Source organism: Astyanax mexicanus, chromosome 21 (genome assembly GCF_023375975.1).
Source record: "Astyanax mexicanus isolate ESR-SI-001 chromosome 21, AstMex3_surface, whole genome shotgun sequence".
Classification (NCBI taxonomy): domain Eukaryota; kingdom Metazoa; phylum Chordata; class Actinopteri; order Characiformes; family Acestrorhamphidae; genus Astyanax; species Astyanax mexicanus.
The window spans coordinates 8,236,921-8,359,900 of NC_064428.1; the positions used below are offsets into that span (position 1 = coordinate 8,236,921).

A 122,980-nucleotide genomic window follows, 5' to 3' on the forward strand; every position below is an offset into this window, starting at 1 on the left:
CCCCTGCTGTTCGGCTGCAGAAAGCTGTGTAACTCCACCCATCCCCATAGGTTTCAATGGCAAAACAGACAACTTTTAATCACGTTTTTTTCTAATATGCTGTAATTCTACCTCCATTATTTAAATGCAGCAGCTAGTGTAACCTCTGCTTATATTGTCAAATTTTTATATTCTCACAGAGTTCGTTTTTAAAACGTTATTCAGCTCTATTCAAAAAAGGTGTGGTTATGGTAAAATGGCTGGTTATGGGCGGGACCAATAACAGACCGTCAGCTCCGCTCCGCTTCGCTCTGCAGCCTGTGACCGCGAGGCAGCCCTCAGGGGCGGAGTTATTTAAATGAGTAGGAGCTCTCCACAGTCTTTCTCCCTCCTCTGGTCTCTACTGCGCAGACTCTGGTCTCAGAATCACCAAAATGGCGGAAGATTTTGGCTTCATTTTGAATGAATGGGAACGGCGACACGGCGTCCATCTTTATATACAGTCTATGGTCAAACATGACAGTTGTCAGATCAATAGCTCTACTTTTCTGCCTCCTACAATGATTTAACTTTCTCTCTCTCTCTCACTCTCTCTCTAGCAATGTAAAGAATGGATTATTCCAGAATCCAGAGTTCAGGTGTGGAGTGTGTGAGCAGATTCAGACAGATCCAGTCTCTATCACCTGTGGACACATGTTCTGTAGGCAGTGCATTAACAGCTACTGGGACCAGTCTGCTCCATCAGGAAACTTTGCTTGTCCCCGGTGCAAAAAGAGATCTAAAACACGTCCAGTTCTGTATCCACTTATGGAGGAAACCATGAAGCTGCATTACTGCCCACCAGTGAATGATGTCTTACCCACAGTCTTAGAGAAACACAGAATCAGTATGAAGAACAGGTACGAGAGCTTATTCGAGGGATTAAAAACACAGGAGAATAAAATTCTGCTGAACAGGATTTACACTCAGCTCTACATCATAGAGGGAGAGAGTGAAGGAGTGAATGAAGAACATGAAGTTCTACAGATGGAGAAAGAACTCTGGAAACAGCTGCAAGAAATACCCATTAACTGTTTAGATATATTTAAACCAGTTGAGGGAACTTTAGGTGGAATGGGAGCAGAGAACATTAGAGCTTGGATGGATGAAGAAAGAAAAGAAGATGAAGGTAAAGAAGTGCAGACACTCAGAACTGTGCTGACTAAAGGCATTGCTGGCATTGGAAAAACTGTGTCTGTGCAGAAGTTCATTCTGGACTGGGCTGAAGGAAAAGCCAATCAGGACGTAGATTTCATGTTTGTGCTTCCTTTCCGAGAGCTGAACCTGATTAAAGGTGATCAGTACAGTCTTCATAGACTTCTGTGTGACTTCCACCCTGAGATCAAAGACCTGCACCCGAACATATTTGACCAGTACAAAGCCGTGTTCATCTTTGATGGTCTGGATGAAAGCAGAATTCCACTGAACTTCTCAGACTGTGAGAAAGTATCTGATATAACGATGACATCATCAGTGGATGTGTTGATGACAAACCTCATCAAAGGAGAACTGCTTCCCTCTGCTCTCATCTGGATCACCTCCCGACCAGCAGCAGCCAATCAGATCCCTGCTCAGTTCATCAGCCGTGTGACAGAAATCCAGGGATTTAACGACTCCCAGAAGGAGGAGTACTTCAGGAAGAGAATCAGTGACCAAGAACAAGCCAGCAGCATCATCTCACACATCAGGACGATACGGAGCCTCCACATCATGTGCCACATTCCAGTCTTCTGCTGGATCTCAGCCACTGTGCTTCAGAGAATCATGAAACAAGGTAATACAGAAATCCCTAAAACACTGACTGAGATGTACTCCCACTTCCTGTGCACTCAGACACTCATGAAGAGAGAGAAGTACGAGGGAAAAGACCAGATAGATCTAATGGAACTGCTGGAGTCCAACAGAAAGATGCTTCTGAAACTGTCTGCTCTGGCTTTCAGACAGCTGATGAAGGGCAATGTGATGTTCTATGAAGAGGACCTGAGAGAGTGCGGCATTGATGTCACCGAGGCCTCTGTGTACTCTGGCATTTGCACCGAGATCTTTAGGGAGGAGTGTGTGCTTTACCAGAGGAAGGTCTACTGCTTTGTTCATCTGAGCTTTCAGGAGTTCCTGGCTGCTCTCTATGTGTTTCACTGCTATGTGAGTAAGAACCTGGAGGAACTGCAGTTTCTGAAGCCTAGGGGTGGTAAGTGGAAAGACAGTGTTCTGTTGGAAGAGCTGCTGAGAGGAGCTGTGCGTAAAGCTGTAAAGAGTGAGAATGGACACTTGGATCTGTTTCTCCGTTTCCTGCTGGGAATCTCTCTGGAATCCAGTCAGCAGCTCCTACAAAACCTTCTGACACAAACAGTGAGCAGCTCAGAGAGCATCAACAAAACAGTCCAGTACATCAAACGCATCATCCAATCAGAAGATCTTCCTTCTGAGAGATTCATCAACCTGTTCCTCTGTCTGACTGAAATGAAAGTCCAGACTTTCTCCAAAGACATTCAGTCAAAAAAGAAGCTCTCCACCGGAGAGTGTTTAGCACTAGCCCATATGATCCTGATCTCAGAGGAGGTGCTGGACGAGTTCAACCTGAAGAATTACTCAACAACTGAGAAGGGCTACAGGAGACTGATCCCAGCTGTGAGGAACTGCAGAAAGGCTGTGTGAGTTTACATTAATCTGCATTCATCTCTACATTAATGTGTTGCATTTTATTTTATATTTACAGAGGAAGCAGAGGAACAACAGAGAATATTTTTTTTGTTATAACATGATTTGTTTTAGAAATGTAAAGAACCCTTAATCAGATATACAAATTCCCTTACTGTGAATGACTTGTGTGAGCTTAAGTCACACAACTAACATTTAGGTTTCATGTTAATTTTTCACATAGTAAAGCAAAATTAACCCAGCCTTTAAACTGCTTTTAATTGTATACAGTATAAAGTTACAGTAAGACTGCAGAAGTCTTCAAAAGTATCACAGTATTTCACAATTAGCCTAAAGCATTAACAAAATAATTGTAAATATGGTTAAAATGGAGTGTAATCATCAGGTTGTACAATTAATGTATGTTATTTTGCATGTTTGCCCTATACTAGCAAGCGTCACTATAAAAGGAAGTACACACAGCATTCAAAATAAGTACTTAATTAGGAAAAATATATGGGCCCTTGACCTAAAGATTCGCTGAACAGTGCCAAGTACTGATTTTACTATAAGCAGCCCCCCTTAGTCTCAGTAATTAATAGCAGAAAAATGACTTTTTCAGTACACACATTTATTAAATTACAGAGCATACAAGACAAAATGTCAGTAAAATGTCAGTTTATTACATTTAGAATAGAAATATAAACATAAATAAAAAGGCATCACACTGCTACCAAAGGAGCACTCATTATATGGGAAGTGATGTAAGGCAGAAGGAAATCACACTGCAAAACACAGAAATACTGTGAGTGATCAATCACAATCACAGCACAACATACTTAAAGGGTGTAGGTTCCAGAAACACCCCCAAATGGCCAAAGTTCTCCTGCCAGCACAACTGCCATCACTCCAACCCAGTGAGATACTGATACAAAAAGAGAAAATAGTCTACTAGCCTGTTATTTTTGAACCGGGCCGAGGCTTAAATCCACAGATGGAGCGGGTGAGGGGCAGATTACGATGGATGTTGGGGTCAATCTTGGTGGCATAATTAATTTGCTTAAAAAAAATAATAACGCATTACTGATTAATCCAAATGAGTTGTGTGCATTACAGTTTAACGCTGACAGCCCTAATAAAAATAGATATGTAAAGATGAATGTAGATATATACACAACATTGTACTGAATGATTTTGTTGTAGATTACTAGGTAGCCACCACCTTGGTCTTTAAACTCACTGTGGTAAATATCCATCCTCAAACATGTCCCTGCCCTTTTTGAAATTGAACTGAGGTGGAGTTTTCTGAAATTACTTATTACTCTCTAATAATTACTGATAACTGTGTGAATTAGATATTCTCTGTGTTTAATTTTTTTTTCTCTTGTAGATTAACTGGCTGCAGACTCACCATGAACTCCTATGAAACTCTCTGCTCTGCTCTGAAATCAGTAAACTCACCACTGAAAGAACTGGATCTCAGTAACACTGAGCTGCAGGATTCAGGAGTGAATCTAATCTCTGATGGGCTGAAGAGTGTAAACTGTAACCTGGAGATACTCAGGTGAGCTTTCTGTCAGGAGATTTCTGAATGAAAAAATCTTCACCTGTTCTGTATTAAAGCCAGTCCTGATTTAAGTAATGCCCAGGTTCGTGTATGTGATGGTGAAGTGCAGCTGAGCACAGTAGGAGCTGTAGCTGAAATATAACTGCCCCACTAAAACCAGAAGAACAGAACAGTAGAACCGCTGTGGATAGATATAAGATCACATTTCTGTAATGTCTTTCTTTTTTCTAGGGCCAAAACTATAAAATGTGTTCACATATATACATGCTAGTGGCCTGGCCAGCTGACAATCACTAAGAGGAAGATGAATTCCCAAGTGTATTAAATATTTTAGAGGATAATGTGAGACTGTCTGTATATCAACTGAAACTCTGAATTAGGGCTGAAACGATTAGCTGACAATTTGTAGACATTAATGTGTGAGGAATGCAGTGTTGTGGAGAAATGTGGGCCCTCACACACTTCACTCGCTCTCTGTGTATCAAAAAATGTAAACACACCAGTTATAAAAAAAATAATCAAAAAAATAATCAAAAATCCTGCCTAATCCTGTCTGTCGAAAACCAGCCCTTCAGAAGCTTAAACTAGCCCAATATTTTAGGTTGTCACAGACGTTGACAACATTACATTTTTATTTTGAACGGTTTGCAGTGAAGGCTTTGTGGCAAACGTGTTAAATATTAAAGGTAGCCCAAAAAACACACCCCTATAATTTTCACCTTGTGACTATCAAACAAGCCCAATTTAAGTTGAATTTCCTGAAAATAACATCCTACATGTGTGAATATCTCCTATAATTTCTCAAAAGGTATATCACCTATAAAATTTGTCTAGGGGCCTAAAAATGTAGCTGTCAAGAGCCTCATTAATAGGACTACTAAAAAATAATTTTCAGGTTAGTTGACTACATTAGTCATTAGCTGCAGCCCTGCTGTGTTAAACTTATGTGATGCAACAGGACACTGACTCAAAACAGCAGAGCAAGTCCACATCAGAATGGCTTAAGAAAAACTAAATCTGCCTTTAGGAGTGACCAAGTCAGAGCTGTCTATTGTGATTGTTTTATATTTAGCTTCAGATGAACAGATAGTCTACTATAGAATCATCTTATTCAGATCAGAATTCCTGGATCCTTTAATAATAGGAAGTTGTCCAGGTCCTGTGGCAGCGATATGCGATAGGTTTTTAAAAGTGAGACGAGTGTAGATGATTTGTGTCTTGCTGCTCTCTCTGGACGCCACTTTTACTCCATTTTATAAATTCAGCAGCATTACTGTGATGATGTCACCTGGCTGTATTTGAGTCACAGTGAAGTTAAGATAACACACGGAATGATGCTACTTAAATACTTTCACTGTTTTAATAGTTTTTCTTTGTTTTGTAGATTATCTGGATGTAAACTCACCCTGAACTCCTATGAATCTCTGTGCTCTGCTCTGAACTCAGTAAACTCACCACTGAAAGAACTGGACCTCAGTGAGACTGTCCTGCAGGATTCAGGGGTGGAGCTAATCTCTGATGGGCTGAAGAGTTCAAACTGTATACCGGAGATAATCAGGTAAGCATTAAAACAGTGTCACCAATACAGACATAACGGTATGAAAATTCTATATCACAATTGAAAAGGTCAACATTATTCAATTTATATTCAATTATAATATGCAATCATAAATATATATATTAAGTAGTGCTGTCAATCGATTAAAATAGCTTAATTAATTATATTCTTTGTGATTATTTAATCTTAATAAATTTTATGTATCAATTTTTGCTATCAAACCTCTCTCATCCAGTTACTAAGACAAACAAGCAGGGTTGCCAGGTCCTCTACCCACTCTCTAATACTGCTGTAGCTCACAGGCAACCCAACATTTCCCACAGGCTCTCTAAACAGAGCCCATACCATACACCTGTAAGCTACATTTGGCAGGTTTAGCAAGTTGCTAATAACAACAGTGGATGGCTAAAGTTTTCGACTTGCCTGAGAACTTCGGTTCACATTACGTTTATTGAACTTTGCACTGGTCGCACTTGACTGTGCAGTGAAGACTTTTAAATTTAACCACGGTCTGCCAAATCATACTGTGCTATTTTTATTGTTATTAAATAATCAAAAGTAACATGTTATTATGAAAGGTTAATATGCCATATGTTAATATGTTAATTATTGTAAAATGGCAGCTGTTATGGATTATGCTAGTTACCAATTTTTAGCTAGTCAGCTAAGTTTATACCCAGAGCCCTCAGCAATCAACTATAAAAGTTAAATATACCTAAAATGTGCACAGTAACTATAAGTTATTATTAGTTATATTTATTTCTGACATTTATAAGGATTTATATTTATGTTCAGTACACAGACTTAATAACTGTAGATTAATATAGCAGATATAGACATTCTATACACAGCATTGCAAGCAGAATACTACAATAATACAATATGCTACAAATAATATAAAACTCAGTTCAGTTAAATAAAAATGAGTAAGGACATGTAAAGTTCATCAAATATTGTCAAATATAAAGGATAGGTTGAGGTTTTGGTGAGGTTTTCATGATTTGAAAATGAACTAAAACTAAAACTTTTACTATTCTGCGCATCAGAAAGCCTGTGATTGTTTTAAATGAGTTTTTAAAATGAGTTTATATTTGATATTATTTTTTTATTCATTTTAATTGTTTTATTCTTTTTATAATTTTTATCAAATTAGTTAAGATATTTATATACATATATTTACATTTTTTTAAAATAGTTTTAATCCCTTTTAAACTGTAAATGCTCAGAGGCATTGTAAATGAGGGTCCCCCTCCAGTGTAAATAATGGTTGATTGCTTGATTAATATTCAGTGTTGCAAACCCAGTTTTTACATAAACAATAAACAGAATAAAGAATGAAATAATGTTGCTTTTCCCTTATATGAGCTGCTGGTTTATCTTCACAGCATGACGGCGCAGTCAGTGTCTCTGCGCTCTTAAAATACGAATGACCACAGACACACTGATTGGTTTATTTCACGTTACGCCCAAAACACACCCATGAATAATTAAGAGAATTAAAACACTCCCTTTGCGCTGTTGGAGCTGCGCAAAGTGTATTTCTGCGGCCTTTCGATACCAAAGACACAGGACACGCCCCTAAATCCAGCTGCGCAAAGCATAATAAACTAGTATGCTTTAGATCACTAAAATAGGGCCCAGAATGTGGCCAGTTTACTTGTCCTTGTACAGTTCAGTTTTGTTGGTTGGTTGAGGAAAGTACCACTGCATGCTCTTCTTTCTTTATTCATTCTTCTTTGTCCCTCACAACATCATACCAAAAACAACCACTTTATTGGTCATGGGTAGGAGACATCATCTGAGCTCCCTGGGAAGATCAGTGTCTGTCCCCAACCATGTTACTTACTGTATCTCTCCTAACACTTTCTCCAGCTCTCAGCAACATTCTGGTGTGTCTTATTGAAATAACAACTTTCTGACAAGTGTTGACTTAAATTTGTGGCAACAGTGGAGAAGTGGCACTGTAACGTAAATGGCTCAGTGCATTAGAAAATACAGCACCAAAAAAAACAGCATCTCCATGAAAAACAAGTATCTCCATTTTTGTACATTTTAAATTTTACTACATAATTTGAAGAGACAAACTGTCCCTTACACTGTGCCAAGATTTCTTGGTGAATGGATCAATAGAAATTCTTCAAAAATACTTCACCTGAAATAAACCATTTTTACATGGACTTCCATTGAAAGTTTAGATGGTTTTTCTCTCTTCTGTAAAGTTGCTGTTTTGAAGACATTTGTTTTTCATTGGACAGTGACCATATTCACAATATTATGACCACTTTCTAGTTTCTGTTTTCACTTTTTTTTCCTTCAGGACCTCACAGAGCAGGTTTTAGTTGTGGTGTATCAGCTGTTAGTGTGTGAATTCTCTAATATAGACCTCAATTTGTAGACAACTGTTTGAATGTCGCTGTTCATTTTCTTACACTTTTTAAAGTGTTGGAGTTTTCTGAAATCACTCAGTGTCTTATAATTACTGATAACTGTGAGTATGAATTATATATTCTCTGTTTTTTAATAGTTTGTTTTTGTCTTGTAGATTACCTGGCTGTAAACTCACCCTGAATTCCTGTGAAACTCTCTGCTCAGCTCTGAAATCAGTAAACTCACCACTGAAAGAACTGGATCTCAGTAAGACTGAACTGCAGGAGTCAGAAGTGGAGCTAGTCTCTGATGGACTGAAGAGTTCAAACGGTAAACTGGAGATACTCAGGTGAGATTTCTGTCAAGTGATTTCTGAATAGAAAAATCAGTACAATTTACCTATCATAGATTGAAGCAGGGTCACCAGTCCTAATAATAAATAATTCTTGAGCTCTCAGCAGAGCACAGGGATATATTCTATGTTAAAGACACACACATAGCTCTGTATTTTAATACTTTTTTTTCTTTGTGTTTTTAGACTATCTGGTTGTAAAATCAACATGAATTCCTATGAAACTCTCTGCTCTACTCTGAAATCAATAAAATCAGCAGTGAAGGAACTGGACCTCAGTAACACTGAGCTGCAGGATTCAGGAGTGAAGTTAATCTCTGATGGACTGAAGAAATACTATAAAGTGGAGATACTCAGGTAAGCTTTCTGTCAGGTGATTTCTGAATGAAAAAATTACCCCACTCTGCATTGAAGCAGCTTCACCTCTCACAATTTTTCAATAATGTTCAGCAGAGCAATAGAGCACTGGGGTGTATTGTACACTAAATACACACATATAGCTGTAAACTGTGTATTGGTGTTTTTAGCAGATTCTGGTAGCAATATCGGTTTATAATGGTAAGTTAGTAGTGTGTGGATATTGGGAGCTCATGGCAGTATACTGGTGCTTGTATAAGTTTATGCTGTTAAAACAACTGGGAGCTATGTATAAATAAAAACATGTCTTAAACAGATGATAAATAACTGTTAAATGTTTTTATCATTTACATTGACTCTGTAAATTGATTCTCTAACACTGAGCTGCAATGGAGAAGGTATTACACAGTTAAAACTATAAATTAAAACTGTGGATAGTAATTGTCGTAATTTGTTGTCACTGAAGTAGGGCTGAACAATAATTGTGTATTAATATAAATTGCAATAGAAAATATTTATCACCAATAGTGATCTGTTTTACATGGCACTAATCTGAGGATATAATATGCATATTATATCATATGGTAAGACTTACTCGATCTAACCAGTGCAGTACAGTTGAGCTGTGATAAAGTATTAGTGAGTAATGCAGCTCAGAAAAACAGCTAACCTGCTCCAAGCCTTTAGAGTCCGGTTTTTAGCATCTTTGCTAACCACTCCAACACTCCGGAGGCTGGCTGATAGCATCACCACTAACAACTTTAAGCCTGTTGAGACCAGCTGTTAGCATTGTAGCTAACTGTCTGTACAAGGCTTTCCCTTCTGATCTCTTTACGGGTTGTTTACACCAGAAGAGGAAGGGGGAGGAGTGAACGAAGGATCTCTCTCTCTCTCTCACTTTCTTTTTTCCACCTAGTATCCCTCATACACATTTTAGAATAAGAGTCCTCAGGTCAGATAGTATTAATGAGTACAACCATACAAGTTAAAAAATAATGACAACGAATAATAAAGGACATCTACCGTAGTTTTATTTTGCTTAGTAATCCTTAAATAAATATACAGTAAAAATATATATATATATATATATTTAATAATCTCAGTTTAATATTTGAGTAGGCTTGGATCTCCTAAAAAAAAAATCTGGCACATCTAACTGTCTAGTGTAAATTGTAATTTTTTGGTAATTGAAGGTACATTAAACAATTGCAGGACTCTGTTGTCAGTTCACTGCATTCAAGCTGAGCAGACACCACCATCTTCTGTAGCCTGGTAAAGTCAGTGCCTGATTCGTTATTTACATTCATCATTTCCTGCTCCTTTTCCGTAGTACAAAGTTGGACAAAGAAATCATGCGGTGTCTCCTGGTAACTGTGTGAACTCTGTTTTAATTGTTTTTCTGTATCTTATAGATTACCTGGATGTAAACTCATCCTGGCCTCCTATGAAACTCTCTGCACTGCTCTGAAATCAGTAAACTCACCACTGAAAGAACTGGATCTCAGTAAGACTGAGCTGCAGGAGTCAGAAGTGGAGCTAATCTCTGATGGGCTGAAGAGTTCAAACTGTAAACTGGAGATACTCAGGTGAGATTTCTGTCAGGTGATCTCTGAATAGAAAAATCAGTACAATTTACCTATCATAGATTGAAGCAGGGTCACCAATCACTATTATAAATAATTCTCGAGCTCTCAGCAGAGCACAGGGATATATTCTATGTTAAAGACACACACAGCTCTGTATTTTAATAGTTTTTTCTTTGTCTTGTAGACTATTTGGATGTAAAATCAACATGAATTCCTATGAAACTCTCTGCTCTACTCTGAAGTCAATAAAATCAGCAGTGAAGGAACTGGACCTCAATAACACTGAGCTGCAGGATTCAGGAGTGAAGTTATTCTCTGATGGACAGAAGAAATACTATAAAGTGGAGATACTCAGGTAAGCTTTCTGTTAGGTGATGCCTGAATGGAAAAATTACCCCAATCTGCATTGAAGCAGCTTCACCTCTCACAATTCTGAATAATGTTCAGCAGAGCAATAGAGCACTGGGGTGTATTGTACACTAAATACACACATATAGCTGTAAACTGTGTATTGGTGTTTTTAGCAGATTCTGGTAGCAATATCGGTTTATAATGGTAAGTTAGTAGTGTGTGGATATTGGGAGCTCATGGCAGTATACTGGTGCTTGTATAAGTTTATGCTGTTAAAACAACTGGGAGCTATGTATAAATAAAAACATGTCTGAAACAGATGATAAATAACTGTTAAATGTTTTTATCATTTACATTGACTCTGTAAATTGATTCTCTAACACTGAGCTGCAGTGGAGAAGGTATTACACAGTTAAAACTATAAATTATCATGAAAACTGTGGATAGTAATTGTCGTAATTTGTTGTCACTGAAGTAGGGCTGAACAATAATTGTGTATTAATATAAATTGCAATAGAAAATATTTATCACCAATAGTGATCTGTTTTACATGCCACTAATCTGAGGATATAATATGCATATTATATCATATGGTAAGACTTACTCGATCTAACCAGTGCAGTACAGTTGAGCTGTGATAAAGTATTAGTGAGTAATGCAGCTCAGAAAAACAGCTAACCTGCTCCAAGCCTTTAGAGTCCGGTTTTTAGCATCTTTGCTAACCACTCCAACACTCCGGAGGCTGGCTGATAGCATCACCACTAACAACTTTAAGTCTGTTGAGACCAGCTGTTAGCATTGTAGCTAACTGTCTGTATAAGGCTTTCCCTTCTGATCTCTTTACGGGTTGTTTACACCAGAAGAGGAAGGGGGAGGAGTGAATGAAGGATCTCACTCTCTCTCACTTTCTTTTTTCCACCTAGTATCCCTCATACACATTTTAGAATAAGAGTCCTCAGGTCAGATAGTATTAATGAGTACAACCATACAAGTTAAATAATGACAACGAATAATAAAGGACATCTAGTTTTATTTTGCTTAGTAATCCTTAAATAAATATACGGTAAAAAAATATTTATATATTTAATAATCTCAGTTTAATATTTGAGTAGGCTTGGATCTCCTAAAAAAAAATCTGGCACATCTAACTGTCTAGTGTAAATTGTAATTTTTTGGTAATTGAAGGTACATTAAACAATTGCAGGACTCTGTTGTCAGTTCACTGCATTCAAGCTGAGCAGACACCACCAGCTTCTGTAGCCTGGTAAAGTCAGTGCCTGATTCGTTATTTACATTCATCATTTCCTGCTCCTTTTCCGTAGTACAAAGTTGGACAAAGAAATCATGCGGTGTCTCCTGGTAACTGTGTGAACTCTGTTTTAATTGTTTTTCTGTATCTTATAGATTACCTGGATGTAAACTCATCCTGGCCTCCTATGAAACTCTCTGCACTGCTCTGAAATCAGTAAACTCACCACTGACAGAACTGGGTCTCAGTAACACTGAGCTGCAGGAGTCAGAAGTGGAGCTAATCTCTGATGGGCTGAAGAGTTCAAACTGTAAACTGGAGATACTCAGGTGAGATTTCTCTCAGGTGATCTCTGAATAGAAGTCAAATGTACCCATTATGAATTAAAGCAAGGTCACCAGTCACTATTTTAAATAATGCTTGGACTCTCAGCAGAGCAAGGGGATATACTGTACATTAAGTATTCACACATATCTCTGTATTTTAATAGTTTTTTCTTTGTCTTGTAGACTATCTGGTTGTAAAATCAACATGGATTCCTATGAAACTTGAGTGAATGTTGGTATTTTTAGATATGCTAGTATATTTTATAGGGCTGTCAATATTAAAGCATTAACGCACACAATTACTTTGGAATTAGTAACGCATCATTTGTTTCCAACAAATTGTTTACGCCACCGTCGTAATTTGCCCCCCGCCCAATGTGCATTTTTTTTTCTGAAGCTGTTTGCTTGTGGTGAGAACTTGATCTGGTCTCAGTCCGACCCAGATTTCAAATATACTACTTTTTAGTTGAGCTAAACTGTTGATTAGGCACAGTTTAATCTGATAAATTGGCCAGAACAACCATGAATATATACTGCCATAAACAAACGCTGTCTCTGGTACTGCTGTTTACACATGCGGTATATGCAACTTTCACTGCTGTTAGGCACGTGACCCTGTGCTGCACGTCCCAGTGAAAACATTTGTTTAAAGCGTAGGGGATCAGAGAAGTTAATCTGCTTGTGTGGTTTATTGGTGCACATTTTGGTGCCTTTTGGTTCGAAACCAAACCAAACAGAGGGAAAAACGCTCCAAATAAACAAACTCATCAACTGATCCGGACCATAAAAACCAACTACACGTGTGAAAACGCTCTTTTACACTCAGCAAATTAAGTTATAATTCAGAAATCCTTACAGCCAAGCTGAGATGTTTACAATAAAGTAAAAACATCTTATATCCAATTTATCATACATTCTTTATTCCAGCGCCTCACGTCAGCTTCATCTCCTTTCAAATCATACATGTATATAAAGGGGTTGGAAATTTAAATTAACATCAGACATCATCTGAGCTCCCTGGGAAGATCAGTGGCTGTCCCCAACCATGTTACTTACTGTATCTCTCCTAACACTTTCTCCAGCTCTCAGCAACATTCTGGTGTGTCTTATTGAAATAACAACTTTCTGACAAGTGTTGACTTAAATTTGTGGCAACAGTGGAGAAGTGGCACTGTAACGTAAATGGCTCAGTGCATTAGAAAATACAGCACCAAAAAAACAGCATCTCCATGAAAAACAAGTATCTCCATTTTTGTACATTTTAAATTTTACTACATAATTTGAAGAGACAAACTGTCCCTTACACTGTGCCAATATTTATTGATGAATGGACCAATAGAAATTCTTCAAAAATACTTCACCTGAAATAAACTATTTTTACATGGACTTCCATTGAAAGTTTAGATGGTTTTTCTCTCTTCTGTAAAGTTGCTGTTTTGAAGACATTTGTTTTTCATTGGACAGTGACCATATTCACAATATTATGACCACTTTCTAGTTTCTGTTTTCACTTTTTTTTCCTTCAGGACCTCACAGAGCAGGTTTTAGTTGTGGTGTATGAGCTGTTAGTGTGTGTTGTGACTCTAATATAGACCTCAGTTTGTAGACAACTGTGTTTGAATGTCGCTGTCCATTTTCTAACACTTTTTAAAGTGATGGAGTTTTCTGAAATCACTCAGTGTCTTATAATTACTGATAACTGTGAGTATGAATTAGATATTCTCTGTTTTTTAATAGTTTGTTTTTGTCTTGTAGATTACCTGGCTGTAAACTCACCATGAATTCCTGTGAAACTCTCTGCTCAGCTCTGAAATCAGTAAACTCACCACTGAAAGAACTGGATCTCAGTAACACTGAGCTGCAGGAGTCAGAAGTGGAGCTAATCTCTGATGGGCTCAAGAGTTCAAACTGTAAACTGGAGATACTCAGGTGAGATTTCTGTCAGGTGATTTCTAAATAGAAAAATCAGTACAATTTACCTATCATAGATTGAAGCAGGGTCACCAGTCACGATTATAAATAATTCTCGAGCTCTCAGCAGAGCACAGGGATATATTCTATGTTAAAGACACACACATAGCTCTGTATTTTAATACTTTTTTCTTTGTCTTGTAGACTATTTGGATGTAAAATCAACATGAATTCCTATGAAACTCTCTGCTCTGCTCTGAAATCAATAAAATCAGCAGTGAAGAAACTGGACCTCAATAACACTGAACTGCAGGATTCAGGAGTGAAGTTATTCTCTGATGGACAGAAGAAATACTATAAAGTGGAGATACTCAGGTAAGCTTTCTGTTAGGTGATGCCTGAATGGAAAAATTACCCCAATCTGCATTGAAGCAGCTTCACCTCTCACAATTCTGAATAATGTTCAGCAGAGCAATAGAGCACTGGGGTGTATTGTACACTAAATACACACATATAGCTGTAAACTGTGTATTGGTGTTTTTAGCAGATTCTGATAGCAATATCGGTTTATAATGGTAAGTTAGTAGTGTGTGGATATTGGGAGCTCATGGCAGTATACTGGTGCTTGTATAAGTTTATGCTGTTAAAACAACTGGGAGCTATGTATAAATAAAAACATGTCTTAAACAGATGATAAATAACTGTTAAATGTTTTTATCATTTACATTGACTCTGTAAATTGATTCTCTAACACTGAGCTGCAGTGGAGAAGGTATTACACAGTTAAAACTATAAATTATCATGAAAACTGTGGATAGTAATTGTCGTAATTTGTTGTCACTGAAGTAGGGCTGAACAATAATTGTGTATTAATATAAATTGCAATAGAAAATATTTATCACCAATAGTGATCTGTTTTACATGGCACTAATCTGAGGATATAATATGCATATAATATCATATGGTAAGACTTACTCGATCTAACCAGAGCAGTACAGTTGAGTTGTGATAAAGTATTAGTGAGTAATGCAGCTCAGAAAAACAGCTAACCTGCTCCAAGCCTTTAGAGTCCGGTTTTTAGCATCTTTGCTAACCACTCCAACACTCCGGAGGCTGGCTGATAGCATCACCACTAACAACTTTAAGTCTGTTGAGACCAGCTGTTAGCATTGTAGCTAACTGTCTGTATAAGGCTTTCCCTTCTGATCACTTTACGGGTTGTTTACACCAGAAGAGGAAGGGGGAGGAGTGAATGAAGGATCTCTCTCTCTCTCACTTTCTTTTTTCCACCTAGTATCCCTCATACACATTTTAGAATAAGAGTCCTCAGGTCAGATAGTATTAATGAGTACAACCATACAAGTTAAATAATGACAACGAATAATAAAGGACATCTAGTTTTATTTTGCTTAGTAATCCTTAAATAAATATACGGTAAAAAAATATTTATATATTTAATAATCTCAGTTTAATATTTGAGTAGGCTTGGATCTCCTAAAAAAAAATCTGGCACATCTAACTGTCTAGTGTAAATTGTAATTTTTTGGTAATTGAAGGTACATTAAACAATTGCAGGACTCTGTTGTCAGTTCACTGCATTCAAGCTGAGCAGACACCACCATCTTCTGTAGCCTGGTAAAGTCAGTGCCTGATTCGTTATTTACATTCATCATTTCCTGCTCCTTTTCCGTAGTACAAAGTTGGACAAAGAAATCATGCGGTGTCTCCTGGTAACTGTGTGAACTCTGTTTTAATTGTTTTTCTGTATCTTATAGATTACCTGGATGTAAACTCATCCTGGCCTCCTATGAAACTCTCTGTACTGCTCTGAAATCAGTAAACTCACCACTGAAAGAACTGGATCTCAGTAACACTGAGCTGCAGGAGTCAGAAGTGGAGCTAATCTCTGATGGGCTGAAGAGTTCAAACTGTAAAATGGAGATACTCAGGTGAGATTTCTCTCAGGTGATCTCTGAATAGAAGTCAAATGTACCCATTATGAATTAAAGCAAGGTCACCAGTCACTATTTTAAATAATGCTTGGACTCTCAGCAGAGCAAGGGGATATACTGTACATTAAGTATTCACACATATCTCTGTATTTTAATAGTTTTTTCTTTGTCTTGTAGACTATCTGGTTGTAAAATCAACATGGATTCCTATGAAACTTGAGTGAATGTTGGTATTTTTAGATATGCTAGTATATTTTATAGGGCTGTCAATATTAAAGCATTAACGCACACAATTACTTTGGAATTAGTAACGCATCATTTGTTTCCAACAAATTAATTACGCCACCGTCGTAATTTGCCCCCCGCCCAATGTGCATTTTTTTTTCTGAAGCTGTTTGCTTGTGGTGAGAACTTGATCTGGTCTCAGTCCGACCCAGCTATCAAATATACTACTTTTTAGTTGAGCTAAACTGTTGCACAGTTTAATCTGATGAATTGGCCAGAACAACCATGAATATATACTGCCATAAACAAACGCTGTCTCTGCTACTCCTGTTTACACATGCGGTATATGCAACTTTCACTGCTGTTAGGCACGTGACCCTGTGCTGCACGTCCCAGTGAAAACATTTGTTTAAAGCGTAGGGGATCAGAGAAGTTAATCTGCTTGTGTGGTTTATTGGTGCACATTTTGGTGCCTTTTGGTTTACGCTTGTGTGAAACCAAACCAAACAGAGGGAAAAACGCTCCAAATAAACAAACTCATCAACTGATCCGGACCATAAAAACCAACTACACGTGTGAAAACGCTCTTTTACACTCAGCAAATTAAGTTATAATTCAGAAATCCTTACAGCCAAGCTGAGATGTTTACAATAAAGTAAAAACATCTTATATCCAATTTATCATACATTCTTTATTCCAGCGCCTCACGTCAGCTTCATCTCCTTTCAAATCATACATGTATATAAAGGGGTTGGAAATTTAAATTAAATACCGTGTTAGATACACATCTGGATCGTTCATCTAACGTTAAAATTACACCATCAAGCCCAAGTTTACACAAAAAAAAACTTACGAAAAACTCTAATTTAGTTCCTGTTTGGAGGGTTTTAAACCCTAAGACGGGTATTTAATTAGAATTCAGTCCGGTCCAGTTGGTGAAAATTTCGAGCCATCGCCAGTGTTAACTTGTGTTATGATTCAGTGCTATAACCTGTTTATATATAAACATAAAATGTATGATACATCTGACCCATGAGGTTGTTTGAACTATGATGAAAAAATATATATAAAAATAATAAAATTTCTCCCCTGTCTCTCTGTCGCGCTCGGCGTGTCTTTAGTTCTCGTTCTCGTTTTTCCGCCAGTTCTCGGGCTCCCTATCTCTTTATAAAGGTGTTTTTTCCCGGCTGCGTCCCAATTCACTAGCTGGGGCAGTGGTCTACACAGATCTGATTGGCACACACTCGTGATTGGTCTGTGCGTTTACTGTGCCGCAAAACACTGCAGCGTCGCAATGCGTTTTTTGTGCCTCCTCCCACTATTTTCTATGGAGAGCGCAGGCAGTAGGGCAAACGAGGTGAAGCAAGCAGCAGAAAGTTTAAATATTACACACACCACAGGCTGAATTACAGAGTGAGAAAACGGAGGAGAAGCTGATTACAGCTTTTTTTAGGCTTTTTTTGTGCTTTAAGATCCCCTTTGTAAGATAACAGAGACGGAGGACCAGCTGGTCCTGAACTGGATGTTTTAGCAGGGTTCACCGGGCGATAAAAAAAGAACAGCGTCTCGTTCATACACAGCACTGAACTACAACTCTACATATTCTTGCTGGTGGCAGATAAACTGCTTGCTCTTTCAGGCGACACGCCCCAAAGCAGCGAGAGAAAGGTGGAGAAAGCGATTGGGAGCGATGCCGCGTCGCTGCAGTGTGAACAAGAAAAGTTACGCCGCTTTAAAGGAACACTGTCAAAATTAAATCCTTCTCTGTAGTTTATCGGTTTGGGTCCGCATTGGACAACGTCTGGGTCGGGACCCGGACCGCGGTCCGCCTATTAGTGACCCCTGCCATAAGAGTACAGCATATTCTGTTCACGATGTATATTCACGAATTGACTACTTTAGTAATTAGTAATATGAAATATCATAAAAAAAATTTATCAAATCATAGCGCTGTTTCTTTGACCCTAAATTTGAATGATTTGGAACAACCAAATTGAGTATGGAGACTGGATCCCCCGTGGCTGAAAGATCCAGAATTTTGCAAAATCGTATGTTCACAAATTATTTTTTTCTTTGAAATGAATGACAAACCTGGTACCTCTCCATCCATCCTTTGGGACTCAATGAAGGCCTACCTTAGAGGATGTATTATAACTTTCCAGTCAACAAAAAGAAAAAATCGCAGAGCTGAGGTATTGGAGTTGGAATGTCAGAAAAGACACGTCCAGAATTAGACAAATCCAACATAGTCAACCCCTGTGTGGAGACCTATAAGAACATTTAGCTTTACGTTTTAAATATATAACCAGCTAATGTCAGAGAGAGTTATCAAAAGTGTTTTGTGTACTTGAAAACAGTAGTTTGAATTTGGTAAAAAAAAAACTAAAAAAACTCATAAACTCCTGGCTAGGCAACTTGGAAAAGATGGAAAGTGACCGTACAATTAATAGGGTCAAGGCAGAATGTGGTGAACATATTACTCCGATATTAAACAGAGATTTAAACGGTTTTATGAATATCTTTACTAATATCTGTACTCCTCTGGGGCAGAGGATCTAGATACTCATAAATTCTTACAGAACTGTGAACTGCCAACTCTAACTCAGGAGGACCAAGATTCCCTTAATGCAGACCCATCAGTTCAAGAGATTCAAGAAACTATTAAAGCGCTAAACAAAGGTAAAGGCCCAGGCCCAGATGGCTATCCAAGTGAGTTTTACTCACTATTTAATTACATTCTTGCTCCTTATTTACTTAAGATGTATTTACAAGCGAAGGAAAATGGCTTATCTCCCACACTCCATAATTACGGTGCTCCCTAAAAAAGGAAAATATGCTACTGAGGTGAGTAGCTATAGACCAATCTCGCTCCTGAATTATGATTAAAAAATATATTAACTAAAACCCTGGCAATAAGGCTTAATCAGTTAATAGGCCAAATTGTTAATTCCAAACAGACAGGATTCATCCCAAATAGATACTCTTTTTATAATCTGCGGCGCCTTTTTAATATAATCTATTCCCAATGCGGTGATAAGGATGATTTAGTTGTTATCTCTTTGGATGCAGAAAAGGCCTTTGCTCAGTTAGAGTGGCCATACCTTTTTGCAGTTTAAAATAAATTTAAATTGGGTGATGAATTTGAATCCTGGATAAGGATCCTGTATCATAACTCATCGGCTAAAATAATCACTAATAAAAAATTGTCTTCCCTAATTCATCTACACAGAGGCACGAGACAGGGGAGTGCTCTCCCACCCATGTTCTTTGCTTTGGCTCTAGAACCTCTAGCCCAGGCCATTTGTTGTAATACTAATGTTCAGGGTTATGGAATGATATCCTTCTCTTCGTTTTGCAATCCACAGTCTTGAATTCCAGTTATTCTCTGAACTAATTTAAAATTTTGGTCAGTTTTCTGGCTACAGAATAAATTGGTCTAAAAGTGAACTGATGCCAATCAGATTAAACAGTATCTCAGATGTTTAACGCTTCCCTTTTAAGATAACGTTGAAAAGATTTACATACTTGGGGATAGTCATCACGAAACATTATAAATCTCTATTTAAAGCTAACTTTCTCCCTCTCTTGATCAAATTACAAGGTAACATTCAATTTTGGAAATCTCAATGGTTGACAAGTTATTCTTGCCACAAATGCTCTATTTATTTCAGAATACTCCTATCTTTCTCCCTAAGACAGTTCAGAGTTGGAGACGGATAAAATCTCTATTTAAGGAAGAAGAATTTTCTCATTATTTACCTATTACTAAGAACCCTTCTTTTACCCCTTCCATTTTAGATGCTACCTTTACACAGTAGAAGTGTTTAGGTCTCTACACCCTTGGGGACATCTACATGGGGGACAATTTTACTTCATTTGAACAACTTTGGAGTCAATATGACCTACCCCCTAGTCACCTGTTCAGATATTTGCAGGTCAGAGACTGTGTAAGGAAACACCAACCAAATTTTAGAACAGCCAAGCTAGGGTTGGGCAGTACTGAAGTTTTTCATACCGCCATACCATCGTCAGGTATTACCGGCGGGGCGTGGTGTTACGATTATTTTTTTATGTATGATATTTTATTTTTGTATCTGTGTGTACACTATTTTGTTTTAATATTTTAGTATTCATTAGATTATAATTCCTTTAGCATTTTGAGCTTAGTTTAGTTAGTTATTTTCCTATTTCATATCTATTTTTCAGTTTTTATTAAATGCTGTTATTAAACCACCTGCAGAGCGTTCAGGCTCACGTTTACGCTCTGGTTCAGGCAGACAATCTAAACTCTAGTATGCAGAACTATATTATTATTGTTATCAATTTTCCATTCTTTTAAATAGCAGGATACTTTGATCTTTATTTATCTGCCCGGACCCGACCCGGCCCAAAGAAAGTAATGGAAAATCTCCGGTCGAGTCCAGGCTCCCGGAAATAATCTGTGATGTCATCTAAATTTTTAATACTATTTTTATTTTATATAAAGCTATGGCCTGATAAATCACCATCACTTACATCACTAAGTAACAAAGTATTATTGTAAAAGAAAACGAACGAAATAACGAAAACTGAAAGTAAAAGTTCTCCTTAACTGAAACTAATAAAAACAGTAATTAAAAGAAAAAACTAAAACGAACTGAAATTGCAGATTAAATACCCTCATTTTCGTGTTTGTTAATTTATTTTTAAGTGCTGTTTCCACTACAACAGTTTAAAAGCGGGTGGTGTTGTGCCGTTTCTGCTCGCAAAGCGGAGCCGGATTCTGCGGGGGTCAGATTTCGGCAGCGCGCAGAGCGCCTCGCGGTCCTCGGAATTACTTATATTTACAGCGCTCGAGCTAACGGCCACAAACTGCAGAATTCTGTATGGGATTAAAAAACTGTTTTGTATAGAAACAGGAGATGAGGAATATTTGAGAAGCAGCTGTAACTTTACCTGTGAGTAACCTGATTAGTTACCTAGCTCATACACCAGAACACCCCATGCTGCAGGATAAACTGATAAATCTGATCATTTCGGTGGTTGGTTGGTTGTTGGGGTTTTATTGCCACTCCAGCACAAATGTGGCTATTTGTGGCGAAATTTTGGTAAAATTTTTGATACCTGTAGAGTTTATTGAGTTTTTGCTGTATGATCTCCTCAGTGAGAATCTCCGACCCATAACCAATCAGTGAGCTCCAACTGCTTACCCCTCCCACTGCTCTTTCATTGTGGATGCGCAGAATGTCTTAAATGTCCCGTTTTTCAAAGTACAGATTTTGCACGTCACGTGGTTAAAATACCGTCACTATTTTACAATACCGTCACCATATTTAAATACCGCGGTATACCAAAATACCGTCATACCGCCCAACCCTTAGCCAAGCACAGCGTTTTCAATATTTTTTTCGAATTGTGTGACTGGGCAAATCATGCTATATCAGGGTTTTATGATTTGCTATTGAGTCACAATAAACCATCCACTGATACAGTGGGAGCAGGAATTTGGGTTGCACATAGAGAAGGATCTGTGAGAAGAGGCTTTGGGAGGCATTCATACATGCTCAGCGGATACAAGACATTCCCTAATACAATTCAAGATTATGCATAGCTTACATTATTCGAGAACTAAGTTACATACAATTTTCCCAGATGTGTCCCCTAGGCCACACCTTTACATAGCCTTGTCTGTAGTAAGCTTACCAATTATTGGATTGAAATGTTTGGGAAAGTGTCCCAAACATTTCAATCCAATAATTGGTAAGTTTACTACAGACAAGGCTATGTAAAGGTGTGGCCTCTTCAAACTGACATTTGTCACAGATAGGGGACACATCTGGGAAAATCGTATGTAACTTAGTTCTTGAATAGTTTAGGTAAGATATTAGATCCTGATCAAATTCTGATAGTTTTAGGGCTTTCGAAATTTATATTGACCCCACAGCAGTAACTATAATTCGCCCTTATTATAGCAAAGAAAACTGTACTAAGGGCTTGGAAAGGGACAGATGTCCCATCCAGTAAGGTACGATCAAACTTTTACATCTGGAGGAAATAAGATTCACACTAAATAACATATATGAATAGTTCAATAAAAGTTGTCTTTCCCTTCTGCAATATTTGTAAAGTACCAAAAACAATGGCAGTGTGACATCAGATGTTATTTAAAATGCGGGAGGATACATTGTATATTTGTAAATGTTGAGTACATTTATACTCCTGCTTAATAAACAAATTTTAAAAGAAAGAAAAGACACCGCTTTAATCTTATGTACATGACATTTAGTTCATTAAAATGTTATTAGATTTTACCAGTACATGCATGTAACATACAGTGAAACACTGTTATCTGCTCACTCAGAAGAAAAACTGAAACTGCTGTAAAACTGTAAAAATTCCCAAACCCTAAAACTTGACAGGTTGTTGTGTTTTCTGTCTTTTTCTGTTTTGACATGAAAATTGAAAAAACTCAATTTCCAGAGTGATTCTGCTATATTACTTTCTATTTGTGCTTTTTTACATTTATTACTTCTTGTCCCCTTTCCATGATCCAAAGTGTCCCTCCTATTTTGAGCATACTTTGAAGTTGGAGTGAGTGGTGTTTTCTGAAATCTGTGAGTGTGAATTTGATATTCTCTGTGATTTAATTCTGTTTGTTTTTGTCATTTAGATTACCTGGTTGTAAACTCGTCGTGAACTCCTGTGAAACTCTCTGCTCAGCTTTGAAATCAGTAAACTCACCACTGAAAGAACTGGATCTCAGTAACACTAAGCTGCAGGATTCAGAAGTGGAGCTAATCTCTGATGGACTGAGGAGTTCAAACTGTAATCTGGAGATACTCAGGTGAGATTTCTGTCAGGTGATTTCTGAATGGAAAGATCATTATCATTTACTCATTCTGGACTGAAGAAGTGTTGTTTTTTTTAATACTGCTTGGGGTTTCAGCAGAGGACAGTGATGTGCTTTTTATATTTATTCAGATTAAAAAATATTTTAGTAGTGTCCGATCTCCGGACTGTCTCCTATAAATTCTTTGTAATTTTTTGGGTGAATAAAAATGCATTAAACTATCAAAACCTCCTGGAAAATGGATCTATCCCTGTAGAGATTTACACAATTTACAGCATTTGTCACTAACTGACGTCCATTACAAGGTGCTTCTGTAAATTCACTGTATTCAGGGCTGGACTGGGACAAAAATCGGCCCTGGCATTTTTGGTTTAGACCGGCCCCTCATAATTAGCGGAGCACAACCGACTTGTAATTTATATATGTGGGGTTACAGAGAAGCATAATGTATCAACATGTTAAATATAAGAAGTTTAGTTTTGTCTGTTGTTAACTCCTCCATTCTTGTCTAAACTGCGTAATTCAATTGATTCTCTAATATAACAGCTCAGTTTTTATTATTCAGGTTAAAGGTTTTTCCTCCTTTAAACAGCTATAACATGTATTTGTATCAGGCTACAAACAGGGCTGCTTTATTAACTCATGCAACACAACTATGTCTTAAAAGTATTTGACACTGTTTTACTCTTATTCAGTGTGGGCATACCTTTTGCTAATATTACTTTTATATTTTTTAAATTTACTTTTTAAATTAACTGATAATTTATCATTTTAAAATCTTTTATTTCACTTGTTTTAGTGCTTTTTAAAACATGTTGAACCACAGCATAGAGGCTACAAACTCAAACTATGCGGCCTTTCAACACAGCTTTAACCGAAATATCTAAAATACTATGATGTAGCCTAAAATATACACTTGCTGCTCATCTAACACTTCCCAGTCTTGACCGTTTGCTATTTTATCAACCATTGCTCATTATTCTCATGTAATAGAGAAAACGTTACCTCCATCACTTCATAACTTTCATAACTTTACTAATTTTACCTGCTTACGTACTACACATTCCTGCTCAGTCTGTCCCTCGGTTTCTCCATCACAAGCCTGCAGCCGCCCCCACTAAATTGTGGGCCGGTCTCTTAGAAAAATAAAAAATCCAACAGCATCGGCCCCTGAGGACTGTCAGCCCACCGGGCAAACGCCCAGTACGCCAGATTACCAGTCCAGCCCTGACTGTATTTAAATCACGCAGAAAGGCAGAACACCATTAGCTTCTGTAGCTTGACAACATCAATGCGTGGTTATGTACACCACAGTCAGTGGCTTTAATACTGTTTATATCAGTATCAGAATTATATTGTATTGACCAAGGTTAACCAATGTATTACGACAGATTTTGGCCTTATTGCCTAGTCCTACTCCCAAACATACCAATTGAGTGAATGTTGTTATTTTTAGATGTGGTCGTATATTTTAATCCTATGTACAAGACATTTAGTGTGTTGAAATATTATCAGATTTTACCAGCATATATATATATATATATATATATATATATATATATATGTATATTAGCAGTAAAAATACACAATTAAACTGGAATATATTTAAAAATAAACCAGATATTGATATTTTTGGCAGTGTAGGCAGGTGCCGGGTCCTGCTGGAAAATAAAATCTGCATCTCCATAAAGCTCACTCAATTGTCCTGGTATACACTGTGCTGACTTTATCGGCTCACCCATCCAAGTCATTGAAGTAATGGTTTCCAATCACTTCCATGGCCACAGGTGTTTAAAACCAAGCACCTATGAATGTATACTGCCTCCACAAACATTAGTGAAAGAATGGGTAACTTCTGACTTTATTTTCTACTGAAGATTTGTTCCTTTAATTTCACAGCAGAGTTTGCCGCTAGCAAAACACACAAACAGCCAGCATAATTTCTCTCATATCTACATTGCAATAATACTTTTATTATTCAGTCTCTTATGTTATCTTATTTTTACATGATGTTATCCACCCCATTTGCTAATCCATGAGCAGTATCTGAGTAAAATAATGTAGCTATTTTTGTTATGTAAAAGGTTTTTGCTGTCACGCCCTCACTCTGTTTCTGCGTTTCCCAGTGTGTTTCCCCTGTAATTTTCCGTCACGTGTCTGTAATTTGTAGCTCCGCCCCTCGTTACCTGTCTCCCCAGGTGTTTATTGTTTCTTGTTCTTATAAATAGTCCCCTGTGCCACTTTGTCTTCGTCGGTCTTTGCACCTACTCCCGTTGTCTGTCTTGCCACTTTTGCTATTGTTTATTTCAAGTTTCCTATTGTTATTTCCACGTTCCTTAGTTCTTCGTTTCTTTATTTTCTCTGTTTATCCTTGTATATATTTACGTATTTCTCCCTTGCATATTTCCCTAACTTTGTTTAGTTATTATCTGTTTAGCTTAGCTCTTTGTTGTTTTCCCTGTTTGTTTATGTTTATATATTTTCTCGTTATTTGTTTATTTATTTGTTATTTATTGAAGTCTGTCTTACCCACATATACGTCCGCCTCCCGTCTGCTCCATTGTCACATTTGCTGGGTTATAAACCTCTAGTATACAAATAAAGCCTTATATTTATATATTTTTTGATGACACAATTCATTTCAGTCCTTATAATGAAAATCCTGCAGTAATAGCAGTGTAGTGGCTGGTATTGTTAGCTTTAGTGAAAACATATCAAACTAGAATATCGGACCACTGGTGAAGACATTTCCATCATATTTGAAAGATTCATCTGACTAAAACAGAGAAGACAACTCACTCCGATTACTGAAACAGATCTACTAGACAGATCTATCTCTGATTACATCTGTAGCTGAATATAGTAGCAGTTTACTGAAGCTCACTAGAATCACTGTATGAGAGATTCTGTTTCTTACTCCAACTACTTTATAGCAGTTAAAATATGAAAGAAGTGTCATTTTAGTTACATCACCCAACAACATTGCAGATTTTTTTTTATTTCTTTAAGAAATTTCACTTTTAATATTTTGTAAGAGATACTGACTTTCTTTCTCTTTCTTTCAGACTGGCTTTATGTAATCTTGGAGAACAGTCTTGTGAGTATTTGGGATCCGTTTTACAGTCAGAAAACTCCTCCCTGAAAGAGCTGGACCTCACTAACAATGACCTTCAGGATTCAGGAGTGGAGCTGCTCTCTGCTGGGTTGAAGAGTTCACACTGTAAACTGGAGATTCTCAGGTGATAGTTCTGTGAAACTATTCCATAATCATTTATAAATTTGTAACCAATTTATTTCCAGAATTAAGGGATCTGTTTTTCATGATCTTAATGGCAACTGAATTACAGAATCGATTTGATTCTGATTCACAAGCTCCAAATCCAATTTCTGATTCGATTCAACATTTTTACAATTACTGTTTATAGACATGAAAGAGATTTTCAGACAACTAATGTTCTAAATTGTACAAGGAACATTACAGTTGTTTACAGTTAGTAGTGTGATTATTGGGGCTGTTTTGCTGCTTCAGAACCTGGAAGTCTTGCTTTGATAAATAGAACCATGGATTCCGCTGTCAAAAAGTCCTGAAGGAGAACGTCCGGTCGTCTGTTCTTGACCTCTGAAATTAACCTCAGAATGACTAAAGAAACATAAAGTGAAGACTTTGGAGTGACCATTACAAAGTCCTGACATGAATCCTATTGAGATGCATCTTAAAAAGGTGTTTGATACTGGAAAAATCTGTGGTGAAATTACATTGTGGAGCAAAAATTTCACAGCTCTCTGAAAGACTCATTGCAACTTACTGCTGATTTCAGTTATTGGTGCTAAGGCTGGCCCAACCAGTTAACCAGAAATAAACTATTTTGTTAATCATATGAGGTAGGTGTGTTGTATTTAGAGTTTTGAAAAAGTGAATAAAATACTGGTAAATGGTAATCTGAGACTGTAATTCCTTTAGCAGGCTTTAGTAACTCTTGAGTTAAGAAAAAAAACTTGTCACTAACTTTAGCTTTTCTTAAACTACGGAAAGACTTTAAACTGCTGGTCTGCAGCTGGCTCTCTAACTCTGCAGATGGATGAGGTTGACACACAAAAAATAAGGGTCCAAATGTAAATTCTATGAAATGCCTGTGAAGAGCTCTCAGAACCACAGTTGGGAAAAGGCACCCTTCAAAACGGACAGACCTGGAGCAGCTCACAGAAGACGAATGGTCCTAAACCAGGAGAGATGTGTAAAAAAACTCATTCATGTTAACAGGAAGCAACTGAGTTCCAAAAGGTGAAATAGTTAAAATGTCATGTCCAGTTTTATGTTTTATGTCCATTTGGGAAATTATATTATATACATAAAAAAAAATACAAACAAAATAAATTAACATGTGAATACCAAAGCATTTCCAATTGCAACTAATTTCTAAAAGAAGAGCGGGGTATCAGTTTTTTAGATCTCTAACTCCTGCAGTTGGATGTTTAACATTAAATTCATATAATTGGTTGAGATACTGCATTAGGGACAGTCCTGTAGGCAGTGCAGCATCCAGGTGGCTGAGCAGTTCTGATTGTTTGGTGGTGTTTTACTCTGTTTAGATCTGTCACTTTGTCTCTTTCTCTCTTCTCTGCAGATTGTCTGGTTGTTTGGTCACAGAGGAAGGATGTTCTTCTCTGGCTTCAGCTCTGAGTTTAAATCCATCACAACTGAAAGAACTGGATCTGACCTACAACCACCCTGGAGAGTCAGGAGTGAATCTGCTCTCTGCTCTACTGGAGGATCCACACTGCAGCCTGGAGACTCTCAGGTATGTTCAGCTTTGTAGATTATTTTAAACGACTGTAATCTGTAGTCATCTGCTGTTACTGTACTTAATAAAGCTTTACAGATTATAGGTCACACTTAATAAAGCATCTGCTCTGCTGTAATAGCATACATACCAATACATTATAGTATATAATATCTGTGGTTCACATTTATGTTCTGTTACTGTGTTTTAATTTGAGTAAAAATATGAACCACCGAGTGGCGCCGAGTGGTCCAGCGGTCTAAAGCGCTGCCACTATGAGCAGGAGGTCGCCGGTTCGAACCCCAGCTCATGCAGCTTTGCCATCAAGCTGCCGGTGTTAGAGGGAGCAAAATTGGCCCTGCTCCCTCTGGGGTGGGTAGATGGCGCTCTCTCCCCACATCACTCCTATGGTGATGTCTGCAGCACAGGGCGTCTGTGAGCTGATGTACCAGAGCCGAGCCGCTGTGCTTTCCTCCAAGCGCGTTGGCTGCTCGGTAATGCTGCATCAGCAGCAGCTCGAAAAGAAGCGGTGGCTGACTTCATATGTATCGGAGGAAGCATGTGCTAGTCTTCACCCTCCTGGTGTGTTGGGGCATTACTAGTGATAGGGGGAGTCCTAATGCGGGGGTTGGGTAATTGGCCGTGTAAATTGGGGAGAAAATGGGAAAAATTTGAAATAAAATGTTGGCTTTTGGTAAATTGATTTGATTAGAAAATATTTAAAAACATGTGTTACAGCACGTGACCCCATCTATCTGGCATCCACTATCAGCCCTCATTTAAACCCTTTCCATAAACCTGCTGCCCAGTGTATAACTTTACTCACAAGATAACACCTCACAACTTATACAGGTGTGGGCATTCCTTAACTGTCACATGAAGGAACACTTCATATACAGTTTGCGTACTTCTGTCTGCTGTGGATTATAGCTGATCTACCCTGATGGAGATCACGAAGTTTACAAACATTGCAGAAACGCTACAGCTTGGGCTGTGTAACAAATGAAGTGTGGGTCAAAACAGCAGTTATTAACTGCGATTGTTATCAACTGCAAAATGTTTGTTTTGCGTGAATAAGTGCACACAAAAAAAAAATGTTTACTAGCACACATCTTGGTCCTTTTCCGGCATGCAATAGGTAGGTAACAAATCTGTTCCCCATATAAAGAAAAGATCTGATTTGTATCAGGTTCACACAGGAAGCATGATGATAAATCTCTGCTGTCTGTACTGGTTTAATATTTCCCAGTAACACTGCAGTGAAGGTCATGCTGGGAGTAACAGTGGGCAGATCACAGAGCTGAGTAGCCACTGATCCGGACCCGTTATCCTAAAAGCTTTGTAGATTAAGATCATCTTTTAAATGTTAGAGAGAGTGTTTATTTAACAGTGATCTCTGTGCTAAGAGTCTTTAGGGCAGGAGAGACACAGCTGGCAGTGTTGGGCTGGAGTTTAATTCTAAACAACCAGCAGCTCCCCTGATTTCACTGGTTTAATCACCTAGTGATTCTTCAAACAGCTGATCACATGAGCTTCTGCTTGGCTGGAAAGAAAACCTGCCCGGTGTACACAAGTTTGTGTGTGTCAGAACACATTTAAATAAAAAAAGTCTCTTTCTGATCAGGCATTCCTTTACCACAGCCAGTAGATTCTCCCCCAACCAGAGAAACAGAGGGTGAGAGAGCCTTTAAAACCTCTTTATTGTAACTAAAACATTACTTTAGGCCATCTCAGCCAGTCGAATCATTATTTAAAAGCAAAATAATCACATAATAAGTACAAATAAACAAATAAATAACAGTAAATAGTTTCTTTAAACTATTGGAATTCATCAGAGATCATCCTCTAAAACTGAACACACCGCCTCTCCTCAGCATCACACTGCTGTAAAAGTCTCCTATTCCATTAAAACCCTGGATTTACCAGCAAAAAGCAGATTAAGAGACATAAAAAGGTGATGCAACTCTGGCCGTATGTTTAGCATATTGCACATAGTTGATGAAACTAATGAACTAAGGAAAGGAAAGCTGGGTGTTACAGCAGGAAATCTCTAAAACAGGACAGCGTTACTCCAGAACCTGCTTTAAATGCTGCAACACGTTTTACCAGTGTAGCTGAGATGAGTGATAGTGGCGTGTTTGGCTCATCTACACGCTACTCTATCGGTATTAGCTCTAATTATACTGGTCCAACATCATCCTGATTATACTAACAGACCAACTACACCAGCAAACAAAAAATACATCATATACTACTGCTAGAGCTGCTCATCCAGCCTGTTTACTCCCCAGCCTCTCTGGATTGTACAGCGGGTTAGTAATGTGGGTTACAGTGTTTATCTTATGAAGATTCTGATTAAGTAAAATAAATGAGAAGTTTGTTGTTTCTGGCTCATTGTTTTAGTGCATTAAGCCACGTCAAGATTTGTCTTTAAAATAAGTTTCAGTGGAAGGAAAGCCCACATTAGGCCTTTTTTTACGTCTCTAAGTGTTTTAGTCTCAGTTCTTCAGTTAGCTGGGTTAGCTTTGTGGTTCTAGACTAACGTTAACACTGTCCTGCTAGTTTTCCTACTGTGTCACTTAGCTCTCCTCAGCGAGGGCAGATAGTCACATGATTAGTTAGTTATTAGTTTATTTTTTTATCAGGTGTGCTGTAAAAACCACTGACTGCAATTAAATACTAAACTCTGCAGGGAAGCACTGCTCCTGAACTGAGAACCGCTAAGCAGCTAAAGCACATTTTCTGTTATTATCTGCCTTTTAAATCTCTAACACAGGCTACGTTGCTTAACATGCATCCCTAATCTGAATTAGTAAAAGCATTTCATAGAGAACACGATCATAATTCCACTATTTACACATTAAATCTGTGTGGAAAGCTGTGAAAAGTATCTAGTCTGCCTGACCTAAACCACACTACACTATTATTACTGTCCCCTTCGCTATAATACAGAAAAGTGATTGACACGATTAATATAATATTATTTAATGTTGCCTAATCTTATGCTGATATTTCTTGAAAGAATTCTTTACAAATGAAATACATCCAGAAATAAGCTTAGGGAATATGTTTGTAGTTAAAGCAGTTAAAGTGACCCTGTTATTTTTGTTTTAGATAAATCGCCACAAATAAACATGCTCATTGTTTTTGTTCCAACAAGATCCAAAAGTATGGTAGCCTCTTGTTGATACAGTAAATATATATATATATAATATAATATAATATAATATATATTTAAATACAGTTAAATATAAATAATAATTTTGTGAGAATAATTGTCTCTTTTTGTATTTTTGGTTAGAATTTAGCAAATTTAACGGTACCGAATTCAAAGTATCGAACCGGTAAAATTTTTTTAACAATACCCAGACCTACTTATGATGGTTTTGGGCGTATTTACGCAGGGTTAATGTTTTGTCAGTGTAAAGGAACTTGTAATTACATATCTAGCTCCATCACTCTCTATAAATCAGTGCAGTACTGTAGAACAGTGTGAATTAGATCTACAGTACTCAGTATTGTGCTGCACAGGACAGTGGATTACAGTATTAGTGAGAGGAGAGCACAGCATACCTGCTCATATTCATAGTGCAGTTGTGACACAGTGTTGAATTCTTGTTACAGTATAGCATTCAGATTAGACTGGACTCTCTCACCATCATCCTGACAACTGAAAAAAATGACAAATGGACAAAATTGTTGGTACCCCTCGGTTACTGAAAGAAAAAAACACAATGGTCACAAAAATAACTTGAACAAATGAAAATGAACAAATGAAAATCTGACATTGATTTTAAACCATGTTTCAACAGAATTATTAAAAAAAATAAACTCATTAAACAGGCCTGGACAAAAATGATGGTACTCCTGAAAATAATGTAACCAAAGGGACATGTTAAATCAAGGTGTGTCCACTAATTGAATGCCCTAGATAGATAAGACAAAATGAAACCTTTTTTCCAAGGCACATCAGCTCTATATTTACAGATGTAAGAAAAGAAAAGAACCCTGTCCCTACTGTGAAACATGGTGGAGGCTCTGTTATGTTCTGGGTCTGCTTTGCTGCATCTGGCACAGGGTTTCTTGAATCTGTGCAGGTACAATAAAATCTCAAGACTATAAAGAGATTCTAGAGAGAAATGTGCTGCCCAGTGTCAGAAAGCTTGATCTCAGTTGCAGGTCATGGGTCTCTCAACAGGACAATGACCCAAAACACACAGCTAAAAACACCCAAGAATGGCTAAGAGGGAAACATTGGACTATTCTGAAGCGGCCTTCTATAATCCCTGACCTAAATCCTATTGAGCGTCTTTGGAAGGAGATGAAACATGGAGCCGTCTGGAAACCATCTTTCAAACCTGAGAGAACTGGAGCAGTTTGATAATGAGGAGTGGACCAAACATATGATTGCAGGGATTGTCTCAAAAGGTTGTACAAAATATTACGTTAAGGGTACCATTACTTCTGTCCAGGCTTGTTTCATGAGTTTTTTTTTATATATAATTCTGATGAAGCATGATTGAAATACAGTGTCAATTTTCATTTGTTCATTTTCATAGCATTTTCATATATTATTACTTTTGTCCGATTCAAATTATTTCTGTGACCATCGTGGGTATTTCTTTCATTAACCAAAGGGTACCAACAAATGTGTAATCCAAGTTGGTTGTTTATTATTTCCTCATCCTCGTTTTCTTCCTCATCTTTTTCTTTATCTTCTTCCTCTGTTTTTCGAGATTTGTAAAATTATCCAGAACAGTTCTACCTGTTACAGCTGGGTTTGGAAACTGTGTTTAGAGTTTGGCTAAAAATGTGTTTTGGAATTGCTAACTGAGTGTAAGGTAGAGAATGAGCTTGTAGTTCAGTGTAGCATCTCAGTTTTAGGGTTTTAGCAATCTTCTTATAGCCTGGGCCAGCTGGAGAGATGAAGAGCAACAATTCTGTTCTATTCTTGCTATGAAGTGTCATGTTAAATATCCAGTGGCCAGTATAAGAGAATTGAACCCAAAACACCAAATTTAACAGCCCTGCTCCCCTACAATTTTTTGTATTGTATCGCCTAGTTTAAAATGCTCTGCGCTGACCAATAGGAAGACAGAACGTTCTGTGGCGCACAGATGTAAACATGGGAAAAGAAAGTGGGACGGTGCTCCTGCAGTTCACTGGACCAGAGAAACAGAAGAATAATCTAATAATCATCTAATAATCTAATAATCTACTTCATCCATGAGATATTCTGTTTACAGGCACTGAAACCTAGCTAAAGTAGCTACATCTTTACATGCTTTGTGTACTCCAGAGAGAAATTAATGTATGGTAATGTCCATTTGGGTCACCCAGGAACGAGCCCACAGTCGCTTTTCCCTCTTTTTTTTTTATCTGAGCACAAAAGCGCTACCATCACACAAAGGGGTTCTGTCGCCATGATTGTCAGATTCTATGCTTCTCCCACGCGATGACCTACGAACTCACACGAAGATGCAGACGATGATTGGTCGGTGACTAATGTGTAGTGTTGCCAGTCCCCCGAGAACAACACAAAACGAAGATAACTGCTTAATCTGACATAGTGAACATCGTGAGAGACAAAATGTTGTGTAGTCTGAGCTCGGCATTAGGGGTGTACTCACTGTTGTTGCCAGTGGTTTAGACATTAATTATATTTTGTGGGCACAACAAATTTAATCTGTTATACAAGCTGTACACCAGTGTTCATTTTGACAACAAATTTTGATTTAGTTTTAGTCATAGTCTTGTGATGAAAATAGCATTTAGTTTTAGTCATAATTTAGTCATCCGGAATCTTTTTAGTTTTAGTCTAGTTTTAGTCGACTATAACTACAGTCATATCATAAGAATATAGTCGACTAAAACTACAGTCAATTTAGTCGACTAAAATGTAAAGGGTGTAAATGTAAATGCTTTTTCATCAGTTACCTTGAATTAACCTTGAAAAGTACACATAAAAAAAAAAACATTTATTAACCGGTTTTGTAATATTGTTAATGTTTGAATGTAAAATATATTTATATTTATATATGATTTAAAGTATATTATTATTGTAGGTGACTATAAATATTTAACATTTAAAATTTTGTTCTAGAAATCAGGTCATAAATCATTTGAATGGTTATATTGTAGTTTGAACAGAGCTGTAGACACAAAACAGCTTTTAAAGGATCTAGTTTTATCTCCATCACTAACCCAGCACACCTACTGTAGCTACAGTCTATAAATGAGGTCAAAAACACACATTCACACACTGTCCTGCAGAGATGCTCTCAGGATGTACTGAGAGACTTCATGAGTTAAAGTGAGAAACTGATGAGAAAGTGCTGTAATGAACTTTACACAGACTTTTGGGTTCATAGATTCACTTATTTTATTGTTATATTTTCGCTACATCTTTTTCCTTTCTGACCTGTTCCTGCTGTAACATTAGCTATATGTTTCTTCTACTATGGGACTAAACAGATGATCTGATCTTAATGTCTGATTCTGTATCAGAAACATTAACTTTACAGAACAGCTGTGTTTTAGTGCACAGCCGAGTTAAACACCATCAGCTCATGAAATAACATCAGCATTAAAACGCTGATCTCTGCATGGAGATCTGTGTGACTCTTGTCTGCAGAAGCTGAAAGATTTGTGGTATTTTTACCGGAGATGGAGTCGCTCCACACGGTTTTTACACGTTATCTTGTTTTTCGCGACGTTAAAGGGGAAATATATGATCTCTCCTCTTTCTCTCTGCTGACGCTGTCGAGTTAACTTCAGTCGAGCCCCGTAAATAACGACAGTTTAGGCGAGTCTGTCCTCCCGGGTTTTGGATCTGCGCGCTGCTGCAGGAGAGACCGGTACTGATTGGATGACTACCCCGCTAGTCCCGCCTCTCCACCTTCGCTAAAGTAGTAGTGATTGGATCTCTTTCTAACTGGTCCCTACCTTTCACAAAACTAAATCAGTACTGATTGGATGTCGTCCCTGCCAAACACTTTCTTCTCGTTTTTATTTGTTGACAAAAATGTCAGTTAATTTCGTCTCGTTTTTATTTAGTTATCGTCTCGTTTTCGTCTTAAATAAAAGCTTCGTTGATGAAAACTATGCAGAAAATTATTCGTCAATGAAATTAACTCTGCTGTACACTGACTACTTTACATTGTATTACAGTGTCATATATTCAGTGATGTCCCTTGAGAAAATGTAATAAATATTTACAGAAATGTGAGGGTTTACACACTGCACACATTGGTAATTAAATGTGTTCTGATCTATATGTAAGTCACAACTTGATAAATTTGGGAGTTTTTTTTCCAAACCATTTTTTTTTGTTTTATCTGTCCGTAGAATATTTTGCCAGTAGTGCTGTGAACATCCAGGTGCTCTTTTAAAAACTCCACACATGCAGCAGTGTTTTTAGTTATTTTTTATTTTAGACAGCAGTGGTTTCCTCCGTGGTGTCCTCCCATGACCTTCATTCTTGTTTAATGTTTAATTATTGTAGATTTGTCAACAAAAATGTTAGCAAAACAGACTTGGACCTGTATCTCTGTAAAGCTGCTTCATGAAATTTGTAGAAAAAAGTGCTATATAAATATAATTTAAAAGAATTACAGAAAAGAGAGAAATGGAGAGAAACAGGGAAAAGGGAAGTTAAAAAAGAGAAAAAAACTAAGTAAAAGAGAAATGGGAAAAATGACAAACAGGGAGAAAATCATTGAAAGAAACGGGAATAAAGAGAAACAGAGAAAGAGGAAAGAAGGTTAAAAAATGGAGAAAAAGAGAAAGAAAGGAAGAAAGAAAGAAAGAAACAGAAGCAGAGAGAAAAAGAAACAGGAAAAATCAGAGAAACAGAAAAATAAAACGTGTGTAAAATAATGTGTGGGAAAATGTATTGTGATTGTCAGTTTAGAAACACAATGTAAAAAAATCACACTGTGTGTGTGTGTGTTTGTGTGTGTGTGTGTGTGTGTGTGTGTGTGTGTGTGTGTGTGTGTGTGTGTGTGTGATAGGTTGGAATATGCAGGTGAAACCTGGATGAAATCAGGATTTAAAAAATGTAAGTACACACTCACACACACACACACACACATTTACACACACATATAAACACACACACACACCTCCATACACATACACACACACACACATCCCACATACAGACACTCAAAACACACACTCAAATACACACACACACACACCTCCATTCACACACACTCAAATACACACACACCTCCATTCACACACACACACACACACTCAAATACACACACACCTCTATTCACACACACACACACACTCAAATACACACACACCTCTATTCACACACACACGTAGACATACACACACACACACACCTCCATTCACACACACACACTCAAATACACACACACCTCTATTCACACACACAAACACTCAAATACACACACACACACACTCACACACACTCTCTCTCTAATGTGTGTTCTTGTGTTCAGACGGCTGTGATCTCACACTGGATCCAAACACAACGAACAGAGAGCTCTCTCTGAGTGAAGAGAACAGGAGGGTGGAGAGAGGAGAGAGGCAGCCGTATCCTGATCATCCAGAGAGATTTGATTACTGGCCGCAGGTTCTGAGTAGAGAGAGAGTTACTGGACATTGTTACTGGGAGGCTGAGTGGAGCAGAGGAGGAGGAGCTGATGTAGCTCTGAGTTATAAAACCATCAGCAGGAAAGGACTCGGTTCAGACTCTCGGTTTGGAGGGAATGAAAAGTCCTGGAGGCTGGAGATCATTAATAACAGTTACTCTGTTCATCACAATAATAACAGAACTGCTCTCCCTCCTCCTCCCTCTCCCTCTAACAGAGTAGGAGTGTATGTGGACTGTCCCGCCGGCACTCTGTCCTTCTACACCATCTCCTCTAATACACACACACCCTCCTCACACACACCCTCCTCACACACACACTCCTCACACACACCCTCCTCACACTCACACTCACACACACCCTCCTCCTCACACACACCCTCCTCACACACACCCTTACACACACACTCCTCACACACACCCTCACACACACACACACACACACACTCACACACACCCACACCCTCACACACACTCACACACACACCCTCCCACACACACTCCTCACACACACACACCCAAACACTCACACACCTACACACATTCTACACCACATTCACTGAACCGCTCTATGCTGGGTTTTATGTTTATTCTGGCTCCTCAGTGCGTCTGTGTGATATAGAATAGTGTGTGTGTGTGTGTGTGTGTGCGGGAGAGAGAGTGTGTGTAAAAGGTATTTCTAGAATAAAAATCTTACTTCTTTCAACTACATCTTTAATAATCTACAGTTTCAATATAAAATATTACTGATAATTATTCAGTGTTCTGATTACCGATCGATTTTGCTTTTTGAATGATATTATGTGTGATTGTCCCTTTTATTAGATATTTATTATTTTGGGTTTATTGACTTTTATTGATAGTTTCTGTAAAGTTGCTGAGAGAGTGTTTTATATATGTTTAATATTAATATATGTATTTATATTGACTGTTTATGTTTGTGTTGATCTATTGCTAAAATATTTGAAAAGTTAATTAAATTATGATGTTATATTTGAATATGTCTGAAATAAATGTGCTATAAAGAGGAATTCAGCGTATTTTAGTCTTTTACAGTCTCTGAGATCCAGTTTCTGAAAACGTTTGTCCTTTTTTCAAAACTTCACACACAGCTGATTAAACCTCTCACACATCAAACTGAATGTTTCACACTTTCAGCTTCTGTTAAAATTCTATTTATTCATCCAAACTCCACACACACGTTTATATCAGTGAACAGATTTTTCTACACCACAGTGAAACACTACACACTGATGGAGTAAACAGAAAACACTGCTCCCTTTAATTCCCTCAACTTTACTTCAAAGATTTTCAATAAATCCAAACAAAAAATTTATCATTACATTTTTTTCCAATTTTGTAAACTAGACTGGTTTTATCAAAATACTAAATACAATTCACAAAACCACAAACAGAAACTGCAAAATATCTCATATATCCTGCAAAATAAAGCACTGCAACCAAACAGACATATAGAGTTCTTCATTCATATTAGCAGATTTCTCTCTAACCAGCTACACACTGTTGTGAATAATGAAAAGCTCTCTAATCTTTAGTAAGCTTTACCATAATACTGAAATAGTTCAAATCCTAAAAACATCTTTAGATTTTTTACATGCACAGATATATTTGCAGATACACACACACACACACACATATATTTTCTGCTGTAATGTTTTTATTTTTCATCAAACAAGTCAGTGGAACAAGTTCACAGCAGATATATTTACATTGGAGTGTACAAAAATATGCTCACAAAAAAATCAGTAAACTGAAAGACAATTACAGAAGAAAAAGCTGCTCATCTGTGGTCTTTTTATAGTGATTAATTCCTGATTGAAGTGGTAACAATTTAGGGCTGCAGCTGTCGATTATTTTAGTAATCGAGTACTCTACTGAATAATCAATTCGATTAATCGAGTAATTGGATAAAACATATTTGCTTGCCTAAAATGCACAAGAAAAAACAAGAAATTTCACTTAATAATGAATCATCAATCGGTTTAATTTTTACATTCACAACATACATTTCCACATTGCAAACACAAATATAAATAAATAAATCACAAAATATATATAAATACCACAAGTAATAATTAACTCGCTGGATACTGGATAAACTCGCTGCATTCAAGTCAGTGATTACAGTTTTTTACAGTCGCTAACCTGCTTTTATCCAATCTGTATTCACATTTTCAAAACTCTAAATACGCTTAACACAACATCTGTCTGTTCTGGACTAAACTGTTCATACAGTTCATGTTGCGATCACACAATATACATTCAATCAACATGTTAATGTTTTAAACATGCTTACATTTTATTAATAAACAAGATTCCCCACTCTCAGAATTCTGCATCTTTCTTATCTTATTTACAGTTGCTTGAATACAGCATGCCAAAATTAACTACCTCATGTTCCAAACTTTAAATACAGTATATAACTACTGCTTCTGCAACAACAGCAGGTGTAAATCTAGTATAACTAATACACAATTTCAAATTTACAGATTATTAATAATAAATAAGAGGCTATGTTAAGCCAACTACAGCTGGATCTTAGCATTAGACTTAACCAGGTTCTGTCAGTGATACAGACATATAAAAAAGAGCACTGTTTGGACTGAGTGTGGACAACACTGAGTGTTGGTTCAGGATAAAGGAGACGAACAAAAGTGTGAGAAGTATCTCCATTCATTATTCAGGTAGAAATTTAGATTCTGGGGTTTAAAATACTTCTGTAGAAGTTAAAGTATTAACTTAAGTATCAACTTTTACTTAAGTAAAATTGTAAAATAAACCAATAGGGTGTCTGAATGTTATATGTTTATACTTCTCACCCAATCACAATCAGATTCACTCTATCTGGATGAAGAGATTTATCTGGATATGGGTTTTAATGAATGATGAGAAGCTGGAATGAAAATGAGGCTGTTTTTAAAATGTAGAGAGTAGAAAATTCAGATAATTGTGTAAAAGAATTACTCCTGGAAAGTATAGGTAACCAACATTTCTACTTAAGTAACGTATCAAAGTATTTGTTCTTTGTTATTTGACACCTCTGGAAGGAAATAGTTGTTTCAGGATAAGAGAGGGAGAGGAGTGTAACACCTTAGCCCATGTCTGTCTTCTGTTTCTCCCTCATTTGGTCTCTTGTGCTCCTGCCCCTCTGTTTTCGTGTCAAGTGTTCCCAGCCATGTGCTTTTGTTGTGTTTTTGTACCTGTCTCCACCCTAGCTCCGCCCCAGCCCTGCCCTAGCAATTAGTGTTCTCACCTGTGTCTTGTCCGTAACCCCGCCCCCTCGTCATCCAAGCCCAGGTGTTTCTCACTCTCCTCATGTATTTAAGCCCCTCTGTTTGAATGTGCAGGGTCGAGCCTTTTGTATCCTTGCTGTCCGTATGTCTCCTTGTCAAGCCTTTTGTGTGATACCTAGCTGTGTATGTGTCAGGTTGGTCTTTGTTTCTTAGTCTTTGTTTCTTAGTCTTTGTTTCTTAGTCTTTGTTTCTTAGTCTTTGTTTCTTAGTCTTTGTCCCTTAGTCTGTGTATCTTAGTCTTTGTTTAAGTTTTATTTTATCCTAGCCTTGTTTTTTGTAAGTTTTTGCGTTACCCGCGTTTTGTTTACTGTTTTAATTTATCTTGTTTGTTTAATAAATATATAATCTGCACTTACGTCCATCCCTTCCTCATACGTAACAAGGAGAAGAATGTTTGGTGTTCAAATAAAAAGAAGGATTATTTTTGTATTTGTGTATTTTAATCTTGCACATATGGAACTAAGGTGATGACGTTTATAATAATATTTTTGGCAACAATGTAATTAGTAACATCATATCCCTACTATATCACTCAATTACTTGTAGACAACATGTTGCACACATTTGAAACTTAAGTACAAACATAAAAAACAAACATGATGCTGCTTCTGTAATGTCAGTAGCTTTTATTATTTTGACAGTGGGTGCACAGTGATTGACTATAAATAGCTCTGGAACAGAGAACATTAGCGTTAGTGTTTTGAAAGAATTAGTAGATTAGTAGATTCAGGTTTTTGTGTTGTGAGAACAAAATGTGCTTTTGTGCAGAAAATCAAATATTCAGTTTATTGTATGAAGTGAGTGTGTTTCTGTATTTAGAGTTTAGAAAAAGTGTCTAAAGTACTGGTAAACGCTTCTTAGCAGCTGTAAAAAAACTAATTACCCTACTATGCACACCGACTCGTCACATAATCAAACGCCTGTCACACAGATTTACAATCAGCAATCAGAGCTTTAGCATGAAAGAGAAACAGGTGAGCTCAGCCCAATTAGAGCAGGTACACTGTAGCATCCATCATCCAGACTTTCAGAAATGGGAATAGGTAAGAAATCTACTCTCAAAACTGCAGTACTGCATATAAATACAGTATGACTGAGTACAGTAGTACAGTATTGCCTGTGGGTTGTTCTGTAGGACTGCAGGACTTTGACTGGGCCACTCCAAAATCTTCACTGTGTTTTTCTTCAGTCATTCAGAGGTGGACTTGCTGGTGTGGTTTGGATCATTGTCCTGCTGCAGAACCCAAGGACTTTTTGGTAAACAGCTGGATTTATGTTTCCATTTATCACAGCAAGTCTTCCAGATTCTGAAGCAGCAAAACAGCCCCGGACCATCACACTACCACCACCATGTTTTACTGTAGGTATGAGGTTCTTTTTCTGAAATGCGTTGTTACTTTTATGCCAGATATAATGGGACACACCTTCCAAAAAGTTCAACTTTTGTCTTATTGGTCCACAGAGAATCTTCCCAAAAGTCTTGAGGATCATCAAGATGAGCTTTAATGTTCTTTTTGCTCAGCAGTGGTTGTTTATCTTGGCACTCTGACATGCAGGACATTTTTGTCCAGTCTCTTTCTTATGGTGGAGTCAGGAACACTGACCTTTACTGAGGCAAGTGAGGCCTGCAGTTCTTTTGATGTTGTTTTGGGGCATTTTGTGGCCTCTTGGATGAGTCGTCTCTGCACTCTTGGGGTAATTTAGGTTGGCCGGCCACTCCTGGGAAGGTTCACCACTGTTCCATCTTTTTACCATTTGTGGATAATGATTCTCAGTGTAGTTTGCTGGAGTCCCAAAACTTTAGAAATGGCGTTTAACCTTTTTCATACTGATGAATCTTAATTTCTTTCTTTTCTTTTCTTTTTTGTTCCTGAATTTCTTTGGATTTTTTTTTAGTATCTTTTGATCTACTTTGCTTCGTCAGGCAGGTCCTATTTAAAGTATTTCTTGATTAAGAACAGGTGAGGCACTAATCAGGGCTGGGTGTGGCTGGAGAAATTGAACTCTGATAAACCACAGTTATGCATTTTGTGTTTACTTGTGTTGTCCTTAATATTTAAGAGTGACAAACATGCAAGAAAATGAGAAATCATGAAGGGGAAACACTTTTTTACACCACTGTCTATATTTCACTATTGTAATCATAGTGATTGTGCTTCTCAATAGTGATCATTCTGTGTCTATTTCTGAAACTGTCGTGTGTGTTTTAGAAAGTTCTTGAGCTCGATGTTGCTGCAGTAGAGCACCAGTTCCTTTTTACAGTTTTTCCCAAATGTTTAAACGCATTTCTAGAAACTCAGTTTCTCAAAACTCTAAACACAAACTGAAAATGATTAACTGCTTTGTTGAAACTCCACAAATCTCTAGCAAAACTGATTCCTTTCACCAAAACAACACACACAGCTATTTATATGCTCATCTCTTGTAGAGCATCAAATAAACACTGACAAGATAAATTCAGAGCTCTTTTATTAGAAGTATTTGGTTGTGTTTTTGACTTCATGAGGCCACTGTACAAATTCAAATGCATTCAATTCCATAGAAATATGTTGGCTTTCTGTTCTTTATATTTTTATTTGGTGCGGTGTATTATTTGTCCCCCCCCCCCCCCCCCATATAGCATTTACAGTACTACATGTATATGCAACACATCTGTAAGCCATTTTTACTGTATGTAATTTGTTGCAAAACTGTAATTTTCACTTATGTAATGAGAAAAATGACGAGGAAAATCAGATCACATACAAAGACGTAACAAACATGTATTTATTGTTGATGTATTTGAAGGTCAGTGATTCTTAGGTGATCAAGGTGTACTAAATGATGCAGTTTGTGTTTAGTGATTTGTAAAGCTGTGATTTAGAGTGATATCTGAGTGAGAACATGTGGAATTGTGCTCAGAGTTTAGCAGTTTGGAGTCACAATGTGACACATGAGCTTCATGTTTTTGGATTTGTGTGCATAGTTCCACATTTTGTGTTTATACAATGTGGAAAAACTGTAATTGATGAGGTTGGATTCAACCTCACAAAAAGACTCAGGAGGAGAAGGAATCTCATCAGCCAGCGCAGAGGGAACATCACAATGTGTGCAGCAATTACCCACAACAGCATCATCCATCACCATGCTACCCTTAACTCCTACAACACCGCCCATCTGATCACATTCCTGTACACCCTACACACCACACTCATTCCACCAGATCAGACAGACGCCCAGAGCAGCTCAGGTACGCTGTCATTTGGGATAACGTAAGTTTCCACCGGGCTGCTCTGGTTAGTAACTGTTTTACCGCCCCCCACGCTTTTCAGTTGTTTATCTCCCTCCATATTCTCCATTCCTCAATCCTATTGAAGAATTATTCCACCTGGAGATGTGAAGTATCTCCTAACCTGACTTCACAATCAGGTATACCCCTTCTCCAAGCTATGGAAGATGCATGTGGAGAAATAGCAGTTGATGCTTTTCATGGCTGGATTCACCATGCTAGATGATATTTCCTCATCAAGCATGGTTTAGAAAAACAGCGCTGTGATGTAGATGAGGTGCTGTGACCAGACCTAAACAGAAGAGAGGATGCAGTAACTTTATACAGTAAATTATTCTGCTCTTTTGTATGTAGACGACTGTATGTGCATATTTGTGTTAGTTGGGATATACACTGTGTGCATTGTTTTTGTTTAAAAATTAAACATATTTATTTACTGTATATTTGTGTGCTCTGAGTATAAAAACAATATTCTAAAATATTTTACAACACATGTATTGAATGAGCTGTCTGTAGTAAGAGTAACACTGAACATTAAAGGACTAAGTCATTATGATAAATGAAGAAGAAGAAGAAGAAGTGTTTTACATTGAGCTCATCAGTGTTTAACTGTTTTTTATATATAAATTCCAATTCATATGATGGTTTGTATGTTTCTTCTGAAAACAAAACACCATTTTGAGAAGAGAAAACACTGATTTGAATGTAAAGTTTCATTTTGCAGGAGAATTAAGGGGTTTTGCATATTGTGTGCGTGTGTATGTTTGATTTGTGTGTGGAGTTCTGAGAGTATGAGACATGCTTTCAGAAAATGTGTTTAAACAATAGAGAAAAACTGCAACTTTGGATTCTTCTATTTAAGCAGAAATAAATACTTGGGATGAGTGTCAGTCCACTTCTCTAGTTTTTGATCATTTTCCTATAGTATGTGAATTTGGTAGAGATTAATAGGATGGGGATTGATTTTTTTTTGTGGAGGTGGAATTTTGTAAATGTTTTCTGAACTTCGTCAGACATTGAGAAATGTAATGATGTTTTATGTGATATTTTATGTGAGTCGAATAAGAAGTCTATTCCTTTAAAAAAACCTTACCTGAAGAAGAAGAAAGCCGTCTCTTGGTGGACAGAGGAATGCTCTGAGGCTGTTATTACTCATAATAAAGTTAGAAATGCTCTTCTACCCTGTGATTCAGTGGGTTACAAAAAGGCTCAGGCAGTGAGAAGTGAGAAAAACAGTTAAAATAAAAAAAATATTTACTGATGATCTTTGTGCAGCATAAATGGGGCTGATATTCCTGTGTGTGATGTGTGGAATATGATTTTAAAAATTAGGTCTATAAGGAATGGTAGTGTCATACCTGTACTGCAGAGTGGGGGAACGGAGGCGGAGTCAGACTATGACAAGGCAGAGATGTTGGATCAGGAATTTGTTAAAATTCACTGTTCAGTAAACCATAAGCAATAATATGTTATAAAGTGTTACCATGCAATAATAAAGTTCAGATGCAGCATCCCGGGACATTGCTCTGAAGAGAGAACTGCAGCAGTGCTTTAGACTGTAGAGTAGCTATAAGCTGTGGTCTGTTGGGTTTAAGAAATGTTATGAATGGATTCAGGCATCGTTAAAGTCTGGTATATGCTTCTTTTAATGAGTGTGATTTGTTTCCATTGAGATGTATTCTAAAATGAAGTTTATCCAGTGAGTGATGTGACTTGAGTTCTTTGATTTTTTTTATGGTTCAGCAAGGGGTTATTGAATTTAGATTGGAGGTGTATAATAGAGTTGCAACTCTATTAGACACTCTATAGAGTGTTTTAGTGACTTTGGTCCAAAAGGAGTGAAAGGAATGACATAGCCATGTCAGTGGCGTGAGGATAATTGCCTGTGCTCCATAACTGCACAGAGAACAGATCTCAGTGTCGGCTGATGTCATTTTAAACTTGTAGGCCAGTTTTAATCCTGAAGGTTCATCAAACACTGTTTAGGCTCCAAATATAGAGAGTGTGTTTGATTTTTTTGTGGGTTCCTGCACATGTTGAGGTGAGTAGAGGTGAACACAGTCTGTTCAGAAGTCATGCTTCACACTCCAGCTCAGTAGGTATGGGAGATAAATCCTGCCAAAAATACAACTTGAAAAAATAAAAACACTAAAATGAAAATGGCAATGTTTTACACTTTCTTTTTCCACACATGTGTGAAAATATTATGACAACATTAAATACTAAATTAAATCACTTAATTTGCAAATTAGTTTTTTCACTTCAGCACAGGTTATATGTGGCAAAGATAAAATTTAAATAAAAAATTTTAAAAATAATGGGTATTTCACAGTCAAATCAAAATGGAAATGCTAATTATGAAAAGAAAAATAAAAGCTTTACATTTATCCTCGCCTTTTCTTGATAAATTGCATACTATATGTCAAAAATAAATCAAAATGCAATGATTACGTTTTTATTTATTAGTCCTTGCAATGGGCTGCATGTCTGAGAGAATTAAAATAAAAACACAAAATGGAAAAATTAATAAAAAAGTGACTTTATGTGATTCAGTTTTTGGTGTGGACGGCGCTTTAAGTGCCAAAATAAAAAGGCAAATGCAAAGAAAGATTAGCGCTCTCTACTGGTGATTTACTTCTCATTTTCCACTTTTCTTTCTTATTTTCCACTTTTCTTTTTTAATTTTCTTAACCAGCATGCAAATACATGTAAATGAACAGTAGGCGGGGCTACAACTACTGAATCTCCGGTAAGAGAGGGGAAGGTGCTGGGTTACAGTGGGCAGCTCTGCAGAGTAAACTGAGGATCGCTGCTGATGAACCGCAGCCTCAGCCGTGTTCAGGAACCTCACAGCTTCAAGAATCTCGAGACGCTTCAGTGGAGAGAGAGACGGTTTAAAATAGGTAGCTTGTTAGTTAGTTAGCTAAGCTAGCACTAGCTAATTAACCAGCAATCTACTTTAACGGTCTCTCTCTCCACAGACGTGTCTGCGGGCTGCTGAGGCTGCGGTTCAGTAGCAGCATTACCTGCTGTAAACCAGAGCCTTACACCAGAGTCAAGCTCTCCACGCTTTAAATTTAGATGCGCGTATACTCACAATATTACAGTAAACAGACACGCAGGCTGATAGCACGCTAAAATAACACAGAGAAGGAGAGACCCACACTTTTCAATCGCTAATATTAATTTACACACATACATCACGCTCAGAAACAAGAAGGAAAATGGATTAAAATCACTCACCTCTCTGTAGATTTTGTACAGTACATTATCTATTTGATATAATGCCATAACAATTCCACCAGTGTTTAAGATAGAGAAAGAGTCATTTTTGGATATGACCAGTGCATTCTGAAGTGATATTTAATTTATTTTATTTACTTAGCAATTTCTTATAATGCCATAAATAATTAAGTATTTAGATAAGAGATGAGTTTCTCCTCTCATGATTTTCCATAATGCCAGAACAGTTCTGCTACCAAGTGTAAGATGTAGTCTTAGGCTATTACCCTGCAAGTGTGGGAAAATTTCACTGTATTGTTTATTTTTTATTATATTTTTTTTTAATCCATTTAAAATTTTAATTTATCATGATTTTCCTTAATGCCACAACAGGTGAAAGAGGTAGTCCTAGGCTATCACCCTGCAAGTGTGGGCAAATTTAACTCTATTGTATATTTAAAGGGGGAAATATATATATATATATATATATATATCTGTATAAATCAGTTCTGCTACTTCACTATTTAAGGTGGAATAGAATATTAAGGAACCTTCAGAGTGTTTTTGTGTATTTGGGGGAGTATAAAGTAGTACCAGACATTATAAAACTATCAGTATTTGTTCACTATTCTCTTTTCTGCTACAGAGTTTGGTTAATGTGTGTTTACTGTGGTTCTGTGAGGATTTTAAGGTGGTGGAGACAGAACTGATTTATACTGAGCTCCCCCTCCCTGTTTCCCCCGTTATATCAGAAAATCACTGCTCACCGCTAGAGGGAGCCCGCGAGAGAGTCCTCAATGAATGGAGGTGAATGGAGCTAAACAGCTAAAAACTCTAATTAAATATAGTTTAACTACTTCTCCAGGATATTTCTTTAATTTTAGAAATTTGAATTATGTATTTTACTAACAAACGCAAAGAAATCTTACATGTATATTTCAGTTTTTCTACAGTAAACATGTTTTATACAATAGAGACGCTGCATTTCTGAGACTGTGATCTGTGTCTGATACTGGAGTTACAGACAGGGCTCGTTTAAAAGGTTTATAATTGGAGTTTAAAAGCTTTTAAATTTTATCTATATTATCTATAAACATTTAATATGGTTATTTGTTGAGGAACTTTTTCAGTAGTAAAACGATCAAATATTTATAAAATATGATTTTTCTCCGTAAGACCCCATTCATTTAGGGCTGACTCTGGAGCGCCCTCTGGTGGTGTTCTCTATACATTCTCTGCTCGAAGCTTCAGAACACAGTGCACATTATCTGCATCTGGAGGCTGAAACCTCAGAGTGCTTTGTGTATCTAGTGGACAGATTTTAAAACGTTAAAAACATGATCTTTAATGTTACAAAAAACGGATAAAACTAAATAGTTTGTTGTGCGACTGATAGAAAAGAACATTGAATAAAGGTTATTTTTTTGGTTGCATTACATCGTTTGAGGTTGATGAAAAACAAACTTAAAACATCATTTATTTAACATTCCTAATAGGCATCATCGGTTAGTGTTAGCCTGATAATGAATCAACTTACATTTAAAGGTTTTGAAAAGGTTTGTACTATATTAGATTATCTACTATATATAATATTATCTATTATTATAATACTATATTGGATTATCTACTCTCACATTAACACTTTTAGTTGAAAGATGCTTCCCACAAATAATAATTAATCATAATTCATATTAATAATTATTATTTATTTCTAAACTGCAAGGCCACAGTACAGACTATGAGAATAGAATACAAACAAACTGCCTGAATAAATCAATTCTGATTTGTTCAGATACTGATTTATAGATCAACATTGTTTCAATGCATTACCGATGGTTAACGAAGTTAACGTTACTTCAATTTCTTTTTGGTATCTGGGGCATGTCTTTAAGCCCTTATTGCTGAGGTTTATATACTGTATAATCACTTTAATGGCGGAATAATTTAATTTTTACTGTATCAGACTTTATTATGTTGTGGGAAAATCTGATTGGGGGAGTTGCCAATGCTTTTTGTCCCCTGGGGGCTGCCGTAGTTTTGAGGTAGGGTTGTTTTGGGAGTAGAGAGAGTGCGCCTGTGAGCGAGGAAGTTTTTTTTTTTTCTTATTGAGGAGTTTTGATCAGGTGGAGTAAAGTGGAATATTTATTAATATTACTATTAATATTAATATTTATTTATATATTTATATATATCTCGGTAACACTAGTACTCCTATGTTTTATAATGGTAGTATTTTAATTTCTTTTTCTGGTGCGCACCATCTGTATTAACTTTTCTCGCTTTATATACCGACTTCTCACCGCCTGCTTCTCCTGTGTGGCTCCGCCCTCTCGCATCTGCACAGATCTGATTGGCAGAGGAGAGCGTTTAGTGTTCTCAAAGCACACGTGATTGGTCTGTGAGTTTACTGCGCTGGAAAGCACGTAAACCATAAAGACAATAAACGTGCCGCCACTTTAGATGAACACTGTCTGTCAGAATTAAATCCTTCTCAGTAGTTTATCAGTAGTTTATAGGTGGACCGCGGTCCGCCTATTAGTGACCCCTGGTAAAGAGTGTATCATCACTACATAATAGTGCTATCATTGTTAATGCATTTGATTTATAGATTGACTTTTTAGCACAAATTAATTACATTTACTACCATATTTTTCGCACTATAAGGTGCACTATATTATAAGGTGCACTATCAATGACCAAAATAAATAGTGCTTAGCTCAGTTAGTGGCTAATGCTAATGTTGCTCCAGCAGTGCTAGCCAGGATTAACAGCAGGCCACAGACCAATGATACTCACCTCTGAATGCCCATAGAGCTAGCGCTTTGCACGGTTAGCGGCTAATGCTAATACTGCTCAAACTACTAAACTGAAACTCCTAAGCAGAGTGACTTCACTGCTACTTTTTAACAGAGCCTGGTGATGTAATAGCAGTTTTATGTAGCAACATCACTACTGACAAGTAGATATTTATTGTATTGTATATGTGGAACCATGGACTAAATCACTCTTCTGCTGGCACAGAAAAATACCAGCATTTAAATGTATTTTGAAACCACTATTAAATAATATAACATTTTGCAAATCTAACATTCATTGTTTTATTTACATGTAAATATACATGTAAATAATTTTAAACTATTACATCATAAGAAGAAATGAAGTGGAGTTAATCAGGATTAGTCGCAGAATGTTTTGATTAATCCAACCCATTTTTTTTATCCACTGAAAAAATACATGTTCTCGCATTAGCTGTTATGAAAAGGATGTTTATGTATGATCTGCATTAATAATGTTGTATATTTTTTCTTTCTTTCTCTTTTTCTCCTTGCAGTTGAACCTGTTGATGCTCGGCCCATTCCTGACAGAGGACTGCCCACTCGCCCAGGTGAGCTTAGACATAATTAAGTTACATTAAGCTTTTCACACCTCCTTTAGTTTTAAAACTCTCTCATTCAGACAGCAGTAAAATCCAAACATGACTAAAAAGTTTAGCTAAAGCTTAGTCCTTGATGAGCAGTTTCTGGTGCTCACCACTTCAGAATCAGGTGCTTATTGTGTGTTAATATCACCACTTACACTCTTGTGCTTACCACTTGTATGTGGTGCTTACGACTTAAATTAATTTTACTTGACTTGAAATTAAATTTTAGTGTTAGTGTGGCGCGCGCGCAAGAAAGACGCATCCTCTCCCCGTCCACCAGTCCAGCGCATCCTATTCATTTAAATAGAGAGAGACGCTTTTTTTTTTTTAGATATTTTGTTATTATTATTATTATTATTATCATTATTGTTATTATTATTATTATTATTATTATAATTTTTATTATTATTATTATTATTAGGGGGCCTTGACGCTTTTAAGTTGTAAACAGGTTGGCTGTAAGATAGAAAAGGTTGAGAACCCCTGCTCTAAACTGATTGTTCTACTGAACTGGCCAGGATGTATAATAAGACACAGCACACCTATCCTTTTCACCTGAATTTTTTCTCGCAGCATCAGAAATCAGTAGCACAAAACTACTGCTTAACTTGCAGAATAAACACCACCTTAATACAGCCCAAAATACTCTGTTTCTTACCTTAGTGTTTTTCTGTCATATAAAAGAACAGGTTTAGCATAGCAAAGCATAGCAAAGCTTCATCAGATCAGGTGGCTTTGTCTGTGTGAAGCACCTCTGCCCCTCTTTGCTTCTATATATATTTTTCCTTGAAGTGAATCTGATTGTGAAGAGGTGTTTGTTTAAGCTTCGTCTGGCTCGCTCTTCCTCCAGACTGAAAGACAAAGTGTAGCTGTAATAACTGGATAATTTCTGCTTTGCGTCTAATTTTAGGATCTCTGAGGTTGCATTTAAACAGCGTGTGAAAGTTAATTATTTATACAACTTATTTTAAGCTGTTTAAACTACTTTTTTAAATGTGACATTTATCTGACATTTGTCTGAGCAGTTCATGCTATTAAATGTAATGTTAATGCTCAAAAGATTAGCGCTTCACTTGAAGTTTCAGTTTCATCTTCTCCAGAATCCCAGGGCTTATTTCAGGGCATGCATTCAAGCTTGCTGTAAAAAGGACACATTATTTGACCATGCCCACTTTTTTTGTTTGCATCCATTTCTTCTTAAAACTTTTGTTCTTTAAGTCTTTTGTTTTTCTTTAATGTTACAAAAGCACCATCCTGTGGTTGTGTTCGGCCATTCCTTTATAAACATGTTTGAACAATGATCTGGCTGTTTAGACTATGTCACGTTGTCATGAATTGGATCTAAATCTGCTTCCAATACCACTTATGAAAGTAACTCAAATCGGTATTAATAATGTCAGATTCAGTATGTTTTTGCTGTTTACTTTGATACACAGATAATAAATCTGTGTAACATTTATTATGAAAAATAAATCTGTTTGGGCAACTTTTTCCTGCTGTGTGAAACTAGCCCTGTAGTAGCTTAAATTGGAATGAAATTATGTAGTCTATACTTCGCTGTTTAAACTAAAGAGAGGATTAATTTGGGCCACATTAACTGCAGTACAGCTTAATATCCTAAACCCCACCCCCTTTTTCTCCCTCTTTCTGTGGGTGCAGTGTCTGGGCTGAAGCCAGAGGACGTTCCTGAGCTGAGGATGGAGGCGGAGGAGAGACACAGTGCTGGATATGAAGTGCACCACCAGAAGCTGGTATGTTTCATGCATGCAAAGACTCAACCATTACTTTAAAAACTCCAAGCCCTAGAGCTTGCCCCTAGACTGAAGCTCTAGACCTTGTTTAGTCCCAAATTGTGGATTTTTTTTAGTTCTTTCTAAACCAAAATACCAGGTTTAAAAAATCTGGATTAAATGATCAAAATTTATTCTGACCAAAAGAGGTGAATGAACTATAAATCATGTTTTGGTTGAATCCTATTATCATCTAATGAACAATAGAAGAATAAAAAGAATGGCTGTATCTACTGTAACTGTAGATTAACCTTTGTACGATTCAGTCACTCCTAAGTAGTGATACTCAGCTCATGTAGATGCACATGATGACAGGATGTAGTAAAGTTCTTTAGTGACCTCAGTCACTAAACTGCAACAGGAAACCAAAACTAACCAGATTAATATACAGTATACAATGAAACAAACACACTAATCTTGGTTGAGACTAATCGGGTAGGATTAGTTTTATCTGACTGAGATGGGAGTAGCTACTCGATTTACACTTTGCAATGCATCGGCTCCGAAAAGACAGGATAATAACCAGTCTTAAATCTATGAAAGCCCATTTTGGCAATTTGTCTCATAATTTTGAGATACTTAGTCATTATTATGAGATACTAAGTCTTAATTATGAGATACTCCAAGATTTATTGTACTGTATCGGTACTGCACTGTCCTGTCTTTTAGACTGTCTTGTCTGTTGTATTAATTATAGTGTTATAGTCCTATGTTGCACCTATCGTTACACTTTTGCACTTTGTTCGTCTGTTGTATTGTTCCATTTTGCACCATTGTTCTGGAGAAATGTAAATTCGTTACACTGTGTACCTGTATTCAGATGTAATGACGATAAAAGCCTCTTGTTTTGACTTGATTTAGTATCTCATACTTGTGACTTAGCATCTCGAAATTATGACTTACCACCAGTGATGTCAGTAACGCGTTACTTAGTAACGCGTTACTCTAATCTGACCCTTTTTTTCAGTAACGAGTAATCTAACGCGTTACTATTTCCAATCCAGTAATCAGATTAAAGTTACTTATTTAAGTCACTGTGCGTTACTCTCTCTCTCTCTCTCTCTCTCCACCTCATCTCCTCCACACACATACACACACACACACACACTGCTCCCTTACCCATTCCCGCTCTGCTCTTCCCCAATCACACGCGTCTCGCTTTCTCCCCTGTCTCTCTCTCGCGCGCTCGGCGTGTCTTTAGTTTCCGCCCGTTTTCGTTTTTCGCCATTTCTCGGGCTCCCTATCTCTTTATAAAGGCGTTTTTTTGCGGCCGCGTCCCAATTCACTGGCCAGCGGTCTGCCACAAATTTGATTGGCAGAGGAGAGCGTTTAAAGATTTTACACCACACGTGATTGGAAGTTCACTGTGGCGCAGAGCGCACAATACCGTAAAGACAAGAAAAGTTCCGGTGCTTTAAATGAACACTGTGTCAGATTTAAATCCTTCTGAGTAGTTGGGTCCGGTATGGGTCCGTCTGGGTCCGGACCCGGACCGCAGTCTGCAAATATGTGATCCCTGGTCTAGACCATATACACGGTTCTGTTTTATAAAACCACTCTTTGCTGCCCTGCAGAGAACAACAAGTTCAATGTTCAGTTTTACAGTGTTAAATATGTCAGGTCAAGAAAGACTTTCTTTATTTTATATATTTTTTATAAAATCAAGTATTTATGTTTAGTAAAATCAAGAAAGACCATATTTTATTTTATTTTTTTTAATATGTTAATTTAATAAGTTAATTTTTTTTTTTTTATTAAAAAATATATATATTTTTTTAGGAAATAGTTCAACTTAATAGAGATACATTGTTGCTGTTAAAAATGCATTTTCCAATAAAGGGAGTATTGGCAAAACTGGTTATAATTTTTATGTTAAGGCGGCGGGAGGTGGGGTCTGCAGCTGCTGAAAGTAACTAATAAAGTAACTTGTAAAGTAACTTAGTTACTTTTAAAATCAAGTAATCCATAAAGTAACTAAGTTACTTTTTAAAGGAGTAATCAGTAATCAGTAATCGGATTACTTTTTCAAAGTAACTATACCATCACTGCTTACCACCTCGTAATTATGACTTGCCATTTCATAATTATGACTTACAATCTCATATGCATGACTTAGCATCTTAAAATTAGGACTTAGTACAGGACCCTTACTTTTTTCCAAGTAGTGGAAATAGGCATTCATATGAAACCCACTTATAATGATGATAAGAATGTTAGTTTGAAAATTAGGAGCTACATGTTGATATTACAGATGTAGGTGATACACAATCACTTGTCTATAGCTGCAGAAGTGCCACGCCTCTGAGAAGTGCTTCTGTATGTGAGTGTTGCCAGCTTTACAACTGACTTGAGTGACCTGAGGTATCTTTGCCTTTAACATTCAAACTAAACATCTCTTTACATTCATTAATGTTCACTTGGACGTGATTTAATATAAGCTGAGGTTATTTTTATGGAATAATTTACAGAAAAAATAACAAGGAGGGAATAAATAACTAACATGATGCTTTTGCATGAGAGTAAAGTGACAGGATGTCCAGTAAAAATAGTTTACCCCACTTCTCTTGGTAAAACTAATCCTGTCCGAAAAGGGTAATAGACTGTATAGTCTATAACCTCTCACGCGTACACACAGACGTGCGCACACACATTCTCACACATGGATATTTTTTTATGCTCTCTCTCTCTCTCTGCATCTCTATCACACTCCCTCCCTCCCTCCCTCCCTCTTGAGAGTAATGGTTTCTGGGCTCCAGTCCTCCACTCTGCCACGCTCGAATCTAAAGTGGTGCCAGGAGACTGGTGCAGCCTTGTCCTTGCCACCACGTTACAAGGTCAGGTTGGCATGACAACGCAGGCCCACTGAGACAGCAGCTGCCGTGGCTCCTCTCGAGCGTTCTTCTCTCTATCAGTGGAGTTGTGTCTTTCTTTTTCTTTTCTTCTTACAGTATTTTCTTCATTTCTCTCTCTCTCTGTACCAGGTGTTCTTCGCCGAAGACGTCAGCTCCAACAAGGGTGCTATTATTGGCCTGATGGTTGGTGGAGTCGTCATAGCAACCGTTATTGTCATCACCCTGGTGATGCTGCGAAAGAAGCAGTACACATCCATCCAGCACGGGGTGATCGAGGTCAGTGTGTGTGGGTGTGGGTGTGTGTGTGTATGAATCTGCTTGTTAAATATGTTTCTACAATTCCTACTTTTCAGTCAGTCTGTAAGGGCGTGGTATAGGGGAATTCTGGCATCCCATCATGATCGTCCCATTATACAGATATCCATAATTCTTCCAAAAATCTTTATCTTTATATGGTTTCTCATCCTGAGGGCCATGAACCCCCAACGGAAGCTGTAAACCACCATCTACTGATCCACAGACCATCCTTAGTGAGAGGTAGTAATCAGTAGATGGCCAGTATCTGCATTTGATGCACGTTCAATACTATTTGCAGGTATGTGCCAATCAGATATGTGCTGATTGGGCGCAAAAGTGGTGGGAGGTGCTTTTTCAAGGGAGCCTCTGTCTCTGTGTGTGTGTCTATCCTGGCTATTTGGAGAAAGCTGGTTAACTGCTGTGTGATTGGCCATGCTGGGACTGCCCGAATCACAGCATGCAGAAGCTGAATTCATTAGAACTTTAAACTATATGACTGCACATCTGCTGAGATTTACATGAAAAAATTGTGGATTCCACTAAAAACAAAGTGTTTGAGCACAAGATATACAGCACTGTGCTTTCAGTGTAAGAAAAAAAATCAACAGCTTACTATAACCATTATAAAAACATTATTGAAACACAAAATTGAAAAAAGAATTGTAAAATACACTGCCTTTCCAGCGGTCTAAAGCGCTGGCACTATGAGCGGGAGGTCGCAGGTTCGAACCCCCGCTCATGCAGCTTTGCCATCAAGCTGCCGGCACTCAGAGGGAGCAAAATTGGCCCTGCTCCCTCCGGGGGTAGATGGCACTCTCTCCCCACATCACTAAAGGGTGATGCCCGCAGCACAGGGCGTCTGTGAGCTGATGTATCAGAACCGAGTCGCTGCGCTTTCCTCCGAGCGCGCTGTGATGCTGCATCAGCAGCAGCTCGAAAACGAGCAGTGGCTGACTTCACATGTATCGGAGGAAGCATGTGTTAGTCTCCACCCTCCTGGTGTGTTGGGGCATTACTAGTGATAGGGGGAGTCCTAATGAGTTGGTTGGGTAATTGGCCATGTAAATTGGGGAGAAAATGGGATTAGAACTAAAATTAGAAATAAAATAAAAAAATTACACTGCCTGGCCAAAAAAAAAAGTCTCCACCTGGATGTAAGTAAGTAAATGATGTGGGGTTGATGCTGCAGTTGGTCTGCAGGTTTAGGTTCAGCAACAGTATGTGCTGAAAGAATGAGGTCAGCTGACTACCTGAATATACTGAATATAGACCAGGTTATTCCATCATGGATTTTTTCTTTCCTGATGACACAGAGATATTCCAAGATAACAATGTCAGGATTCATGGGGCTGGAATTGTGAAAGAGTTCAGGGTTCAGGGAGCATGAGATCATCATTTATCATTTTCACACATGGATTGAGAGAGAGTTCACCACAGAGTCCAGATCTTAACCTCATTGAGAATCTTTGGGATGTGCTGGATGGAGAAGAGATGCTTTGAGCAGTGGTCAGACTCTACCATCATGAATGCTGCTACAAGATCTTGGTGAAAAATTAATCCAGCAACACTGGATTGAAATAAATATTGTGACGTTGCAGAAGCTTATTGAAACAATGCCACAGCAAATGCGTGATGCATTGTTGGGAAGTGTAGTCTGTGCAGTCCGTTTTAAAGCATTTGGGGGCTCCAAACAAAACGGATGGATACCTCTGCTTCATATTGCTGAAGTTTCATATTTTACTGGCTGCAGGAATCACAAACCTGCCTGGCTATTGTAAGCAACAAGTAGGAGGGGCTCCCTTAAGGGGGATTTCAGTAACATTGTCATTGTACTTTCCTACATGGACTGTCACAGAATTTACTGTTTTCAATTGCATTCAATTCATAACCAGTCATTGTCTGGGGTCCCCAGGCGATTAGTTTGCTTGCCTTGTTGCTGAGTGCTTGCCTTATGCAGACAAACAGCTTCAAAATATAAATAAGTAGACACCCTGAGTTGGAAAAGCTTGAGATTTCCCTCTCTATTACATGGATTCTGGCACCATCTAGTGGTCCACAGACCCATCTTCAGAGGTGTCAGTAGTCTGTACTGGGCCTGTAATGGCACTTTTATGTCAGAAATGTATAACCTTAAATACAATTTAAGGTTGTATTATGTTGTGTTCAAACTATAAGCAGTAATAGAACCAGTGATCTCAGCCTGGGGGGAGGTTAACTCACATGTCTGGAAGACCAATCAAATATCAGAGACAGCTCATAATTTCAAAAAAGTCAGTTTGTCATGCTATTCTGAAAGTTAAAATTGACTAGGAACAGTAAATTATTATAGTATTTGTATGATATCAGGAACAAACACTACTCTACAACGTCTCAGCATAGATGATTTGTACTCATAAAATTCTTTCAAGGTTGGCAGGACTGTGTTAACTCTATAGAAGTGATGCCAAGCCAGTGGTGATTCTGGGCAAGCTGCCGATGGATGCTAATTTTGCTGCTTTTTGCTAATACAAATTTACACACATACAGTGAATGGAACTAGAGTGAAACAGCATAATTCTGTTATCCAGAATTGTTCTAGTCTCAGCATCTGTTTGGGGTACCAACACAGCAGATTTGCCCTGAAGCTTAATGGGGAAAGCCAGTCCTTGTGCATGCACTTTCTAACAAAGTACTCAAAATTGTCTACCATATTTTTTGCACTATATGGCGCACTATCGATGAACGTCTATTTTCTGGTCTACTTTCATTATAAGGCGCATTAAGCGACACTAGTAAGGAACAGGGGTGTCACCATGCCTTCCTTCTAATTTCACCTGTAAAGTAAGGCTTAGTTAAGTAAACAAAACTGTAATTCTTACAAAAAAATATATATTTTAGATTCTTTCAGAATTTTATTCTGAAAACTGTTTATTTGGGTGAGCAAAGTACTTTCATTTATTTACAGTAAGCTAATATTTCCAGATTTCCACTATAAGGCTGGGTGCAGCAATATTATCATTGGCAGCTAACCGCTAGCAATAGCTGCGGTTAGTGGCTAAAGCTAATGCTGCTCCAGCAGTGCTAGCCGGGGTTAGCAGCAGTTTACAGGCCAATAATACTTTTTTTTTTTTCGAAACGAAGAAAGAGCTTGCTTGTAGCGCAGTTAGCGGGTAATGCTAATACTGCTCCAGCAGTGCTAGCCGGGGTTAGCGGTAGACTACAGGCTGATAATAGTCACCTCTGAATGGAGAAAGAGCTAGCGCTTAGCGCAGTTAGCAGCTAAATCTCACTGAAACTCCTGTATAATGCTGCACATTGGAGTGGTTTTACTGCTCCTTAATACCTGACTGGTAGAATTTATACATAAGATGCACTGACTATTTTTAGGAAAAATGAAGGATTTTATAGTGCTAAAACATTATTGTGGTCTAATTAATTACTCATTAATCACCCAAATGACCTCCTCCTTTCTTCTTTTCTTCTCCTTCCTACTGCAGGTGGATGCTGCCATCACTCCAGAGGAGCGCCACCTTTCCAAGATGCAGCAGAATGGCTACGAGAATCCCACTTATAAATTCTTTGAGCAGATGCAGAACTAAGGCTCTGGTTTGCTAAAGCTGCAGCCCCCTCACCCCCAACCCAACCCCCCACTCCCCTTCCTCCTCCTCCTCCTCCTCCTCCTTACCCCACTCTGGACAGTGTAGGGAAGGACTCGCTCCACGTAGTCCCCATTGTCTAGCACGCTTATTCACAATTGGCCATTTTCTGCTCAAAAAAAATAATAAACTGCATTTTTAATTGGCTGGACGGTCAGTTGATGACCCAAATGGACCCATGTTGTTTTCCTGCATGAAGAGGAAGTGCCCTTAGGCACTGATTCAGGGTCAGGTGTTGTGGTGACTTTTCATCAAGAGTAGAGCTTGGGTAGTGGGTAGGTTTAGCTGATCCATGGTCCGTGTTTAAGGACATAATGTTCCCACGCTGTCCATTCCCGTTCCCATTCCCACACTGCTTCATCCGATCCACACTGGGATATAATGGGAGGCTGTTAAAGACTTTAAAACACTACTTTTCCCTTTTTTCTCCCTTCATCCCCCCCTTTCCTCACCCACCTACCCCGTCTTCTTTCGCATCGCTCATTCGCTTTGATGACAGCTGTGCTGTGTTTGATTACGCCAGGTTGTAAAGGATGAAATCACGATGACAATAACGATTACAGTGATGACACTTATGTATCTCTTGAACGAGCGCTTTATTTTAAGAGTGTTTGGGTTTTTTGTTTTTTTTTTATTTCTTCTTTTTTTTCCAAGAAAAATGAAAAATATTTGTAAAAAGGAGAGAAAGAAAACTGACTAAATGACTAAAATACTCTTTTTAGTTGCATCTAATGTGTCGCCATACTGCAAAAAGAAAAAAAAAAGAGCTAGCTGTATCTATTTAGTGCATGACGAAAAATACATGAAGAAAAGAAATCTCTCTTCTGCTGTCTGGATGGGTCTTTAATCACGTAGAGATAACCGCGTAATTAGGGGCGTTCACATGCACTCAAAAATCAGTTCATAATTAGATTACAGTTCGGATTGCAGTTACTGTGATTATTCAGTTAAACAGCATACTCTGATTTCTTAGATTGGAGTAGGATCTAAAAAATCTGATTAATAAATCTGATAAAGAGAGCTGGATTTTTGCTCAGTAATTGGATTTATCGGTGCATGTAAACTCTAAAACAGAGTATAGGATCTTGGATTTTTGTGTCTGCATATGGTTCAGGTTTTGCGCCTGATTCTGCGAGATGATTGGCTGGTTGCGATCTCTCCTGCAAATCTGTTTATTGCCGGACTGCTGTAAACACTTTGATCAGATTATTGATTATGAAGTGCATGTGAACACACTTATTTTCAGCAGGGTTTTTAACATTTAGCATCTTCTTGTGAAAACTAATAAATGAAGAATAGGCATAGTTGAATTGGCTTTCTGTTTTGGTATTGCATTCTCACGATTGGTTGAAGAGGTCAGTGATTTTGTTTGGATGGATTTTCTTTTATTTGAGATTTTTATTATAATTTTTTAAACTTTGCTAAGTTCCTCCAGCTACTGGGGGCTGGATAAATCTGTCTGTGTATATTACGTCTTTTCTGTTTTATTCTATTAGATTTTTTTTTATTTCCTATGCATTTCTGAGATTTATTTCCTCGCTCTGCCGACCTGCTCTTTATTTAATTTACGATTCCCATTTGGATTCACATGTCATGTGGTTGTATGTGTTTTGTAATGGGGGGTTTTCAGGGTCTGGGGGGTGGGAGGTTGGGAGGTTGGGAGGGTGGGGTTATTCACTGTATGTACTGTTGTATGTACATGTTGTTTTCTCCAGTCAGCTTTGTGTTTTTGTATGGTCCCATGTTGCTAATGTGTAAAAAAAACTAAAAAAAAATCTAGAAAAGGAAAAGAAAAAAAATCCTCTCTTCCTCAAACTCTCTCTCTCTAGAGGTTTGGGTTAAATCCTCTGCTCTGGTTTTCTTGTTTCTTCTCTCATTTCTTCTCTTTCACTCTGATTCCTCGTCTCTCCTGCTGTCAGAACAGGTGCGTGCCGGAGGGCGGGATTGTGCTGGAGCGAATTTAAAAAAGGGCGGTGGGAAGGAGGAGCAGGAAATGAGAGAGATAGAAAGAGCGAGAGATAGAAAGAGCGAATGGAGAGCCCAACACCTTTCCTGTCCTTATCAGCCGTGCACAGTCTACACACACTCCTTTGTGTCGCCTCATCTTTTGTTTTATTGCGACTCGCGGTTGCTTTGGCCCGTTATTGAGGATTTTTTATCATGTGGCTTTGTTACTGGATCTAGGCAGGGTTGCCAGATTGTAGCTTTCCTCTGGTATATCGTACAAGCTGCACAGAGCTGGGGAATACTGGAACAGATCTGGCAGGACAGCCAGGGTAACAGAATGCAGGTCTGAAGGTGAAACAGACAACTTGTCCTAAAACTTTTTGAGTTCTTTTAATAGCAGAGGACAGAAATGAGACATTTTCCAGGGTCAGATTGTTAAAGGTTTTGAGGTGTGCAGATGTAAAGACCGTCGTACACGTCCGTGAAGGAGATAAATACACCAGTGCTGAGAGAATGCCGGGATATGTGCACTGTAGCTTGCATTATTACATTAAAGCAGCACTAGGTAAGATTTCCTTGATTTTTTAACTTTTCAAAGAAGTAAAATTACAGCTTGAAACTCACTGCAGCGCTGCATTGAGGTGTAATAGGAGGAATAGCGGTGCTCTCGTGTCTGTGCCGGAGCTCCTCTGAGCTCAAACTAGACGCGAGAACTGCGACCTGCTTTCCGACCTTTAGTTCTTACAGTTCTACAAGGACTACTGGTTCATTCTTTCAAACTAACATACAGACACTCTGGCAGAAGCTGGAAAGAGACCGAATATGTCTGTGAAAGCCAGAAAACGAGAAAGATAAACTAAAATCCGCCTGAAACATTTATTACACTCTACAACTGTAGAGGGAGCCCACGAGTACAAAATCTCAATCCTACCTAGTGGAGCTTTAAGTAAAAAAAATAATAATAATAATTACAACAACAAAAATTGTAGTATATTATGAATTGCAACAATTCTATTAACAATTTTGCAAACCCTTTTGCCAGTGTTTGAGGACAAGCTCATAGTCATTGTAGAACCCCCACCATTTCTCTAAATGTTCTAAAATGTTCTCCTCAGTCAGGACTGTTATAAAGAGAAACGCAATCCATTCAAAGTAGATTCAGATTCAAAATGCATGTTAATTCCAGGTGTAAACAGCCCAAGTTAACTTTTTCCTGCATCTGATTTACATTAAAAAAGTGTGGCGTTTCTTTTTAACATCAGGGAGGAGCTCAGCTTTCTGAATCCAGGATCAGGACCTCAGCTGTGTGATTTCTGTTTCTGATTTTAATCTGATTTAATGAGTCGTGGAGAGGACAGTGCACTGTAAGCTCTGGAAGTACTGGAAGTACGCCTCACTCTGAAACGTGTCTCACTCTCTCAGCTCTTCTAATGAATGTGACGAACACTACACTACCCATCTAGCATGCATTAAAATAACACGTCTGCACTGCTGTGGTGAGTGTCTTTAAAACAATTGGGGAATGTTGTACAGTAGAAAGTTCTCGTCTACATCTTAATTTTGGGGATATTTTTTCTGTATCATCTGCTTTTTGAAAGGTTTCCTGTACAGCAGTCTGTCTGGGAGTGGTTGGTGATTGAGATATTCTGGGTTGATTGTAGTTAATTGCAGTGGATGTTTGGGTTTTCTGAAGAGTTGGGAGGCGTGGGCAGACTGCACTGTAGATACAGAGAATTCAGATTTCCTTTAGTTTCTTTCTCTGTGACTTTTTTTCTTTTCTTCCTCTCTGTGTAAGTGTAAGAAACATTTTGCTTTGACTGGGAAAACTATGCTTTATACACTGTATTCCATAAATAAAGTTTTGAATGTACATACGGATTACTGGTGTGCCGTGTCTTAATTGTGCAGAATGCCTCATTGTGCTCTTTTCCAATATACACTATATTCCCACAAGTACCCTGTGCTCGCCTGCATACTGTTAGGTGATGTAAGGCTTGGATTTGAGCTCCTAAAATAATATCACAATGTTTCATGGTATTTTTGTGATGATGATACTCATGGGTGTGGTGGTTGGGGAAAAGTGGACCTGACTACCCAGTGCCCAAGAAGGAGGGGGGCCTATAAAAACCTGATTTGTTTTTTTGCTCACGTTTCTCGTGTACTGGCATGGATGTGGCCCATTGACATTGAGAGTGTACAGGTCCCAGAATTAACTGCTACTCCCCTGACGATACTCTGGGTGATATGACTGTTCTTATAAACCTGAACAGAACCTCTTCCTGTGTTCTTTTGGTATTTTGGTGGAGGACAGGCACTTTTTACTATTTACTATGTTACTATGTAAGTCCATATAAGTTTAATATGAATCCACGATGTAGAAAATTAAATATGGAAACAAATAGGCATTTTTAAAAACTCCTACAGTGTATGTATGTATGTATGTATGTATGAATGATATATAATATTTTTTATTTATTTATTTTTATTCAAAAGCTGATTTATGGAGAGACTGCTCACTTTGTTTCCCCCGTTATATCAGAAAATCATTGCTCACCGCAAGAGGGAGCCCGCGAGAGAGTCCTCAATGAATGGAGGTGAATGGAGCTAGACAGCTAAAAAATGTAAATCAATATAGTCTAACTACTACTTCAGGATATTCCTTTAGTTATAGAAAGTAGAAAAAAGTCTTTTTCTAAAAATCAAATAAATCGTAACTGCATATTTCAGTTTCAGAATTTCAGAAGATATTCTGAAGTGGGCATTCTCCTCTCTATACTTTCTCTCGTCGAGCGATTTTGTAAATATTAACATATATAATACCATGAAAAAGTGAAAAAACAGCAACAGTGTGAATGTAATAAAAATTACAACTGTATTTTTTCAGCGTGCCTTCTATGTTTATTTAAAATATATTTCTGTTTAATGTGGTATAATATAGTACTTTAAATTATTCAGCCATTATTGTGTTTAAACCGTATATAAACCTCAGCAATAAGGCTTTACAAACATGCCTCAGATAGCAAAAAGAAATTAAATTAACGCTAATTTTTCCATCGGAAATGCATTGAAACAAAGTTAATTACCGACATAAGAATCAATTTATTTTGTTTATGGTTTTATATATATATATATATATATATATATATATATATATATATATATATATATATATATATATATATATATATGCATTATATTAAACCTCACTTACATTAAATCTGTATATACAGTTTGTATTTTATTCTTATATTCTGTACTGTGGTCTTGCAGAGTTGAAAGTTACATTTAAATAATAAATTATTAATATTAATTTTTGTGTGAAGCACAGATGTGAGAGTAGATTTAGAGTCCAAACTGTTCAAAACCTTTAAATAAACATTAATTCATTATCAGACTAACATTAACCGATGATGCCTATTAGGGAATGTTTAATTAAATTTTATTTTAAGTTTGTTTTTCCATCATGAACCTTAAACAATATAATGCAATCAAAAATAATATTTATTCAATGTTCTTTTCTATTAGGGAAACAGCGAACAATTTAGTTTTATCAGTTATTTTATTCTAACATTAAATATCATGTTTTTAAAGCACTGAAACAGTTTTAAAATCTGTTTACTAGATACACAAAGCACTCTGAGGTTTCAGCCCCCAGATGCAGATAATGTACAGAGAATGTATAGAGAAGAGAATGCCCACTTCAGAAAGTCTTACGGGTTTATTACACCACCAGAGGGCGCTCCAGACCTAAATGAATGGGTATAAATCATAATTTATTAATATTTGATCATTTTTAAACTGTTTTTTTTCTTCAACAAATAACCATATTAAATATTTCAGAACTACAGATTAATATAATTTTTTAAGCTTTTAAACTTTTATAAACCTTTAAGTTATAAACCTTTAAAACGAGCTCTGACTGTCACTCCAGAATCAGCTCACCAACCAATCAGATCACAGTATTAGTAATGCAGCGACTCTACTGCATAAAACCTGTTTACTGTAGAAAAACTGAATTATACGGAGAAGATTTATTTGATTTTTTTAGTAAAATACTTTATTCTACTTTCTAAAATTAAAGGAATATACTGGAAAAGTAGTTAAACTATATTAAATTTGAGTTTTTAGCTGTTCAGTTCCATTCACCTACATTGATTGAGGACTCTCTCGCTGGCTCCCTCTAGCGGTGAGCAGTGATTTTCTATTATACCACAGTTAGTTTCAACCTTGAAATGTGATTGGCTGAGAGGCGTTTTATCAGTGACATTATTAGCCGGTAATGCACTGTAACCGAAGCTCTCCATGTATTACTCCGCCACATACAGGTAACCTAGCCACGATTCCCAGCGAAATACAAACCAAATGCGATATCATTAAACACCACTGGGCGCTGGATCCCGTAGGCTCACAGTGCAGAAACGCCTAAGGTTCACACTATGTAAGTTATCAACGTGGTTACCTACATAGTTCTAACTACGCTTTTGGGAAACACCTGAGTCGCAGCTGCATCGTCCAGACTATGTAAGTTGCTAATGTAATTAGCAACTACGCTTTTGGGAAACGGACCCCAGATCTGTGCAGATAATAAAGGGAGAAAGGCTAATTCAGATTCAGAAAAAGAAATTTAAATACTACATTTATAAAACATACTAACAGTAATAATGTTAAATAAAATAAAACTGCTGATTTTAAACAAAACTAATATTCTCGTTCATCAAACATTTCTCCATATATTGTACAATTTGTCATTCATGTAATCATCATGACAGGCAGGCCTAAATCTAATATAAATAAAATCAAATAGAATAAATATAGCATTTTGATTCACATTAATAGACTCGATAAGTACATTTTTTGAGGGTGTTTTCATTTATTGTAATGATAATGATAAGTCAATAATGTTATTATTGTGACGGGCTTATTTAAAACAATAAATATTGTTGAAATGTACTGAATAGTATTTCTAATTTGTTTTGTCTTTCCGTTGTTGATAAAACACTGACAGAACTACTAGGCTTCTTCAGTAAACAGGATAAAGCACTGAATCATAACACAAGTAAAAAAAGGCGACAGTCCGGACCTTGGCCGGAAACTCTGAATGTTTACAGGGAACTTCAAAAAGCAGATCTTCAGTTCTGCTGGAGTCTGAAGGGTTAATGAAAGAGAGAGAAACCGAAAGCTGCTGTAAACGGAGAGCATTCCAGAAAGAGAGCAGGGCGGATTTCAGAGCTCAGAGCTTTATATTTCACCCGGTAAGTTAAAGATCCGTCACTTGGTTTATATGGTTTATATTGAGTTTATATAGAGTTTTTATGGAGTTTATAAAGAGCTTATATAGAGTTTAAAGAAAGAAGAAGAAACTGTAATAACTATTCAACAGAGCTGATCTTCAGTCTTTGTTCCGGATCAGAGTGACGCAGATAAAAAGTGGAAGATTCAGTTACTGTAAAATACTTCTGATCCGCTGAGAAACGGTTAAAACTTGAATTTAGAGTTTAATCCAGATGAAATAATAAACTAGCTGTGTGTTTGTGTGCTCTGTGGGTCAGTAGACCCAGTACTACTAACTTTACTGTAACTAAAAGGAACTAACGGATAACAATGTGATTACATTGATCCAGTAAACCGAGTTGTTTCAGTGAATCGAATCGATTTAAACTGCGGCTAAATTGAACTGTTCTGGGCTGTTGGGGGATTATCGTCTAGTATTCAAATTGTATTAGAAGTAGAGAGAAATATCACGCTTTTATAACCAGCTACCACTTCGATATTTTATTGTATTCTCACTGTGTTGTCTGTAACTTCCTGGTAAAAAGACTGAGCCGAATCAGATTCACGGAGCTTAAAGAATGGACACCTGTTCGGTTCCGGACTGAGACTAACTCGAACCGTTAAGCTTCTTGAAGTCTGTATTTTTGAGCCACATTTAGCTAAAAATGAGCTACAAACTGAACATAGACGGTGGATAAAAGAATGAACACGATATTCGAGTCATTTCACTCACTTTTAGTACAATGTTGTGCTCTGAGGTAAAACACAGCGTTAGTATTTGCTCAGCTAGCGTTAGCATAGCATAGGTTTAGCATTAGCCAGCTAACTAACTAGCCTAGCTAATCTACATAAATCCTGTTTAATCTTCATTTTAAACAAATATATTAGAAGAGAAGAAGAAGCAATTAGTGGCCTTTATTTAAACTCTATTAGTACATGGTTTTATGGCTAGTTTTAACTGAATAGTTTTTGCTTTTAAATCGTGTCGTCTGGCTCGTTAGCATGATAGCTAACGTTAGCTTGTTAGCATGATAGCTAACTGTCTGACTAGGCCAAATATAACTTACTGTAATTACAGAGAATATTTAACATTTAAAGAGATAAATAAGTCCCGGTCTAATGAGAATATCATTTACTGTAGTTACAGAGAATATTTAACATTTAAAGAGATAAATAAATCCCGATTTAATGAGAATATATACCTGAAGGAATGTATCTGGTCCATATCCTTTAGTAAAAGCTCATTTTTGCAGAATTTGTGCACCCTTTGTTCAATTTTAAATCCATTGAATAAAAATATATAACATAAAAGAGGGCATTCCTGCCAAAAAAGTCAAGACTTCATGTAAATATCTAAGAAAAGTGTTAAAAAAAGTGTCATTTAGGCTGAATTATAAGAATTACATATGTAGGAATGTCCACAACATTTCAGTGTCAAAAAAAAGTGTCATTTAGGCTGAATTATAAGAATTACATATGTAGGAATGTCCACAACATTTCAGTGTCAACAATTGTAGTGAGCGGGCGGCAGAAAACTACCCTTATTTTTAAATCCAAAACTTGACAGGTATGCTTAAGATAATGGTCTGTTTTCTTGATAGATTCACAAAAGTTATAAATATTTGGGGCCCTTTTTAGAGATATTTAGGGAAGCCGGGAATAGTGCACCACACAGCTTGATTTGGGTCTTGTCTATCATCTTGTCTATCTTGTCTTTTCTATCATAACCATGGGAAAAGTATGGGAGCAGCATTATTAATGTATTTATTTTGTATTCTGTTTATTGTTGATGTAAAGTTGGGTTTGTGCACAGTTGTGTGTGCATGTGTGCGTAATAAGCGGGGATGTACTCTCGTTCAGTAGTAATGAACGTCTGACTGTTGATGTTAAATTCAGAAAGTAACGCACCTGTGTTTTCTGTTACCAAGATAGCATACACCAGAAATTTATCTGAACACACATCATCCAGACCACCATGCCCACTGGTGTTAAAAGATTTGCAAGCACCATTGCTATTTAAAAGACACAGGCAGAAGGTGTGGAAATATACTGTTTAAGACTGTGTAAAATAGCAATGAACATTGGAGTGCGCCTTGAACAGGGTGTAAGATTTGACCCTTTAACTTTCTAAAATTGTTCAGTCTAGCTTGTGTAGTTACCAACAAATTTAAAAAGAAATAAGTTAATTCATGTAATGTATTTTTTCCAAAATAATAAATTGGTAATGGATGAATTTTAACCACTACTATATTCTTTTTTTATTAGGTATTAAGTGATGTGGTGCTGATACCTGGTTTATTATAATCTGTGCCCTGGTCATGCTTTAAACTGGGAGACTGTGTGGAGCATCAGAGCATCAGGTCCAGTGTCTAGTTCTGTGAGAAGAGCACAAACACCAGGATGGATCCTCCTTACTTCAGCAGGAAGGAAGAAGTATATGACATGAAGTGAGTTACTTTATATTGATAATTTAAGGCACAACATTATTAGTGATCAAAGTGGCTTATCAGTGATCTTGGTTTACAATAATCTCAAATGTACATTTAGTTGAGATTTTTTGGCTTATAAAAACATGAAAATATGAATTTCATCACAACTCTAAATGCTATTCAGTAGTGTGTGAGGCCACTTAAGTAGATTTAAATTATATTCAAATCTGGGGAATGTGGTATGAGGCCAGGCATTGTGTTGTACCTACCAAGAGGAATCCAGGGCCCACTGCACCAGCATACGGTCTGGCAGTGGCTTAACAGCAGTGAGGGTTCCGTTGGCTATCCAATCACAAACTTCTATACTTACATTCTATACCTACTAGGGGTAGGCGATATGGCTCTAAAATAATATCACGATATTTCATGATATTTTGACGATAACGATACTTTTGGCGATATGACAAAACACTGAATTAGAAAACATTTTTTGAATTTTATTATTGCATGCAATATGATATGGCTAACTGATATATTAAAAAAATAATTTTATCAGATTTGTAACAGAAGTCAATGATTCAGATTGTCATGATACTAACAATACACTCCAAATATCTCCATATATCCAGGATTAAAGTTATATAATCTGTCTCTAGAAGGAATATACTGGGAAATGAGTATCTCTTGCTAAAAACTGCAAAAAAGTAGTACTCTGTTGCGATAATTAGGGGTGGGTGATATGGCCCGATATTTCAGGGTTTAATATCGTTCACGATACAAAGCTCTTGTTTCTAGTGAGCGTGGCCATCTTTGCCTTGCTTTATTGCGCGTTTTGTGAATCAGTTATTCGGTAATCAATGACATCGCTTATGAGGACAAGCCACATAAACATATTTATACATGCTTAAACGTCTCCTCTTGCTAAAATGCATGCTGCATATGAAACAGCAGCGGAGCTAACACTGTCTTGGCAGTTAAAGAGCTTATGGCTCTGTTAATAACAGCTAGTTAACGTAAGCTTTATTATTTAAGTAACTGTAAGTTTACAGATCTCTGGTGAATTCAGTGTTTAACAGAGACTTTAAATATATATTAGTGAAACACTCAGACTTTTTATTTTGTGCTAATCATTTGTTAACCTTACCGGTGTCCTCTGGTATAAGTTCATTATTCAAATCCTGTCCAAACAGTACTTTAGTGTTTCTGCTGTGGGACACCAGTAGAGATGAGCAACAGTTTAGTGTTTAGTCAGTGTTTATCTGTTGTTTATTTATTTATTTATTTTTCTTATCTAAGGTGAAACATGAATGCAGGCTATTTTTGTCAAGAGTTTTCTTCCACTCTTGTGTTTTTTAGAACATTCCCCTTTTTAGTTAATTAGATGCTAATTGGGGACATGGAAATCTGTCTTTAGTAAAGCCTATAAAAAGTGTAATGTAATAAATATCTGGATTTACAAGCACCTATCAAATCATTAAGTCAAATTTGGTATCAGTATTGGTAATGGCAGATACTAGAAAATCTTGCATTGGTATCAGAAGGGAAAAGGTGGAATGTGTGCAGCACTAGCTTTTAGTGCTGGATAGGCAAAATACCTAGTTGGAGGATAATTCATAACATAAGGATCTGTGTTAATTTATGCCCAGGTTTGTTATTTTGTGTTAATCAGTTGTTAACCCTACTGGTGTCCTCAGGGATATCCTTATCATGCAGATCCTTTCTAAACAGTACTTTAGTGTTACTGCTGTGGGACACCAGTAGAGATGAGCAACATTTTAGTACTAGTCAGTGTTTATCTGTTTATCTATTTTTTGTTTACCTGTTTATCTCTGTGTCTCCACTTCACATTTCCAGACTGGGGACATTTAGAGCAGACCCTCCAGAGCCCAGCTGTGTGTCTATGAAGAGCAACCATTCCATGGAGCAGCCTCATTATTTCAGTAATGGAAGAAGCAGCACTGATCTAAGGTGAAACATGAATGCAGGCTGTTTTTTGTCAAGTATGCTTTTGAATTTTCTTCCGCTCTTGTGTTTTTTAGAACATTAACCAAATTAGGGCTGCACCATATATCGTTTAAAGGGATAGTTTGGTATTTTTGACATGAGTCTGTATGGCATCATCATAACCAGTGTCGTGCATCCACACTGACTTACCCCCCACAGCGTCCTGTGAGCCGAGTTCTTGTCCAGTTTAGGTCAAAGCGAAAGTAGTCTGGCATGTTTGCTGGGGTCAGGAAAATAACTCCTTTTTCTTCCCAAAGCAGTACGTGTTCAAAAGAGTGATTTATTTACATCACAAAAAACGAACCCTGCAAAAGTCACGCCTCGTAAATCACTTGGGTCCTACTTTCTCTCGTTCCATATCAATGCGCGCAGCGCTGCAACCTGACAGCTAGCCTACGTGTTTGGGTCGCTTTGTTTACTTCTCGCCTCGAGAAAGTCAAACTGGGCTACCTCTCATCGAATACACCAGGGATGACCGGAGCATTCGGCATACTTTTAGAAGTTTTGTATTCGAGGATGACGCAGGTATATAAAATAAATATATACATATGCCGATTGCTCCAGAAATCCCCGGGTCTAACAGCTGAGAAGTAGCCCTGTTGGTCTTGTTATGCTAGCCTACATTGTGACTGGAGTCATGGACTGGGCTACTCGTACACATCCCCTGTCCACGGAGTTGCTGACGATTGTAATAACAGTCAAGTTTTGACGTTTTGACAGCGAGTGATAAATGATTACTTTTATGATTATTTTCCATATTGCTTTGGAATAGCCCTGGTGCACCTTTACGCTATGAGCGAATGCTGTAGAGAACATTGGTAGGCTACAGTTTTATTTACCTGGGGTGCAGGGACAGCAGATTTCTTCAGAATCCGTTTCTTCATCTGTTGTTGTCCAGGACATGTGGATAAAAAGTCATCATCGCTGAAGTGTGCACTGCAAACACGAAGCTTTTTTATTTTTTCCACTTTTGTGTCCACATGGATGCCCAGCGCTAGTACCCAAAGTTTCCTCAGAGCAACATCAGTCACAGGAAAACGATGAAAACTCTGCGGAGAATCAGCCACATCTTTGTTGCTACAGACTGGATAGTCACAAGTCCGCACCATTTTAACACACACACACACACACCTAGCTATATATATATGTGTTTACAAAGCTTATAAAAGCCAATAGACTTCTCCCTAAAGTTAGCTCATTTGCGTTGCTAGTCTGAACACAGCTGCTAAGCACTGCCAAAACACAGAACAAGTTGACGCGTGCGCAGCTCGCTGTCAGAATGACGCGCACTGATACGAAATGAGAGAAAGTAGGACCCAAGTGATTTACGAGGCGTGACTTTTGCAGGGTTAGTTTTTTGTGATGTAAATAAATCACTCTTTTGAACACGTACTGCTTTGGGAAGAAAAAGGAGTTATTTTCCTGACCCCAGCAAACATGCCGGACTACTTTCGCTTTGACCTAAACTGGACAAGAACTCGGCTCACAGGACGCTGTGGGGGGTAAGTCAGTGTGGATGCACGACACTGGTTATGATGATGCCATACAGACTCATGTCAAAAATACCGAACTATCCCTTTAAGCATTGATATCGCGATGTGCGCATGTGCCATAGTTACATCGCGGACCTTGCGATGTCACGTGGCAATAAAACCAAACACGCGCGAGGGGGAGGCGGGGCACGGGCGCTAGGGGGAGTCGTAGTGCAGGCGCGAGGGGGAGGGGGCACGGGCGCGAGGGGGAGGGGGCGCGGACGCGAGGGGGAGGGGGCGCGGACGCGAGGGGGAGTCGTAGTGCGGGCGCGAGGGCGAGGGGGAGCTTCAGCAGCTCTAATTCACTCAGTGAGAGAAACGTACCGAAATCTCACTGTTCCTTTTAACTGTGAAACAGACTGTCCGGATTTAACTTCTACAAAACACACAGAGGAAACCCCGTGCGCGCCGCTGCCTGCAGCGCTCAGAGTGAGAGAGATTAGAGGTGTGTTTGTGTCTGTGTATGTGTGTTTGAAGGAGGGGGTTAAACTTATTCAGTGCAGTTCGTTTTATATGCATATGTCTTCGTCTGTCCAATCTCTCCACATTTTTCATCGTGTACATTTAAAATAAATGTAAAAATTAGAAGGAAAATGACTAGCTCTGTTTTAGTTTCTGTAACAACAACAAAGCCTGAAAGCTCAATGCAACAGTTAGGTTTTGTTTAGTGATATTTTAGAGTTGCTCTAAAAGCAGGTTTTCTATCTTTTCTACACACATTTAATTTAATTTGCTTCATTATACTAATTGATAAGTGATTTACACATTAAACATATTACATGTTAAATAGTTCAGTAAAGAATCTGCTTTAATATTTTATTTTTGAGCCAATATTAAAAGCAAAAAAATGAATCTCTTTCAAGTTACTAATTTGTGTTTTTATATGTGTTAAGGCATTTTTAGGCTGTAATGGCCATCTCAGGTTTAGAAATCTCAGCTAACAGCCAGATTATTGAAAATCTATTCAAAGTTTCAAACTAAATAGTCTATATCATGTTATTTGATGGAAGTATGAACCACTGTTTACAGGTTAAACATTAGAAATGCTTAGCAGTGTATGGAATCAGCTGAGAGTTAATTCCGCTATACAGAATAGAGCTCTCAGGATTAGAGACACATTTTATTTTTGAAGACTGTCAAAATTGCTGAAAGAAAAGTTTTTTTTTTAATGTAAAAACATTGTAAGTAAGATATAGGCCTACTATAATCAGTTTTGACATGGGTTTTTTGTTTTATTGTTAATGTCTGCACTGATATTTTAGACTGTACGGTCATAAAAATATATGAAAAGTGTATGAACCCTGTAACCGTCTCAGACAGCCAGTCCAAAAAAGCAGTGCGTCTCAGTTTTGTGAATTCATGCTTTTAATCCCAGAAAAACGCTTTTATTTACCTTTTAAAGGGCAATTTAAATGCGTAATTATCGTTGTTTTGCTGTTTTCTTCTGGTTTTGAGGGCTTAGCTGACTCTAAAGCTTTGACTTAGCTCTCGGTCCGGGTGTCTGTTGTGAGCGCGCGGGTGGGGGCGGGTCTGGTGACGTCACGGGTCCTGCATTGTGTAATATCGCGATATATATATCGCAGAAAACTAAAACAATGCAATGTGAAATTTTTCCAATGTCGTGCAGCCCTAAACCAGATCCCCCTTTTTAGTTAATTAGATGCTAATTGGGGACATGGAAACCTGTCTTTAGTAAAGCCTATAAAAAGTGTAATGTAATAAATATCTGTATTTACAAGCATTTATCAAATCATTAAGTCAAATTTGGTATCAGTATTGGTAATGGCAGATACTAGAAAATCTGGCATTGGTATCAGAAGGGAAAAGGTGGTATGTGTGCAGCACTAGCTTTTAGTGCTGGATAGGCAAAATACCTAGTTGGAGGATAATTCATAACATAAGGATCTGTGTTAATTTATGCCCAGGTTTGTTATTTTGTGTTAATCAGTTGTTAACCCTACTGGTGTCCTCAGGGATATCTTTATCATGCAGATCCTTTCTAAACAGTACTTTAGTGTTACTGCTGTGGGACACCAGTAGAGATGAGCAACATTTTATTACTAGTCAGTGTTTATCTGTTTATCTATTTTTTGTTTACCTGTTTATCTCTGTGTCTCCACTTCACATTTCCAGACTGCAGACATTTAGAGCAGACCCTCCAGAGCCCAGCTGTGTGTCTATGAAGAGCAACCATTCCATGGAGCAGCCTCATTATTTCAGTAATGGAAGAAGCAGCACTGATCTAAGGTGAAACATGAATGCAGGCTGTTTTTTGTCAAGTATGATTTTGAATTGTCTTCCGCTCTTGTGTTTTTTAGAACATTAACCAGATTCCCCTTTTTAGTTAATTAGATGCTAATTGGGGAAATGGAATAGCTTTTAGTGCTGGATAGGCAAAATACCTAGTTGGAGGATAATTCCTAACATAAGGATCTGTGTTCATTTATGCCCAGGTTTGTTATTTTGTGTTAATCAGTTGTTAACCCTACTGGTGTCCTCAGGGATATCCTTATCATGCAGATCCTGTTCAAACAATACTTTAGTGTTACTGCTGTGGGACGCCAGTAAAAATGAGCAACAATTTACTGCTGCGGGTAACCAGTAGAGATGAGCAACATTTAAGTGCTAGTCATTGTTTATTTGTTTATCTATTTTTTTGTTTACCTGTTTATCTCTGTGTCTCCACTTCACATTTCCAGACTGGGGACATTTAGAGCAGACCCTCTAGAGCCCAGCTGTGTGTCTATGAAGAGCAACCATTCCATGGAGCAGCCTCATTACTTCAGTAATGGAAGAAGCAGCACCGATGTGAGGTAAGACATGAATGCAGGCTGTTTTTTTATTTGAAAGTGCGATTATGATTTTTTTCTACTTTGGTGTTTTCAGAAGTTTATATCTATCTTGAGAGTCCAGTCAGCCAGCCTACTAGAGTATCAGAACACTGAATGGATACCCCTCTTAAGAGTACATCACTACATTGTGGCAATAATTTGTTTTCATGACTTAATTTGTTTTCATAACTCTTCAAGTGTGCAATTACTCAACCAGTAAACACTGTTCTTTTTAGTTAATTAGATGCTAATTGGGGACATGGAAACCTGTCTTTATCAAAGTAAAGCCTATAAACAGTGTAATGTAATAAATATCTGGATTTACAAGCATCTATCAAATCATTAAGTCAAATATGGTATTAGTATTGGTATTGGCAGATACATCACTAGTTTTTATTGCTGGATAGGCAGCCCCTTTTTTTGTTTCTGTTTTCACTCTAAGCTCTACAATGTAGTATCAGATCGGAAAAGGTAGTATCAGTGTATCTCTAGTACTTTGTTCTGAATATGCAGCCTCTTTTTGTTTCTGTTTCCACTCTGAGCTCTACAGTGTAGTTCTGCACAGAAATCCACAACCCCTCTCAGCTGGTCTGAGTTCCAGATCGTTTTATATGTGGCTCATTTTATCTTAAGAGACAGTGCACTACATTACAGAGGACCTGCACAATCGTGCATTATCAAGTTTGCCTGTACAGGTTAATGTGACATCCAGTCCTGCACTCAGTTGGTATTGGAGATCAACCACACATACTAATTAACAATTGGTTATCAGTGTCGTCTCAAAAATACCACCGATCTCTCAATCTCTAATAATACAAGTCTGTGGCTAATGTGGAGCGGTGGCAAGTGCTGTATAAAACAGCATTCAAATCTTAAATATGTTCTTCACTGTTACATTAATATATTTGGTGTGAGGATTATTCATAACATAAGGATTCATGTTCAGTTATGCCCAGACTAATGTCTGCTGGTATAATTTCATTATTCAAATCCTGTCCAAACAGTACTTTAGTGGTACTACTGTGCAGCACCACTATGCCTGGTGCTGCATAATGAGCAACATTTTAGTGTTAGTCAGTGTTTACCTGTTTATCTCTGTGTCTCCACTTCACATTTCCAGACTGGGGACATGTAGAGCAGACCCTCCAGAGCCCAGCTATGTGTCTATGAAGAGCAACCATTCCATGGAGCAGCCTCATTACTTTAGTAATGGAAGAAGCAGCACCGATGTGAGGTGAGACATGAATGCAGGCTGTTTTTTTTTTATTTGAAAGTGTGCTTATGATTTTTTCTACTTTGGTGTTTTCAGAAGTTTATATCTATCTTGAGAGTCCATCAGTCAGCCTACTAGAGTATCAGAACACTGAATGGATACCCCTCTTGAGAGTACATCACTACATTGTGGCAATAATTTGTTTTCATAACTCTTAATTTGATTTCATAACTCTTCAAATGTGCAATTACTCAACCAGTAAACACTGTTCTTTTTAGTTAATTAGATGCTAATTGGGGACATGGAAACCTGTCTTTATCAAAGTAAAGCCTATAAACAGTGTAATGTAATAAATATCTGGATTTACAAGCATCTATCAAATCATTATGTCAAATATGGTATTAGTATTGGTATTGGCAGATACATCACTAGTTTTTATTGCTGGATAGGCAGCCCCTTTTTTTGTTTCTGTTTTCACTCTAAGCTCTACAATGTAGTATCAGATCGGAAAAGGTAGTATCAGTGTATCTCTAGTATTTTGTTCTGAATATGCAGCCTCTTTTTGTTTCTGTTTTTACTCTGAGCTCTACAGTGTAGTTCTGCACAGAAATCCACAACCCCTCTCAGCTGGTCTGAGTTCCAGATCGTTTTATATGTGGCTCATTTTATCTTAAGAGACAGTGCACTACATTACAGAGGACCTGCACAATCGTGCATTATCAAGTTTGCCTGTACAGGTTAATGTGACATTCAGTCCTGCACTCATTAATTAACTAATTAACAATTGGTTATCAGTGTTGTCTCAAAAATACCACCGATCTATCAATCTCTGCTAATACAAGTCTGTAGCTAATGTGGAGCTGTGGCAAGTGCTGTACAACACATCATTCAAATCTGTAATATGTTCTACACTGTTACATGCATTTATTTGGTGTGAGGATAATTCATAACATAAGGATTCATGGTCAGTTATGCCCAGACTTATTATTTTGTGCTAATCATTTGTTTGTCTTACTAATGTCTGCTGGTATAATTTCATTATTCACATCCTTTCCAAACAGTACTTTAGTGGTACTACTGTGCAGCACCACTATGCCTGGTGCTGCATGATGCGCAACAGTTTAGTGTTAGTCAGTGTTTATCTGTTGTTTATTTTTTGTTTACCTGTTTATCTCTGTCTCCACTTCACATTTCCAGACTGCAGACAATTAGAGCAGACCCTGCAGAGTCCAGCTGTGTGTCTATGAAGAGCAACTGTTCCGTGGAGGAGCCTCTTTATTTCAGGAATGAAAGAAGCAGCTCTGATCTGAGGTGAGACATGAATGCAGGGTGCTTTTTTAGAAAGTGTGCTTTTGTATTTCCTTTCACTCTGGTGTTTTTTTTAGAACATTGACCGGAAATCCCTCTTGAGAGTCCATCTGTCAGCTACTACTACTGCATTGTGGCAAATTTTTTTAGAACTCGAAGACTTCAAATCTGCAATTACTCAACCAGTAAATGCTGTTCTTCTAAGTTAATTAGATGCTAATTGGGGACATAGGAACTGTCTTTACCAAAATAAAGCCTGTTAAATGCGTAGTTCTATAAATTTCTGGATTTGTAGGCATCTATCAAGTCATTAAGTTAAATTTGGTATCAGTATTGGTAATCAGTATTGGCAGGTACTAGAAAATCTGGCATTGGTATTGAAAGGGAAAAGGTGGATCTTTAGTATTTAGTGCTGAATATGCAGCCCCTTTTTGTTTCTGTTTCCACTCTGAGCTTTAAAATGTAGTTCTGCACAGGAATCCACAACCCCTCTCAGCTGGTCTGGGTTCCAGATCGTTTTATATGTGGCTCATTTTATCTTAAGAGACAATGCAGAACGTTACAGAGGACCTGCACAATCGTGCATGATCAAGTTTCCCCGTACAGGTTAATGTGACATTCAGTCCTGCACTCAGTAGCGTAGCGTGTAGAACAGCCAAACACGCCACCATCACTTGTCTCAGCGACACTGGTAAATCGTGCTACAGCGTTTAAAGCTGGTTCTGGAGTAACTCTGTCCTGTTTTAGTGATTTTCTGCTGTGATACTCTCAGCTCTCCTCAGACAGGGCAGTTAGTTCATTAGTTGGATCAGCTGTGTGTAAATATGCTGTAAACATACGGTCGGAGTTTGCTGGTGTTGCCCCAAAAAGAGTCCCTTCCCGATCTCTAAGATAATGCTAAGCAGACATGCACAGACTTGCTTTGTGATGTTAGTGTTTTCAGGAATCTTCGTTTTCAGTGAATGAAAATGCCGTTTTCGTGTGGACCAAAACAGAAAGAAAATATCCCGATTCGTGTGCACGGGGCCTGACTCTACAGAATTGACTTAGTCAGTCTGGACAGTGCACAGTTGGGGGCGGGGCTGGTGACGTCACGGGTCCTGCATTGTGTTATATTGCGATATATATCGCCAATGTAAATTTTTTCCTATATTGTGCTGTCCCAAATCCCCGCTAGCCGTGCACCCATTAATCCACCTGCGGAGCTTTAAACACGCGGATGAGCTGTAACTTTTGGATCAGCACCAAAATCACAGTGTGATTTGTTACATTGAACATAGTTCTACGTCACGTCACAGACCATTTTCTTCAGCGCGCCAGAAAAGCGGTGAGAATTCTTGCCAGCCCAAATTCGGGCATCGGGTCAGTCAGACTTGCGTTCAGGCTCGGGTTCAGACAGACAGTCTAAACTCTAGTATGCAGAACTATATTATTATTGTTGTTGTTATTAAATTACTTATTTTTACAGTGAGGAAATGGCGGAATTCTGTATGGGTTTAGAATATAAGCATGAGGGAGCTGTAACTTTACCTGTGAGTAACTCATACACCAGAACAACCCACGCTGCAGGATAAACTGATAAATCTGATAATTTCCGTGAAAATTAGTGAAACCTGTAGAGTTTATTGAGTTTTTGCTGTTTGATCTCCTCAGTGAGAATCCCCACCCCATAACCAATCAGTGATCTCCAACTGCTTACCCCTCCCACTGCCATTTCATTGTGGATGCACAGAATGTCTTAAATGTCCCGTTTTTCAGATACAGTACAGATTTGGCACATCACGTGGTTAATATACCGTCACTATTTTACAATACCGTCACCATATTTAAATATTGTCATACCAACTCAACCCTAGTGTTACTGCTGAGGGACATCAATCTAGATGAGCAACAGTTTAGTGTTGGTCAGTGTTTATCTGTTGTTATATTTGTTGTTTACCTGTTTATCTCTGTGTCTCCACTTAACATTTCCAGACTGCAGACATTTAGAGCAGACCCTCTAGAGCCCAGCTATGTGTCTATGTACAGCACTCAATTGAGGAATCAGCTTCTTTATTTCAGTAATGAAAGAAGCAGCTCTGACCTAAGGTGAGACACAAACACAAGATGATAGTAAGTTTCTTGTGATTACATATTTACTTATTATTTCATCACTGGGGTAATATGTAGTTAAGCTAATTACTAAAAGTATTATTAAATTAAAATGAAAATTATATGTCAGTGTAGTGAAAGTAAAAAATGATGTGCAGACTGTATTCTCTCACTCTCTCACTAAGACTGTTAGATCATGCATGGAACAATGTTACACCACAATAACTGCAACTGAACATTCATTTGCTTGTGTAAGCAGTTGTAGAGAAGCTTGCTCTCTACAGAAATTCATGTAGTGTCCAGTTTGGGGCAGAGCCTATTGTCAGGTTGCGCCTGTTATTGCAACATGTTGATGCACATTATATAAATTAGTGTATTTTCCTAATCGATGACAACCAATTATATTAATGAGTCACCCCAGCACTAGTTCAAACACTTTTTATTTTCCATCTGTATTAGCTGTGTGATATAACTGTCTTCTGATATCTTTATTTTACTGTTTTCTTGTTTCTCTACATCACATTTTCAGACTGCAGACATTCAGGGCAGAACCTCCAGAGCCCAGCTGTGTGTCTATGATGAGCTACCATTCCATGGAGCAGCCTCATAATTTCAGTAATGAAAGAAGCAGCACTGAGCTGAGGTGAGACATGAGCATGGGATGATAGTCAGTTTTAACAGGGGGTTTTGTAGTTTTGTAGAAAGTCTACTCTTTTTTTCATTTGTCAAATTTTGACATCCAGCAATTTTAACAGTACACCAAAATTTACATTACATTACTCCACCTTCCTGTAAAAACTTAGCCTATCCAAACAGTACTTTAGAATTACCCCTGTAGGACTCCATAGAATATGTTTACTACAGAGGTAACACAGGTTTAATCTGGTTGCTGAGATGATTTAACTTCTTACATCACATTTCCAGACTGCAGATATTTAGATCAGAACCTCCAGAGTTCAGCTGTGTGTCTATGAGGAGCAACCACTCGATACAGCAGCCTCTTAGTTTTAGTAATGAAAGAAGCAGCACTGAGCCGAGGTGAGACACTAATACAGTGTGCGAGTGAGTTTCAGCAGACTGATCTGCTGGACAACCTGAAGAACCTTGTTTATCTGACTCTACGTAGGAAACAATGTGGCTCTAGAATCAGTGCAAAGTAAAATGTTTTTTCATGCAGAACTTTGGAATTGGGGGCGCTAGTGAGCAGGATTTGGGGTGAGACACATGTTTTGGTGCTCCTGCAGAACTTCAAATTTTAATGGCTTTACCAACATTAAAACTGATCTAATATCCAGTTAAAACAACACTAAGGCGTCCAAGACCTGATTTAGGGTGAAAAATTCACACGAATGGCGGCAAAACTTTGGAAATACAGCTACACTCCATCGAGGCCTACACCTCCTGCGACGCGCAGCACTCAAGGTAGTTCAAGTCCAGCCTCGCCCTCACAGACTGAAACTGAAGCCACAGGTATGATGGCCGAAGCGATCAAGTCTGATATCCTGTCCTCTTTGAGAGAAGATATATCTAAGATAATAAAAGAAGAACGTTGAAATTTCCATTTCTGCAAGCACGCCACAAACAGAGTCGCTTTTTGCAAAAGCACACCTCAGGTGACTCTGTTTGTGGCGTGCTTGCAGAAATGGCTTCTTTCGCATCACTCTCCCATACAGCTTCTCCTTGTGCAAAGTGCGCTGTATTGTTGACCGATGCACAGTAACACCATCTGCAGCAAGATGATGCTGCAGCTCTTTGGAGGTGGTCTGTGGATTGTCCTTGAGACAACTTTTTGTATCCTTCCCCTGAACAACTATGTTGAACAATCTTTGTTTTTAGATCATTTGAGAGTTGTTTTGATGAGCCCATGATGCCACTCTTCAGAGGAGATTCAAATAGGTGAACAACTTGCAATTGGCCACCTTAAATACATTTTCTCATGATTGGATACACCTGGCTATGAAGTTCAAAGCTCAATGAGGTTACCAAACCAATTTTGTGCTTCAGTAAGTCAGTAAAAAGTAGTTGGGAGTATTCAAATCAATAAAATGATAAGGGTGCCCATACTTTTGCACTGGTCAAATTTTGGTTTAATGCATATTGCACATTTTCTGTTAGTACAATAAACCTCATTTCAATCCTGAAATATTACTGTGTCCATCAGTTATTAGATATATCAAACTGAAATGGCTGTTGCAAACACCCAAATATTTAGAACTATAAATGATTAAGATTAATAGGGGTGCCCAAACCTTTTCATATGACTGTATATTCCCATCAAGCACACACTGTAAACTATAATTAGTGGACTCAATTAAAATTATAACATATAATGTTAAAGGTCTTCACAGTCCTATAAAAAGAAAGAAAATTCTAAACCAGTTAAAACAAGCAAACTGCCAGATAGCATTTTTACAGGAAACTAACCTATCTGATAGAGAATATGATAAGCTTAAAAAATCCTGGGCAGACAAAGTATATTATTCATCACGTAAGTCAGGGAGAAAAAGTGGTGTATCTATTCTAATTCATAGGCAAGTTAATTGATAACTTAATATTTTATTATCAGAGAGGATTGAGGGAAATTTAAGATTTACTGATCAGCGATCCTATGAATATGTTAAAAGATTTCCGTATCTTGACAGGAATCTTGGCCAGACGGGTCAGTAAAATAATACCAAAAATTATCCACCAAGATCAGACTGGTTTTATTACTGGAAGATACTATGGAGATAATATTAGACGACTACTCAATATAATGTCCCATCAAAAGATCTAGGAGAAGAAGCAATACTTTTATCATAAGATGCCCAAAAGGCTTTTGATAGAGTATCGTGGCAATATCTATTCCAACAACAATACCAAATTTAAAAAGTCTTATTATTCAGTATGGATACTATTCAGGATACAAAATGAATGTGGAAAAAACAGAAGCAATGGTAGAATACCACAAAGTGTAAAACTCCAGAGTGGATTTAAATGGCCTAAAGAGGGTATTAAGTATTTAGGTATATATATCCCTATGTCCACACTAAATTTATATGATGCCAATTATAAGAAAATAACCCGGAGAATTAAAAATGACCTGAATCGATGGTCTTTACTTCCTCTCTCTTTGCTAGGTCGTATTGAAATTTACACTGCACATATTGCCCAGACTACTTTATTTATTTCAGATGCTGCCTATTGAAATTCCAAAGTCCTCATTTGATTGCTGGGATAAACTGATCATATGGCATATGGCTAATTCATATGGCAGAGAAAGCGACCAAGTATTAGGCTTAGAATGTTACAACTGTCAAAGTCAGATGGCGGTCTAAAACTTCCTAACTTGGGATATTATTTCTGGGCTGCACAGATGAAACCCTTAATAATGTGGATTCAGAATAGCACATGGACACGATTGCTTAATATTGAAAAAAGCCTTTGCCCGGAACCTCTACAAAATCTGCTATTTATGGATACCTCTGTAAAAGAGATGGGAGAGTGGACAGCAGTAACCCTAAAGATATGGAAAAAAAATACAAACGGTATTTGGCCTACCCAAGACAATATCATCTCTAACAAATATTGGACATATGAAGACGTTTACACCAAATTGTCTGGATGCAGGGTTTAAAAAGTGGTCAAAGCATGGATTAAGTGAAATAGATAAAATATTTAGTGATGGAAACCTTACGACATTTGAACAGTTAAAAATTTAATTTGATCTCTTAAAAACAGACTTTTTTAGATACCTGCAATTGAGACATTACTTAACTACACATAAACAATGGGAAAAACTCTTAAAACCTACCCTAATAGAAAAATATTTAAGGGAAGGGAGGGGCGAATAGTAAGTAAATTATATCAGTTATTCTTGTCAATGAATCTTGATAGCTCCTTAAATATTAAACAGAGATGGGAATTAGAAATAAACATAGATATAACACAGGACACATGGAAGGACAAATGTACAGAGGCAAATCTAGTGACGAATTCAAATACGTGAAGGGAATTCAAGTGGAAAGTAATCACTAGATATTTTTGAACACCTGCAGTAGTATCAAAGATGGGCTCAACACATAGCAGTGCGTGCTGGAGACACTGTGGAACGCAAACTGGAAATCACACTCACATATTCTGGCTCTGCCCTAAACTACAGATTTTTTGGAAGGATGTATATGATGCTCTTAAAAAAGCGTTCCAACAGGATATCCCACAGGATCCTACAGTGGCATTATTGGGAGTTATTCCCGATGGGGTGGTCGGGAGGTCCAAAAAACATTTACTTGGAATATTATTTACAGTAGCTTTGAAATGCATTACAATTAAATGGATGAACCCAGACCCCCCCAACATACAATCTATGGATACAAAAGCTATGGGATGTGTATCAGATGGAACAAATAACATATACACTAAGGCTTCAAAAACGTATCTTTACCAAGCGTTGGGGCCCTGTTGAGCATCTAATTATACAATAAGGAATTTTACTATGTGTGTTAGCGGTACTATTGGTGTTCTTTGTGGTCCATCTCTTATTTGTACATTTCTTTTTGAATGCTCGTGTGCATGTGACTGTGAACTATTCAGGAGTGGATTTTTATTTTATTTTATTTTTTTTTTTCATCTTATTACTATCTTATTATTGCATTTATCTTGTACTTTTTTATATACTGCTGTAAAATTGATGTGAATAATGCAAAATACTGGAAAAAGTAATATATAGAATTGTATTTCTATTTCATTATATTGTACTATGTAAAAAAAAAAAGAACTGTGGAATTAAAATGAACCCTGATTTTCTTAGGTTGAACTTTCACTTAAAAACTTGAAGCTTAAAAAGGGTTCCCACAGGGAAAAGGTTAAGAACTTGTGCTCTACATTGTTTTTTCAGACTGCAGACATTCAGAGCAGAACCTCCAGAGCCCAGCTGTGTGTCTTTGAGGAGCAACCACTCGATGCATCAGCCTTACAATTTCACTAATGACAAATTTACCACTGAGCTGAGGTGAGAAATGAGCATGGGATGAGAGTGAGTTTTAACAGGGTATTTTGTAAGTCTTTATTTATTTATTTATTTTTCAAATTTTGATGTTCTTACATAACATTATTCCACCTTTTGTAAAAACAAAGCCTGTCTGAGCAAGACTTTAGTAGGATCAAAGTCTGTAGGACTCCATATAACTTTATTTATGTCAATAACCCCACCAGCTCAGCTGAACTCTCCCAATCAATAAAAATACCTCAACCCCCGGACGGTGAAGACTAGCATATGCCTCCACCGATACATGATTTTTTTTTTTTTTTTGTTGAAATCTCTCAAAATATCTTGAAGCTTAAAAAGTTGTCGCACAGTAAAAAAAACATTAATAATTTGGTTCTACATTGTTTTTCCAGACTGCAGACATTCAGAGCAGAACCTCCAGAGCCCAGCTTTGTGTCTATGAGGAGCAACCACTTGATGCAGCAGCCTTACAATTTCAGTAACAAAAAGCTGAGGTGAGAAATCAGCATGGAATGATAGTGAGTTTAAACAGGGCGTTTTGTAGAAAGTGTCATTTTGATTATTTATTCACTTATTTTTTGTTAAAATTTTGAAGTTTTTATGTTATATTATTCCATTTTTCTTTAAGAACATAGCCTGTCCAAGCAAGACTTTAGTGTTACTCTCGTAGGACTCCATAGAATTTTATTATTCCACTTTTCTCCCCAATAAGCTATGTTCAATAACTACCCTATCTCAGCCAAAACAGTAACAGTGCCCCGCCCCAATACCAAGATAGCGAAGACTAGCACATGCCTCCTCCAATATGTGAAGTCAGACTTCGTTTCTTTTTAAATTAACATTTCTTGGAAGCCAGTGCTCTCGGAGGAAAGCACAGCGACTCCAATCTGATACATCAGCTAACTGATGACTTATGCTGACAGACATCACATTGAGAGTGATGTGAGAAGAGAGTGCCATCTTCTCACCCAGAGAGAGCATGAACGATTGTCCTCCCTCATGACTTTGGCTGCTGAGGGAAAGCATGACCATATTGGCAGTGTCTTAATCCACTGGACCACCCTATAGAAGAATATGTTTACTACAGATGTAGCACAGGTTTAAATTGGCCAGTGTCTTGAGCAGAACCACCAGAGCCCAGCTGTGTGTCTATGAAAAACAACTACTCAATGCATCCGCCCCGTAGTTTCAGTAATGACAAAGTAGCACTGAGCCGAGTTGAGACATAACACAGTGTTAGTCAGTTTCAGCAGACTGGCAACCTAAAGAACCTTGTTTATCTGACTCTACTTAGGAGACAAAGTGGAATCAAGTGCAAAGTAAAATGTTTTTTTCATTTAGAACTGTGGAATTACCCCGATTTTCTATAGTCAAAATTTTGCTAAATAACTTAAAAGGGGTCGCACAGTGAAAAAGGTTAAACTTGTTCTTTACATTCTTTTTCCAGACTGCAGACATCCGGAGCAGAACCTCCAGAGCCCAGCTGTGTGTCTATGAGGAGCAACCACTCGATGCAGCAGCCTTACAATTTCAGTAACAACAAATGTACCACTGAGCTGAGGTGAGAAATCAGCATGGGATGAGAGCGCGATTAAACAGGGTGTTTTTTGTAGTTTGTTTTTGTTTGTTTTTTATCTTTGTCAAATTTTGACCTCTCTCAATTGGTCATCTCCAATGAAAATTACATTTTACCATTAAATTTCCCACCTTCCAGTAAAAAAAAAGAACCAAAAATGTTTACTATAGATGTAGCACAGGTTTAATCTGTTGATTTAACTTCTTCTTGTGTCTTTACTTCACATTTCCAGACCTACATTCAGAGCAGAGTCTCCAGAGCCCAGCTGTGTGTCTATGAGGAGCAACCACTCGATGCAGCAGCCTCTTTATTTCAGTAACGAAAGAAGCAGCACCGAGCCGAGGTGAGACATTAACACAGTGTGGTAGTGAGTTGCAGCAGACTGACTTGTTGGACAACCTGAAGAACCTTGTATATCTGACTCTACTTAAAGGAGAACTCTGGTGTAAAATGTACTTTTAGTGTAGTAAAACATGATAAAAAGTACTTACCTTTGATGAAAAGCACACCTCCGTTCTCCTGCAGTGTTCCAAGATCCAGACTTTTTTAACAGTTTGCCCAGACACCCTTCAGACTGGGTGATACTGGGCATATTTTGCCCCGATAAATGTTTTTTTCCACCGTTATCCAGGCTCAAAATAGCTCCACACTTCATTGTTAAAATCCAGAGAGCTTTGACATTTAAAACCAGGCATTAAGAACTTTAAAAATGCGCAAGTTTATTAAAATCCACTGTTTACATCCCAGAGTTAGCTATTCGCCAGACGCCTCTATCTTATTGTAAAGTCATGAAGAGTATAGTGTCGAATATGTACTGTTGATGGAACTACATGCTGTACACGTGAAGGAGGTGTGCTGTTCTCGGACAAAACTACAGCTGATAAGTCAGGAAAGTACTCACATTTGTTTTGGACTGGAGTTATCACATATTGCAAGGATGGCAGGACAGTTTTATGAGGAATTTAAAGCCGACGAGGAGACATTTTAATTTAATGGGCGTCCTTTTTGTTTGAGCCCAAATATACTGAAGGAGAGCTGTGGGAGCGGGAAGGAGAGGGAGAGAAAGTGCGTGCAGAGGGTGCTGCCGCAGCCACACACCTACCCACAACACAGCCTCGAACCTCTGGGAATTGGTGGTTTTCCTACTGGTGCTGTTAAGTTATGCCCACTAATTTGGAGTGTTTTTGTTGCAAGAAGTGGGATCTTTTGCACAATCGCAGTCCAGATGTCACACGATGTGTGACATTGGCTAAAGGGTTTTCTTGCCTTCTAGACTTGTGTATACCAGAAGCTTTTTTTTTCCATGTACCAAAAATAAACTGGACACGGAGGCCCGTACCGGAGGAGCCTGAGTAAGTAGCCTGCACACTTTCTGTTCAAACAAATATGTAGTGTAATTGTAATCAATATGCAAAACAACAAGCCACCACATCAAAATTAACTTCTGCAGAAATATCCTGTAAAACTTTCCGTTTATAACTTTTCATCTTATTGCTGCAACCTGGAAAGGCACAAACGCGAACCATTCTGTCTTCTTTTCCCTTTGCTTCCTCCTCTCTTATGCTGGCTCAAGCTGCAGTCCAAACACAGCACACACCCGGTCACGCCTCCTTCACGTGTACAGCATGTAGTTCCGTTAACAGTACACCCTCAACAACCTACTCAAAATATGCCCCGTATCACCCAGTCTGAAGGATGTTTGCACAAACTGTTAAAATTTCTGGATCTCAGAACGCTCCGGGAGAACGCAGGTGTGCTATTCAACAAAGGAAAGTAATTTTTGTCATGTTTTACTACACCAAAAGCCCATTTTACACCGGAGTTCATCTTTAAGAAACAAAGTGGCTCTAGAACCAGAGCAAAGTAAACTGTGGAATTGAAATTTTCCCTGATTTTCTATAGTTGAAATTTCTCAAATAACTTAAAGCTTAAAACAGGGTTGCACAGTGAAAAAGGTGAAACTTGTTCTTAACATTGTTTTTCCAGACTGCAAACATTCAGAGCAGAACCTCCAGAGCCCAGCTGTGTGTCTTTGAGGAGCAACCACTCGATGCAGCAGCCTTACAATTTCAGTAACAACAAATGTACCACTGAGCTGAGGTGAGAAACCAGCATGCAATGAGAGTGAGTTTAAACAGGGTGTTTTTTGTAGTAAGTCTGGTTTTTTTTTTTTGGTCATCTCCAATGAAAAGTACTTTTTAACACTACATTTTTTCCACCTTCCAGTAAAAAAAAAATCAGGCTGCACAGAATATTGTTTAAGCATTGTCATCACACAGCATTCATGTGAAATAATCTTTACAGTACATTACAGTATGTGTGACGCCACGTAAGGCAAATAAATAAAAAATGGTACTCATCAGCTATTGCTGCTTAATGCAAACAGAAAAATTACAGCTTTCATTCTATATGGCAGTATCTTCCAGAGGCAGGTTATATATGTTAAATATCCCATTATCTAACTTGGATACACACTTGTGCATGATTTAACATCATGACTTTTGGATCTGTGTCCCTCTGAGGGGTGTTGGATCACCCAAACACTAAGTCAGAAGACAACACTGAAGGGGAATTTATATTTTCTCTGTGCACAGATATAAGTTGCAAAAATGACAACCAAACATTTTTGCAGCCTTATAAAGCAGACTACAATGCAAACACTTTAATCTTAATACATAAATCCTCTTAAATCTTGTTTAAAAATCTTACATTTCTCGTTTTGCCTTGTTGTCAGACATTTATTAAATGTTCAATTTATTTCTAACATATATTTTAATGTTCATGATAAAATGTAAAATTCTTAGTACTTAAGCATTTTTACATGTGTGTCCTTTTATGTGGAACTGCAATGGTTATTAATCAGGAAGTGTTTTAGTGTGAGCACAAGCTGATTGATCTAGTACTAGTAGAGTTAGTACAGTTCACAGGAAACTACTGTAAAAGACGATAAACTTCTGGGAAATACAATCTTGTTTTGTTTCTGGAACATGATTGTTTTTATAAATAAATATCAGTTTTCATTCTAGAAAATGTATTTTGTAATTGATTGATAATAAAAGGGAGATGTTGAGGATGTTAGTCCTGTTTAATAGGACCAATGTGAAGACGTGCCTCCTGCAATATCTGCATGATTAAATTATGCAGATTGTTTTTTTGCAATTTTCATGCTGAGTTTTGTTACCTTTCTCAGGGGGTACTGGGTATGCAGAACAAGACAGGTAGAGGTAGAATTATGCATACCATTGATTGATCAGACATATTGTTTATGAATTTTCATATGTCACTCATCAGACAACAGCCATGTCTGTCTGTGGCCAAAAGCAGATGATGTATGAAGCTCCTTTCTGATTATTGTTAGCATTAACTTTTCATCATCACTCAATCTCCAGAGCACCAAAGCTAAACTAAACGTTATATGTGTGAATGTAATCATGTATCACCTCTAGCCTGGATACAAGATGAGACCTGGTTAAGCATGGAGGTATACAGGTTCTACAGATGTTGCAGCTGGACCTGTAGATGTGCACACTTAAAGGTTGCTGTAGCTGTCGTCCCAGTATATCCCATAGATGCTTGATTCTAAATGATTTTGGAGACCAGGCAGGCCAAGAAAGTGTTGCAGTTTGACAGAGATATTCCTGGGAAACCCTTGCTGTGTGTGAGCGAGCATTGTCCTGCTGAAAAATACCAGTTGGAAGTCCTGTAATGAGAGGCAACACATGTGGTCGCAGGATGTCCTACACATACTGCTGAGCTGTTAATGTCCCTCATCTCCCCAGATCAACATGAGGCCTTTATAGTCAAACATGACAGTTGTCAGATCAATAGCTCTACTTTTCTGCCTCCTACAATGATTTAACTTTCTCTCTTTCTCTCTCTTTTCTCTCTCAATCTCTCTCTAGCAATGTAAAGAATGGATTATTCCAGAATCCAAAGTCCAGGTGTGGAGTGTGTGAGCAGATTCAGACAGATCCAGTCTCTATCACCTGTGGACACACGTTCTGTAGGCAGTGCATTAACAGCTGCTGGGACCAGTCTGCTCCATCAGGAGACTTTGCTTGTCCCCGGTGCAAAAAGAGATCTAAAACACGTCCAGTTCTGTATCCACTTATGGAGGAGCCCATGAAGCAGCATTACTGCCCACCAGTGAATGATGTCTTACCCACAGTCTTAGAGAAACACAGAATCAGTATGAAGAACAGGTACGAGAGCTTATTCGAGGGATTCAAAACACAGGAGAATAAAATTCTGCTGAACAGGATTTACACTCAGCTCTACATCATAGAGGGAGAGAGTGAAGGAGTGAATGAAGAACATGAAGTTCTACAGATGGAGAAAGAACTCTGGAAACAGCTGCAAGAAATACCCATTAACTGTTTAGATATCTTTAAACCAGTTGAGGGAACTTTAGGTGGAATTGGAGCAGAGAACATTAGAGCTTGGATGACTGAAGAAAGAAAAGGAGATGAAGGTAAAGAAGTGCAGAAACTCAGAACTGTGCTGACTAAAGGCATTGCTGGCATTGGAAAAACTGTGTCTGTGCAGAAGTTCATTCTGGACTGGGCTGAAGGAAAAGCCAATCAGGACGTAGATTTCATGTTTGTGCTTCCTTTCCGAGAGCTGAACCTGATTAAAGGTGATCAGTACAGTCTTCATAGACTTCTGTGTGACTTCCACCCTGAGATCAAAGACCTGCACCCGAACATATTTGACCAGTACAAAGCCGTGTTCATCTTTGATGGTCTGGATGAAAGCAGAATTCCACTGAACTTCTCAGACTGTGAGAAAGTATCTGATATAACGATGACATCATCAGTGGATGTGTTGATGACAATCCTCATCAAAGGAGAACTGCTTCCCTCCGCTCTCATCTGGATCACCTCCCGACCAGCAGCAGCCAATCAGATCCCAGCTCAGTTCATCAGCCGTGTGACAGAAATCCAGGGATTTAACGACTCCCAGAAGGAGGAGTACTTCAGGAAGAGAATCAGTGACCAAGAACAAGCCAGCAGCATCATCTCACACATCAGGACGATACGGAGCCTCCACATCATGTGCCACATTCCAGTCTTCTGCTGGATCTCAGCCACTGTGCTTCAGAGAATCATGAAACAAGGTAACACAGAAATCCCTAAAACACTGACTGAGATGTACTCCCACTTCCTGTGCACTCAGACACTCATGAAGAGTGAGAAGTACGAGGGAAATGACCAGAGAGATCTAATGGAACTGCTGGAGTCCAACAGAAAGATGCTTCTGAAACTGTCTGCTCTGGCTTTCAGACAGCTGATGAAGGGCAATGTGATGTTCTATGAAGAGGACCTGAGAGAGTGCGGCATTGATGTCACCGAGGCCTCTGTGTACTCTGGCATTTGCACCGAGATCTTTAGGGAGGAGTGTGTGCTTTACCAGAGGAAGGTCTACTGCTTTGTTCATCTGAGCTTTCAGGAGTTCCTGGCTGCTCTCTATGTGTTTCACTGCTATGTGAGTAAGAACCTGGAGGAACTGCAGTTTCTGAAGCCTAGGGGTGTTAAGTGGAAAGACAGTGTTCTGTTGGAAGAGCTGCTGAGAGGAGCTGTGCGTAAAGCTGTTAAGAGTGAGAATGGACACTTGGATCTGTTTCTCCGTTTCCTGCTGGGAATCTCACTGGAATCCAGTCAGCAGCTCCTACAAAACCTTCTGACACAAACAGTGAGCAGCTCAGAGAGCATCAAAAAAACAGTCCAGTACATCAAACGCATCATCCAATCAGAAGATCTTCCTTCTGAGAGATTCATCAACCTGTTCCTCTGTCTGACTGAAATGAAAGTCCAGTCTTTCTCCAAAGACATTCAGTCAAAAAAGAAGCTCTCCACCGGAGAGTGTTTAGCACTAGCCCATATGATCCTGATCTCAGAGGAGGTGCTGGACGAGTTAAATCTGAAGAATTACTCAACAACTGAGAAGGGCTACAGGAGACTGATCCCAGCTGTGAGGAACTGCAGAAAGGCTGTGTGAGTTTACATTAATCTGCATTAATCTCTACATTAATGTGTTGCATTTTTTATATATTTACAGAGGAAGCAGAGAAACAACAGAGAATATTTTTTAGTTATAACATGATTTGTTTTAGATCTTTAAATAATCCGTAATCAGATATACAAATTCCCTTACAGTGAATGAATTGTGTGAGCTTGAGTCTCACAACTAACATTTAAGTTTCATAGTGAAGCAAAATGAGCCCAGCCTTTAAACTGCTTTTAATTGTATACAGTATAAAGTTCTTGTTTTTTGGAATTGTTTTTTTTTTTTTTTTGTAAAATTATGCAAGCATCACTATAAAGGAAGTACTCACAGCATTCAAAATAAGTACTTAATCAATAAAAATATATGGGACCTAAAGATTTGCTGAACAATGCCAAGTACGGATTTTACAATAAGCAGACCGCCTTAGTCTCAGTAATTAATAGCAGAAACATGACTTTTTCAGTAAACACATTTATTAAATTACAGAGCATACAAGACAAAATGTCAGTTTATTACATTTAGAATAGAAATAATTTATAAGACATAAATAAAAGGCATCACACTGCTACCACAAGGAGCACTCATTAAATGGGAAGTGATGTAAGGCAGAAGGAAATCACACTGCAAAACACGGAAATACTGTGAGTGATCAATTACAATCACAGCACAACATACTTAAATGGTGTAGGTTCCAGAAACACCCCCCAAATGGCCAAAGTTCTCCTGCCAGCACAACTGCCATCACTCCAACCCAATGAGATACTGATACAAAAAGAGAAAATAGTCTACTAGCCTGTTATTTTTGACCCGGGCCGAGGCTTAAATCCACAGATGGAGCGGGTGAGGGGCAGATTACGGCGGATGTTGGGGTCAATCTTGGTGGCATAATTAATTTACTTTAAAAAAATAATAGCGCATTACTGATTAATCCAAATTAATTGTGTGCATTACAGTTTAACGCTGACAGCCCTAATTAAAAATAGATATGTAAAGATGAATGTAGATATATACACAACATTGTACTGAATGATTTTGTTGTAGATTACTAGGTAGCCACCACCTTGGTCTTTCAAATTAACTGTGGTATAAATATCCATTCTCAAACACGTCCCTGCCCTTTTTGAAGTTGAACTGAGGCGGGGTTTTCTGAAATTACTTATTACTGTCTTATAGTTACTGATAACTGTAATTTAGATATTCTCTGTTTCATTTTTATTTTTTTTCTCTTGTAGATTATCTGGCTGCAGACTCACCATGAATTCCTGTGAATTCCTCTCTGCTCTGCTCTGAAATCAGTAAACTCACCACTGAAAGAACTGGATCTCAGTAATACTGAGCTGCAGGATTCAGGAGTGAATCTAATCTCTGATGGGCTGAAGAGTGTAAACTGTAACCTGGAGACACTCAGGTGAGCTTTCTGTCAGGAGATTTCTGAATGAAAAGATATTCACCTGTTCTATATTAAAGCCAGTCCTGATTTAAGTAATGCCCAGGTTCGTGTATGTGATGGTGAAGTGCAGCTGAGCACAGTAGGAGCTGGAGCTGAAATATAACTGCCCCACTAAAACCAGAAGAACAGAACAGTAGAACCGCTGTGGATAGATATGAGATCACATTTCTGTAATGTCTTTCTTTTTTCTAGGGCCAAAACTATAAAATGTGTTCACATATATACATGCTAGTGGATAAATTATGAAAACCCTGTAAGTTATTGGTATAAAAAAGCTAACCGGTGTTAGGTGTTAGCATACCTGGAGTTTTGTTGAGAAACTTGGAGGAGTCACTTTGACTGATAAACACCACTCATACTTTTTGAGTTTACTCCACACAAGAAGGATAGCCATTCCAAAACCCTTTTGAAGATTTACCATCAAAAAAAAGACTGAATTGTTGCAGCACAACATCTGGCATAAAAAAGATACAGCACATCACCATGAAAACATCATTCCAAACATAAAGTATTGTGGAGGGAACATCATGATCTGGGCCTGCTTTGCTGCATCAGGGCCTGGCCAGCTAACAATCACTTAGAGGAAGATGAATTCCCAAGTGTATAAAATATTTTAGAGGATAATATGAGACTGTCTGTATATCAGCTGAATTAGGGCTGGAACGATTCGCTGACAATTTGTAGACATTAATGTGTGAGGAACGCAGTGTTGTGGAGAAATGTGGGGCCTCACACCCTTCACTCGCTCTCTGTGTATCAAAAAATGTAAACACACCAGTAAAGACCAGACAACAGCCATGGTCATTTAACATATTCTCCAAAAATGATGCCTAATCCTATCTGTCTAAAACCAGCCCTACAGAAGCTTAAACTAGCCCAATATTTTAGGTTAACAACACAGTACATTTTCATTTTGAACGGCTTGCAGCGAACGCTTTGTGGCAAATGTGTTACATATTAAAGGTAGCCCAAAAAACACACCCCTCTAATTTTCACCCTGTGACTATCAAACAAGCCCAATTTAAGTTGAATTTCCCTGAAAGTAACATCCAGCATGTGTGAATATCTCCTATAATTTGTAAAAAGGTATATCACCTATAAAATTTGTCTAGGGGGCCTTAAAATGCAGCTGTCAAGGTGCAGTAAAACATGCATTGGATCAGGAGCCTCACCACAAGGACTACTAAAAAGAATAACCTTCAGATTAGTTGATTACATTGGTCATTAGTTGTAGCCCTGCTGTGTTAAAGTTATATGATGCAACAGGACAATGACCCAAAACAGCAGAGCAAGTCCACATCAGAATGGCTTAAGAAAAACTAAATCTGCCTTTAGGAGTGACCAAGTCAGAGCACAGCTATCAGCCCAACAGAGATGCGATGGATTGACTTAAAGAGAGCCGTACACTTGAGGTTTCACAGGAATATGAAAGAGCTAAATAAGTTCTGCAAGGAAGAATGGACTAAAATTCCTCCTAAATTATGTGCAGGTCTGACCCACAGCTACAGGAAGTGCATGGTTGAGGTTAATGCTGCCATGGGGGTCAACCAGCTACTGATTCCAAGAGTTTACTTACGTTTTCCACTTCCACTTTGAGTGTTCAATTAAGGCCTGCAAGATCATATATTTGTTATTATTAATTTAGGCACATTATATTTGTCAGTACTTTTGACTTAGATCAAGAGCAGGCTTTATGACAAATGTATGCAGAAAACCATGACATTCCAAAATATTCACATTATACATATACTATATAGATCTAATTAACTTTTCTTTTTTGCTGTCTATTGTGTTTGTTTTATATTCAGCTTCAGATAAACAGATAGTCTACTATATAATCATCTGATTCAGATCAGAATTCCTGGATCCTTTAATAATAGAAAGTTGTCCAGGTCCTGAGGCAGCAATACGTCCCCACACCATCCCACTGTCCTGGAACATTATACCAAAAACTGCTGTGTTTTTAAAAGTGAGATGAGCGTAGATGATTTGTGTCTTGCTGCTCTCTCTGGACGCCACTTTTACTCCATTTTATAAATTCAGCAGCATTACTGTGATGATGTCACCTGGCTGTATTTGAGTCACAGTGAAGTTAAGATAACACACGGAATGATGCTACTTAAATACTTTCACTGTTTTAATAGTTTTTCTTTGTTTTGTAGATTACCTGGATGTAAACTCACCCTGAACTCCTATGAAACTCTCTACTCTACTCTGAACTCAGTAAACTCACCACTGAAAGAACTGGACCTCAGTAACACTGTCCTGCAGGATTCAGGAGTGGAGCTAATCTCTGATTGGCTGAAGAGTTCAAACTGTATACCGAAGATAATCAGGTAAGCATTAAAACAGTGTCTCCAATACAGACATAACGGTATGAAAATTATATATCACAATTAAGAAGGTCAAAATTATTCAATTTATATTACATTTCCCACAGGCTCTCTAAACAGAGCAGATACCATACACCTGTAAGCTACATTTGGCAGGTTTAGCAAGTTGCTAATAACAACAGTGGATGGCTAAAGTTTTCGACTTGCCTGAGAACTTCGGTTCACATTACGTTTATTGAACTTTGCACTGGTCGCACTTGACTGTGCAGTGAAGACTTTTAAATTTAACCACGGTCTGCCAAAACATACTGTGCTATTTTTATTGTTATTAAATAATCAAAAGTAACATGTTTTTATGAAAGGTTAATATGTCATATGTTAATATGTTAATTATTGTAAAATGGCAGCTGTTATGGATTATGCTAGTTACCAATTTTTAGCTAGTCAGCTAAGTTTATCTTCTAGGGAAACACCTCACCCAGAGCCCTCAGCAATCAACTATAAAAGTTAAATATACCTAAAATGTGCACAGTAACTATAAGTTATTATTAGTTATATTTATTTCTGACATTTATAAGGATTTATATTTATGTTCAGTACACAGACTTAATAACTGTAGATTAATATAGCAGATATAGACATTCTATACACAGCATTGCACGCAGAATACTACAATAATACAATATGCTACAAATAATATAAAACTCAGTTCAGTTAAATAAAAATGAGTAAGGACATGTAAAGTTCATCAAATATTGTCAAATATAAAGGATAGGTTGAGGTTTTGGTGAGGTTTTCATGATTTGAAAATGAACTAAAACTAAAACTTTTACTATTCTGCGCATCAGAAAGCCTGTGATTGTTTTAAATGAGTTTTTAAAATGAGTTTATATTTGATATTATTTTTTTATGCATTTTAATTGTTTTATTCTTTTTATAATTTTTATCAAATTAGTTAAGATATATTTTTTTACTTTTTATGTCAATTTTTGTGATCTTTTTTTAAAATGTCCTGTTTTTCCTTTTTATCCGTCTATAGTAAATGTCAGTTTTTATTTACATTTTTTTTAAATAGTTTTAATCCCTTTTAAACTGTAAATGCTCAGAGGCATTGTAAATGAGGGTCCCCCTCCAGTGTAAATAATGGTTGATTGCTTGATTAATATTCAGTGTTGCAAACCCAGTTTTTACATAAACAATAAACAGAATAAAGAATAAAATAACGTTGCTCTTCTCTTATATGAGCTGCTGGTTTATCTTCACAGCATGACGGCGCAGTCAGTGTCTCTGCGCTCTTAAAATACGAATGACCACAGACACACTGATCGGTTTATTTCACGTTACGCCCAAAACACACCCATGAATAATTAAGAGAATTAAAACACTCCCTTTGCGCTGTTGGAGCTGCGCAAAGTGTATTTCTGCGGCCTTTCGATACCAAAGACACAGGACACGCCCCTAAATCCAGCTGCGCAAAGCATAATAAACTAGTATGCTTTAGATCACTAAAATAGGGCCCAGAATGTGGCCAGTTTACTTGTCCTTGTACAGTTCAGTTTTGTTGGTTGGTTGAGGAAAGTACCACTGCATGCTCTTCTATCTTTATTCATTCTTCTTTGTCCCTCACAACATCATACCAAAAACAACCACTTTATTGGTCATGGGTAGGAGACATCATCTGAGCTCCCTGGGAAAATCAGTGGCTGTCCCCAACCATGTTACTTACTGTATCTCTCCTAACACTTTCTCCAGCTCTCAGTAACATTCTGGTGTGTCTTATTGAAATAACAACTTTCTGACAAGTGTTGACTTAAATTTGTGGCAACAGTGGAGAAGTGGCACTGTAACGTAAATGGCTCAGTGCATTAGAAAATACAGCGGCAAAAAAAACAGCATCTCCATGAAAAACAAGTATCTCCATTTTTGTACATTTTAAATTTTACTACATAATTTGAACAGACAAACTGTCCCTTACACTGTGCCAAGATTTCTTGGTGAATGGACCAATAGAAATTCTTTAAAAATACTTCACCTAAAATAAACCATTTTTACATGGACTTCCATTGCAAGTTTAGATGTTTTTTCTCTCTTCTGTAAAGTTGCTGTTTTGAAGACATTTGTTTTTCATTGGACAGTGACCATATTCACAATATTATGACCACTTTCTAGTTTCTGTTTTCAGATTAGTTTCCTTTTTTTTCCCTTCAGGACCCCACAGAGCAGGTTTTAGTTGTGGTGTATGAGCTGTTAGTGTGTGTTGTGATTTCTCTAATATAGACCTCAGTTTGTAGACAAATGTGTTTGAATGTTGCTGTCCATTTTCTAACACTTCTTTTCTAAGTGTTGGAGTTTTCTGAAATCACTCAGTGTCTTACAATTACTGATAACTGTGAGTATGAATTAGATATTCTCTGTTTTTTAATAGTTTGTTTTTGTCTTGTAGATTACCTGGCTGTAAACTCACCATGAATTCCAGTGAAACTCTCTGCACTGCTCTGAAATCAGTAAACTCACCACTGAAAGAACTGGATCTCAGTAAGACTAAGCTGCAGGAGTCAGAAGTGGAGCTAATCTCTGATGGGCTGAAGAGTTCAAACTGTAAACTGGAGATACTCAGGTGAGATTTCTGTCAGGTGATTTCTGAATAGAAAAATCATTAAAATTTACCTATCATAGATTGAAGCAGGGTCACCAGTCACGATTATAAATAATTCTCGAGCTCTCAGCAGAGCATGGGGATATATTCTATGTTAAAGACACACACATAGCTCTGTATTTTAATTGTTTTTAAAATACAGAGCAAGGGATATACTGTATGTTAAATATTCACACATAGCTCTGTATTTTAATAGTTTTTTCTTTGTCTTGTAGACTATCTGGTTGTAAAATCAACATGAATTCCTATGAAACTCTCTGCTCTACTCTGAAATCAATAAAATCAGCAGTGAAGGAACTGGACCTCAGTAACACTGAGCTGCAGGATTCAGGAGTGAAGTTAATCTCTGATGAACTGAAGAAATCAAACTGTAAAGTGGAGATACCCGGGTAAGCTTTCTCTTAGGTGATTTCTGAGTGGAAAAATCCCCCCACTCTGCATTGAAGCAGCTTCACCTCTCACAATTTTGAATAATGTTCAGCAGAGCAATAGAGCACTGGGGTGTATTGTACACTAAATACACACATATAGCTGTAAACTGTGTATTGGTGTTTTTAGCAGATTCTGATAGCAATATCGGTTTATAATGGTAAGTTAGTAGTGTGTGGATATTGGGAGCTCATGGCAGTATACTGGTGCTTGTATAAGTTTATGCTGTTAAAACAACTGGGAGCTATGTATAAATAAAAACATGTCTTAAACAGATGATAAATAACTGTTAAATGTTTTTATCATTTACATTGACTCTGTAAATTGATTCTCTAACACTGAGCTGCAGTGGAGAAGGTATTACACAGTTAAAACTATAAATTATCATGAAAACTGTGGATAGTAATTGTCGTAATTTGTTGTCACTGAAGTAGGGCTGAACAATAATTGTGTATTAATATAAATTGCAATAGAAAATATTTATCACCAATAGTGATCTGTTTTACATGCCACTAATCTGAGGATATAATATGCATATAATATCATATGGTAAGACTTACTCGATCTAACCAGAGCAGTACAGTTGAGCTGTGATAAAGTATTAGTGAGTAATGCAGCTCAGAAAAACAGCTAACCTGCTCCAAGCCTTTAGAGTCCGGTTTTTAGCATCTTTGCTAACCACTCCAACACTCCGGAGGCTGGCTGGTAGCATCACCACTAACAACTTTAAGTCTGTTGAGACCAGCTGTTAGCATTGTGGCTAACTGTCTGTATAAGGCTTTCCCTTCTGATCTCTTGACGGGTTGTTTACACCAGAAGAGGAAGGGGGAGGAGTGAACAAAGAATCTCACTCTCTCTCTCGCTCTCTCTTACACCTACTGTCTCTCATACACATTTTAGAATAAGAGTCCTCAGGTCAGATAGTATTAATGAGTAAAATAATAAGGTTAAATAATGACATCGAATAATAAAGGACATCTAGTTTTATTTTGTGTGAATTTTGCTTAGTAATCCTTAAATAAATCTATGTTAAATATATATATATATATATATATTTAAAAATCTCAGTTTAAGACATATTTAAGTAGTCTTGGATCTCCTGAAAAAAGCATCTGGCACACCTAACTGTCTGGTGTAAATTGTAATTTTATGGTAAATGAAGGTACATTAAACCAGTGTTTCTCAACCAGGGGTGCCGTCTGGCTTCATCGGGGGTGCCGTCAAAATATTGCGCCTCACGTGCATATTTCCTTTCCAGAGTCAGCTCGTGTCGGGGTGTGTCCCAATTCACAGGCAGCATACTCTGAAGGATGCGACCCACAGAGGCGGTGTATTACTGCGCAGCTGTGACGCAATCTGTCTTCTAATACAGCCTCTGAAGGATGCAGCCCTTAAATTGGGACACACTGTAAAGTTTTTGTCCCCCACGCGATGCACGCGCTATTTTATTTCATATTCCGCCAGCAACTCCCCCCGTTCTCACCTGAACTACTGCGCCAGCACACCAACATATATTTAAAGGGTGTCGTGATAGAAAAAAGGTTGAGAAACGCTGCATTAAACAATCAAAGCTTCCTGCAAAACGGGTCTAGAACTGTAGATATGTACACTGTTTACAGCATTAGTCAGTGACTGACGTTGATTGTAGGCCTCTGTTGTCAGTTCACTGCATTCAAGCTGAGCGGACAGTGCAAAACACCACCAGCTTCTGCAGCCTGGTAAAGTCAGTGCCTGATTCGTTATTTTCATTCATCATTTCCTGCTCCTTTTCTGAAGTACAAAGTTGGACAAAGAAATCATGCGGTGTCTCCGTAATTCCTGGTAACTGTGTGAACTCTGTATTATTTGTTTTTTCTGTGTTTTATAGATTACCTGGTTGTAAACTTATCCTGGCCTCCTATGAAACTCTCTGTACTGCTCTGAAATCAGTAAACTCACCACTGAAAGAACTGGATCTCAGTAATACTGAGCTGCAGGAGTCAGAAGTGGAGCTAATCTCTGATGGGCTGAAGAGTTCAAACTGTAAACTGGAGATACTCAGGTGAGATTTGTGTCAGGTGATTTCTGAGTGGAAAAATAAGTCAAATGTACCCATTTTGAATTAAAGCAAGGTCACCAGTCACTATTTTAAATAATGCTTGGACTCTCAGCAGAGCAAGGGGATATACTGTGCATTAAATATTCACACATATCTCTGTATTTTAATAGTTTTTTTTTCTTTGTCTTGTAGACTATCTGGTTGTAAAATCACCATGAATTCCTATGAAACTCTCTGCTCTACTCTGAAATCAATAAAATCAGCAGTGAAGGAACTGGACCTCAATAACACTGAGCTGCAGGATTCAGGAGCAGAGCTCATCTCTGATGGACTGAAGAAATCAAACTATAAAGTGGAGATACCCGGGTAAGCTTTCTGTCAGGTGATTTCTGAATGGAAAAATCACCCCATCCTTCATTAAAGCAGCTTCACCTCTCACAATTCTGAATAATGTTCAGACTCTCAGCCAAGCGTTCTCAGGCCAGATAATATTAATGAATATTAATAGATAAATAAAGACAACAAATAATAAAGTTTTTAGGTTATTTTTTTTGTTTATCTCGAGGTTGCTAAGTAATCCTTTGATCAAAATGGGGCCAAAAATGATGTTAATATTTACTCATTGTTACTCATATTTATTCAGATTAAGTAATATTTAAGTAGTCTCTGATCTGAAAAAATAACATCTGGCACATGTACATGTCTCCTGTAAATTCTTTGTCATTCTTTGGTGCATTAAACTATCAAAACCTGTAAAATGGATGTAGCACTGTAGAGATTTACACAATTTACAGCATTAGTCACTGACTGACGTTCATTACAGAGTGCAGCCCTCAGTTCACTTTATTCAAACTGCGCAGAAAGGGCAGAACACCCCTGACTTCTGTAGCCTTCTCATGTCACTGCATGGTTAAATACACCACAGTCAGTGACCTTTTTTATACTGTTTATATCAATATTAGTATTATATTGTAAAGCCTGAAGTTAAACAATGTATTGTGACAAATTTTGGCCTTATTGCGCAGTTCTACACCCAAACCCACCAGTTGTCGCTCACATCAAATTGAGTGAATGTTGGAATTTCTATATATGCTAGTATATTTTATAGGGCTGTCAATATTAAAGCATTAACGCACACAATTACTTTGGAATTAGTAACGCATCATTTGTTTCCAACAAATTGTTTACGCCACCGTCGTAATTTGCCCTCCCCCCCCCCCCCCGCCCAATGTGCATTTTTTTTTTTCCTGAAGCTGTTTGCTTGTGGTGAGAACTTGATCTGGTCTCAGTCTGACCCAGCTATCAAATATACTACTTTTTAGTTGAGCTAAACTGTTGATTAGGCACAGTTTAATCTGATAAATTGGCCAGAACAACCATGAATATATACTGCCATAAACAAGCTGTCTCTGCTACTCCTGTTTACACATGCGGTATATGCAACTTTCACTGCTGTTAGGCACGTGACCCTGTGCTGCACGTCCCAGTGAAAACACTGTGTTTAAAAGCGTAGCAGCAAATTTTCAGAGTTCTGTGTTAATGCAGCTTCACACTGCACAGAGATACACACTGAAACACAGAATCTTCTCACTATATTTACTTTCTTGCTCCCGCACCAGACAGCTAAGGGGGTCAGAGAAGTTAATCTGCTTGTGTGGTTTATTGGTGCACATTTTGGTGCCTTTTGGTTTATGCTTGTGTGAAACCAAACCAAACAGAGGGAAAAACGCTCCAAATAAACAAACTCATCAACTGATCCGGACCATAAAAACCAACTACACGTGTGAAAACGCTCTTTTACACTTAGCAAATTAAGTTATAATTCAGAAATCCTTACAGCCAAGCTGAGATGTTTACAATAAAGTAAAAACATCTTATATCCAATTTATCATACATTCTTTATTCCAGCGCCTCACGTCAGCTTCATCTCCTTTAAAATCATACATGTATATAAAGGGGTTGGAAATTTAAATTTAAATACCGTGTTAGATACACATCTGGATCGTTCATCTTCCGTTAAAATTACACCATCAAGCCCAAGTTTACACAAAAAAAACTTACGAAAAACTCTAATTTAGTTTGGAGGGTTTTTAACCCTAAGACGGGTATTTAATTAGAATTCAGTCCGGTCCAGTTGGAGAAAATTTCGGACCGTCGCCAGTGTTAACCTGTGTTATGATTCAGTGCTATAACCTGTTTATATATACACATAAAATGTATGATACATCTGACCCATGAGGTTGTTTGAACTATGATGAAAAAATATATATAAAAATAATAAAATTTCTCCCCTGTCTCTCTGTCACGCTCTGCGTGTCTTTAGTTTCCGCCCGTTCTCGTTTTTCCGCCAGTTCTCGGGCTCCCTATCTCTTTATAAAGGTTTTTTTTCCCGGCCGCGTCCCAATTCACTAGCTGGGGCAGTGGTCTACACAGATCTGATTGGCAGAGGGGAGCGTTTGGTGATCTTACACCACATGTGATTGGTCTGTGCGTTTACTGTGCCGCAAAACACACACTGCAGCGTTGCGATGCGTTTTTTGTGCCTCCTCCCACTATTTTCTATGGAGAGCACCGGCAGTGGCGCAAACGAGGCGAAGCAAGCAGCAAAAAGATTAAATATTTTAAACTTTATGCTAATGAGAAGCGAGTTTCACTGGGTGGTAGCCAATCAGCGCCACGCGGACAGGGCTTTAGCACCACACACACCACAGGCTGAAATACAGAGTGAGAAAACGGAGGAGAGGCTGATTACAGCTTTTTTTAGGCTTTTTTTGTGCTTTAAGATCCCCTTTGTAAGATAACAGAGACGGAGGACCAGCTGGTCCTGAACTGGATGTTTTAGCAGGGTTCACCGGGCGATAAAAAAAGAACAGCGTCTCATTCATACACAGCACTGAACTACAACTCTACATATTCTTGCTGGTGGCAGATAAACTGCTTGCTCTTTCAGGCGACACGCCCCAAAGCAGCGAGAGAAAGGTGGAGAAAGCGATTGGGAGCGATGCCGCGTCGCTGCAGTGTGAACAAGAAAAGTTACGCTGCTTTAAAGGAACACTGTCAAAATTAAATCCTTCTCTGTAGTTTATCGGTTTGGGTCCACATTGGACAACGTCTGGGTCGGGACCCGGACCGCGGTCCGCCTATTAGTGACCCCTGCCATAAGAGTACAGCATATTCTGTTCACGATGTATATTCACGAATTGACTACTTTAGTAATTAGTAATATGAAATATCATAAAAAAAAATTATCAGATCATAGCCCTGTTTCTTTGACCCTAAATTTGAACGATTTGGAACAACCAAATTGAGTATGGAGACTGGATCCCCCGTGGCTGAAAGATCCAGAATTTTGCAAAATCGTATGTTCACAAATTATTTTTTTCTTTGAAATGAATGACAAACCTGGTACCTCTCCATCCATCCTTTGGGACTCAATGAAGGCCTACCTTAGAGGATGTATTATAACTTTCCAGTCAACAAAAAGAAAAAATCGCAGAGCTGAGGTATTGGAGTTGGAATGTCAGAAAAGACAAGTCCAGAATTTGACAAATCCAACATAGTCAACCCCTGTGTGGAGACCTATAAGAACATTTAGCTTTACGTTTTAAATATATAACCAGCTAATGTCAGAGAGAGTTATCAAAAGTGTTTTGTGTACTTGACAACAGTAATTTGAATTTGGTAAAAAAAAACAAAAAAACTCATAAACTCCTGGCTAGGCAACTTGGAAAAGATGGAAAGTGACCGTACAATTAATAGGGTCAAGGCAGAATGTGGTGAACATATTACTCCGATATTAATCAGAGATTTAAACGGTTTTACGAATATCTTTACTCCTATCTGTACTCCTCTGGGGCAGAGGATCTAGATACTCATAAATTCTTACAGAACTGTGAACCGCCAACTCTAACTCAGGAGGACCAAGATTCCCTTAATGCAGACCCATCAGTTCAAGTGATACAAGAAACTATTAAAGCGCTAAACAAAGGTAAAGGCCCAGGCCCAGATGGCTATCAAAGTGAGTTTTACTCAATATTTATTTACATTCTGGCTCCTTATTTACTTAAGATGTATTTACAAGCGAAGGAAAATGGCTTTTCTCCCACACTCCATAATTACGGTGCTCCCTAAAAAAGGAAAATATGCTACTGAGGTGAGTAGCTATAGACCAATCTCGCTCCTGAATTATGATAAAAGATATATTAACTAAAACCCTGGCAATTAGGCTTAATCAGTTAATAGGCCAAATTGTTAATTCCGATCAGACAGGATTCATCCCAAATAGATACTCTTTTTATAATCTGCAGCGCCTTTTTAATATAATCTAATCCCAATGCGGTGATAAGGGTGATTTAGTTGTTATCTCTTTGGATGCAGAAAAGGCCTTTGATCTGTTAGAGTGGTCATACCTTTATGCAGTTTAAAATAAATTTAAATTGGGTGATGAATTTGAATCCTGGATAAGGATCCTGTATCATAACTCATCGGCTAGAATAATCACTAATAAAAAATTGTCTTCCCTAATTCATCTACACAGAGGCACGAGACAGGGGAGTGCTCTCCCACCCATGTTGTTTTCTTTGGCTCTAGAACCTCTAGCCCAGGCCATTTGTTGTAATACTGATGTTCAGGGTTATGGAATGATATCCTTCTCGTCGTTTTGTAATCCACAGTCTTCAATTCCGGTTATTCTCGAACTAATTTAAAATTTTGGTCAGTTTTCTGGCTACAGAATAAATTGGTCTAAAAGTGAACTGATGCCAATCAGATTAAACAGTATCTCAGATGTTTAACGCTTCCCTTTTAAGATAACGTTGAAAAGATTTACATACTTGGGGATAGTCATCACGAAACATTATAAATCTCTATTTAAAGCTAACTTTCTCCCTCTCTTGATCAAATTACAAGGTAACATTCAATTTTGGAAATCTCAATGGTTGACAAGGTATTCTTGCCACAAATGCTCTATTTATTTCAGAATATTTCTATCTTTCTCCCAAAGGCTTTTTAAGGGTCTGGACTCAATTATCCTTCCATTCATATGGGATTATAAAGTTCATTGTATCAACAAAAAACAATTTTGTAAATTAAAGATTCAGGGTGAGTTGGCCCTCCCCACTTGCATGTTTTATCACTCTGCTTGTGTTCTTCGAATTATCAGTATATGGTTAGACCACACATATGTACATCCTAAGTGGATCGCAATAGAGAGACAAGGTTGCTTCCCCTATGACATCAGTGCAATAATTCTATCCCCATCTGCTTTGGATAAATGTATTTATAATGGTAATATACTGATCCATAACACAGTTCAGAGTTGGAGACAGATAAAATCTCTATTTAAGGAAGAAGCATTTTCTCATTATTTACCTATTACTAAGAACCCTTCTTTTAACCCTTCCATTTTAGATGCTACCTTTACACAGTAGAAGTGTTTAGGTCTCCACACCCTTGGGGACCTCTACATGGGGGGCAATTTTGCTTCATTTGAAGAACTTTGGAGTCAATATGACCTACCCCCTAGTCACTTGTTCAGATATTTGCAGGTCAGAGACTATGTAAGGAAACACCAACCAAATTTTGGGACAGCCAAGCACAGCGTTTTCAATATTTTTTCTAATTGTGTGACTGGGCAAATCATGCTATATCAGGGTTTATGATTTGCTATTGAGTCACAATAAACCATCCACTGATACAGTGGGAGCAGGAATTTGGGTTGCACATAGAGAAGGATCTGTGAGAAGAGGCTTTGGAAGGCATTCATACATGCTCAGTGGATACAAGACATTCCCTAATACAATTCAAGATTATGCATAGCTTACATTATTCGAGAACTAAGTTACATACAATTTTCCCAGATGTGTCCCCTAGGCCACACCTATACATAGCCTTGTCTGTAGTAAACTTATCAATTATTGGATTGAAATCTTTGAGACACTTTCTATAGTTTTAGGTAAGATATTAGATCCTGATCAAATTCTGATTTTAGGGCTTTCGGAATTTATATTGACCCCACAGCAGTTACTATAATTCACCCTTATTATAGCAAAGAAAATTGTACTAAGGGCTTGGAGAGGGACAGATGTCCCATCCAGTAAGTTACGATCAAACTTTTACATCTAGAGGAAATAAGATTCACACTAAATAACAGATATGGACAGTTCAATAAATGCTGACTTTCCCTTCTGCAATATTTGGAAAGTACCAAAAACAATGGCAGTGTGACATCAGATGTTATTTAAAATTCAGGAGGATACATTGTATATTTGTAAATGTTGAATACATTTATACTCCTGCTTAATAAACAAATTTTAAAAGAAAAAAAGACACCACTTTAATCTTATGTACATGACATTTAGTTCATTAAAATGTTATTAGATTTTACCAGTACATGCATGTAACATACAGTGAAACACTGTTATCTGCTCACTCAGAAGAAAAACTGAAACTGCTGTAAAACTGTAAAAATTGTAAAAATTGACAGGTTGTTGTATTTTCTGTCTTTTTCTGTCTTTTTTCTGTAAAAATTGACAGGTTGTTGTATTTTCTGTCTTTTTCTGTTTTGACATGAAAATTAAAAAAAAACTCAATTTCCAGAGTGATTCTGCTGTATTACTTTCTATTTGTGCTTTTTTTTTACATTTATTACTTCTTGTTCCCTTTCCATGATCCAAAGTGTCCCTCCTATTTTGAGCACATTTTGAAGTTGGAGTGAGGTGGTGTTTTCTGAAATCTGTGAGTGTGAATTTGATATTCTCTGTGTTTTAATTCTGTTTGTTTTTGTCATTTAGATTACCTGGTTGTAAACTCGTCGTGAATTCCTGTAAATCTCTCTGCTCAGCTCTGAAATTAGTAAACTCACCACTGAAAGAACTGGATCTCAGTAACACTAAGCTGCAGGAGTCAGAAGTGGAGCTAATCTCTGATGGACTGAGGAGTTCAAACTGTAATCTGGAGATACTCAGGTGAGATTTCTGTCAGGTGATTTCTGAATGGAAAGATCAGTATCATTTACTCATTCTGGACTGAAGAAGTGTTGTTGTTTTAAAACTGCTTGGGGTCTCAGCAGAGGACAGTGATGTGCTTTTTATATTTATTCAGATTAAAAAATATTTTAGTACTGTCCGATCTCCGAACTGTCTCCTATAAATTCTTTGTAATTTTTTGGGTGAATAAAAATGCATTAAACTATCAAAACCTCCTGGAAAATGGATCTAGCCCTGTAGAGATTTACACAATTTACAGCATTTGTCACTAACTGACGTCCATTACAAGGTGCTTCTGTCAATTCACTGTATTCAGGGCTGGACTGGGACAAAAATCGGCCCTGGCATTTTTGGTTTAGACTGGCCCCTCATAATTAGCGGAGCACAACCGACTTGTAATTTATGTATGTGGGGTTACAGAGAAGCATAATGTATCAACATGTTAAATATAAGAAGTTTAGTTTTGTCTGTTGTTAACTCCTACATTCTTGTCTAAACTGCGTAATTCAATTGATTCTCTAATATAACAGCTCAATTTTAATTATTCAGGTTAAAGGTTTTTCCTCCTTTAAACAGCTATAACATGTATTTGTATCAGGCTACAAACAGGGCTGCTTTATGAACTCATGCAACACAACTATGTCTTAAAAGTATTTGACACTGTTTTACTCTTATTCAGTGTGGGAATACCTTTTGCTAATATTACTTTTATATTTTTTAAACTTACTTTTTAAATTAACTGATAATTTATCATTTTAAAATCTGTTATTTCACTTGTTTTAGTGCTTTTTAAAACATGTTGAACCACAGCATAGAGGCTACAAACTCAAACTATGCGGCCTTTCAACACAGCTTTAACCTAAATATTTAACATACTATAATGTAGCCTAAAATATACACTTGCTGCTCATCCAACACTTCTCATTCTTGACCGTTTGCTATTTTATCAGCCATTGCTCATTATTCTCATGTAATAGAGCTAACGTTACCTCCATCACTTCAAAGTCCCTGTGTTGTCCTGACTTTACTAACGTTACCTGCTTACACATTCCTGCTCAGTCTGTCCCTCGGTTTCTCCGTCACAAGCCTGCATCTCCCTGTCTGCTGCCTCTGTCTTCTTCTACGGAGGACAGAGCGGAGGCTACAGCAGCAAGCATGTCTGTGATTTTTGCACATTTTGTAGCAGCTACAGAGAATTCCTTCGAGCGTAACTTCTCTGCACAACTATTTTTGCAGCTTCTGTTTCTCTACACTGCCTCTCCTTTAATATACGCGCACAACACTGAAAGTAGTGGGAGTTCAGTGGACCATGCGGAGAAAGGGTGGGGCTGCTTTTGTCCTATATCCTGATTGGTCCAGTCCACTGTCTATTTTGAAGATGTGCCAATGGGACGCCCCTTCTAAATTGTGGACCGGTCTCTTAAAAAAAGGAAAAATCCAACAGCATCGGCAAACGCCCAGTACGCCAGATTATCAGTCCAGCCCTGACTGTATTTAAATCACGCAGAAAGGCAGAACACCATTAGCTTCTGTAGCTTGACAACGTCAATGCATGGTTACGTACACCACAGTCAGTGGCTTTTATACTGTTTATATTAATATCAGAATTATATTGTATTGACCGAGTTAAAGAATGTATTGTGACAGATTTTGGCCTTATTGCCTAGTCCTACTCCCAAACATACCAATTGAATGAATGTTGTTATTTTTAGATGTGGTAGTATATTTTAATCTTATGTACAAGACATTTAGTGTGTTGAAATATTATCAGATTTTACCAGCAGAGGACAGGGTTGTGCTTTACACTAAACACACATACCTTTAATCAGTGTATATTAGCAGTAACATTACACAATTAAACTGGAATATATTTAAAAATAAACCAGATATTGATATTTTTGGCAGTGTAGGCAGGTGCCAAGTCCTGCTGGAAAATAAAATCTGCATCTCCATAAAGCTCAATCAATTGTCCTGGTATACACTGTGCTGACTTTATCGGCTCACCCATCCAAGTCATTGAAGTAATGGTTTTCAATCACTTCCATGGCCACATGTGTATAAAACCAAGCACCTATGAATGTATACTGCCTCCACAAACATTAGTGAAAGAATGGGTAACTTCTGACTTTATTTTCTACTGAAGATTTGTTCCTTTTATTTCAGAGCGGAGTTTGCCGCTAGCAAAACACACAAACAGCCAGCATAATTTCTCTCATATCTACATTGCAATAATACTTTTATTATTCAGTCCCGTATGTTATTTTATTTTTACATTATGTTATCCACCCCATATGCTAATCCATGAGCAGTATCTGAGTAAAATAATGTAGCTATTTTTGTTATGTAAAAGGTTTTTGGTAGGTTATAAACCTCTAGTATACAAATAAAGCCTAGTGTAGTGCAGTGTAGTGGCTGGTATTGGTAGCTTTAGTGAAAACATATCAAACTAGAATATTGGACCACTGGTGAAGACATTTCCATCATATTTGAAAGATTCATCTGACTAAAACAGAGAAGACAACTCGCTCCGATTACTGAAACAGATCTACTAGACAGATCTATCTCTGATTACTGATTACATCTGTAGCTGAATATAGTAGCAGTTTATTGAAGCTCACTAGATTCACTGTATGAGAGATTTCTGTTTCTTACTCCAACTACTTTATTGCAATTAAAATATGAAAGAAGTGTCATTTTAGTTACATCACCCAACAACATTGCAGGTTCTTTTTTATTTCTTTAAGAAATTTCACTTTTAATATTTTGTAAGAGATACTGACTTTCTCTTTCTTTCAGACTGGCTTTATGTAATCTTGGAGAACAGTCTTGTGAGTATTTGGGATCAGTTTTACAGTCAGAAAACTCCTCCCTGAAAGAGCTGAACCTCACTAACAATGACCTTCAGGATTCAGGAGTGGAGCTGCTCTCTGCTGGGTTGAAGAGTTCACACTGTAAACTGGAGATTCTCAGGTGATAGTTCTGTAAAACTATTCCATAATAATTTATAAATTTGTAAACAATTTTTCTCCAGAATTAAGGGATCTGTTTTTCATGATCTTAATGGCAACTGAATTACAGAATCTGATTCTGGTTCACAAGCTCCAAAATCCAATTTCTGATTCGATTCAACATTTTTACAATTACTGTTTACAGACATGAAAGAGATTTTCAGACAACTAATGTTCTAAATTGTACAAGGAACATTACAGTTGTTCACAGTTGGTAGTGCGATTATTGGGGCTGTTTTGCTGCTTCAGAACCTGGAAGTCTTGCTGTGATAAATGGAACCATGGATTCCGCTGTCTACCAAGAAGTCCTGAAGGAGAATGTCCGGTCGTCTTTTCTTGACCTCTGAAATTAACCTCAGAAAGACTGAAGAAAAACAAAGTGAAGACTTTGGAGTGACCATTACAAAGTCATGAATCCTATTCAGAGGCACCTTAAAAGGTGGATTATACTGGAAAAATCTGTGGTAAAATAACAACTATTCTGTAATTGTGGAGTCAAAATTTCACGGCTCTGTGAAAGACTCATTGCAAGTTACTGCAAACGCTTGATTTCAGTTATTGGTGCTAAGGGTGGCCCAACCAGTTAACCAGAAATAAACTATTTGGTTAATTGTATGAGGTAGGTGTGTTGTATTTAGAGTTTTGAAAAAGTGAATAAAGTACTGGTAGATGGTAATCTGAGACTGTAATTCCTCTAGCAGGCTTTAGTAACTCTTGAGTTAAGAAAAAAAAGTTGTCACTAACGTTAGCTTTTCTTAAACTACGGAAAGAGTTTAAACTGCTGGTCTGCAGCTGGCTCTCTGACTCTGCAGATGGATTAGGGTGACACACAAAAAAAGGTCCAAATGTAAAGTATCAGTATCAGGTATCAGTTTTTTGTCCTCGACTGACAGTTGTTGCTTTGAATCTGTATTAAAGATCACTAACTCCATTTCCCTCAGTTCAGCTCCTGCAGTTGGATGTTAAATATTAAATTCATATAATTGGAGGAGATACTGCATTAGGGACAGTCCTGTAGGCTGTGCAGCATCCAGGTGGCTGAGCAGTTCTGAGTGTTTGGTGGTGTTTTACTCTGTTTAGATCTATCACTTTGTCTCTTTCTCTCTTCTCTGCAGATTGTCTGGTTGTTTGGTCACAGAGGAAGGATGTTCTTCTCTGGCTTCAGCTCTGAGTTTAAATCCATCACACCTGAAAGAACTGGATCTGACCTACAACCACCCAGGAGAGTCAGGAGTTAATCTGCTCTCTGCTCTACTGGAGGATCCACACTGCAGCCTGGAGACTCTCAGGTATGTTCAGCTTTGTAGATTATTTTAAACGACTGTAATCTGTAGTCATCTGCTGTTACTCTATTTTATAAAGTTTACAGATTATAGGTCACACTTAAAGCATCTGCTCTGCTGTAATAGCATACATACCAATACATATCTGTGGTTCACATTTATGTTCTGTTACTGTGTTTTAATTTGAATAAAAATATGAACCACCTAGAAGACCCTAATGATTTGATTAAGAACCTAAATTAAATAAAAATTAATTAAATCAATAAATAAATAAAAAATCATAATTGTTTAAACTGTTGGCTTTTGGTAAATTGATTTGATTAGAAAATATTTAAAAACATGTGTTACAGCACGTGACCCCATCTATCTGGCACACACTATCAGGCATCATTTAAACCCTTTCCATAAACCTGCTGCCCAGTGTATAACTTTACTCATAAGATAACACCTCACAACTTATACAGGTGTGGGCATTCCTTAACTGTCACATGAAGGAACACTTCATATACAGTTTGCGTACTTCTGTCTGCTGTGGATTATAGCTGATCTACCCTGATGGAGATCACGAAGTTTACAAACATTGCAGAAACGCTACAGCTTGGGCATGTGTAACAAATGAAGTGTGGGTCAAAACAGCAGTTATTAACTGTGATTCTATTTAGAAAAAATGAATGAAAATGTTTGTTTTGCGTAAATAAGTGCACACATAAAAAAAACCTGTTTACAAGCACACATCACACAATCAGACTGAACAATCTGGAGTTGGAACAGTTTCAGAATCTCAAAAACTGAGAGATGAGTTACACAGCATAAATCCGGAAAAAATAAAACAAAGAAGATTATAAACCCGACAACAGTATGTAGTAACTAGTAGCTCTCACACCACAAAGGAGCTTCACATCTGTGTTCAGTTCCTGTGTTTTAATATGAACTGGATCTGGAGGATCCTGATTACTGGTTAAAGACCCACAGCTATAAAAATTAAAACTATAAAACAAAATCTATATTTAAACTGTTAATAAACATTCTGACTTTTGGATGAACTGGGAAATATTATAAATCAGCATCGATCTAGACAGCTATCCCCCAACTTTCCTTAATTAAATTACCCATTAGGGGTTCACCGATGTGGAAATTCTAGCCCAGTGATGATATCCATTATCACACCTTCATATATAAGCCAATGCCAATATACACATTTATAACTTACAGAGAGACTAGAGACCCTGGTATAACTTTAACTTTATTTTAAAATAATATAATGAATATATAACTAATGAAAAAAAATAAATATTAGCTTAAATCAATGGACTTTAAAGTAGCGAGGTCAGTGTCGAGCAGTTGTAGTAGTGCAGTCCATGTCTCTTGGTCCTTTTCCGGCATGCAATAGGTAGGTAACAAATCTGTTCCCCATATAAAGAAAAGATCTGATTTATATCAGGTTCACACAGGAAACATGATGATAAATCCCATCTGTCTGTACTGGTTTAATATTTCCCAGTAACACTCCAGTGAAGGTCATGCTGGGAGTAACAGTGGGCAGATCACAGAGCTGAGTAGCCACTGATCTGGACCCGTTATCCTAAAAGTTTTGTAGATTAAGATCATCTTTTAAATGTTAGAGAGAGTGTTTATTTAACAGTGATCTCTGTGCTAAGAGTCTTTAGGGCAGGAGAGACACAGCTGGCAGTGTTGGGCTGGAGTTTAATTCTAAACAACCAGCAGCTCCCCTGATTCCACTGGTTTAATCACCTGGGGCCAGTTGTTCAAAAAATGTAATCCGGATCAAAATTATCCAGATTTGGTAATCACATTTTTTGCTATCCAGGATCAGGTGATCTGTCTTACTTTTAAGCCAGTTTTTCAAAGCAATATTGGATTCGATCAACCTGATCCAGAAACACAGTTTTCAGGATTACCTAATCCGGATCTACCAGCTAGAACCAACAGGGGTTGATGACTTCTTTTCTTTCAGTAACAAGATACTGCTTATTGCAAAACAATACGAGCAATTGAGTGTTCTGCAGAGACGCTTTGCATGCCTTAACTATTTGCGAGTCGAACCACAGGGAGCATGCAACATAACACTTGCATGTATTGTCCTGCCCAATGTTGCTACCAGACACAATGTCCCTCTCTGTGATGTTCATGATGCACCTGAGCCTGTTGAAGAACCAGAACAAACTCTGGTGTTCTTTTCAATTGTTCGAAATTATTTTTGACAGCTTCATATCTGATAAATGTTTCTTTGACATTAATATACAGTGATGAATGAGAGTGACGTAGATGAAAAAAATGAATATATTATTTTTGTTTGTTATTGAAATATTTTGTGGGGTTTATTTAATGGGGTCAAGATTGTTTTTATTTTTACGTTACTATAGAAAAAGGCTTAATTGGTAGCCAATGTCTACTTTATTACTGTAACGGTTAAACAGGTCAAGTGCAAAATAGAAGTAAAAGTATATACACTAAATTGTACAAATGTATTTTTTTTACTTTAAAACTTTGATTTTAAAGTTTTACCACATTTTCTTCATGAAATCCACTTTGAAATCCTACCCCTTGTTGGGATCAGGGTAATCCTGTTTTTTTGGATCAAAGTTATCCAAATCCTACTGAAAAGTTTTGAACAACAGAAACTGAAGGTTTGATCCATTTACAAACTAGGATTGGATTACGTGATCTGATCCGATTTCAGAATGCTTCTTTCCCTTTTGAACAACCCGTTTTCCAGATTTGATCCAATCCGATAACCAAAATCCGATCAGATTACCTCTGAACAACTGGCCCCTGGTGATTCTTCAAACAGCTGATCACATGAGCTTCTGATTGGCTGGAATGAAAACCTGCAGCCACACCGGCCTGATGTGCACAAGTTTAACACCCCTGCTTTAGGGAAACCCAGCCCCAATCAGAACACATTTAAATAAAAAAGTCTCTTTCTGACCAGGCATTCCTTTACCACAGCCAGTATATCCCCCCCCAACCAGAGAAACAGAGGGTGAGAGAGACTTTAAAACCTCTTTATTGTAACTAAAACATTACTTTAGGCCATCTCAGCCAGTGGAATCATTATTTAAAAGCAAAATAATCACATAATAATTACAAATAATAAACAAATAAATAAATAACAGTAAATAGTTTCTTTAAACTATTGGAATTCAGGTGCAAAACAGAAATCATCCTCTAAAACTGAGCACACCGCCTCTCCTCAGCATCACACTGCTGTAAAAGTCTCCAATTCCAATCTATTAAAACCCTGGATTTACCAGCAAAAAGCTGATTAAGAGACATAAAAACAAAAAGGTGATGCAACACCGGCCGTATGTTTAGCATATTGCACACAGTTAATGAAACTAATGAACTAAGGAAAGGAAAGCTGGGTGTGTTACAGCAGGAAATCTCTAAAACAGGACAGCGTTACTCCAGAACCAGCTTTAAATGCTGTAGCACGTTTTACCAGTGTAGCTGAGATGAGTGATAGTGGCGTGTTTGGCTGATCTACACGCTACTCTATCGGTATGAGCTCTAATTATACTGGTCCAACCTCACCCTGATTATACTGACAGACCAACTACACCAGCAAACAAAAAATACATCATATACTACTGCTAGAGCTCCTCATCCAGCCTGTTTACTCCCCAGCCTCTCTGGATTTTACAGCGGGTTAGTAATGTGGGTTACAGTGGTTTGTTTATCTTATGAAGATTCTGATTAAGTAAAATAAATGAGAAGTTTGTTGTTTCTGGCTCATTGTTTTAGTGCATTAAGCGACGTCAAGATTTGTCTTTAAAATAAGTTTCAGTGGAAAGAAAGCCCACATTAGGCCTTTTTTACGTCTCTAAGTGTTTTAGTCTCAGTTCTTCAGTTAGCTGGGTTAGCTTTGTGGTTCTAGAGTAACGTTAACACTGTCCTGCTAGTTTTCCTACTGTGTCACTTAGCTCTCCTCAGCGAGGGCAGATAGTCACATGATTAGTTAGTTATTAGTTTATTTTTTTATCAGGTGTGCTGTATTGCACTGACTGCAATTAAATACTAAACTCTGCAGGGAAGCACTGCTCCTGAACTGAGAACCGCTGAGCAGCTAAAGCACATTTTCTGTTATTATCTGCCTTTTAAATCTCTAACACAGGCTACGTTGCTTAACATGCATCCCTAATCTGAATTAGTAAAAGCATTTCATAGAGAACACGATCATAATTCCACTATTTACACATTAATATATATGCATATATATATATATATATATATATATATATATATATATATATATATATATATATATATATATATATATATGCAGTTAAATATAAATAAGAAATTTGTGAGAATAATTATCTCTTTTTGTATTTTTGGTTAGAATTTAGCAAATTTAACGGTACCGAATTCAAAGTATCGAACCGGTAACATTTTTTTTAACAATACCCGGACCTACTTATGATGGTTTTGGGCTTATTTACGCATGGTTAATGTTTTGTCAGTGTAAAGGAACTTGTAATTACATATCTAGCTCCATCACTCTCTATAAATCAGTGCAGTACTGTAGAACAGTGTGAAATAGATCTACACTACTCAGTATTGTGCTGCACAGGACAGTGGATTACAGTATTAGTGAGAGGAGAGCACAGCATACCTGCTCATATTCATAGTGCAGTTGTGACACAGTGTTGAATTCTTGTTACAGTATAGTATTCAGATTAGACTGGACTCTCTCACCATCATCCTGACAACTGAAAAAAATGACAAATGGACAAAATTGTTGGTACCCCTCGGTTACTGAAAGAAAAAAACACAATGGTCACAAAAATAACTTGAACAAATGAAAATGAACAAATGAAAATCTGACATTGATTTTAAACCATGCTTCAACAGAATTATAAAAAAAATAAACTCATTAAACAGGCCTGGACAAAAATGATGGTACTCCTGAAAATAATGTAACCAAAGGGACATGTTAAATCAAGCTGTGTCCACTAATTGAATGTCCTAGATAGATAAGACAAAATGAAACTTTTTTTCCAAGGCACATCAGCTCTATATTTACAGATGTAAGAAAAGAAAAGAACCCCGTCCCTACTGTGAAACATGGTGGAGGCTCTGTTATGTTCTGGGTCTGCTTTGCTGCATCTGGCACAGGGTTTCTTGAATCTGTGCAGGGTACAATAAAATCTCAAGACTATAAAGAGATTCTAGAGAGAAATGTGCTGCTCAGTGTCAGAAAGCTTGATCTCAGTTGCAGGTCATGGGTCTTGTAACAGGATAATGACCCAAAACACACAGCTAAAAACACCCAAGAATGGCTGAGAGGAAAACATTGGACTATTCTGAAGTGGCCTTCTACCCTGATCTAAATCCTATTGAGCGTCTTTGGAAGGAGATGAAACATGTCGTCTGGAAAAGGAACCATTCAAACCTGAGAGAACTGGAGCAGTTTGATCATGAGGAGTGAACCAAAATACTCTCACTGACAGTTACAGAAATCGTTTGATTGCAGGGATTGCCTCAAAAGGTTGTACAAAATATTAAGTTAAGGGTACCATCACTTCTGTTCAGGCCTGTTTCATCAGTTTATTATTTTTTTTAATAATTCTGATAGCGTCAATTTTTGTTTGTTTATTTTCATAGCATTTTCATTTATTGTTACTTTTGTCCGATTCAAATTATTTCTGTGACCATAGTGGGATTTTCTTTCATTAACCAAAGGGTACCAACAAATGTGTAATCCAAGTTGGTTGTTTATTATTTCCTCATCCTCGTTTTTTTTCCTCGTCTTTTTCTTTATCGTCTTCCTCTGTTTTTAAAGATTTGTAAAATTATCCAGAAGAGTTCTACCTGTTACAGCTGGGTTTGGAAACTGTGTTTAGAGTTTGACTAAAAATGTGTTTTGGAATTGCTAACTGAGTGTAAGGTAGAGAATGAGCTTGTAGTTCAGTGTAGCATCTTTAGGGTTCTAAAGAGTTTTTCATCAGTTCCCTTTAATTATTAAGTACACATAAAAAAAAATATTAAACATTTAATAACCAGTTGTGTGATATTGTTAATGTTTGAATGTGAAATATATTTATATTTATATATGATTTAATGTATAGTATTATTGTAGGTGACTATAAATATTTTACATTAAAAAGTTTGTTCTAGAAATCAGGTCATAAAACATTTGAATTGTTAAATTATAGTTTGAAAAACAGCTTTTAAAGGATCTAGTTTTATCTCCATCACTAACCCAGCACACCTACTGTAGCTACATTCTATAAATGAGGTCAAAAACACACATTCACACACTGTCCTGCAGAGATGCTCTCAGGATGTACTGAGAGACTTCATGAGTTAAAGTGAGAAACTGATGAGAAAGTGCTGTAAGGAACTTTACACAGACTTTAGGGTTCATAGATTCACTTATTTTATTGTTATATTTTCGCTACATATTTTCCTTTCTGACCTGTTCCTGCTGTAACATTAGCTATATGTTTTTTCTACTATGGGACTAAACAGATGATCTGATCTTAATGACTGATCCTGTATCAGAAACATTAACTTTACAGAACAGCTGTGTTTTAGTGCACAGCCGAGTTAAACACCATCAGCTCATGAAATAACATTAGCATTAAAACGCTGATCTCTGCATGGAGATCTGTGTGACTCTTGTCTGCAGAAGCTGAAAGATTTGTGGTGTTTTTACCGGAGATGGAGTCGCTCCACACGGTTTTTACACGTTGTCTTGTTTTTCGCGACGTTAAAGGAGAAATATATGATCTCTCCTCTTTCTCTCTGCTGACGCTGTCGAGTTAACTTCAGTCGAGCCCCGTAAATAACGAAAGTTTAGGCGAGTCTGTCCTCCCGGGTTTTGTATCTGCGCGCTGCTGCAGGAGAGACCGGTACTGATTGGATGATTACCCCGCTAGTCCCGCCTCTCCACCTCCGCTAAAGTAGTAGTGATTGGATCTCTTTCTAACTGGTCCCAACCTTTCACAAAACTAAATCAGTTCTGATTGGATTTCGTCCCTGCCAAACATTTTCTTCTCTTTTTTATTCGTTGACAAAAAAACGTCAGTTCATTTCGTCTGGTTTATATTTTTTTAATGCTGTTTATATTTAGTTATCGTCTCGTTTTTGTCTTGAATAAAAGCTTTGTTGACGAAAACTATGCCGAAAATTATTTGTCAATGAAATTAACACTGCTGTACACTGACTACTTTACATTGTATTACAGTGTCATATATTCAGTGACGTCCCATGACAAAATGTAATAAATATTTCGGTTTACACACTGCATACATTGGTAATTAAATGTGTTCTGATCCTCATCTAAGTCACAACTTGATAAATTTGGGAGTTTTTTTTTCTAAACCATTTTTTTTTGTTTTCTCTGTCCATATAATATTTTGCCAGTAGCACTGTGAAACATCCAGATGCTCTTTTAAAAACTCCACACATGCAGCAGTGTTTTTAGTTATTTTTTTTATTTTGGACAGCAGTGGTTTCCTCCGTGGTGTCCTCCCATGACCTTCATTCTTGTTTAATGTTTACTTATTGTAGATTTGGCAACAAAAATATTAGCAAAACAGACTTGGACCCGTATCTCTGTAAAGCTGCTTCATGAAATTTGTAGAAAAAAATAAATGCAGAATAAATATTATTCAAAAGAATTACAGAAAAGTTACAAAAAAAGTAAAAGAGAAATGGGAAAAATGACAGAAACAGGGAAAGAGAAATACATTGAAAGAAACAGGAATAAAGAGAAACAGAGAAAGAGGAAAAAAGTGGGTTGAAAAGAGAAAAAGAGAAAGAAAGAAAGAAAGAAAGAAAGAAAAAGAGAGAGAAAGAAAATGAAACAGGGAAAATCAGAGAAACAGAAAAATAAAATGTGTGTAAAATAAAGTGTGGGAAAATGTTTTGTGATTGTCAGTTTAGAAACACAATGTAAAAAACTCACTGTGTGTGTGTGTGTGTGTGTGTGTGTGTGTGTGTGTGTGATAGGTTGGAATATGCAGGTGAAACCTGGATGAAATCAGGATTTAAAAAATGTAAGTACACACTCACACACACACACACACATTTACACACACATATAAACACACACACACACCTCCATACACATACACACACACACACACATCCCACATACAGACACTCAAAACACACACTCAAATACACACACACACACACACCTCCATTCACACACACACACCTCCATTCACACACACACACACACCTCCATTCACACACACACACACACACACTCAAATACACACACACACTCAAATACACACACACCTCTATTCACACACTTACACACACTAAAAAACACAAACATACACACACACACACACTCAAATACACACTTACACACATCCACACACAGTTACACACTTACAAACAAACACACACACGCACACTCAAATACACACAAACATACACACACACAAACACACACACTCAAATACACACACACCTCTATTCACACACACAAACACACACTAAAAAACACATAAACATACACACACACACACTCAAATACACACTTACACACATCCACACACAGTTACACTTACAAACAAACACACACACTCAAATACACATAAACATACGCACACACACACACACTCTCTCTAATGTGTGTTCTTGTGTTCAGACGGCTGTGATCTCACACTGGATCCAAACACAGCGTACAGTGAGCTCTCTCTGAGTGAAGAGAACAGGAGGGTGGAGAGAGGAGGAGAGCAGTCGTATTCTGATCATCCAGAGAGATTTGATGGGTGGGATCAGGTTCTGAGTAGAGAGAGAGTTACAGGACGCTGTTACTGGGAGGCTGAGTGGAGCGGAGGAGGAGCTGCTGTAGCTCTGAGTTATAAAACCATCAGCAGGAAAGAAGGAGGTTCAGAATCTCAGTTTGGACGGAATGAAAAGTCCTGGAGTCTGAAGATCAGTAATGACAGTTACTCTGTTCTTCACAATAATAACAGAACTGATCTCCCTCCTCCTCCCTCTCCCTCTAACAGAGTAGGAGTGTATGTGGACTGTCCCGCCGGCACTCTGTCCTTCTACACTATCTCCTCTCATACACACACACACTCCTCACACACACCCTCACACACACACTCACACACACACTCACACACACCCTCACACACCCAAACACTCACACACCTACACACATTCTACACCACATTCACTGAACCGCTCTATGCTGGGTTTTATGTTTATATGGGTTCCTCAGTGCATCTGTGTGATATAGAATAGTGTGTGTGTGTGTGTGTGTAAAAGGTATTTCTAGAATAAAAATCACACTTTTTTCAACTACATCTTTAATAATCTACAGTTTCAATATAAAATATTACTAATAATTAATCAGTGTTCTGATTACTGATCGATTCTGCTTTTTGAATGATAATATGTATGAATGTCCCTTTTATTAGAGATTGTTTATTATTTTGGGTTTATTTACTTTTATTGATAGTTTCTGTAAAGTTGCTGATAGTGTTTTATATATTTAACATTAATATATGTAATTTTATATATACTGTATATGTTTGTGTTGATCTATTGCTGAAATATTTGAAAATGGCCAAAGTTGACATAATATTTGAATAGGTCTGAAATAAATGTGCTATAAAGAGGAATTTAGTGTATTTTAGTCTTTTACAGTCTCTGAGATCCAGAAACCTTTTTGTCCCTTTTTTAAACTTCACACACAGCTGATTAAACCTCTCACACATCAATCTGAATGTTTCACACTTTCAGCTTCTGTTAAAATTCTATTTATTCATCCAAACTCTACACACACGTTTATATCAGTGAACAGATTTTTCTACACCACAGTGAAACACTACACACTGATGGAGTAAACAGAAAACACTGCTCCCTTTAATTCCCTCAACTTTACTTCATAGATTTTCAGTAAATCCAAACAGAAATACATTTTAAAGTCATTGTAGTTTTTTCCAATTGCTGAAACAATTTTGTAAACTAGACTGGTTTTATCAAAATACTAAATACAATTCACAAAACCACAAACCCAAACTGCAAAATATCTCATATATCCTGCAAAATAAAGCACTGCAACCAAACATACATATAGAGTTTTTTATTCATATTACCAGATTTCTCTCTAACCAGCTACACACTGTTGTGAATATTGAAAAGCTCTCTAATCTTTAGTAAGCTTTACCATAATACTGAAATAGTTCAAATCCTAAAAACATCTTTAGATTTTTTACATGCACAGATATATTTGCAGATACACACACACACACACATATTTTCTGCTGTAATGTTTTTATTTTTCATCAAACAAGTCAGTGGAACAAGTTCACAGCAGATATATTTACATTGGAGTGTACAAAAATATGCTCACAAAAATCAGTAAACTGAAAGACAATTACAGAAGAAAAAGCTGCTCATCTGTGGTCTTTTTATAGTGATTAATTCCTGATTGAAGTGGTAACAATTTAGGGCTGCAGCTGTCGATTATTTTAGTAATCGAGTATTCTACTGAATAATCAATTCGATTAATTGAGTAATTGGATAAAACATATTTGCTTGCTTAAAATGCACAAGAAAAACAAGAAATTTCACTTAATAATGAATCATCAATCGGTTTAATTTTTACATTCACAGCATACATTTCCACATTGCAAACACAAATATAAATAAATAAATCACAAAATATACATAAATACCACAAGTAATAATTTAAAAAGTAACAATTTAATAAATTAAGTAAAATTATTTCAATTTAGGATTTATTGTGAGTATTAAATATAGGGCATTAATCAATAATAAAGGCATAAACTTTGGCTTTATGTTGTGCATCTTAGCTTCTTAACAGGAGAGACGGCAGTTTTTTACAGTCGCTAACCTGCTTTTATCCAATCTGTATTCACATTTTCAAAACTCTAAATACGCTTAACACAACATCTGTCTGTTGTGGACTAAACTGTTCATACAGTTCATGTTGCGATCACACAATATACATTCAATCAACATGTTAATGTTTTAAACATGCTTACATTTTATTAATAAACAAGAATCCCCACTCTCAGAAATCTTTATCTTTCTTATCTTATTTAGAGTTGCTTGAATACAGTACGCCAAAATTAACTACC

At 37.5% G+C, this 122,980-nt stretch overlaps 3 protein-coding genes across 10 annotated transcripts in view; all 3 read left to right on the forward strand.

The window, feature by feature from the left end:
• LOC111190302 (uncharacterized) overlaps window positions 1-37,712 on the forward strand; it is a 492,977-nt gene extending 455,265 nt beyond the window's left edge. For 3 of the 6 annotated variants that reach the window (XM_049469799.1, XM_049469800.1, XM_049469801.1), the window contains 4 exons: window positions 26,351-26,524; window positions 27,911-28,084; window positions 36,079-36,125; window positions 36,544-37,710. In XM_049469799.1, coding sequence (XP_049325756.1) covers window positions 26,351-26,524; window positions 27,911-28,084; window positions 36,079-36,125; window positions 36,544-37,322 — 1,174 coding nt within the window. In that variant the 3' untranslated portion in view covers window positions 37,323-37,710. Of the gene's footprint in view, window positions 1-26,350; window positions 26,525-27,910; window positions 28,085-36,078; window positions 36,126-36,543 lie in introns of all 6 variants that reach the window. The other 3 variants (XM_049469797.1, XM_049469798.1, XM_049469796.1) reach the window with 2 other exon arrangements.
• A 12,045-nt stretch (window positions 37,713-49,757) lies between these two features.
• On the forward strand, window positions 49,758-60,223 carry LOC111189814 (amyloid-beta A4 protein-like). Its single transcript, XM_049469809.1, has 4 exons — window positions 49,758-49,884; window positions 51,580-51,671; window positions 54,692-54,838; window positions 58,336-60,223. The coding sequence occupies exons 1-4, from the start codon at window positions 49,773-49,775 to the stop codon at window positions 58,435-58,437; spliced, it is 453 nt and encodes a 150-aa protein (XP_049325766.1). The 5' UTR covers window positions 49,758-49,772; the 3' UTR covers window positions 58,438-60,223.
• Window positions 60,224-68,072: 7,849 nt separating this feature from the next.
• Window positions 68,073-121,178, forward strand: LOC107197086 (uncharacterized). Of its 3 annotated transcripts, XM_049469810.1 has the most exons (24): window positions 68,073-68,159; window positions 69,996-70,109; window positions 73,811-73,924; window positions 74,377-74,490; window positions 75,629-75,742; window positions 76,919-77,032; window positions 79,004-79,117; window positions 79,650-79,763; window positions 83,997-84,110; window positions 84,500-84,601; window positions 85,555-85,668; window positions 85,916-86,026; window positions 87,670-87,783; window positions 89,586-91,676; window positions 95,302-95,475; window positions 97,916-98,089; window positions 98,344-98,517; window positions 100,425-100,598; window positions 100,788-100,961; window positions 107,387-107,560; window positions 110,378-110,551; window positions 111,705-111,878; window positions 119,853-119,899; window positions 120,508-121,178. In XM_049469810.1, the coding sequence occupies exons 1-24, from the start codon at window positions 68,113-68,115 to the stop codon at window positions 121,113-121,115; spliced, it is 5,538 nt and encodes a 1,845-aa protein (XP_049325767.1). In that variant the 5' UTR covers window positions 68,073-68,112; the 3' UTR covers window positions 121,116-121,178. The 3 variants fall into 3 exon arrangements, with proteins under 3 accessions (XP_049325767.1, XP_049325769.1, XP_049325768.1); XM_049469812.1 differs by lacking the exon at window positions 100,788-100,961; XM_049469811.1 differs by lacking the exons at window positions 98,344-98,517; window positions 100,425-100,598; window positions 100,788-100,961; window positions 107,387-107,560 and having other exon boundaries at window positions 120,508-121,175.
• Window positions 121,179-122,980: the final 1,802 nt, after the last annotated feature.

Coding starts and splice junctions, on each gene's coding strand:
- LOC111189814 (XM_049469809.1), top strand. CDS start 49,773: ATGATCTGCATTAATAATGTTGTATATTTTTTCTTTCTTTCTCTTTTT. Junction 49,885..51,579: donor AGGACTGCCCACTCGCCCAG/GTGAGCTTAGAC, acceptor CTGTGGGTGCAG/TGTCTGGGCTGAAGCCAGAG. Junction 54,839..58,335: donor TCCAGCACGGGGTGATCGAG/GTCAGTGTGTGT, acceptor TTCCTACTGCAG/GTGGATGCTGCCATCACTCC.
- LOC107197086 (XM_049469810.1), top strand. CDS start 68,113: ATGGATCCTCCTTACTTCAGCAGGAAGGAAGAAGTATATGACATGAA. Junction 87,784..89,585: donor AAATGTACCACTGAGCTGAG/GTGAGAAACCAG, acceptor ATCTCTCTCTAG/CAATGTAAAGAATGGATTAT. Junction 95,476..97,915: donor TGTATACCGAAGATAATCAG/GTAAGCATTAAA, acceptor TTTGTCTTGTAG/ATTACCTGGCTGTAAACTCA.